Source organism: Vigna angularis, chromosome 7, assembly GCF_016808095.1.
Source record: "Vigna angularis cultivar LongXiaoDou No.4 chromosome 7, ASM1680809v1, whole genome shotgun sequence".
Taxonomy (NCBI): Eukaryota; Viridiplantae; Streptophyta; class Magnoliopsida; order Fabales; family Fabaceae; genus Vigna; species Vigna angularis.
In genome coordinates, this window is record NC_068976.1 from 21,353,686 (window position 1) to 21,496,957 (window position 143,272).

Sequence of the window (143,272 nt, forward strand, 5' to 3'; positions counted from 1 at the left end):
ATTGTACTTTGGAGTAATTGAAATAAAGTTTGATTGTTTATATGAGATATCAAATTAATTTAGTCTCTAACTATCAGTAATACCCTTTAAAATAGTAAGGTGTTACAACTACATCGCCAAATGCCTCAGCAAAGACAGAACCACCTCAACCATTCCCCTCGGCTTCCGACTTACCGGCGTCAAGGACTCCCTCTCCTCTTGGGAACCTTCCAGAACCTTCCTCCAGACTCTCTCCGCCGAGGGCGTCGCCCTGGTCCTCTGCAAATTCGTCTCCTCCTCCAACTCTGACGATTCTCGTTTCGACCCCGATTGCGACTTTGCGACAGATGTTTTCGACGTCGTCTTGGAGCGGTTGGTGGAGCTGAAGGCGTGGTTTGAGGTTCTGATTCTGTATCATTTCTGTTCTGGTGTTCTATTCTGGTGTATGAGAAGGAGAAGGGGAAAAACAATGAATGATTGAAGTGGGAATCGTAATCAGTTTTCCCACTGTGCCCTTTTCCTAAAGCTGATTTAACCTCATATTTTTTAGGACCATAATATTTTAACAACATTTTTTAACAATTTTTTTACAACGGATGATGTGTCACTATTTTATTAGTCAGCATATTTGAAACGGACCAATCACAAGTTACCACATAGGTTGTTGTTAAAAAGTTGTCAAAAAAGTTATTAAAGAAACATTTTCCTATTTTTAATACTAAACTCTTTTTTAATTCCACGTGTGATTAGTGAAAACAGTGCCCATGTAACGAAAAAATTAAACGATCGTTTGTCCAATTTGACGGGAGGCCTTTAATTGGTACAATTTTATAAAAATGAGGACTCAATTGAAAAGAAAAAAAAAAGGAGACTTAATTAAAATTGCAGATCAAAATAAGGACCTACATAACATTAAACCTAAAATAAATAAAAAAATCAAAAACACTCACCTACCTCTAATCCATCTTTCTTACTTATTCAATTTTTTCTCTCTCATCTCTATCCTCTCTCTCTTACCTACACAGTAACCTACACACTACAATTTGTTGCTCTTTGCTTTATTCATTTATTTGTTTGTCATTGTAATATAATTTTCTCAAACACAAACACAATTGAAATCATCATAGGGGTATAATTAATATATTAGATTATGTAATTAATATATTAGATGGTGGTAAAGTTAGGTATTGGTCATTGACAAAAGGTAAGCCTTCAGTTCTTTTTGTATATGAAAATTCTTACTCTCTGATTTTGCCCCAGAATATAACAAAAATAAATGATTCTGAATGGGAAAAACAGAGAAGCCTTGTACACAGTACCCTAGTGGGAAGGTAAAAAAAAGGATCAAAATTCACAAACAAGAACCAACACCAGTACAGTCCAAAGATTCCTGCCTTAAGTAAAATGTTGAAGAAAAAATTTCCAACTATTTTCGTAATATTCCATAAAAAAACATTAAATGGATAGTGTTTAAATATACCATTGTAAGCATAAAAATATACATTAAGTTCTTTCTTTACCTGGGAGAATTTTGTTTTTTACTACGCATCCTGTTAAGAGAATTAACTCTTTTTAGTAGTTGTGTTTTTCAACACAGTTTAAATCTAAAGCCTTTTTAAGAATTTGAAACGCAACTCAAGAAGAAATTACCATTACATAAAGTACATAAATACTTTAGACAACAAACAGAAAACTAGCAAACACTGCGAGAGAGAAACAAATAGATAAATAAGAAATGTAAATTAAGATTAGAATTAGTTAATTGTTTCTGATTTTTTATTTATTTTAAATTAAAAATAAAAATTATTAAAATATTCTTATATTTAAAACATGTCTTTTTTTATGAATTAAGATTTTTTTTTACATAAACTTGGTACACTTTACTAAAATGTCAAATAAAAAAAAGTTTATATAAATTTTAACAAACTATATATATATATATATATATATATATATATGGCTCATCATTCTCAAAAATTAAACACAATCATAATTGGATGGAAAGAAGTGAATAGAAGACAGCAACAATATATATATAAAGCATATTCATTATTCATTAATTTCAACATAAATATTTGTTGACAGAAGTTCAATAAACAATGTTATTCTGTTACAGAAATAGAAAATTCCCAGCATAATCCACAGCTTAATCAAGTCTGAAAAAAAGAAAAGAAAGGAAAAGCAAATGAGAGAAAGGTATTAATATGAATTGTATAAGTAAAAAAAGAAGTCTTACTTTTGGCAATCCAAGTCATCGGACATGAAATTATAGACATTGATTTTGCAATCTTTGCGAAGATTATTGGCTCTGTCTTTGTCTAGGTTAGGAACGTCAGAGCCTGATTCCTCTAGGCACTTACATGCATCAATTTTTTCTTCCTTTGTAGGTGTTGAAGATATTATTTGTTTCAACCCATCGCAGCAAGAAGTTGAAGGGGAATCGGTTTTCTTGGTTAGATAATCTAAGCATGGCTTCACTAAGGTTTTTTCCTCCTCACAGGTTAAGCCATCAGTTGTAAAGACTGACACAGCCAGGAAAATGAAAAATGATACAAATACAATCTTCATTTTGACACTAAGTGATTTAATCTTGTGTTTTGATTTTGGATGAATGGAATACTCAGGAAAATGTTATATTTATAGCCACATGATTAGTGCATTTGGAACTTTCATCACATGATCATTATTTATGACTATTAATCACTTTTTGTTTTTTTCCTTTTTCTTGAGTATGGTCCACAAAATAATTTAATGAATTATCAGTTACATTTTGTTCATCAAATTATTTTTAGGTTTTCTTGGAAGGTGGTTTAGATGCTCAAACAAAACAAGATAAAGTATGAATTATTATGTCTATCTCATTTTGCTTTCTTGATGTTAGAATTTGGGTTTTTTTTTTAAGTTTTTTAAATTGTCACATTTATTGTTAATAAATTTGCAAACGTTAAGATGAAATAAAGTGAAAATAATAACAAAGAAAAGAAATAATTTTTTTAGAAATGATTAAAAATACAAATATTAATTATTTGTTCATATAAATATTAAAAATTCTAACCAAGAATTTTCTAATTTTATCTTCTATGTAAGAGATGAGAAAAGCTAAGATATATAACATCAAAATAAAAATATGTTAAAACTAATTAATTTACAAAATGTAATAATTTAAGGTATATGATTTTATTATATTTATTATTTTATTTACTTTTAATTTTAATATAAAATATAAATATCAATAAAATATTACACTAATTATTTTATTTTTTATTTTTATTTTAATTATTTATTTTTGTAATAGAAAACGTATAATAATGAAACATGAAATTAAAATACTTTATTTTAATTATTATTTCAATATTTTTATTTTATTGCAATATAAAAGTATACTAATAAAATGTTAATAATATAACTATTTAAAATTTATATTGTAACCATAGGTATTAAAAAGTCACTATAGATTATAGCTTCTTGTACTCTATTAACATTTATGAGTATAATCGATTATAAAAGAAATACAATTGAATTACATATCTTTTTTCATTCTTACAACATTTCCATCATGAACTAATTCCATCACTTTTTTTTTTAAGAGATCTTGAATGAACCTTTGTCTGAAGGCGAATATGTCAATGACGAGTGAAAAAGATGAAAGAGAAAGGGTTGAGAGGAATAAGAGACGTGAGCAAGGGATTAGGAGTTTCTTTTTTTTAAAATGAAAATTATTAAAATACCCTTAACCTTAAAACTTATAATTCATTATATATGAAGGGATTTTATGCGGTACACATTGTTAAAATGTATCAACTGAAAAACAACAAAACAAACAAAACAGGTGTACGCATGTTAGCAAACCCCTTAAATTAAAATTTATAAATGTTCTTTTTTATAGTTTATATTAGTAACGATAGGTATTAAACAACCAAAATTGATTATAGATTTTTGTATAAATGATTAATTTACGCAATTGTAAAGAGAAATATACATGACTTATATATCTTTCTTCACAAATCTACTCAATATTGTGTGAAAAGAATTATTAATCTTAGTGTTGTCAAAATGGATTAGAATTTGGAGGTCAATCTGACTCGCCACAAGTTTGGGTTAGGTTGGGTTTAAAAAAAAGATGAAATTTTTTTATACGGGTTAATTTTCAATCTGGTTCAGTCAGGTTGAACTCGTAGTGAGGGATTCACCAACCCACCTAGTTTAATTTAATTATTTATTATTTTTGTGTTTTAATATTATTAGTTAACATCTTTTTTATTATACGAGAATAAAGAAAAAGATGTTTCAAGCAAAATATTATAAATTTATCCAAGACTCTAATATTATAAATGGATAAGTGACACAAAAATATTATAAACTTATTTATTTGCTTTCTGGGTTTGCTTTTGGATTATATTTGAGTTTTATGTTAATTTTTTATTTTGAATTGTTTTTAGAGTTTAACATCGTTTTAGAGTGAAATTATTTAAATTTAATAACAAAAGAATTATAATAAAAAACTTATTTAAATTTAATAACAAAAGAATTATAATAAAAAACTTGTAATTAAGTGAGATAATGAATCGATCCGTTTAACTCATCCACCCGTGATGGACCAGGTCAAGTTCGAATTTTTTTGGTTAACTATTAAATTAGTCGTTTAACAACACTAATTAATCTATATTGATCTCATCATCTAACATGTAACAAAGCCTAACTAATTTCATCTATAAAATGATAATTTATTTCTATTGGATTTATTTTGGATTAGAGTCAAGATTTTAAACATTAAACATAAATGGTTGATCATAATTAGATGGAAAGAAATTAAGAGAAGACACCAAGAATATATATAAAGCATATTCATTAATTATTAATTTCAACATAAATGTTTGTTGAGAGAAGTTCAACAAACAATGTTATTCTGTGTGACAGAAATAGAAAATTCCCAGCATAATGCACCGTTCCTAGCTTAATCAAGTCTGAAAAAAAAGAAAAGAAAGGAAATGTGAGGAAAGCAAATGAGTGAAAGCTAATAACATGAATTGTATACGTACAAAAGAATTCTTACATGATGCAATTCAAGTCATTGGACATGAGATTATGGAGCTTGATTTTGCAATCTTTGCAAAGACTATTGAGTCTGAGTTTGTCTAGGTTAGGAATACGATTGCCTGCTTCCCTTAGGCACGTACATGCAGCTTGTTTTTCTTCCTTTGTAGGTGATGAAGATATGATTTTTTTCATCCCATCGCAGCAAGAAGTTGAAGGGGCATCAGTTTTCTTTGTTAGATATTCTAAGCATGGCCTCGCTAAGGCTTTTTCCTGCTCACAGGTTATGCCCTTTGATGGCTTTGTGGCAGTAACTGTGAAGACTAACACAATTAACAGAGTGAAGAATGATACAAAGACAGTCTTCATTTTGACAGAGAGGTTTATCTAAGTGATTCAATCTTGTGCTTTGATTTTGGATGAATGGAACACTGAGGGAGATGTTCCTTTTATAGCCACATACATCAGGTTACCGTTATTTATGACTATTGATGACTTTTTGTTCTTTTCCTATTTCTTGGAGAATGGTCCGCAGAATAATATGATCAAGTATGAGTTACATTTTGTTCATCTTTTTTTATTTTTTTTTCTAACGGTTTTTTATATGTAATGTTCTTGTTGGGAATATTTAATGATTTTTTTTTTCGTTTTCTTTTTGCTTTCTTGACGTTAGAATTTGTTTTTCCTTAAAAGAAAATTAACTTCTCGCTTTTATAGTTAATAAATTATAAAAAGATATAAGATGAAGTAAAGTGAAAATATTAACAAAGAAAAAACATAAATTTCAAAAAATAATTAAAAATAAAAATATTAATTATTTGTTAATATAAATATTAATTTTTTTTACTAAGAGAGTTTTCTAATTTAATCTTCTATAAGAGATGAGAAAAATTAAAATAACGAGTGTTTAGCTTGTGTTTGGATTGTAGGATAAATTTAAGAGAGTGAAAACGATTGGATTTGAAGAAAAAAATATGATTATTTGGATTAAGGAAAAGATAAAAGAAATAAAAAGAAATTCTGAAAGTTTGTAAATGATTTTATTGACTTACATCATAATTTTTTTAATAAATAAAAAAGTTAATTTCAAAATGAAAAACTATTAAAAATAATTAATTTACAAAATATAATAATTTAAAGTATAGGATTTTATTATATTTATTATTTTATTGACTTTTAATTATAATATAAAATATAAATATCAATAAAATATTACATTAACTATTTTTTAATCAATATAACTATGGTACAAATATCTTTAATCAATATCTGTAATCGTTGTGTTATTAATTTTTTAACTGTTTTATTTGCGCAAATCATTGGCCCAATAACAATATCTTAGATGTTGACCTCGTTATGGCCCAACATCAACTGTAATGACCGCACGTTCTCAGTGGGAGGGGGGGCGGCAGTCATCATGCTTGGAAGCACCAGCCGCCCCAATATCAGAAGTGGGCTTCTATTTTATTTGCTAATGGGGAGCAGCACTCAGAGGTCCCTTTCCTTCATTCTGCACCGTCCAAGAGCAACAAGGGAGAAGGCATGGCTTTAAAAATACAGAGAGGAAGAAATGGAGTTTTGCTGCAAAAATCTGAAAGGTGAGGTTGAGAGCTCTGGAACTGGCAAGGAGACCTTGGTACTGCAAGTCTTGGGAGAGATAGATTCAAGATTCAAGGAAGTCTTCAAGAGGTAAGGGGAGCTAGATCCTTTTCTCTGGATTGTATGAACCATGTATGTGTGTATAGAAATCTATAATATAATGTCGTTGATGAATAAATTTCGTACTTAGAGTGACTTTGTTGTGTATGAATCCGTATGAGTGGTTGTAAAATTGTGTTGTTGAAGAAAATCTGGGAAGGAGGGGATGAAAAATGGAGTTTCTGCATTTTCTGGAAAACCTGGTGCGATTCTGCAGAATTCTGCAGAATTGCGCATACGTTCAAGTTTGGTCAAAATAGGACGTTCGTCCGCACAGTGCTCGATCAGTTAGTGGTCGGCCAAAATATCCTGAACGTTCGGTCTATCTCGAACGTTCGGTCATAGGAATTGGAAGTTTCAATTGAGCGTTCGGTCTTAGTGAAATTCTGATTGTGAGCGTTCGGCCCTAAGTAAGTATTCTTAGGTAATTTGTAGCGTTCGATCTTGAGCATCTTTTTCTCAGGCTTCAAATCTTAGCGTTCGTTCTTGAATTAGTAAAATATTAGACGTTCGTCAAAATATTATCCAGTGAATTAGAGATGTTAGGCGTTCGTTTCTGATTTGGACTCGTACCAATCTTGAGCGTTCAGTTTTTAGTTGGTAATCTCAACTAGTGATTCTAAGCATTTGGTCTTAAATTGATAGGCTTCAATCTTGGGGTTTCAGTCTTCGTGAAATAGTGATCGTAGGCGTTCGTCTTTCAATTGGTATTCTCAGACGGTGCTATTTGGCGTTCGGTCTTGATTCTGTACTAGAAAGTATAAGCGTTCGCTTTTAATGAGGTATTCTCAGATTTAGTGATTGTGAGTGTTCGATCTTGTTGAGGTTTGGTCTTTGAACGCTCGTCCAAACAGTGTCAAATTTGGCGTTCGGTAGTTAAGCGTTCTGCCTAAGAAATTGATCTTAGTGTTCGGCCAATAGCGTTTAATCCAGTGAGTGGTAATAGCGTTCGTCCGAATAGTGTTTAATCCAGTTGGCGTTTGGATTTAGCGTTCGGTAGAATAGGGTGTAATCCAGTAAGGTGTTCGGTTTTAGCGTTCGTCCAGCGTTCGGTGTTAGCGTTCGTCCAATATGGTGTTCGGGGAAATAGCGTTCGGCCTAAGTTCTCGGTCTCAGCGTTCGGCCTAATAGTGGGTTCGGTGAAATAGTGTTCGTTCAATACCATTTGGCGGATAACGTACGTCCAAATAGTATTCTGCAATTATGGGTTTTAAGTTCACTTCCTCTTGAATTGAATTATGTGCAAAATGTTTGGAAAATATATACTGTGTTGTGATTTATGTGAATATATGAGACATGTTGGATTTACGGTGATTATATGGGAATATCTGGTTATTCATGACTTGGGTAAAGTTTCAAAGTAAAAATATGATTCATGGACGTAATTCCATGATCCTCAAGGGGAGGATACATGGTGGTGGACGTAATTCCATGATCCTCAAGGAGAGGATACATGGTGGTGATTTGGGGTGTACAGAATGATTTCATGGTAGCTCAATCTTGGGGGTTTTCCTGACGCTCCAATGGCCTTTCACTCTCAATTAGAGAGGATTGATCCATGTGGTGAGGAGTAGCAGGAGGTCCTAGTCTTGGAGGCTTCCAGTATGCTCCAGGGCAGGGAACGGACTAACCTCGTGAGGGTGGTAGGGTGGAACCCATTGGCAATGGCTTTGCAAAGCAGTAGAGGCCACCACGAGTGCATAACCCGCCATAGCTCGGTAATCATTCTGGTCCGGACGAGTCGGTCTATAAAGCAACAAGTCGGGGTATAATGTAACAAGTCTTGTGATGTTAGTTTACCATGTTTAAGTGACTTCTGCATATCATGTTGGATTGTATAACATGCTTTTATATTTAGCTCACCCTTGCATTGTTTGTATTGCTTGTGTATATTTCTTTGGCGATGATCATCCACTTGGATGGGAGCAGATGGTGAGGAGGATACTTTGGGAGCAGCTCTTGATGAAGACGGCATTGTTGCAGCTCAGAATAACTAGTCTTATTTCGTGAATTCTTAATGTTTGGAAGAACTCATGTGTGGTTTAAGTTTTAAATTCTCTGTAATTCTCATGGAGAAATCCTAATACTCTTGTTTTCATTTCTGTACTATTCTAATGAATTAACTCTTGACTGCTTTCCTATATTATGTATGATGACGTCTTTATTATATATGCATGACGTATATAATTGGAATGTTACATCAACTACTTAAATGCTGACCAATATTAATGACTTAAGCATCAATTCAACATTTAATCTGTTTGACCGGATGAACCAACATTTAATCCACTTCACCTTTAACCCAAGGAGTAGACCGAACTATTATGATTGTTAATTCCTATTCTACATACGATACAAATATTAATGACTTCTTAGTTTTCTTCTTCATTGGAATGTGGTCCACATATATACGTTGCATTTAGTTTTCAGTGGTCTATGTATCATAACAGTTAAAAAAATAAAAAGTAGAATTGCTTATATTCAAGTTAAGTTTTGAACGTATTCTTATTTTTCAGGTATACTCATTTTTTATTATTAAAAATTGTTTGGATTGTATATCTACTAATTTATTTTTCTTGAGAAAAATAAATATTTTAAGTTTCATAAAATATAATTTTTATCGTGATTTGATATGATCTTTCATATTTTTGTATTTGTTTTGTATTTTTGCTTATTTTAATAATCTTTTATATAATAATAAATAATTAAAATTCTTAATAATCATAAGTTATTTTGAAGAGTTCATTTCAATAGTTTAATTTTGATTATTCTGTTTAAGCTTACGAATATCAAACATTTACATCATAATTAAATGTCAAGAGAGTCCACGAAGAAATGGATACCAACAACAGATTTATCTATTCAATAATCATTTACTTTCAATAAAAATTGAGAAAACAATCTTATTTGTTTTTTAACGAAAAGGAAGTTGAAAGCATAATCCAGCATTTTCAATGTCCCATTTCATCCTTTAAACTCTTGTTCAAAGAGAGATCCTGAAAAATAAAATGTGAACAAAAATAAAAGAATAATAAGAACTATGAGTATGTATAAATTAAGAAAAATAATATAAATAAAAAAGAAATCTTACTTGTTACAGTCGATGTCTTTGGTGAGGGGAAAACCGACATCAACCTTACATAGTTTAGGAAGTTGAATGGCTCTATCTTTCTCAAGTTTAGAAAATTGAGCGACAGCTGCCGTGAGACATAGACATGCCTCACGAAGTTCAGGTTTTGTAGGTGCTGAAGCTCTCACATTACTCACTGCATTACAACAAGAAGTTGAAGGGATATCTGCAATGCTGTTGAGAAAAGATAAGCATTGCAACAATGAAACTTTTGCTACCAAACAACTGAATCCATTCACTGGTTTCATGGCTGCAACTGTGAGAAGTAACAAAATTCCCAAACCAAAAACTGATGTTGACGCTCTCTTCATTTTCACTCTCTTTTTCTTTCACTCTTGTTTTTATTTCGATTTCGATTGATGCAACACTCTCCAATATCTTACATTTATATTGTTGTCACTTATGTTTACGTTAATGGCTTAATTAAACATATAAAGAAAAAATTAAATAAATTTATTACTTTCTAAAAAATTAATAAATGATTTTTTTAACATTGTTTTATGATATAAATGATTTCTTTTTTCGTTTTCTTTGAAGGTGATCTAGATGTTCAAACAAAACGCATTATGTTTCTATCTCTTTTTGCTTTCTTGACCTTAGAACTTGTGTTTTTTCTTAAAAAGAAATTTAACTTCTCACTTTTATAGTTAATAAATTAGTAAAAGATAAGATGAAGTAAAGTGAAAATATTATTATTTTATTGATTTTATTATCTTTATTATTTTGTTGACTTTTAATTATAATATACAATATAAATATCAATAAAATATTACATTAACTATTTTATTTTATTTTTCATTTTAATTATCAATTTCTGTAATAGAAAATAATGAAACATTAAATTAAAATACTTTATTTTAATTATTATTTCAATATTTTTATTTTATTACATTATACTAGTAAAATGATAATAATATAACTATTTTATTATATTATGTATGTTTATGATAATGTTGATAACATGGTAGAAAGTATGTATGGTAAATATTATGGAAGAATTTTTTAGGAAAAGTTTTTTGGTAATTCAAGTAGCTAGTGTATTATAGATATATAAATTTTATATTGAGAATTTCTATGACTCTAATAATCATCTAATCTCATGTAAAAGAAGGTGAACTATGTGGTAAGAAAAGTAGGACGTTAGTGTAGGAACTTACCTTGATAATGACTTGCAAAGTATTAAAACACACCACAAATGCATAACTTGTCAGAGTAAGATATCAATGCATGGTTGAGTCTAGTATGAGTAATTGTATGTTTTAGAATTGGTTGATATGAGTTATTACATGTATCAATACATGTATATTGTTTGATTGCTCATTTTGTACATTAGCTTATCATTTTCTCTGTTTTTATTATCTGTGTTCTTTTCTTGTTAGCAATAATCATCTTAATATAAACAAATGAAAATATTGTAGTTGATCTAATACAATGTGAGAGTTATTTAGCAACATAAATTAAAATAAAAATCCGAGTCGAATAATTTTTTTCTTTTAAAAAATGTACAGTTTCCATTTGTAGGTACATATATAACTTTCTATACTGAATCACACTGTGATATAATAGTTGTATAATTGTTTTCTTCTTCTTGATGATTATCATAGTTATAATATTTTATTTAATAGTTATACATATTATAAATATAATTTAAATATTTTTTAATTTAATAAAATAATATAAAAAAATAGGAGTAAAACCACACGCGTCCAAAACTAATTGTTATTAAAATTAATGATCTATTTTTAAATATTAATGACTTCTTAATTTTCTTCATTGGAGTGTGGTCCACATATATACGTTGCATTTAGTTTTCAGCTGTCTATGTATCATAACAGTTTAAAAAATAAAAAGTAGAATTGCATATATTCAAGTTAAGTTTAGAATGTATTCTTATTTTTCTACTATACTCATTTTTTATTGTTGAAATTTTATTGGATTGTATATCTACTAATAAATATTTTAAATTTCGTAAAATATATTTTTTTATCGTGATTTGATTTGATCTTTGTATTTTTGTTTATTTTAATAATTTTTTATATAATAATAAACAATTAAAATTTCAGAATGATCTTAGTTATTTTGAAGAGTTCATTTCAATAGTTTAATTTTGATTATTTTGTTTAAGTGGGTGAATCTCAAACATTGAAACCATACATCATAATTAAATGACGAGATTCTATGAAGAAAATGATACCAAGAACAAATATCTATTAAATAATTATTACTATCAATAAAAATGCATCTGTGGAACAAGTTGAGAAAACAATCTTTTTTTTTTCTTGACAAGGAAAGGAAGTTCCAAGCATAATCCAGCATTTTCAATGTCTCATTTCATCCTCAAAACTCTTGCTTAAAGAGAGATCCTGAAAAATAAAATGTGAACAAAAATAAAAGAATAATGAGACTATGATTGTATAAATTAAGATAAATTTAAATAAAAAAGAAATCTTACTTATTACAATCGATGTCTTTGGTAAGGGGAAAACCGACATTAACGTTACATAGTTTAGGAAGTTGAATGGCTCTATCTTTGTCAAGGTTCGAAAATTCACCGACGGCTGCCGTGAGACATAGACATGCCTCACGAAGTTCAGGTTTTGTAGGTGCTGAAGCTTTCACATTGCTCACTGCATTACAGCAAGCACTTGAAGGGCTATTTTGACTGCTGGTGAGAAAAGGTAAGCATGTCAACAATGAAAGTTTTGCCTCCACACAGCTGAATCCATTCACGGGCTTCATGGCTGCAATTGTGAGAAGTAACAAAACTCCCAAACCAAACACTCTCTTCATTTTCACACTCTTTTTCTTTCACTCTTGTTTTTATTTCAATTTCGATGGATACAAACCAAAATCTTACATATATACTGTTGCGACCTATGTTTACGTTAATGACCTAATTAAACATATAAAGAAAAAATTAAATAAATTTATTACTTTTTAAAAAATTAATTAAAAATAATACCAAGATCTCTTTAATTTAAGTGACTTTCGATTTTAAATTTATTGTTAGTATCTTAGCTCTTAACTCATAGGTTCAAGTACGTCCACTCCATAAACTTACAATTAATGGTAGAATGACACACATCACATTCATTTAGAACACATAAAAAAGGTAAAATGATCATAGAGTAAATTTTTGTAATTTTTCAAAAAAGAAGAAAGTAAAAAGTAAAAAAATAGTGTCAAATAAATGTAAAAAAATTATGTTATAGTATCATTTTTCTATACTTATTTTATATATATATATATATATATATATATATATATATATATATATATATATATTATCTAAGAGATATTATAAGATAACCCTTTTAATAAATGGTGGTTTCTTTAAAATAAAATTAAATAAAAATAATATATAAAGGCTAATTTTAGAAAAGTAAAATTTTATGCAACCCTTCTCCTAGATTAAATATATAAAGAAAAAAAATTAATAAATGATTTTTTTAACATTGTTTTATGATATAAATGATATTCTTAAAGAAAAATTAAATGTATAAAAAAACAAATTAATAAATTTATTACCTTTTAAACTTTTTAATTAAAAATAATATCAAGATATGTTATTTCCAAGATTTCAAACATTTTACAAAAATTCTTGAAATTATTTATGAAATTTTCTTGACAAAAATTTGTCCGTCAATAAATTAGCATTATCGATGGATTTTATCGATAGATTTTGAAATTTTTGTTATTGATAAATTTTACGGATGAAATCAATACCGACAAAAATGCATATTTCACTTATTGATGAAAAAATCTATCAGTAAAAATAGCGGAAATTTCTTGCTCATTTTTCACTTATTGACGGGTTTTTTGTCGGTAAAATCTATCACTAATGCATATTTTACTTACCATCAATGAAAATAGCAGGAACTTTTTCGCCCATTTTTCCTATCTATCTACGAGACAGTGTCGTTATGTATCTCTCTCTCGCATTTGTTTCTCATTTGCGCGAGGGAGCTTCTTCTTCTCCTACTTCTCCATCTTTCACTCAATCTTTTTCTTCTCTTCCACTCCATTGCAGCTACAAATCAAGACCACCTCCATCTCCGTTCAGGAAGGTCACTGCTTCGTTCAATCAGGTCGTTTCCATCTTGGTTTAGTCAGGCCGCCTCTATTCTTTGTCTTTCACGAAATGATGCAACCACGCATTGTCACCACCGCACACTACCACCACTTTCCATCACCTCACACTTTGCTCTAACTTCGGCCAACACCAAAGTTTATCACTACCTTTCATGTGTTCAATCTTCTACATTTGTATAAATAAAAAAAAAATAGAACGGAAGAATAAGGAGAGCGGAGGAAGAAGATGAACTAGATCGAAATATTTATCGACGATTTTTCTGTCAGTAATTAACAGATCGACATCATGTTAATATTTTTAAAGAAAATTAGTGTAAATATGTGAGTAATTTTTTATATTTTTTAGGATTAAAGACTTTTACTTATGCTGAATTTATGAGATTATTTATGTTTTAAAACATACTTGAAGAAGACTTTCAAAAGTTTTGGTTGAAAAGTAATTTTTTCTTGTGCTTAATCTTAGCCATTAAATATTTTAAGCTTAAAATATAATTTTTATCATGAATTTTGTATAATCTCTAACAATTTTGTATTTTTTTTTATTTTAATACATTTTTTTATAATGATAAATAATTAAAATTCATAATAATCTTAGGTTATTTTGAAGAGTTTATTTCAATAATTTAATTTTAATTATTTTGTTCAAGCTGGCGAATCTCATGAAACCATACATCATAATTAAATACCATACTCTGAAAAATGGATACCAACAATATATATAAATATGTCTCTTCAATAATCATTTAATTTCAACACAAATTCTTCTTCCACAAGAGTTCAGGAAAACAATCTTATTTTTTTCATGAAAGAGGAAAGGATGTTCCACATTTTCAATGTCCCATTTCATCCTCAAAACTCTAGCTCAAAGAGAGATCCTGAAAAAAAAATGTGAACAAAAATAAAAGAATAATGAGAACTATGAGTATGTATAAATTAAGAAAAACATAAATAAAAAAGAATTCTTACGTGTTACAGTCGATGTCTTTGGTGAGAGGAAAACCGACATCAACGTTACATAATTTAGGAAGTTGAATGGCTCTATCTTTGTCAAGATTAGGAAATTCACCGACGGCTGTCGTGAGACATTGACATGCCTCACGAAGTTCAGGTTTTGTAGGTGCTGAAGCTCTCACACTGCTCACTGCATTACAACAAGCACTTGAAGGGCTATCTTGACTGCTCGTCAGAAAAGGTAAGCATTGCAACAATGAAAGTTTTGCCTCCATACAGCTGAATCCATTCACTGGTTTCATGGCTGCAACTGTGAGGAGCAACAGAACTCCCAAACCAAAAACTGATGTTGACATTCTCTTCATTTTCACTCTGTTTTTCTTTTACTCTTGTTTTTCTATTTTGATGGATACAACACTCTCCAAAATATTACATTTATACTGCTGTGTGTGACCTAAGTTAATGACTTAATTAAACATATAAAGAAAATTTTAATAAATTATTACTTTTTAAAAAATTTAATTAAAAATAATACCAAGATCTCTTTAATCCGTGACTTATGATTTCAAATTTATTGTTAGTATCTTAACTCTTAACTCTTAACTCGTAGGTCCGGGTACATCTACTCCATAAACTTACTATATATTATCTGATATATTATAAGATAACCCTTTTAATAAATGATGGTTTCTTTAAAATAAAATTAGGATTTTTCAAATATTTTTTTTTTGAAATACAATTAAATAAAAAGAATATAAAAAAGGCTAGTTTTAGATAATTAAAATTTCATGGTACCCTTCTTCCAGAGTTGGATAGGAATCTTACATTAACTACTGGATTAAATATATAAAGAAAAAAATTAATAAATAATTTTATTATTATTTTTTTATGATATAAATGATTTTATTAAAGAAAAAATAAATATATAAAGAAAAAAATTAATAAATTTATTACTTTTTAAACTTTCTAACTAAAAATAATATCAAGATATATCTTATTTTCAAGTTTAAAAACTTATTATTAGTGTCTAAACTTATTATCTTAGTTATTATAAGACAATCTTTTTCATAAAAGATGGTTCCTTTAAAATAAAATAACGATTTTTCAAGTAAAATTAGACGAATTTCTAAGTAAAACTTATTTAAAATATAATTAAATAAAAACAACCTTACTATAATTAAAATATCAATAATTCTATTTATAATTAAAATTTATTAGAACCCTTCCTCCAAAATTAATTAATTAATTATATTTAAAGTTATCATTACATTCCTTAAATAATGCCATCTTACCTTATCATCTCTCTTTCTTTTTTTCTATTTTATCTTCATAAGATTCCTTAAAAACATACTTTTTTTATTATATATATCTCTTTCTTTTTTCTTTTTTTTCCTTTTCTTTTTTTCTATTTTATCTTCATAAGATTCCTTAAAAATATATTTTTTTTATTATATACATCAACAAATAAATAAACGATTGTTTTTATCGTCCTGCTAATAATTTTATCTATTAGATAAAGAAAATAACAAATGTTTTTCAAATTTCTAAAGGCATTGTTTTGCAAATAATAAATATTTATAACAGATTTTATCCAAGATATTTTTATCATCCCTAATTATTTAAGTTAACACAAATTCATTGTATATTACAAGCTCACGTTTCTTAACACAAGTAAGCAAATGAAGGAAAAACATATCATACATATAATAGGAAAAAAAATAAAGATTTAATTAAAAATATAAAATTTATGAATGCCTAATTAAAATGATAATAAAATTTTAATTAAAAATAGTAAAATTTATCATAAATTTAAAAATTATTTAAATTCATTTTTTAAGTCCGTAAAAATGGTTAAATATAAGTTATAAATTATAAGTATTTATTGTTCATATTACTCTTTTTGTTTCAAAGTCATTGAATTGAATTTATGGTTGTTTGGAGCATTTAATTTCTCATATTTATTGTGCGAAACTTTTGCATATGGTGTAATAAATTTTATTTTTACTTTTAAAATTACAAAAATAAATGTTTTTAATGTTCATAATTAATTATCATTAAAATGATTATAAATCTAAATATTTAATAAAATGAAGTTAAGTCTAAGTCAAACATTAAGTCTACATAATTCATATTGAATGTTAAGTTATTACATAGAGAGAGCTGTCAAAACGGGTAATCAATTCGATTCGGTCCCTCTTACCACGAGTTGGTCACTTAGTGAGCCAACCCAACTCGATTCACTTATTAGCGAGCTGAAAAAATTTGAACTCAGTCCGACCTGTTGAAGGGTTAAACGGGTTGACTGACTAGCTAATTTAATTATAAGCTTTTCTTCTAAATAAAAAATTACAATTTTTTCAATTCAAATTTAAATAAACGTCACACTAAAAATATGTTAAACTTCAAAAACAATTAAAAAAAAGTATCATACAATCCAAAAGTAATCCAAAAACATTGAGAAATTTTGTATCACTTGTCCATTTATAATATTAGAGTCTTGAATAGATAAATCTATAATATTTTTCTCTCTTGAAATATCTTTTTTATCACTATCTACAATATAATTAAAAAATACTAAGTAATAATATTGAAACACAAAAATAATAAATAATTAATTAAATTAGGTGGATTGGTGAGCCTACCCGGCTCACCACAGGTTCAATCCAGTGAACCGGGTTGAATACTAGTCTATATAAAAAAAATAATAATTTTTTCAAATGCAACCCAGCTCACTACATATTTGAATCGATTACAATCCATTTTCACAGCACTAATTTTGATTCATATTTTACATTAAAAAAAACCTTACTTATTTTTGAGTTTTACTTTTATTTGTGTAGGCGGTGTGTCGAGCTTACGAGTATGCATGAAAGGGTTCATGGGTGTAGGTGTTGGTGAATGGGTAGGTGGGGGTGGAGATAGGGATGGGGTGTAGGGTTTGTGTGTGCGCGCGTATACACACGTGTGTGATTGTTTATATGTATGAACGTGTGAAGTTTATGATTAATATTAATTATAACAAAATATTCTTCAAACACAAATATTTTTTATAAAACATTCTAAACTCTAAATAAAATATAATTATACAACTTATATATAAGTAGAGTCATTATGTCATGTGATGTAATTATTAATTGATCTTCACCTTACTACAATCATATCATACTTGTAAATGAATTTATATTCAATAAATTTAGAGTAAAATTGAAGTTTATTTTTTTCCAAATTTTGATTTATTTTGATTTTTAAATTTTAAAATGAATGAATATAATCCTTATAACCCAATTGCAGTAAGTTTTTTTATGTTTCAAGTAGTATTTTGATTTTACGTTAAATTATTTACATTGATACACTATAACTTAAATGTCAACCATTGAAATGCCGTTTAACAAAAAAACAAAATTGGCATAATTAGGTTAAGAGAAATATGTCTATTCATTTTAAAATTTTGAAGTCTGAAAATCAAAATTTCGGACAAATTATTATTTTTAGACCAAATTTAAATACTAAAAATATATTTAATCAATAAATTTATTTACATTTGATTTTCTTTGTTTCATGCTTAATTTTTCTTTATGTACATAAATAAATGAATTTATTAGTTAAACATAATTATTAAAATATTAGGAAATATAATTAAAGAAAACATTATTCATACAATTTTGATCCATATTCATATATTGAAAACTCTATTTTCATTAGTCATGCAATGTGATTCTTACTTGTCTTTTTTATTAAAGACAAGGTCTAATTCTCTGTATGCAAACACATTATCAAAAGTCATATTTTAGTAAAATCATCATTATTAACGTACATTTGATTTATTGTTTACTTTGAAAGTTTATCGATCACGATTTATTCTTAAAAGACACGTCAAAATATATACATTAAACAACATAAAAATAAAATTCCACTAAATTTAAGGTCTTTTTCTCCACATGCAAACACACTATTAAAAACCAGTTTTTAATAAAATCACCGTACATCCTAGATATACATGTTTAACACAAAAAATGCAAGAAAATAAAATTCTATTAAATTTAAGGTCCTATTCTCTATGTACAAAGGTATTATTCATTTTATAAATTTGTCCGTCGATTTTGTTCTCAATCTACAAACACTAAAAAGCCATTCTTTTAATAAAATCACCATACATATGATGTATACATGTTGAACAACACAAAATGCAAGAAAATCAAATTCCATCAAATTTAAGATTTTATTTCCTATATATAAAAGTATTATCCACTTTGAAAGTTTGTCTCTCACGATTTTGCTTTAAAAAACATCCAAGACAATGAAATGAAGTGAGAGTATTTAAACAACTTCAAGTCTCCACTTCTATATAATATGAAACTATATATTGAATGTGATAGCTAAAAAAACAATTAAACATACATATATTTTCAACCAACCAAGTAAGGTCAGATTGTGTTTGATTAAGATGACTTAGCAATGAATAATTAATTTAGTCACAACACCATATTTTTAACATTGACTCTTAGGAACTAAGATATAAATTAATCTCTATAATTACAAAAATTTAATTTTTATGTTGAATTTGATATGATCGGTCATATTTTGTATGCATTTTGTATTTTTGTTTATTTTAATAAATTTTTATATAATAATAAATAATTAAAATTCATAATAATCTTAAGTTATTTTGAAGAGTTCATTTCAATAGTTAATTTTGATTATTCTGTATAAGCTGGCGAATATCAAACATTTACATCATAATTAAATGCCAAGAGAATCTACGAAGAAATGGATACCAACAAATATATCTATTCAATAATCATTTACTTTCAACACAAATTCTTGTTCCACACAAGTTCAGCAAAACAATCTTATTTTTTTTTTCATGAAAAGGAATGGAAGTTCAAAGCATAATCCAGTATTTTCAATGTCCCATTTCATCCTCAAAACTCTTGCTTAAAGAGAGATCCTGAAAAAAAAAATGTGAACAAAAATAAAAGAATAATGAGAACTATGAGAATGTATAAATTAAGAAAAATATAAATAAAAAAGAAATCTTACGTGTTACAGTCGATGTCTTTGGTGAGAGGAAAACCGACATCAACGTTACATAGTTTAGGAAGTTGAACGGCTCTATCTTTGTCAAGATTAGGAAATTCACCGACGGCTGCCGTAAGACATTGACATGCCTCACGAAGTTCAGGTTTTGTAGGTGCTGAAGCTCTCACATTGCTCACTGCATTACAACAAGCACTTGAAGGGCTATCTTGACTGCTCGTCAGAAAAGGTAAGCATGCCAACAATGAAAGTTTTGCCTCCACACAGTTGAATCCATTCACTGGCTTCATGGCTGCAACTGTGAGAAGTAACAAAACTCCTAAACCAAAAACTGATGTTGACACTCTCTTCATTTTTACTTTCTTTTTCTTTCACTCTTGTTTTTATTTCGATTTTGATGGATACAACACTCTCCAAAATCTTACATTTATACTGTTGTGTGTGACCTATGTGAATAACTTAATTAAACACAAAAAGAAATAATTTAATAAATTTATTACTTTTTAAAAAATTTAATTAAAAATAATACCAAGATCTCTAATCTAAGTGACTTTTGATTTCAAATTTATTGTTAGTATCTTGGCTCTTAACTCATAGGTTCGGGTACATCCACTTCATAAACTTACTATATATATTATCTAAAGAGAAATTATAAGATAACCCTTTTAATAAATGATGATTTCTTTAAAATAAAATTGAGATTTTTCAACTAAAATTTATTTTAAATATAATTAAATAAAAAGAATATAAAAAAGCTAATTTTTTGAAATTATTTTCGAATAAAACTAAGGATGTGTTTTACAAAAGTGATGTGATATTATGAAATTATATGACAACCTTTTCTATATAAGATGGTTCCTTTAAATTAAAATTACGATAGCTAAAATTTAGATGTAACACACCAGCATTGTTTTAGATAATTAAAATTTCATACAACCCTTTCTTCCAAATTTAGATAAGAATCTTACATTAACGACTGGATTAAACATATAAAGTATAAAAAATTAATAAATAATTTTTTAACATTTTCTTATGAGATAAATCATATTCTCAAAGAAAAATTATATATATAAAGAAAAATTTAATAAATTTATTACTTTTTAAACTTTTTAATTAAAAATAATAACAATATTTCTTATTTTCAAGATTTCAAACTTATTATTAGTGTCTAAACTCTTAACTCGTAGTCCTGATACATCTACTTCATAACATATATATTATCTAAGAGTTATTTATAAGACAACCTTTTTCATAAATGATGGTTCCTTTAAAATTTAATAACGATTTTTCAAGTAAAATTAAAGAAATTTCCAATTAAATTTTATTTAAAATATAATTAAATAAAACGAATATAAAAAAGCTATTTTTTTAAAATTATTTATCAACAAACTAAGGATGTGTTTTTCGAAAATGATATGATATTATGGAATATGTCTTTAGAGATTCTTAAATGTTTCTTTATCTGAAATTTTGAAGTTTTTTATTTTATTTTATTGTTTAGTTTCTTTTTAAGAAACATAACTCTACCCTATGTATTATATGCGCTCGGTTTATGTAAATCGAAATATCATAATTAATCATTAAAATATAAAGAAGATTGATCATCACAATTAGATTCAAATAATTAACGGTTTAACTAGTTTGAACATGTATTTAAACATATATATAATTATGTTTATATATAATTAGATCGTAATTACGTTGATCCAATTATAAATACAGGTCGAAAATCTTATTATTAGAATTTTTACTATGTATTTATTATTATATTAATCACTTAATCGATAGAATTTAAACTGATTTTAATATCAAAACAGTTCTAACAAATACTATTAACGAGTTAGAGAACAATTTATCCTAACGAATAAAAGATAACATTGGAATAAGGATCAGGGAATTATTTTAAGTAAATACTCGATGCTACACTTGAAATAACAACTTTAAAAATAAAAATATTATTTAATATATTTGAACAATAAATTTATTATGAATAATAATTAAATATTAATTAAAAGATAAAAATTTTAACCTTCCCAAAGATATTTTTCACGAAGTTTACTTAATAGTTCCCACGTCAACGCGTGCTGAATCATGAACTACTATTTTTCAATGGAAAATGATACTTGAACAACTATTTTTTACAACATTTAGACACGCGCATACGTGTCTAAATTTGAGTGGTCCATTTTCATTTAATTTTTCCAACTGGACCACTCAAATTTAGACACGTATGCGCGTGTCTAAATGTTGTCAGAAATGGTTGTTCAAGTATCATTTTCCTTTTTCAATCAAGCTTATCATAATAACATGTGAATAGCATATTTAATTCACAAACTATTATTTGTGAGATGTGTATACCTTGTTTCGTGCCGGTAAAAATGCGACAAGACCACAAAACTTTGTTCTTTAAGAATAAGAACAAAAGTTGTTCATTAGCTGACTACCTTGCACATTAAACTAACTCGTTGTCATCAACTTTCATATCATCGTGGCTTGCAACTCTTTATCCATCACCAACATCATTCTGGTCAAGCTACACCCTACTTTGTATACAAAGTTATTACAAAAAAATACATTATCAATACTAATCTTTCTATTAGTATTTCTATAGAGTCACAACACATAACTCTAAATTTTAAATCCTAAACCCTAATGAATCTAGTCAGGATATCAAATTACTTTTCTCCCTTCATTGATTAGAACCACAACTCTAATGGAGAATCCTACAAGAAAAAAATCTCTTTGTAGTGGAAGCACACCCATAAACAGGAGTATAAATGAAAGTGCAACATAAATTTAACATAGTTTGACAACTGAAGGCCATCCACAAATATTCAACAAAATTATTACTATTTAACATACAATTTTTATGGCAAAAAAAGTGCAAACCATCATGCATTTTTATGGTGAAAACAGCAAACTTTCTAATTCAATTTTTACGGCAAATACTGTAAACCTTATGATACAATTTACCTAACAAAAAGTGCAAACATTCTCATATAATTTTTATGGACAAAATTGCTAACCATCTAATGACGCACAATTATTCAACTTTCTTATATACCCAAAAGATTTATTGAGATGTGGTGACAATTCTCAAATCAAACCGTTATTTTTATAGTATTTTTTCACTACTTCCTTCTTCACATTACTCATGTATGACTTTGATTAATTCTCACTTACTTAAAAAGTAACAAAATGGTGTGTTGTTTCTTAGATTTCAAGTAGACAAGATAATATCCAAGTGTAATAAATAGCCAATGATGGCCCATTAAGTAACAAGATAACTCGCCAAATTAAAGTCACAATAATGACGAAGAGAAAAATCATAAGTAGAACGGTGAAGTAAGAGCTTGAGATTACTCTTAATATATGACATTAGGGTGTTGCTCCCTCCACCTCCACAGCTTCTCCTTCCACCTCCACAATTATCTTTAATTCCAATTATATCCTTAAAGTTAAAATTTTTTACTTTTATTATTTTATTATTTTAATATTTTAATATTTAAATATAAACTAATATAAATATACATTATTAAAATACATTAAAAAGATATTCAAAAATAATAAATTAAAATATTAAAATATCTAATAAAATAATAACAGAAACATAAAATTAAAACAAAGCTTAAACGGATGACATCCTTCAACGGATGTCAACATCCGTTTAAGGCGAGACGGATGTCGACATCCGTTTTGCCTTAAACGGATGTTGACATCCGTTGAAGGATGTCATCCGTTTAGGCTTCGTTTTCATTTTACGTTTTAGGGTTAAAGGATTATTGGAAAGATTATTGGAAGGATTATTGGAAGGGTTTAGGGTTTAGAATTATTGGAAGGATTATGACTACGTACCTGGAGAGGAACCACGACAAGCACACTACACCACAAACGCACTGCACCACAAACGCGCTGCACCACGTACTGCACAGAAAACAAGAGAAAGATTGCTTAATAATTCTTTTCACGATCACTGAACTTTGCAAAAAAATATTTTACTCATACAAGGAACTACGTAGGTTATCAGTGAAATATGTTATAAACGAGTAAAATTAAAAAATAATAATTTTAAAAATAAAATTTTACTGAGGGACAAAATAGTAAAGGAGAGGTGGAGGGAGAAGACTGTGGTGGTGGAGGGAGCAACACCCATGACATTATAGGTAGAACTGTCAAAACGGTCATCCGGCCCGACCCGGTTTGGCCCACCACGGGTTGGTCACTTAGTGAACCAACCCAAACTCGGCTCATTTATTTGCAAGCCAAAAAAATTCGAATCCGGCCCGATCCACCACGGGTTGGTGGGTAAACGGATTGGCTCACTGGCTCACTTAATTACAATTTTTTTTAAATAAAAAAATTACAAACTTTCTATAATTCAAATCTAAACAAATTTCACTCCCAAATTTCACTCCCAACATGGGTGTTTAATTAATTTTGAAAATAAGAAACTTAAATAATTTTTTCAATCAAAAACAAAATAATAAATATTTTTTTATAAAAATAAAATAAAATTAGGTAGGTGGGTCGGACACCCGACCCACCACGGGTTCAACCCGCATGAGTCGGGTGTAAATAAGCCGGGTTGAAATCCGATCTGCATAAAAAAATACAATTTTTTTGGAGCCTAACCCAGCTCAAATCCATGGTGGGCCGGATTGACCCAAGGATTGTGACCCATTTTGACATCTATAATTATAAGAAACGTGGCATTAATACATTACACATTATTGTTTAATTTTCATAATTGAATTGTCACATAATAGGACAGTAGTGAGAATAACACCAATGTATTTTAACTTAGTGGTTCTCTTAGGCCTACCTCACATAACTCATAATTCACACAAATCAATAACAAACTGATCTGTATAGTTTGTATTGACTTAATATATGTATGAAATCAGTTTAATATATATGTAAATAGTCCAATTATTTTATATTATCACTTGATCTATCATTTAATCTTTGACGTTCATAAACCATAAAAACTAAAACTAAATGAAAAGTGTATGTGCATAGTTTATAAAGGAACCAAGACTAATGTACACTTCTTTACATATTAGACTGCAAATACTTACAAAATAAACTTTTAATTTAACATTTATCTCCTTACATTGTTAAAAAAAACTAACAAATAAGTAGTAATGTGTGAGTGATTACTTAATTATTTAATGTGTACAACTATTTAATTTAGTTACTAGTGAATAACTTAGTCGTTTGGGCGAAGTAGAACTCATTATACTGCAAAGTGTTATATAACTTGTCTAGTGAAACGGAGAAAGGTAAATTGCAAGGCTGACGATAGAATACTTGATTGACGACGATGTTGTCATTCTCTTTCTTCCAATTGTTGGAAGATACGGTTTCCAGTAAAATATTATTTGAAAAATTTTCAACCTCAATTTCACAAATCGAACAGCAACTCAACAAATCGTTCAATCAGAACCTATTAAAAGCATACATTATAAACTAAATATATTTTATAGGTAAAACGCACTTATAATCTTTTGGGTTGTGATTACGCTAATCTTAATTAAAAACTTGTTTCAAAACTTATAGATACAGAGATAAGGTAAAAAGTAGGTGATTGTATTTATTATGAAATTAAACTTTATGATAACTAATCGGTCGTATAACAAACTTGAACATCAGAATACCTTTAATAGGTGCCCATCCGCAGTTTGGAATTTGAACACTGAGAATAACTTTGTAACGGAGACTTTGACAGATACACACTCACAACTTGGAGTTTGAACAATGAGAACTGACAATAACATTGTAACGGAGACCTAAAACGACATTAAAAGATTGAGAGAAAAGTGTGAATAAATGTTTTCATGGTGATTCTCAACCCATACCTGAAACATAAATAAAAGAAACAAAAACAAATAATAATTCTAATAATATATATGATAAGTTTATTAAGTAGATGTATGGGAAGAGTGTATATACTAATAATAATAAGTTTGAAATCTTGAAAATAAGATATTTTGATATTGTTTTTAATTACAAAGTAATAAATTTATTAATTTGTTTCTTTATATATTTAATTTTTCTTTAAGGAAATCAATTATCTCATAGAAAAAATGTTAAAAACATCATTTATTAATTTTTTTTCTTTATATCATTAAATTAACGTAAGACTCTTATCTAATCTGAAAGAAGGGTTGTATGAAATTTTAATTATCTAAAATTAGCCTTTTTTTTTAATACTCTTTTTATTTAATTATATTTTAAATAAATTTTACTTGAAAAATCGTAATTTTATTTTAAAGAAACCATCATTTATTAAAGGGTTATCTTATAATATCTCTTATAAAATATATATATATATATATATATATATATATATATATATATTAAGTTTATAGAGTGGATGTACCCGAACCTGAGTTAAGAGCTAAGATACTAATAATAAATTAGAAATCGAAAGTCACTTAGATTAGAGAGATCTTGATATTATTTGTAATTAAATTTTCTAAAAAATAATAAATTTATTTAATTTTTTCTTTATATGTTTAATTAAGCCATTATGGTAAACGTATGTCACACACAGCAATATAAATGTAATATTTTGGAGAGTGTTGTATCCATCAAAATCGAAAAACAAGACTGAAACAGAAAGAGAGTGAAAATGAAGAGAGTGTCAACATCAGTTTTTGGTTTGGAAGTTCTGTTGCTCCTCACAGTTGCAGCCATGAAACCAGTGAATGGATTCAGCTGTATGGAGGCAAAACTTTCATTGTTGCAATGTTTACCTTTTCTGACGAGCAGTCAAGATAACCCTTCAAGTGTTTGTTGTAATGCAGTGAGCAATGTGAGAGCTTCAGCACCTACAAAACCTGAACTTCGTGAGGCATGTCAATGTCTCACGGCAGCTGTCGGTGAATTTCCTAATCTTGACAAAGATAGAGCCGTTCAACTTCCTAAACTATGTAACGTTGACGTCGGTTTTCCCCTCACCAAAGACATCGACTGTAACACGTAAAATTTCTTTTTTATTTATATTTTTCTTAATTTATACATACTCATAGTTCTTTTATTTTTGTTCACAATTTTTTTTTCAGGATCTCTCTTTGAGCTAGAGTTTTGAGGATGAAATGGGACATTGAAAATGTGGAATATGCTTGGAACATCCTTTCCTTTTTCCTTTCCTTTTTCATGAAAAAAAATAAGATCGTTTTCCTGAACTCTTGTGGAACAAGAATTTGTGTTGAAATTAAATGATTATTGAATCGATATATTTGTTGTTGGTATCATTATGTTCATAGAGTCTCCTCTTTCAATTATGACGGCTTAAACAAAATAATCAAAAACTATTGAAATGACCTCTTCAAAATAACTTAAGATCATTATGAATTTTAATTGTTGATCATTTTGTAAAAAATTATTAAAATAAAAAAAAATATTAAAGATGAGAGACTAACTTAAATTTACTTGTTATTAAAATATAATATATCAAGACTGGTTAAAATTTAGGCTTAATTGCTTAGTTTGTTCCCAGTTTGGTTGAAATGTGTTAAATTTGTCCCCTTTTTTAAAAAGGTTACTATTTCATTCATATGTGGTTTAAAAGTGTCAATTTTGTCCAAAGTTAGTAAAATTTGACTCAATCAAGTCCCTTCCGTCAAGTACACAGAGACGGCGTTAACCTTTTTTTTCTCTCTCTTATGTTTCTCTGAATACAGTAGTTTTTTGTCAGTACACCCTCTGATATTTTACGTGCATGGAGAGTTAAAGAGAGAAGGTTTAATCATTCAATTAGACAGAGAAGGTTTTTTTGGGTCAACATTTACAAAAATTGAAACAAAGTATTAATAAATAATAATATTTGATGTTTTGAAAGCTTTGTGTACGAAACTACTCAGATTATCTTTATTATATTATTAAAATGATTAAAAAATCATTTTTATTCATATTTTTCTAATAATTATTTAATAGATTAAATATATTTTTCTATTTTTAATTTTTTTTAAAAACTATATTTAATTTTTAAATCAAATTATATATTATTTGAACCTTATACTTTATTATAGGAATATGAAATACCTTGTCAATAGATAAATGTGACGTTTGTTTCGAAAAGATATTTTATATAATTTTTATAAAATACAAACGGGTAAAAAATAACATAATTTAACTAAGCTGGAAATTTACTTTTTAAAATAATTTGAGAATAAAAATTATATTAATTTTAATAAATATAATTTCTAAAAGCTTGTATTTACAAATTTTGAGGTTAAAAATAAATTTTTTATACAATTCTTTATAAGTTGCTTTTTAAATGGTTGTATTTAAAAAATTTGAGATTAAAAATAGCTTTCATGGACGGTATTTATTTACAATATCCAAAATATATTTTATAACCTATTTTACTTTATAATAAAATATAATTTGTTTACTAAAATTTTAACATAGAGGTTTAATTGTTTTCTTTGTCCCGGTTTAGGTGCAGCGTGTCAAGTTCGTCCTTCCTTTTAAAAAAGTTTCAGTTTCGTCCAAAAGTGGTTTAAAATTTCAATTTTGTCTTCAAACGTAGTAAAATTTGTCTCAATCAAGTCCGTCAAATATACAGAAACGACGTTAACTTTTTTTCTCTCTCTTCTGTTCATCTGTGCAACGTAGCAGTCTTTTATATGATGACATGAGGTTGATTGACAAATTATGTAAAAGACAAAACCTCACGTGTCTCTTTTAACAAGTAATTTATGCTTTTTCTTGTGAACAACATTATGGATTAGAATAAATACTCAGAAGTGAAAAGAAAAAGACAAAATTGTTAACCAAAATAGCAAAAAGTTTAAAATACAACAGATTTTTTATTTTATTTTTTTAATATTTGTGTATATCAACTAAAGGTCACCTCATGTATAATAGAATAAAAACACTATAATTTATTTTAAAAACAAAAATAAATAAATACATAACAATGACCACAAAAACCAAACCATTAGAAAAAGTTATACAATAAATTGAAAAAAAGTGCGTTGATTCATTCCCTCGTGATAACACAAACGAATTAATTTAAGTTACTGCGTTTTTTTGATTTATTCAAAAATCAACTGTGTTATATCTTTTTGTGTTAAACATCATTTAGATGAATAATCAATTTTTTTTATATTATTTAATATATTTTAATTTAAATATTAATCTAAAATATCATTAAAAAATATGTATTTATTATTTTTTAAGTTTAAAAACAAATTTTATCAAAATTTAATATATAAATAAATTTTAATTTCAAATCAAAATTTTAGAAAACAAAAACATATTTAACATATTTAATTTCAATTTCAAACAATCAATTTTTTATTAAGATTGTCTTTTAAAATGTCTAACTAATTAAATAAAGGTGGGGGATTCGTCTTTTAAAATGTCTAACTAATTAAATAAAGTAATAAAATATATATTTAATTAAATATGCTAACTTTAGACTTATAAAACATTATTAACAGTGAAGAAAATCTTTCAGTGGATTCACACGTGAGGTAGAACTTTTAAGAAAATCAAATTAAGCCAAAAAAAAAAAAGTCTTCAACCATTAATTTCAATTCTAATTGCATAAAATCTAACTTCACCAATTCATCGAAAATAATTTTGAAATACTGACCTTGATATAATTATAAAATAAATTGAATGGGTCGAATTCTCATATAATTGAATGATTATTATATATGTAGTAGTGACAAAACATATTATCCAATGATATTATAATATATTTCAAATTTATTGCTTATGATTGCGTGGCTGACGTTAACATACATGAATTTTAAAATATTGAAAAGTATACTGACAAAAAACTGTTGTATGCAGAGGAGAGCAAAGGAGAAAGAAAGAAAAAGTTAACGTTATTTCTGTGTATTTAACGGAAAGGATTTGATTAAGGCAAATTTTACTAACTTTGGACAAAATTGACACTTTTAAACCACATGTGAACGAAATAATAACTTTTTTAAAAGAGGGAACGGGTTTGACACACTTCAACCAAACTCGAGACAAATCAAACAATTAAGCCTAACATATATATTACTTTATGTTAAAATGTAAAAAAAAAGTAATTAAAATATTATTAAATTTTACTTTATTTTTTTTTATGACATATTTGTTATCAGATTTAATAATAAAGTATATAAAACTATAATTTATTAAAAAAATAATTATTAATATAATTGATTGTTGTACCAACCAAAGGATAAGTAATGTGAACATAATCCAAAGACAAAAGGACATTAATAGCACTGAGAAAGACAGACGCATTGCACATAGAAACAGAGGAAAGAGATAAAAGTTAATGCTCTTAACGCCGTTTCTGTGTACTTAATGGAAAGGACTTGATTGAGACAAATTTTACTAACTTTGGATAAAATTGACACTTTTAAACCACATGTAGACGAAATAGTAACTTTTTTAAAAGAGGAAACGAGTGTGACACACTTCAACCAAACTAAGGACAAATCAAGCAATTAAACCTAAAATTTATGAATTCTCAAACCTCCTTAAGAAAATATAGTTATATGCACCCAAACATAATGTAACAAGTAGTATAATCCCTTTATTGACCTCGAAATCCCTTTCTAGAAGTAATAATTTCATTTCCATACAACATTTCCCTTAATTTATCTCATATAAAACCAATCTTAATTTCAAACAAAAGCATTTCCAAACTATTCTATAAAATTATAAAACTTTTAGTGATAATTTCTTTATTCAAACCAATAACACAACCAAATATCAATATTTACAAATTCAATTCTCAAATCATCCTCAATTAACAATTTTCAAATCACTAATGCTTCAATCCATTCAATTTACTCATTCATATTGGAATACTATCAATCCCCTATCACAATATCTCAAATATACCGCATAACAATTTAACAACACATACAAACTATTTCGGATTTTAAAAATAAAACTATGTCTCCCCAAAACTTCTAAAATTATGTTCTTATACTCAAATTAATATTTTATATAATGTTTATATATATATATATATATATATATATATATATATATATAATAAATTCTTTCCTAATTTAAATATATATATATATATACACACGAAAAAATAAAGTAAAAGAAAACATTTTTTTATTCAGTAAACTTGAACATAAAAAAACAACTTCTTATAACTGGTAAACGTATGCTTAGAATTGGTCTAATCATAATTCAAATTAATTACTAAGTTCTTCTAACTTGTGAACATTAAAAAAAATCACTTCTTATAACTTGTAAACCTAATTACTAACTTATTTAAATTAATTAAATAATTAACTTATTACTGATTGGTCTTACACTTTATCATAATATCTTGATCGGTATACATCAACATAACATAATACTTTTTAAAAAGAAACTAAAGAATAAAATAAAACAACTTTAAAATTTCACCTAAACAAACATCACTGATGGAAGAACCTCTAAAGACATATTTCTTACAATATCATATCATTTTTTAAAAACTAGATCCTTACTTTGTTGATAAATAATTTCGAAAAGTTACCTCTTTTATATTTTTTTTATTTAATTATATTTTAAATAAAATACCTTTAAAAAATCGATATTTTATTTTAGAGAGCCATCCTTTATGAAAAAGGTTGTCTTATAACTTTTAAATAATATATATCGCAAGAAAAATTGATATTACCGATGGTTAAAAATTCGTTGGTAACATTGTTTTTAGTAAATTTTTATTAGCAAATATTTTTTGTTGGTAGTTCCGTTAATAATTATCAATAAAAAAATCTGTCGGTAAATATCTCGATCTAGTTCATCTTTTTTCTTTGTTCTCCTTCTTCTTTCGTTCTGTTTCTTCTTCTTTTTTTACAAATACAGAAGATTGAATACATTAAAGGTAATGATAAATATGGCGACAGTCTTGATTTGTAGTTACAATGGAATGGAACAGAAGAAAAATATGAAATGAAAGATGGAGAAGTAGGAGAAGAAAAGTTCCCTCACGAAATGAGGAAGAAATGTCACAGAGAGAGATACATAACGACATTGTCTTGCTTTTTTTATCGATGGTAAGTGAAATAAGCATTATCGATGAATTTTACAAACGAAATTTGTTTTCCATAAGTAAAAAGATATGCGGGAAATTGCCACTCTTTTTTACTTTTTCGTTTGTAAATGAAATCTATATTTTTATAGGTAACGATTCAATCTTTTAAATTTATCAATGACAAAAATTTTAAAATTCGTCGATAAAATTCGTCAATAATACCAATTTACAGACAGACATATTTTCGTCGATAAAATTTTATCGGTAATTTTAAGAATTTTTGTAATAAATTTGAAATCTTGAAAATAAGACTTCTTGATATTATTTTTAGTTCAAAAGTTTAAAAGGTAATAAATTTATTAATTTGATATTTTATACATTTAATTTTTCTTTAAGAAAATCATTTATATCATAAAATAATATTAAAGAAATCATCTATTAATTTTTTTTCTTTATATATTTTATCCCGTTATTACTGTAAATTGATATCTAAATCTGGGAGAAGGGTTACATGGAATTTTACTTATCTAAAATTAGCCTTTTATATTATTTTTATTTTATTTAATTTTAAACAAACCATCATTTATTAAAAGGGTTATCTAATATCTCTTAAGATAATATATTTTAACACATAATTTTTTTTTACATTCATTTTGACACAATCTTTTTTAATTTTTACTCTCTTTTTTTAAAAGCTACAAAATTATTTTTTTATGATCATTTTATCTTTATTAGACGTGTTAAATGAATGTAAATATGTGTCATCCTATCATTACTTGTGAGTTTATGGAGTGGATGTATCCGAACCTATGAGTTAAGAGTTAAGATACTAACAATAAATTTGAAATCGAAAGTCACTTAGATTAAAAAGAGCTTGGTATTATTTTTAATTAAATTTTTTAGAAATTAATGAATTTATTAAATTATTGCTTTATATGTTTAATTAAGTAATTAACGTAGGTCACACACAATAGTATAAATGTAAGATCTTGGAGAGTGTTGCATCAATCAAAATCGAAATAAAAGCTAAGAGTGAAAGAAAAAGAGAGTGAAAATGAAGCCAGTGAATGCTTTCAGTTGTGTGGAGGCAAAACTTTCATTGTTAGCATGCTTACCTTTTCTAACGAGCAGTCAAGATAGCCCTTCAAGTATTTGTTGTAATGCAGTGAGCAATGTGAGAGCTTCAGCACCTACAAAACCTGAATTCGTGAGGCATGTCTATGTCTCACGGCAGCCGTTGGTGAATTTCCTAACCTTGATAAAGATAGAGCCGTTCAACTTCCTAAACTATGTAACGTTGATGTCGGTTTTCCTCTCACCAAGGACATCGACTGTAACACGTAAGATTTCTTTTTTATTTATATTTTTCTTAATTTATACATACTCATAGTTCTCATTGTTCTTTTATTTTTGTTCACAATTTTTTTTCAGGATCTCTCTTTGAGCAAGAGTTTTGAGATGAAATGAAACATTGAAAATGCTGGATTATGCTTGTAACTTCCTTTCCTTTTCATGAAAAAAGAATAAGATTGTTTTCTCAAGTTGTTCCAGAGAGGCATTTTTGTTGAAAGTAATGAATATTTAATAGATATATCTGTTCTTGATATCATACTCTTCATAGAATTATCTCTTGTCATTTAATTATGATGTATGGTTTCAATGTTTGAGATTCACCTACTTAAACAAAACAATCAAAATTAAACTATTGAAATGAACTCTTCAAAATAACTAAGACCATTATGAATTTTAATTGTTTATTATTATATTAAAAATTATTAAAATAAACAAAAATACAAAAATATGACAGATGATATCAAATCACGATAAAAAAATATATTTATGAAACTTAAAATATTTATTTTTCTCAAGAAAAATAAATTAGTAGATATACAATCGAAACAATTTTCAACAATAAATTAGTAGATATACAATCGAAAAAATTATCCAACAAAGGATTTTTATCCTAATTTATATTGCTACATCACTCTCACTTTATATTGGATCAACTAAAATATTTTTATTTATCCATGCTATTAAGGTGATCATTATAAATAAGAAAAGAACACAAAAAATAGAAAAAAACAAAGAAAAGAATAAGTTAATGTGCAAAAAGAGGAATCATACAATAAATATACAAATATCAACATTTGTAATAAAGCATATTAATCAATCCTAAAACATACAATTATTCATACTAAACTCGACCATCAATATACATGTATTGATATAAGACTCTGTCAAGTTATGCACTTGTGGTTGACTCTAGTATTATATAGAATATTGTCATTAAATTTCACTGAACCCCATATAAAGTTAGTCTGTTAACATCTTTGGATAAGATAAAGTCCCTAAACAATAACTTTCTACTCCTCTCATCACATACCTCACCCTCTTTTATATTAGATTAAATGATTATTAGAACGACATAATAACTTTTAATATAAAATTCATATATCAATACATACATTACTTAAATTACATAAATCTTTTCCTAGAAATTTCTTGCATAATATTTAGCATACATATTTTCTACCACGATGTTATCAATCCACAATAAAACAATAATATTTTCACTTTACTTCATCTTATCTTTTAATAATTTATTAACTATAAAAGTGAGAAGTTAAAATTCTTTTAAGAAAAACACAAATTCTAACGTCAAGTGCAAAAAAGAGATAGAAACAGAATGCGTTTTGTTTGAACATCTAGACCACCTTCCAAGAAAACGAAAAAAAAATCATTAAATATTCGCAACAAGAACATTACATATAAAAAACCATTAGAAAATAAAAATTAAAAAAGATGAACAAAATGTAACTCATACTTCATCATATTATTCTGCGGACCATACTCCAAAAAAAAGGAAAAGAACAAAAAGTCATCAATAGTCATAAATAACGGTAACCTGATGTATGTGGCTATAAAAGCAACATCTCCCTGAGTGTTCCATTCATCGAAAATCAAAACACAAGATTGAATCACTTAGATATAAAGCTGTGTGTCAAAATGAAGACCGTCTTTGTATCATTCTTCACTCTGCTAATTGTGTTAGTCTTCACAGTTACTGGCACAAAGGCATCAAAAGGCTTAACCTGTGAGCAGGAGAAAACCTTAGTGAAGCCATGCTTAGAATATCTAACAAAGAAGACTGATGCCCCTTCAACTTCTTGCTGCGATGGGATGAAACAGATCATAATTTCATCACCTACAAAAGAAGAAAAACGTGCTGCATGTAAGTGCCTAAGGGAACAAGGCTCTCAGATTCCTAACCTAGACAAAGACAGAGCCAATAATCTTTGCAAAGAGTGCAAAATCATGTCCAATGACTTGGATTGCCAAAAGTAAGACTTCTTTTTTTACTTATACAATTCATATTAATACCTTTCTCTCATTTGCTTTTCCTTTCTTTTCTTTTTTTCAGACTTGATTAAGCTGTGGATTATGCTGGAAATTTTCTATTTCTGTAACAGAATAACATTGTTTCTTCAACTTCTGTCAACAAACATTTATGTTGAAATCAATGATTAATGAATATGCTTTATATATATATATTGTTCCTGTCTTCTATTCATTTCTTTCCATCTAATTATGATCAACTATTTGTGTTTAATGTTTGAGATTGATGAGCCTAATCCAAAATTAATCCAATGGAAATAACCTATCATTTATATATATATATATATATATATATATATATATATATATATATATATATATATATATATATATATATATATATATATATATATATTGTATAATAAAATAAATTTTAGAAGTATATGGTTCAAAATAGAGGATTAATAAAAAAACATATAATTCTATTAAGATTAATATAATGTAATCCTATAAAGATTAATAAAGAAGAGTTTAACGTCACTCCCACTTAAATTACTAATTGAAACTAAAAGTTATTAGTCAAATTTATCTTATTTTATGTTTTAAGTTATGATGACAAACATTTTAAAGGAAAGGTTTAATAGGTTCGGAGGTCCCTATATTTGCTGGTTTGTTTCAATTGGGTCCTCCAATTTTGAAAGTGATCAATTGAGTCCCTAATTTGGTCAATCTGATTCAATAATAGGATCGCCGTTAAATGGTGTTAACGATGTTAACTTTGTTATGAAGTGGCAAGCTGAGACATCCAGGTGGCATCCCTTTGAGCTGTATAGGTGGATTTATAACATTTTTATATTATTCACAAATAAAATAAAAGCTAAATGAATTTTCGTGGTTTAATTATAAATCATTAAACCAAACCAAAACAATGTTTCCTATTTTGGGGTCAGGTAGCTCGTGTCTTCAAAGTTGGGCAAATCTGCGAAATTGGGGAAATTAGAGAAATTAGGGCTCGTGGTTGTATTTGAAGGTAAAATCCCTAAATTACTGCTGTGTGATAGGAGGTCGAGCTTGTGGTTGTTGTTGTTCGAAGACAATGTCGAAGGAGCACTCTTGGTATTCATCGAGTTGCAGTGCCAGGCAGAAGGCAAATGGTACGCCTTCACCGATCTGCTACTGTGGTCAAAGTTGTGTGGTGAGAACTGCCAAAACTACGAAGAATCGGGGCAAGCAATTTTGTGGATGCTCCAAGTATAAGGTATTTTAGATTCAACTGAACCTAATTAAGTTCTGGTACTATTTGTGAGAAGAAGGTGGTACTCCCTAATTAAGTTGAATGTTGTCTTTACAGAGTAGTGGTGAAGAAAGTGGTTGCAACTTCTTCAAATGGTGCAATGATATTGGTGGTGACGAAAGGGGAAGCTTGTTCAACACTGAAGGAAAGAAAGAAACACTGGTGAAGAGTGAAGACATGGATAGTACTAGGAAAATGATACTGAATTTACAAAAATCAGTTTTCATTGTTCAAAAGTGGATGAAGGTGGTGATGTTGTTGGTGTCTGTTTTATGTGTAATACAGATAGTTTTAGTTTCAATGTTGATGAGGAAAGGATGATTTCTTGTAACTTTGTTGTAGGTTTGGTCTGTTGTAATGAAATTAATGAAATGGAAGAGTTGTTATAAATTCAGTCTATATACTGTGTACACAATTACTGCTAAATTATCTTTATAGAGTCCATATAATGCTGAATTATACAGTCCATATAAATTACTTTATAAATTACTGCTAAATTAGTGCTAAATTACTTTATAAATTATCTTTATACTGTGTACAAAATTACTACTAAATTACTGCTGAATGTATACAGTCCATATAATGCTAAATCATCTTTATAGAATAAGCAGTTTCAATTTATAGAATAAGCAGTTTCATTGTTATAATGCTAAATTACAACATTGTTATCCTGTTCAGACCACAGATAAATTGCTGAGATACTATTGGCTTCAGCTTCACATTTGATAACTTTGAGTTATGAGCTGCTGACATTTTAAATTACACTCACTGTGGACATCCAATTTTAAAAAAACTTCTTAAAGAAGTAATCACTGCAAACACACGAAGCTAAAGACAAAACTTCTTAAATAACAAAAGCTTACAGCAAACTGATATGAATTATTCCATAAAAGCAAAGATAACATTCCATAAAAGCAAAGTTGACATTACAGCAAATTGGTATTAATCAGAAAAGGTTCAACATCAGAATTTTTTACATCATTACAAGGTACCAAAAACGACTGCTGTAATTGTGCCAGTAAACATCAGAATTGGTTGTAGCTTGCTTGCTTAAGGCTGATTTGATGATGATATGTTTTCTTCATTTGTTGGGTTGCTTTGTTGTGTTTGGTCAGGGTTGACTTCAGCATCTTGGGTTGATTTCTGGCAAGAAGTTCTGTTGTGACCCAGCTCCTTACAAATGCCACATCTTTTATGTATACCACCCTTTCTCATTCTTGTTTCGTCCCTGACTAACTCCCATTCCTACAACCTTCTTTTCTTCTTGGGCCTCCCTGGCAATATTCTCTTTTTTGGAGGGAGCACATCATTATATGGGGTAATTTCCCACATATTCTGACCATTAATTGGATACACAATGGAAGAGTACATTTCTTCGTATGTTGACTTCCTAAAGCAAACAGGGATGAAGTCATCTGCATCTAAATTCAGAAACTTCATAACAGCCAACGCATGACAACATGGAATGCCCGAGATAGCCCATTTCCTGCATGTGCATTCAACTTTGTCTATATCAACTATAAACTTGTCGCCAACTTGGGACACATGACGAACTTCAAACAGCTGCAGTGCTGACCAGCTGAAAAAACACAATTATCCTCATTGCAATCAACATTGGCATCCTCACCACTGCCACTCCAACTACGAACATCAACATCATCTCTTTCAGACTCACCCACATCACATTCAACTTCAATTTCACCTCCTACAACATCATCTCTTTCACACTCACCCACATCACATTCAACTTCAATTTGAACTTCTACAACATCATCTCTTTCGGACTCACTGATAACGGTAAATTTTACCATTATCTTTGAACCAATTTTCGTACCAAATCTACCCTTTTGAAGCTTGAAACATGGTTAATCCTCTCTTTTTATCTAAGTTTGTGAATATGTCTAGCTTAAGCTTTATATTTAAGTTTTCATCATTAATTCCTCAAATTTGTAGGCAAATTGTGTGTATTGGAGAAGTACTTGGGAACCAAGGAAAAGATTCAAAAGCAGGAGACTAAAGAAGTAAAGAAGGCATAACGCGCCCGGGCGCGACAGAGGGGCGCCCAGGCGCGAGTTGACAACTGAGGACGCTCGTCCAGCACTTAGGACGCTCGTCCAGCACTGAGGACGCTCGTCCAGCACGAGAGGACGCTCGTCCAGACGCTCATCCAGACTCTCAGAGGACGCTCGCCCACACGCACAGAACGCTCGCCAGAATAAGTGGACGCTCGTCCAAGAGTGGACGGACGAGCGGACGCTCGTCCTGCAGACATACAAGAGGACGCTCGTCCCAGCTAGCAGAGAGGACGCTCGTCCTGTGGACATACAAGAGGACGCTCGTCCAGAGGGAGAAAAGAAGACGCTCGGCCAGCGAGTGGACGCTCGCCCAGGAGAAGTGAACGCTCGTCCCGAAGAGGACGCGCATGGGACGCTTCGTCCAAGTCCAGAGAGTTTCACGCCCGGGCGTGAGAATGGGGCGCCCGGGCGCGACTTTTCACAAGCATTGAATCAATTTCCAGAGAGTTTCACGCCCGGGCGCGAGAAATGTGGCGCCCGGGCGCGACCTTTCGTAGGATTTGAATCACTTTCCAGAGAGTTTCACGCCCGGGCGCGAGAAATGGGGCGCCCGAGCGCGACCTCTGCTGACCTGTAACCCTAGTTCTATTTAAAGCATTCTGAACCTGAAGTTGGGTATCTTCTTGGCGGCTGAAGCTTGGAACACCATTTTCGGACCTAAGGGAGCTGGTTTTGGGCAGTGGAAACTCTCCATCCTTCCTCCTTGGATCCCCATTCTTCCATTTTTCTCCATTGTAAGCTCAAGTTCTCCATGACTATGGAGAACTAATTTCCATTTGTTGGGGAATGATGTAGTTACGAAACTTTCATGTAAATGCACTTGAGTTTAATGAATTTAAGCTTCTTTCAATTGATTGTGAGTGTTTAATTTCCTTCTCTTAAAGCTTGTTGTGACTTGATCAACCATAACATGATTCTAAGATTTGCTTGATATTGGAAAGTATTGTGTGGATCTTGAACTGGAATTAACACCTAAGGGAGATTGTATCTAGGAATGGAGCTTGATGCTTTAGTTGTCTTAAACCTCTAATTGTAATGCAGATGAACTTTCTAGGTTACCAAGGAATTGGGACTGAAAGAAGTGAGTCTAGGCTTTTTCTACCAAGGAATTGGGTCTAAGTATAATAGGAAGGTTGACAAACGCAATTAATTGATGAAGTAGTGATGTGCATTTGCATGATAGCGTAGTAATTACAATCATTCTCCAACATCTCATCCATATTGTTTCATTATCCATTAACCATTTTCAATCTTTTAGCCTCTAAGACGTTCATTTTATCACATATATTTGAATTGGAATTTTATTACACTTGAATCATATCAAAATGATGTATTCTTAGTCTAAGTTAGTTAACTTTTTATACGGTTTTAAAGTATTACACGAGTCTCTTGGGAAACGATATCCGGTCTTACCGGTTTTATTACTTTGAACGATTTGGTACACTTGCCAAAGAGTTAACACTCACCCACATCACATTCAGCTTCAATTTCACCTTCTACAACATCATCTCTTTCGGACTCACCCACATCACATTCAGCTTCAATTTGACCTTCTACAACATCATCTCCCTCAGCTTTTTCTTCTGAAACAGGAACTTCACACTCACCATCACCTACCTCCTGACACTCATCATGAACTTGTTCACACTGACCATCATCACTATCATGCATCACAGGTTGAACTTCTTCTTCACCTATATTATGTGGAACATTTTCTAACAAGTGTACGATCTCAGGTTCACACACTGTGTGAACAACAAATAAATGAACTTCTCCATTTAGCCTAGCTAAGTTCATCATGTGCATGGCTCCTCTATCATCAGACAAAGCCTCTAACCTATCATCTAACACAGAAACCCCCCCCCTACACAATACCACAACTCCTTAAATCCATCATATCCAAGTCCTTTTACTACACTGACTATAATGAAGTAACTCCACACGTCTAGGTCAAAAGACAGAGTTGTACTTTCCCCCTCATACTTAAGTGGTCCATCGTTTATGAAGTGACCTCCATGGTGGAAAACAACTTCAAAATGATCCTCCATGTAATACACTATAACAGTATATATCCTATAAAATAATAAGACGACAACGACAACAAAAATTATATAAAATTAGAAGCAGGACAAGGAAACACAGGGACCAACTACAACATAACTTAAACAAAATAAAAAGCACAAGAAACAAACATGGGGGACCACATTGCAACACCAATATAAAGCAAAACAACAATTACGGTCTACTACGACACTTCAAACATGGGGGACCACTTTCAACATAAATAACACACTACCACACCACTTCGAACATGGGGGACCACGACTGACCATGCATCATTGTCAAAATTATACAAAGAAGTAAACTTTTACTAACCTGGACACGTGCTACACCTCCAACAACCTTTGTGAAACTCTTTCACGTGATTCACCGCCAAAAATTACATGCTTCTACTCAAAACCACCGATAGATCACTACAATTTTATACAACGGAAGCTTATGTCTAAGTAATTTCTCACGCAAAAAGCGATGCTCCCCAAATGCCAGCACAATGCCATTTCCAGCAACGAACCCTAACTTCGCAGATTTTCCCAATTTCTCAGTCAGAAGCTACCCCAAAATAGGAAACATTGCTTAATATGATTAATAATTTAATATGTTTAATAATTATATTTAACAATTATATTTTCATTTATTTAACACAGTTATGTTTAATAATCCATGAAGGATGTCACCTGGATGCCTCAGCTTACCACTTCATAACAAAGTTAACATCGTTAACACCATTTAAAGGCGATCCTATTATTGAATCAGATTGACCAAATTAGGGACTCAATGATCACTTTCAAAATTGGAGGACCCAATTAAAACAAACCCACAAATATAGAGACCTCCGAACCTATTAAACCTAAAGGTTATGTTTATATATATATATATATATATATATATATATATATATATTGAAATACTACTGAAGCATATGTAAGAAATACACAAAACATAGTTCTCTTATTTCTACTCTTATTTTAAAATATATTTTAAAACAATGAGACAAGTATTGCATGATTGACACCTTGTAATATATTAGTATTTAATATAATAAGGAAAAGGGGAAAAAATAATGTTCTAAGCATTGTTCTACACTTGTAGTAATGTTTTGATGTGTGATAAACGAATTAATATTTAAAAAGTAAAAAATAATAACAATAATTAAGCATGAATTATTGTAATTCCTTAACCACTTACTAATTTCTTTTGTTTGTTCCTTTTGTACTAAGTTTTCTATATGAAAATAGTAAAACATTTCGTGATCATATGCTAATTTATTTTTGTTTGTCTCTAGTATCAAGTATTCTAAAAAAAAGTAATAAACCTACTAATAATATTTTTATAAGATAGAATGGGAAGTTAAGAATGGAAATTAAAAACCAAAAGTTTTACAACTATATTTTCTTCTTATTCACGTGCCTACTCCATCCTATTCTTCCCTTCTTTTCACTTACAATAACTGTTCATGTCTATATATTTTTTGAAACTAATCCCACCACGGATACATTGGAAACCTTGACTTTGTTCACTTGAATGGATTTGGGGAAGAGTGATTGAGTGAATTTGAGAGAATTTGAAGATAAATTTTGTTGTGGTTTATTTGAGTGAATTTGGAGACAAGTGAGAGTTGATTTGGAAGTAAATGTTTTGAATCTGTCACATCAATCAAATCCTACACTAATTCTCACAAACGTTGCTTCCAAATTCATTCTCACTTACCTTCAAATTCACTCAAATAAACAACAACAAAAATTATCTTCAAATCCACTCAATCACTCTCCCCCAAATCCATTCAAGTGAACAAAGGGTTAAGGAGCCTTTTAGACAAAATGGTTTTTGAGTGTAGAGTCTCTATTTTAGGGAGCTCAATTTCATTAATTGAGAAAATTATGAACAAGTTGTTTTCAGGTAAAGAAAGTAAAGTTAGAAATTGTCTTATACATATGGTCTAATACGTATTTATGATATACTTTCATGTGTTTTCCCTTCATTAGTATGGTGTGAATTATCGTAGTTAAATCTGATTTTTGTTATATACTTTAAAATCTTATTTATTTATATTGCAAAAATTTTCATAGTCTAAAATTATGAATTATCTTGATAACAAAATGTGATAGCAAAATCCGTTTTGAGTAATCCTTGTGAGTCAATGAAAAGAGATCTTAAACATCATACTGTGTGTGATCTCGATAAAGTCCTATATCATTCATGTTAATTGTTGGATGGAGTTGAAACTTTTATACATAGTCCATAACACATGTTTCCTCAATATCACTATTGTGATTGATAATTAAAGGTCTTTTTTTAGAACAATAACTTTCGCAATTTTGAAAGAAATTTGAATGTTACTTTATTTATGTTTTTTTTTAATTTTCTTGATAAAATTTCATGTTCTACTTTGTTAATTATTGGATCGACTTGAAACTTTTACATAGTTTGTAACTCATATTTCTTCAAACCAATCGTTGGGATCTTTCATTAGAGGTCTGTGTTAGAGAAATATATTTCATAGTTTAAGGAAGTCAAATATCATATTGCTTTTTTTTCAAAGTTGTTTCTGAAAAACCTAGATTTTCATTTATTTAACCGTTAGATAAGACTGAAATTTTGAAAAAGATTCCATGAAACATGATTATGTATTTTGACTGTTGTGATTCATAATTAGAGGTTTGTAGTTAGAGAAATTATTTTTGCAATTTTTAGAGAAATCTATAAATCTAAATGTCACTTCGTTTATATTTGTTTTGTATTGTCTCGGTAAAACTCTGTTTTCTACTTTGTTAATTTTTGGATCAGATTGAAATTTTTAAACATAGTTTTTTACACATAGTTATTTACTTTAACCTTGGGATTGTAAGCTAGAGATCTTTGGTTGAAGATATTTGTTTCATAATCTTAAAAAAAGAAAATTGTCATTAAGTGATGAATTTTTGTTATAAGTATTGCGATAGAGTAAATTATGTGAATCTTTATGTGGTATTGTGAATTGTCCTAACTTATAGATGAGATTAATACTTTGATATGAAGTAATGATATGTAATGTATTGAGATGTGATTTGTGTGGAGGTTATCCTAGCTCGGCTAGTATTAGACACATATAAAGTATGATTTCTAATGATGAGAGCCAATGGAGGTTTTCATATCGCAAATATAGAAATTTATCATATCATGGTCTGGTTGTGATTGTGAGTTCTGATTCTCAAACTTATAACCGTAGCTCCGGAGAGGCACGAGAGAGACATGACATGTGTAGAGTCTCTGAATCACTTAATAGTCTTCTGAAAAGAAAAATATATGTCTATGTTATGAATGATTTATGAGTATTGAACCAAGAGGAGTGTATTATATAGATATTGTGATTGTCGTTGAATTGTTAATCTAAGACTGAATGATAACTTTTTTGTGAAGTAAAATTAATTGTTTTATATATTGTGTATGCTATAAAGATGGAATAATATGTTGAATAAATGCTTGAATATTTTATTGTTGAAATTATGTAGTATAAGTTTACTTTTACATTTTTGTGGATGTGATTTTTACCTGCAATAATCATAGTGAATAGAAAATTAAGTGGATTCCTATACAAAATCTTAAAGAGCAATAATGGGAGAGTGAAACTAATTTTTGTATCATTATAAATATATATTATATTGTAAAAATTAAAAATATACTTTTTATTGAGTCTTAGGACTAACTTGACTATATGAAGTTAGAGATTTAATATGAAAATTTTCATATGTAATATAAATAAAATACTTCGTGAGGCATGTCAATGTCTCACGGCAGCCGTCGGTGAATTTCCTAATCTTGACAAAGATAGAGCCGTTCAACTTCCTAAACTATGTAACGTTGATGTCGGTTTTCCCCTCACTAAAGACATCGACTGTAACAAGTAAGATTTCTTTTTTATTTATATTTTTCTTAATTTATACGTACTCACAGTTCTCATTATTCTTTTATTTTTGTTCACATATTTTTTTCAGGATCTCTCTTTGAGCAAGAGTTTTGAGGATGAAATGAGATATTAAAAATGTTGGATTATGCTTTGAACTTCCTTTCCTTTTCATGAAAAATAATAATAAAAAGATTGTTTTCTCAACTTGTGCCACACTGATTACTTAATAGATATATCTGCTATTGGTATCCATTTCTTCAGAGTCTCTTGACATTTAATTATGATGTAAATGTTTGGATACATATACAATTATAAATATATGCATCTATACAAATATTCCTACTCTAGAAGCTATGTTCCTACATGGAACCCTTAAATTATAAAATGATATAAATGATATGTTATATTAATTTTGATCCAAATTTAATACATCAGCAAAATATGATATTTTTATCCAAATCAATTTTCCAATTCAAGACACACACCAACTCATGCTTGAAATTCAATTTAGTCATTCATACTGGAATACTTTGTCTGAAATATATCGCACAACAACTTAACAACAAATACAAATTATTTAGGATTTTAAAAATAAAGCTACGTTTTCCATACAACTCTTACTATTGGTTTACCGTTAAGCATTAAAATCAGTAATTTTAAGTTTTCTCTTCTATTGGTTGAATATTAATTATATCTATAATGTTTTATTTAATAATTTTTAATTTAAAATAAAAAATCAAAAATTATTCAAATATTCTTAACTTTAAAACTTAAAATGCATAATATAATAATATTTTTGTCAACTAAGAAAGTGTACAAGCTTCGATTGTGTGTGATGATTTTATCTCCAAAAGTTGTTTAAGTTTTGAATATATGTACTTATCTTACTCTTCTTGTTTTTTAACATGTTTGAGAATTGCTTTTGTATGTATTATTACCTATTTGCCCTAAGAAAAATAGAGTTTTAATTAAAGTTTTCTTCCATACACATAATGTAAAAAAGCCTAATTGGTTTCATATAAAGAATGATATAGCTTGTTTCCATTGGATTTATTTTGGATTAGACTCATCAAAATCGAACATTAAACAAAAAAAATTCATCATAATTAGATGGAAAGAAATTATATAAAAAGTAATAATAATAAAAGGTAGGAAGAACATATATATATAAATCATATATATTAATGATGACTTCCAACATAAATGTTTGTTGACAGAAGTTGAAGAAACAATATTATTTTTTATAAAAGTAGGAAATTGGAACCATAATCCAGCCTTTCTAACACCGCATTTCCTGTTGAAGCCTTAAAGAATTCTGAAAGAAGAAAAGAAAGGAAAAGCAATGTGAAGAAAAGGAAAAAAAAAGTCTTACAAATTGCAATCAAAGTCGTTGGAGATGGGAATGAAGATTGAGTTTACAAGCTTTGGGGAGATTATTGATTCTGTCTTTATCTAAGTTAGGAATATGAGAAGCTGCTTCCTTAAGACAAGTACCTGCAGAAAGCATTTGTTCAGGTGTCAGTCATATTATCTGGTTCAATCCTTTGCAGCAAAGAGTAAAAAATGACACAAACACCGTCTTCTTCATTTTCACACTACTCTTCTTTTCTGTTTTGATTTTGGATGGATGAAACACTGAGGAGGAAGATGTTACTTTCCACATATATACTTCATTCTGAGCTTTCATCACCTCACCGTTATTTATCACTATTAATATTTTTTCTTATTTTTCTTTTTTCTATGAGTATGAATAATATGATCAAGTGTGAGTTACATTGTTATTTTTCTTTTTTATTATTTTGGTTTCAACCGTTTTAATATGTAATTATCTTATTACAAATATTTAATGTTTTCTTTATTTATTGGAAGGTGGTCCAAATGCTTCCACGTAAGAACATAAATACCAATGTATTTTATTTTAGTTATTCAACTTCTCACACTTATTGTTAATAAATTTGTAAACATTATATCTTAGTTTTCTTTTATGATTCTAAAACGGTTTGAAAATTTACCTGTTTTAACTACTTATTAATAGTTTGATAATATAGTAAATAATATATATATATATATTTTAAATTACATATCTTAAATTAATTGAGTTTCATTATTCTAAATGTACTATCAATTCTAAAATACAATTTTCTAAGTTCTTATATTCTTTCTAAGAACAAAATTTTTGACTTCAAAAATTATTTATAATTATCTAATATCTTCACAATTGGGAATTTGGTCATTTGAAAAAATTAGTATTCATTTTAACACTTGAACCATTCATTAAGCTAAGAATATAAATTTGATCATGTGAATAGCTTTCTAACTCCCTAATTCAAAACTTTGAAGTTCTTGTTTTCTAATATGGCGCTAAGCGGTTGATATGACATTGAGCACAAGTTTGACATTGAGGGTTAATAAATATTTCTGCTCCAGGCTTCTAAGCGCTACATTTGTAGGTAGACTAACCTTGTAAGTGGTACCATGTTAACTCCTTGTTTATGACTCTACAGAGTATAACTACCACTAAAAGTCCATGCCTACGTTGAAACTTTATGTTAAAAGCATATATCCAGATAATTAAGTTAGTGTCAAATATTGTATAAATATATATGTGGAGTGTTTGACATGTGTGATTGATAAACTTATATATGTTAGATTAAATCTTTTGATACCTTAGTTTATTACTTTTTTTGTCTTGTTTGTTTGTGTGGTTATTTTTTCTTTTGCAATGATCACTTTAATGGTGTAAGCAAAAAAAAATGTTTCTTTTAAGTGTCAGATGGTAATAGTGCAAAAACATAAAATAATATGCTTAGTTTTGTGTATATTAAATATTTTGGAAAATCTAGTATATGATCCTAGTAAATATATTTTGATGTTATAGTTATATTTAAATAATTGTAGTAATACCTTATATGTTTTCTTAAAATTGTTTTTTATATATTAGATGTGTGATAATTTTTATAATAACTTAATACTATTAAAATAGGATATTATAATTTTTTTTAATATGAAATATTTTACTCTCTTGCATATTACAAAAAGTAATATATATATATATATATAGAAATGATTATTTTTTATATATTGACGTTTATCATTGTAATTTTTTTTCCTACATATCGTCTTAAATAATTATTCTCTCTAAGGGTGATGATTTAGCAAAGTAAGGATCGAACGAAAATGAGAAAGAAAGCAAGATAATTCTGTTTTGTTTTATTAAAGATTGAAGAAAGAAAGAAAAGAAAAATAAAGAGAAAGAAAATGAAAATTTTGAATATTCGGATTAAAAGAAATAAAGTAAAAATTATGAGAAGTAATGGAAATTTGTTTTTGAATTATTTGATTAATGTAGTAAAGTAAGATTTCTTTTTATATCAATATTTTTTAAAAATTATTTTAATATAAAAAGTTTTAAAAATAATTTTATTTGATATTGATGATTTTATTTATTATTATTTCATATTAATTTTAATCTATTATTATAATAATATAAAAACGAAAAGAGAAGAAATAAAAAACATCCATAATCAATTATAAGTACTCCACAATTAATCATGTTTGTCTAAAATACGCAGGTTATTATCTGATTATTATATTTTTTTCGTTAACAGTAAAAAATATATATACAAGAATTATCATTTATTATTATATTAGCATAAACACAGGAGTTACACATTTTTTAAATATTTATAAATTATTTAAATTTTTAAAATAGTAATTAAAAGAATGGCAACTGCAATTATGGTAGTAAGGGTGATAAATGACTAATAATAATAATAATAAATGATAGTAGTTATTATGATAATATTGGTAGTAATAACAATAATGATAATTAATATGGGGATGATAATATAATAATCCTTGCTCTGACAGATATTATGCTTATAATGATGATAAAATATGAAGAGAATAGTAAAAATGATAAGGCAAGTTTTAATAATTAGAGTGCAGGAACCATAAAATGTCTATTGTATTGAAGATGATGCATATATATGTGTACATACAATTAATTTTGTCTCAAAAGTACCTAAGGATAAATTAACATAATTATAAACAACAATTAATATATGATTAATGATGTTATGAAATTATTGAATAGTCTAATTATGATTAGCTTTGTCTCTCTTTCCTTCATATGAAAAGCCAAACCAACCACAATTATACAAGAGCTTTCGAATATCATCGTTATTATTGGATAAAAGTTATAATCAGATTAAATAACAAAGAGAGTAAAAAAAAGACTTGTCATATAGTGTGTATATGTATATACATATATGTATGTAGATACATACATATATATATATATATATATATATATATATATATATATATATATATATATATATATATATATATATATATATATATATATATATATATATATATATATATATATATATATATATATATATATATATATATATAAGGAATCAGAAAAACTGGTACATTCAAAAGAACGAGGCTAAAAGAATGAAAACAAAAACTGAAGTAAAGCATCTAAACAAGAGAAAACCGAAATGAATTGCAAGAAAAAAAAATGCTTTGCCAGAAACAAGATCTACCAATTGCCTATATCAGAATCATACAGTACATACAATATCCATTTGAGGTAGCAATAATAAGTTAAAAATGGCTGCATCTAGCAATTAAGAATCCACAACATCCTATTCTACATCTAAACAAAATACACTGAACAATTACACAAAAACTGACAAAACTCAAAGCAAAACACTGGCATACACATTATGACTCCAATGACATCATAGAAACCGAGTCAGGTTCGTGACCATGAACTCTAAACCGATATATACATGTGTGTGAAGGGCTTCCATGGTTGGATGTAAAATCGAGCCTTACCGTGTCGATGAGACCAAAAGCACCTGAATTCAATACGTTGAATGTCTGAGCATTGCTCTTCTCAAGGTCATACGTAAATTCTGATAGAAGATACATCTTTTCAATGTCAAATGCAGAATCACCATTACCGCCCTGCAGCCAACCAGAGACCCTACAGTCTTTAGGGGCACTTGATCTGTCATATGCAACGCTCTGTTGGGCAGAAAAATTATCAGTACTAAAATTTAAAAGTATAAAAAAAATGGATTCAGTGTAGCAGTGGCATGAAGATAAAAGTATGTATGGATACAAGAACATCCATCATAAGCAAAATAACAAAGAACTCGGCAAGAAATGACTAGTTTAAATTAATATCATTCTCTTCGATGTACACAACAAAAGCAACCAAAGGGCCATTTACTTATTCTTTTATTTCTTGTTTTAACTTTTCTCAATCAATTTTCTGGTTTTTAATATTTGTACAGGAAACCTTGAAAACCATTTATTTGGTTTCTTTAAACAAATATTTAGAAACAGGAAATAAATTGAAAACAAAATGTCATTTATTAGTGACAAGTAAAAAGCGAAAACAGAAAATGAAAATAAGAAATAAAGTTACAAGTAAAACATCACTTAACTTTCTCAACTTTATTAGTGTTATTGTATTCACTTTTGGTCCTATCAATGCACTAAGAAATTACAAGGTATCTTATAATAGTCTAACAATCAATCTTAAAATACTAATTTCGGCCACAAAATCTATAGGAGATTGTTTGATCTGATGTAATCCTCTAGGAAAATGAATCAACTTCAGAAATTTCTTAGATATAGACAAGAAAAAGTACATTACATAAATGTAATATATACCCATGTAAAAAGACAATATACATGGTCATCTTTATAGTCTCATTAAACATATTCCGATTAGAAATTTATCCTCTTCATAGAGAGTAGCAAACTAAATACTAGCAGATAAGAAATTAGATGCAACAAACAAATATGCAGATTAGATGGAAAACGTGCAAAACTTGCAAGAAAAGCAGCCACAAAAAATGATAAAATACGCCATAATGTTATATTCATCCATGCCAAACAAAATGCAGATATACATACGATATGATACAGATAAACAGCCATCCTGGCATTTCTATGAATCAAATCACGGTATCTTTAACAATAATTCAATGAATTTCAGCCCAAATGATAGGTAAAACCCTGTCTAGCAACTTCTAGCAGAATAGATCATCAGATCAGAGACTCATTAAAAACTTAATTTGACATCCAACCGTAATTAATTAATTCACTAAGTAAAAGAACACAGCATCAACATTGGTATTATGGGTTTCAGCATTCAGGCCACTTCAAAGCATTTTTTTCTTCTACAGAGATAAATGTTCAAATGCAAAATGAGCTATCGAAATTCATCCGTAAGCATAGTTGATGAAATTAGTTCCAAATTATATTTTATTTCTAGTGTCCTATCAGTGTGAATAGTAGATGCAATGGACTGTAATCTCTTTTGTCCGTATCAAGAATGATCAAAAAATGCTCATTTAATAGACCAAATCAAAGAAACATTCAAAGGTAGCATATCATTTACAGTGAATGCCAGCAGCACAAAATAGGAGATATGAACCCTGTCGTTCAACGTGGCTTAATATCATTATCATAAAAAACAGTATCATTATCATAAAACATATGATAGTCCACCCCCGCCCCCAATGACATACACAATAAGCTTTATACTCTCTTGAATCAAAATGCCCCATTAATCGTTTCTCTTGTTTAATTCCAAAATATAGACTATAACTCCTAACAGCTAATAATCTCCCAAATCACATTTCATCGAGTTTAGCATCACTAGCATAAGTACAAAGAGAAACAAAAAACTGTATCTTTTACAAAAATGTCACCCAGAGGCGAAAACTTATCAATAAAATAGTTACATCCATGTAATGTATTAGGGGATAAATAAACTTAATGCATGGCACATCATCCAATTGCAAATTCATAAACTGAGTTTGCCACAAGCAGAAAGAAGGCCAAGTGCATAAACATGAGATATGCATAATATATTTGCAAACATAAATTTCGGTATCAAACATATCATCTATTCTAATATTTAAGTAAATTTAAGGAACAGTAAAAAAACACGTTATATACCATACTAACAGACTGACATGAACACAAAAATGTTTAGATTTAGAACGAAAATTCGTCACCTTTGCTACATGTTCCAAGGTGACAGCCTCGGGAATGATGGCAGTGCGAAGCCTAATCTGAACAAACCCTTTACTATCCTTCAAGGGGAAACACTGCCCTGGCTCGCCAAAGCTCGGTTTTAACATCCTCTCCGCACTTGGGTGGACACCATTTCTGACCAACTTTAACCAATTTCCCCTCCCCATATGATACACCTCCGAATGCTTCACCACCGCACCGCCGCTGGTGGCTAGAGCATAATCCACTCTCCCAAGCCCATCAGCAGCATGTTTCTCAATCTCCTTCTCAATCACTTCTCTTGCAAAATCTCTTATTTCATCCAAACCACCACCCTGGAACCCACCCCCCTTCACACTCCTCACTTCCTCAACAAATTTCTCAAACTCTTCCTTTGACAACCAATCCTCCCCTTTTAACTCACTCAAATACTTCTCCAATTCCTCACTCCTAGCCTCCAATTTCTTCAACCCACTTTGAAAAATCACCCCTTTCTCCTCAATTTTCTCATTCAATTCCTTTCTTAACCCTCTAACCTCATCTTCAATCTTCTTATCCACCACATCAACTTGCACCTGAATCATCTTAGCCGTCTTCTTCAACAGTCCCTCCACATCCGAAATCCTTCCCTCGAATTCCGACAACCCGGCGTACCCTCCAAAATCACCATCACCGGACTTCAACGCAAGCCGCCGGATCAACTGAACCAGCCCCGCAAGCACCACCAACAGCACTAAATTCTTCCCGAAAATGCTCACCACCGTCAGCCACCGCGGCTTCTCTGCCTTCACGGAAGACTTCCTCGCCCGCCGCTGTTGAAGCGATGCGGAGTTCCCACCTGACCCGGCGACCTTCTTCACCGGAGCCAAATCCCGAGGGATCCGGTCAAGAACCGCCTCGCCTCGAATGGAGTGGTGACTAAGGTCGCGGCCGGCGCCCGTGGCACCTTCGCCGGAAGTAGCGACTGCGGGGGAGGCGGCGACGTCGTTGGCGAGGAGCTCGATGTTGGTGGCAGTTTTCCTCTCGGCAGCGAGCACCGGCCTCCGACGCGCCCCCGGGTTCGCCGCGGTGATGGACACCGTGGAAGCCGACATCGGAACCTGTGATAGAAGTGCGAACAAGCGAAGCACCGAACCCACGACGCAGGGACAGAGCCACTGAACCCGGAAAGCAGTCGGTCCCAGACGCACTGCAGATTTGGGAAAACGCAGCGCCTGAGATCAAATCTCTTCACAGAAACAAACATCAAAGAGAGTAAAGTGAGAAATTAACGGGAAAGTGAAAAGAAAATTCCAAAAGCCAAAGAGGACAAAGGAAAAACCATTACCAATTGAAAGCTGCTGCGATTGACAGATGAAGATTCGAAGAGAGAAATTGGAAACAGAGGGCAAAGAAAGCTATTTTACACAGATGAAGATTTGAAAAGAAACGTTGGGGCAGCGAGCAAAACAAGAGAGAGGAGAGAAAATTTTGAAATTTTGAAAGAATGAGAAAGATTATGTGTGAAAAAATAGGCGAAATGGAATTTAGCCTGGTTCATTGAAAAAACCCAGACACTTAAATTCCGAGTTTAAACCAAAAACAAATGTAACACATTCAGTAATAATAAATGGGAGATTGTGGACTTTCCTTTCCAAATGATTTTTGTAATAATGATTGTGAATTCATGTATTTTTTGGCTTGAAATCAAACCAATGTATATTCAACTATGAGATGAGATAAGAAGAATATTATTTTTTTATTATCATAATGTAAATGGTGATTATTCAACATTGAAAAAGTGAGTAACATATTGTACATGCACTTACCTGATCATTCTCTCAAGGTGTATTGAAATAATTAGGATTTAAACCTGATAATCAATATTATTTCAATACTTAATTAAGTTTAAAGTATCTAATGAATTTAAATATTCTTAATTCAATTTTATGAACTCTGTAATTCGAAAAGTATTTCTGGATCTTGAAATAAGTTTCAGATTACATAATCCAGAAAATCTCCATTATTCCTAGTATGGCTTGACCTAGACAGTCATGATATTGGTGATACCGAATGATGCATCATTAATCATGTCACACATAAGATTATTAGCATGAATTATTTTATTATCTTCTTGCAGCATTACATGTGTTTCATTTGTCACATTTACTCCTCTTCACTCTTCGTATAAAAGCCACATTATATATATTTTTTAAAAAATTCATACACTGTTTCACAACACTACTATTCTTTCAATCTTCTTATATTTCTTACTAAATCATGAATTTAAGAATTTTTATTCTGCTATTTACACATCATCTCATGTAATTAAGTAGTAAAGCTAGAAGCATATCGCTCTATATGGTAAATCCTAATTTCATTGTAATTTGTATAGTTTCTTGTCAAATATTAAAATTCGTTTGGCTTATTTATCTATTACCTAATATATTTTAAGAAAATGAAATCTTTGATTTTTCTTTCATAATAATGTAACCTAATAACATCTTTATACGCCGATTTCACCTCGGTTATTTATTTAGATTTTGATTATAATAAATATAGTTTATTTGTGTTTTATAAAATATAATTTTTATTATTTATTTTTTTATTTTAATAAATTTTTAAATAATAACAAATGATAAATAAACTTTAAACTATTCGTATAACTATTATAATTCATATAAATAGGTAAACTTGGTTGATGAATTCATTGCAGGTAGTTTAATATTGATTATTTTGTTTGGGGAGATGAATATCTGACATTAAATATTTTAAGTTTCATAAAATATAATTTTTATGGTGAGTTTTGTATAGTCTCTCATAATTTATATTTTGTGTATTTTAATAAAATTTTATATAATAATAAACAATTGAAACCATCGTAATTAAATGCGAAGAGAGTCTACAAAGAAACGGATACCAACAACATATATATCTATTAAGTAATAATCATTTTCAAGAAAAATGCCTGTGTGTAACAAGTTGAGAAAACAATCTTATATTATTTTTATTTTTTTCATGAAAAGGAAAGGAAGTTGGAAGCATAATCCAGCATTTTCAGTGTCCCATTTCATCTTTAAACTCTTGCTCAAAGAGAGATCCTGAAAAAGAAATTGTGAACAAAAATAAGAGAATAATGAAAACTATGAGTATGTATAAATTAAGAAAAATTTAAATAAAAAAGAAATCTTACTTGTTACAGTCGATGTCTTTGGTGAGGGGAAAACCGACATCAACCTTACATAGTTTAGGAAGTTGAATGACTCTATCTTTGTTAAGCTTAGGAAATTGAGCGATGGTTGCCTTGAGACATTGACATGCCTCACGAAGTTCAGGTTTTGTAAGTGTTGAAGCTTTCACAGTGCTCACTGCATCACAGCAAGAAGTTGAAGGGATATCTTCAGTGTTGCCGAGAAAAGGTAAGCATTGCACCAATGAAACTTGTGTTATCAAACAGTTGAATCCATTCACTGGTTTCATGGCTGCAACTGTGAGAAGTAACAAAACTCCCAAACCAAAAACTGATGTTGATACTCTCTTCATTTTCACACTCTTTTTCTTTCACTCTTATTTTTATTTCGATTTCGATTTCGACTGATGCAACACTCTCCAATATCTTATATTTATATTGTTGTCATCTATGTTTACGTTAATGACTTAATTAAATATATAAAGAAAAAATTGAATAAATTTATTACTTTTTAAAAATTAATAAATGATTATTTTGACATTGTTTTATGATATAAATGATTTTCTTAAAAAAATTAAATGTATAAAGAAAAAGTTAATAAATTTATTACTTTTTAAACTTTTTAATTAAAAATAATATCAAGATATCTTATTTCAAGATTTCAAACTTATTTTAATATATAAGTTATTTATGGTTTCAAATTTATTATTAGTTATCTTTAAAAGTCATGATTACATCTCTTTCTTTTTATTGTTTAAAAGACGTGTTTGACCATTTATTAATATTTAATATATATATTTGCTAACTTATATAATATCTTAAAATATATCAAATTTAGTTGATAAAAAATTTTCTATTAAAAAAAATAGGTTTAATACGTTCGGAGATCCTTATAGTTGCGGGTTCATTTCAATTGGATCCTCCAATTTTGGAAGTGATTAATTGAGTCCCTTTCCGTTAAATGCAATAGACGGCGTTAACTTTTTAAACATGTGGTATGTTGAGGCATCCTTTTATTTGCAGGTGGCACAGTTTGAGCTGAATACTCCTATTTTGGGGTTAGATATTTTGTGTGTGCGAAATTGGGGAAAGTAAGGTTTGTGGGTGGGTTCGAGAGGATTTGTCCCTGTTTTCGTTTGCTATGTACCTTCTCCAGTATTTGTCCCTGTTTTCGTCTGCAAACTCCTCCGTTCCCAAATCAGAACCCTAAATTGACAGCATTCTCATATTTTCCAATGGGTTCGAGAGGAGCCACTGTGGTGCTATTGAGAGCAAACAAGATAAGAACGAAGCTTCAGTCTGTGCTGGAAGCCACCGTTTTAGAGGTGGACGACGTGTCGCACTAGCACGCGGGTCATGCTGCCGTGAGGGGAAGTTCCGACAAGGAGACCCACTTCAACGTGAAGATCGTTTCGTCCAAGTTCGAGGGTCAGATCCTCGTGAAACGACATCGTCTTGTCTATGACCTCCTCGCCGACGAGCTTCAGTACGGCCTGCACGCCCCCTCCATTGTCGCCAAGACGCCCAACGAAACAAGTTCGTCTAAATGACGCGTTGCGGAAGCTTGAAACTTTTCGGATGTGAGTTTGAAGCTTCTATCTTCCCATTGTTTTGGACTTGTTTGCCCAATCGGGTTTTTCCTGCTGGGTTTTGAATCCTACTAGAAAATTTAGTTGCAAACTGAGTATAGAACAAATCAAGGATTAGGTAGAACCTGTTAGGATTAATTTGTACATGACTGTATATATAAGAAGAAAATGTGAAGGAAAAACTAAAGTAGGAAAATTAATCTGTTTATAAATCCAACTTCTTACCAATGCTTTATAATCATATAAAATCCACGTATTCAACGTATTCAGCTCAAACTGTGCCACCTGCACATAAAAGGATGCCTTAGCATGCCACCTGTTTAAAAAGTTAACACCGTCCATTGCATTTAACGGAAAGGGACCCAATTGATCACTTCCAAAATTGGAGGACCCAATTGAAACGAACCCGCAAATATAGGGACCTCCGAACCTATTAAACCTAGTTTTTATTTGTAACATAAAACGTTTATTTCATATATATTGTCAACAAGGTATACCAGAAGAAATTAACTTTCAAATATCATGGTTTACTACATTATTGCCTTCTTTGTTTTAGCAAGAAATTGTAATGGAAGGCTATAAAAACCTCTAAATTCTACCCGTTGTTTTGGGGTATTTCAGAACTTGCAACAGGTTTATTTGGTGGATTTGAAGCTATAACAAACCTTGGAGAACCTGAAGTTGTAATAGGTGGATTTGGTGTATTTGAAGCTATAACAGGCCTTGGAGAACTTGAAGTTATAATAGGTGGATTTGAAGTTATAACAAACCTTGGAGAACCTAAAGTTGTAACAGGTAGATTTGGTGGATTTGAAGCTATAACAGACCTTGGAGAACTTGAAGTTGTAATAGGTGGATTTGGTGGATTTGAAACTATAACAGACCTTGGAGAACTTGAAGTTGTAACAGGTGGATTTGGTGGATTTGAAGCTATAATAAATCTTGGAGAACCTGAAGTTCTAATAGGTGGATTTGGTGGATTTGAAGCTATAACAGACCTTGGAGAACCTAAAGTTGTAACGGGTGGATTTGGTGGATTTGAAGCTATAATAAATCTTGGAGAACCTGAAATTGTAATAGGTGGATTTGGTGGATTTAAAGCTATAACAGACCTTGGAGAACCTGAAATTGTAACAGGTGGGTTAGGTGGATTTGAAACTGTCGCAACCGGAATCGCGACGGGACGACGATCCAATAAAAGAAGAGATATTGAAAAGAGATTTTGGAGTCGCCACCATAGTTTATTCTGGAAAACTACGGAAAAAAACCATAAAATGATAAGGCATGGTCAAATTGAACCAGATTCTTGGTTCGGGAGTCGGTTACGTGTAGGGAAGGTATTAGCACCCTACAACGCCTGCCCTAAGGCAGTACCTTTAACTAAATGCGTGAATGTGGATGTGGTTTTCAAAGTGTTTAACATTCCCTTGAAATAAAATTCTAAAGAAAATAAACAATATTTTTTAGCTTTTTGGGCCCGACAAGGATTGACCTTGCTCCTACGTATTCTCATGCAGAATGAGAAATCAGGGTTCCGTAGTTCATTTAGAAACTGTTTGAGAAACTTGTTTGGAAAATTGTTTGAGAAATTGTTTGGAAAATGATTTGGATTTTTGGGAAAGTGAACCTGACAAGGACTGGCCTTGCTCCTACGTATCTCCACTTTTGATGGAGAATTAAGGATCACGTAGTTCTGGCCAGGAATATTGTTTGTGGTTTGCAAATATGGATGTTTTTTAGTTTTTTTTGATGATTTTATGTTTTTTTGTATTTTTATGAATCAAACAGGAAAGGTTTTTATCACAAGGACGATGCGTGCGATCACACATGTGCTTAAACCTTTAAAACACATTTTTGTAATTTTGCTTAAGAAAGGAAAAAGGCTTTTAGCACAAGGACGATGCGTGCGATCACACATGTGCCTAAACCTTTAAAACGCATTTTTGTAATTTTTATTCAAGAAAAAGGAAAGGTTTTTAGCACAAGGACGATGCGAGCGATCACACGTGTGTTTAACATATTTTTGTAATTTTTATTTAAGAAAAAGGAAAGGTTTTTAGCACAAGGACGATGCAAGCGATCACACGTGTGCTTAACCTTTAAAACATATTTTTGTAATTTTTCGTGTTTAAAATGCAACAAAAAAAAATAAAAATAAAAATAAAAATAAAAATAAAAATAAAAATAAAAGACAAGATCTATGAAGTGGGGTTATTATACAAGGGGTTGCATATAGTAAAATCGAACGGTCAAACAAATGATAAAAGCGTAAAAATAAAATAAAATCAAAACGAATAATAAAAGCATAATAAAAAAAACATCTGAATAAGAAATAAGGGTGCAAAGATTAAAAAAAAAGTGTGGGGAAAGAATTAGACTCTTTTGTTTGAGTCCAAATGATGATATGGGTACAGTAGTGAAGTTTGGGGGTGTTAGAAATAAAATGGGCCCAATGCCCAAATCCCTTTGTTGTTAGCAGAAAACGGAGTGGGGTGTGAATGGGAAGTGGGGGATGCGCTTCGTATTGTCTGGTCTAGGCCCAGAGTTCCTTTACTCAGAAACTAGTTAGGGGTTCTTCTTCCCTCCTCTCATTTTATCACTTGCACCCAACATCCCAGATCTAAGTTTCTCCTTCACATACTCGCTCCAGCACTCAAGCACCCACTTCATCCCACAGCCTCGCCGGCGACACCGAACGCCACCTAATCCACCGCCGGCTGCGGCGCCACCACCTTCTCTCCCTCTCCTCCGTTCGAAAATGGCAACCCAAAGAGGGGTTTGCTTCCTCTACACGTGCGCCACCACCTCCGCCAAGACCGGCGGCCGCCAGTGCGCCGATGGCTGCCCTAGATCCTGCCAGTTGTCGCGCCGAGCCCTCGCTCCTCTACCTCCCTCCTTCTCTTCTACGCTACTGCCGCCACCACCTTAGCGGCACGCTCCACAGACTCAAACTCTTCCAAAAAAACTTTGCGCAGGAAATCTTGAGAGTTGGAGATGGGTTGAGAGTTGAAACGAATGGGTTTGGTGGATGACAGTGTTAGAGGTAAGAATGAAAATGGTTGGCTGGGTATGGGTGTTTGGTTGTGTTGTGGTTTCTGTGTGCAGGTTGAAGAAACGAATTCGAAGAAGAAAACGGGTGATGGTTGAAGATGTTGACCGTTTGGAGTTTAGGCCGTGAGTTGTTTCCTGGGGTTCCTTCGGTATTGACAGAGAATGGAGAGGGATGAGGATGGTAGGCGTTGGAGGTGAGGGGTAATGGGCGTGAGGTATAGGTTGAAGATAATGGTTGGGGAATGGTAGATTCCCGTGACATGCTTGATGGAGGAAATCGGTTTCTCTAGAGGTTTCTGTTTGATGAGTGTATGGCTGCCTTTCAGTTCACGCATGTTTCAACTATTATTACTTACACTTAGTGAATCTAGTGGATATTGAAATTACATATTGGTGTGTGTTCTTGATCAACACGTGAAGTCACAGGTGAAGCAAACTAGTACGTACTGATCAAACATCTTTCATACATACGACATCATCTATTCGTGCTCAACCTCATTCGTTCATATTTAAACAGAGGGCATGCGTTCACACAGAAAAAGCTGAGAGTTTAGATAAAGAACATACCCGCGCAGCTTTAAGACGTTTCTCCTCTTAGGTTCTCCTTCTCCTCTCTTCTCGGAGAGATGTCTCTTGTTCCCTTTTTTGATTAGATTGTTGGATCCTATTTCATGCAGGTTTGAGGGGATAAACAAAAACGCCTGTGAAGTGATGGTAGGGAGGTACGGGTATAACAGGCGTTGGCCGTGAGGTGTGGTTGATTGGTTACGGGCTGGGAGCTGGAATGAAGTTGGTCCCGAGGTGGTGTAAGGATGAAGATGTTGATGCGGAATGATGAGGGAAAGGACGATGGTGAGGGGTTCTATGGGATGGTTCTTTTAGGATCAGAGTGAGGTCGAACTGGAAGTTTGAGCTGGATTTTGATGAGTGAAAAGGAAGCACTGAAAAATAGAAGGATTCTCTGAATCTGTAGAGTGATCAAGAGCCAAAAAAAAAAGGATGTTTCCCCCCCCTTTTTCCCTCTGCTGCTTGCTTTCTTTTATAGCCAAATCTCAGAACCCGTGAGCCTCCCAATCTGTTCAGAATTCCTCCCGTGATCCTCTTTTCTTTGCATGCTGAGCTACAGTTTTTTTTGGCCGTGAGAAAATAGGGTGAGGGCCCCTCAATCTTGTCTTCTTCTTCATACTGTGGACACCCTGTGCGTGGGGTTGCTTCCTCTTCTGTGCATGCTGGATGGTGATGCTGGAGATGGGAACCCTTGGTGGAAAGCTTAGACCAATTTTAAAATGTAGCCACCAACTTTATGGATGCTCGGTCAATAACGCAAACAAACGACCGTTCACAAAATAAACGAGCGCTCACAGTCTGCGGACGAGCGGCAGAAGAGCAGGACGAGCGGTAGATGAGGTAGTGATCGTCACTGAGAATGGACGAACGGTTGCATGCAAGGTAGGAGACGAATGTCAGAGGACGAACGCTTGATCAAAGAGGACGAACGCTCGCAAGCTTGAATACTGGCCGAACGGTTAAGTTGAGGTCGAACGGTTGAAACTGAGGACGAACGGCAGAAGAGCAGGACGAACGCTTTAAGATTAGGACGAACGTTTCATAGTTGAAGAAACCGAACGGTCGGTCAGAGCAGAGGACGAACGGTTGCGCCATGCAGAGGACGGACGTCCTAAAGACTCATGTTTGAGGACGAACGGTCATAGCTGGAAAGCTGAACGATTGGAAACGAGCGATCGGTTTGAGCACAGCGGGCGAGCGTCATTTGAGACGCATCGTAGAGGACGATCGCAATCAGTGGAGGACGAACTCTTCAAAGCTGGAACGATCAGGACGAGCGTTTGGGACCGAGAAATGCCGAACGTCCGCCCTTCCTCTTTTTTTTATTTTTATTTTTATTATTATTATTTTGCTTTTTTTTTTTTGAAAGTAAATTTATTAATCAATCCGGACGAAATTGGGTATTGACAGAAACTATAGTAGAAATTGGAGAATCTGAAGGTTTATTTAGTGGATTTGAAGCTATAACAATTCTTGGAGAACCAAAAGTTATAATAGGTGGGTTTGGTGCATTTGAAGCTATACTTGATCATTTTGGTGGCTTTGGTCCTTTTGAAATTGTATCATCTGAGAGTAAATTTACTTCAAAAGTTGTAATCATAAGGACCATAAAAACTAGGAGAACTAGAAAAGTTAAAAACCCCTTCATTTTCTAAAACTAGTTTTTATCTCAAAAGGCTTTTTAGAATGGATGTATGTTTTGATATCAAATATAACATAGGTATGACCTATATATAGTGATAGCCGTAGACTAATTTCAACCTTTATGACATGAGTTGTTTTTATTTAAACTTGTCATTTTGTCTTATTTTTTTCAGAGTTTTTAGTTGTCATTATGGTGAGCAAAAATAATGAAGTGCACCGAACTATCATTTTAAGTGGGTAAAAATGATTAAATATAAGTTATAACGTATAAGTATTTATTGTTCATATTCATCTTTTGTTTCAAAGTCATTGAATAGTGATGACGCTAGAATTTATGGTTATTTGGAGCATTTAATTTTTCATGTTTATTGTGCACAACTTTTGCATGTGCATTTAATTTTTGTTTTTGCTGTTAAAATTAAAAGATAAATATTTTCAATGTTGACAGTGGATAATTTGAAATGGGTCATGGTTCCAAAAATGTGATAAAGCGAGATTAAATTTTATAGTTGTAAGTAAAAACTTAAGCGTTTGTTCGTTTGAAGATATTCTCCGTAGTAGAAGATTTAAGAGGATGGAAAGTGAAATTTTTTTTGTTCGTTTGAGATGAAATACGGATGGAAAGTGAAATTTTTTTTGTTCGTTTGAGATGAAATACGGATGATTGTGCAGATGAAATTGCGGGATGTAGTATTGATTCTCATCTCTCATAATAGAAGAGATTTGCAGGGAATTAATAACTTTTACAATATTATCTGTGTTATTGTTATAATAATAATAATAATTATTATTATTATAATAATATTTAGGGGTATTTTGGTAATCTTTAATTTTTATTAATTAAACAAATTTTTTAAATCTGTCACATCAATCAAATCTTACACTAATTCTTACAAATTTTACTTCCAAATTCACTCTCAATTACCCACAAATTCACTCAAAAAAATAACAAAAATATTACCCTCAAATTCATTCAATTATTCTTTCCTAAATCATCTCTCACAAATCACTTAAACCGAATACTTCCTAAGTTAGTATTATGTCTGTTTTCATGTGTGCACGTGTTATGTGTTATGTGTTATGTGGTGTGTGTGAGGTGTGTGTAGGGTATGTGTATGTGGAGAATGAGGTGAGGTGCATGTGTAAATGTGTAAATGTATGTATTTGTTTTTGTTTTTGTTGTGAAGTTTATGATTAATATTATTTATTAGTTGTTTATATATTCTAAGTAAAATATCAACTATTGAAATATGATTTAACATGAAAAAATTAACATAGATATATGTCTATTATTTTTAAAATTTAAGGTTTAAAACTCAAGATTTCGAATATGAACGAGTTATAATTTCTAGACCAAATTAACCACTAAAAATACATTTAATTCATAAATTTATTTACATTTGATTTTCTTTGTTTCATGTTTAGTGTAAATGAATGAATTTATTAGTTAAATATAATTATTAAAATATTAGGAAATATAATTAAAAAAATACATGACGTGTATGCATACAATTTTGATCCATATTCATATATTAAAATTTCTATTTTCATTCCTCATGCAATGTGATTCTTACTTCTTTTTTCCATTGAAGACGATATTTACCTATCTAGAAAGTTATTTTTCGCAATTTATTAATACATATAAATTATATTTATTCTCTTACATTTGACTAAATTTTGATATTATTTTGCATTAGTCTTCATAATATACACAATAAAATGATATGTTAGCTCCCAGCTAAAAATAGACATTTTAAAATCTTTTACCATCATATTGAATAGTCCATCTATCAAACAACACATAAAAAATAAATAAATTATAGATTGAATTAAATTTAGTAATATTAATTATAGAGGTAACTCATGCAATTCTAATAAAATTCATTTAACCCATAAATTATACAAACTAAATATAAAAGATTTACATTAAGATATTATCATAACATTTAAACTCACCCACCCACACAAATTGTGAGTTACACTCTTACTCCTCACAACAAATAAAAAGAATTAGTTGGAAACACTTATTTATGAGTTTATTTTCTAGTTCTTATTTTATTGGTGTCACTCAAGGTGATCATCTAACGTATGAGCTCTCAACCAATTTACAATAGTATTCTTATTCTTATTTTACTAGTGCAGTCATTTTCTATTATACAGTGTTTGCTGAACGAATGATTTTTTATAATTTTTCAAGTAATTGAGAGAAATAAAAATTCTTTAAAAAAAGAAAATCTATGAAGAAAGGAATTCAATTGTCGAGTCAGAAAACATATTATTTAAAAGATCTTAGGGCAACCTTTTTATAAATGATAATTCCTTTAAAATAAAAATATAACTTTTCAAGCAAAATTAAACAATTTTTTTAGTGAATTTAATTAAATAATTACTGAAAATAAAAAATATTAAAAGTATTTTTTCTGTTTTGAAATTATTTACCAACAAAATTGAGGATATATTTTTCAAAAACTATATGATATTTTGAAATTTATTAGATATGCCCTTACAATATATGTTAATTTATTGTTAATTTGATTTATGGTTTATATATCAATGCAATAACTCCTTCTTAGACATTTTTTTTTATTCACCATATAAGTAGATTGAAAAAGTCTCAATCTTTTTTAAAATTTTTACTTAAAAGTATTTTACTTAAAAATATATTACTATAAGGATTAAAGTAGATTTTGTAAGAGCCTGAAAAAGTTTAAGGCCATTGGGTCCTATGTGGGGCAGCCAGGCTCATCAGACTAAGGCCAACCTAACCTTAGGAAGGGCTCCTCAAAATTTTTCATTTTCTGAGCTCTTTTCTCTCTCTAAGACTCTTTGCCCTAAACTCTTCTCTGCCTTCTCTCTAAATTTCCAGCTCTCTGAACTGTTCAATCTTGGGTTGGAAGGTGCTCAAACGTTCACCACACCAAAGGCTTCCTTTTGAACCGATCGTATTTTCGTTTGGACCGGTAAGTCGTTTTTCCCTTCTCTTTCACTATCTTCGAACCTAGAGCATGCAACATTAGTGGTTGTATGTTACTAGGGGGTTTCGTTTTCCTATTTATGCCAAATCAAGCTCTAAGAGCTGTTGCTGTCACCACTTTGGTGGTTTGTAGGGTTTGGATTGAGTTCGCGTGTGTGAGATACCAAAAAGGGGCGTCCTTGTGAGCTTGGTAATACAACTCTGAGGTAAGGGGAGCTAGTTACATTTTAGATGTTGTATGATATGCCTGTTTGAATTATTTTGATTATTTTACTGTATGCTACTTTTGGTGATGAGCATGTTTAAATTGTGTTTGTTGAAAATGAGGAATTGGTGTGACCATGGTATGCTTATTTTCACTTGACTTAGATGATTTTGTTGGCTGTAATTGATTTTGTGGGAGAGGTGGGAGTAAGAATTATGTAATATTGGTCATATGGACAATAATTAGGTGCACAGGTACTGTTCTAGGTTACTGTGAAGGGAAGTGAGATAAGGAAATGGGGAAATCGGAGTCTAAAACACCATAGGACAGTTTGGATGACTTAGATAAATCAATTGTGACTTGTTGAGAGTACTGTGTTGGTAGGATAGAGGAATCTTAAAAACCTGAGTTGGCACATCCCTGATCATAGAGCAGCCCTGGTCTGATCCAGTGAGTTGTAACTAGTCATATGTGCTAGCATCGAAGGTGAGACTGATGCGTTCAGACATTTGATTCTTCTCCGATGACCAATTGGGTTAGTAAGGAGTGGTTGAGGTGGAAATCATGTGTTAGTCGCGTTAGAAGGGTAAATAGTTAAGGAAGTACTCTTTTGAGTCTTTTGAAAGGAACTGAGGTAGAGAATTTGAGCATAGGTAGTCCTGAGTGGAATTGGGCAGTTTGGCTAGCTGGGATGAGTCAATTACAACTGGTTAGGGTCATAAAATTGAGTAAAGTCATGTTCAACATGGTAGAATTGAAATTGGGTTCTTGGGTTAATATAATCGGAGTTTAAGTTAAAACTTGGGTACTGATCACTTTAAAATCATGTTAATAACGCTTGATAATCATCTAGACAAGTTTAATTAGGTACAAAATATGAATTAGAAGTCTTAAAAGTTGGAAGAAAGGCCTAGAAGTGGTAAGGAGTGGGTGAGTGGGTAATTCTGCAAAATTTGCGTTCTGCAGATTATGCAGACTCGCTAAGCGAATGTTTTCGCATAGCGAGTCCTCACAGAGAGGTGCTCTCTGTTTGAGCATTCGCACAGCGAGTTGGTGCGCTGTGTGAAAGACTAGAGAGGGTTGCTATCTGTTTGGTAAGTCGCGTAGCGAATGTAGTCGCTTTGCGACTGTTGCTAGCTTGGGAAATTAGTCAAATTAATTCGAATAGCGAATTTGGGGCGCTATGCGAATTTTAGTTGTCCCCCTGTCAGGAAAATTCGCTCAGCGCATCAAGGGTGGTACGCTATGCGAATTTTAGCTGAAAAACACTCCCCTCGTCAGGAAAATTCGCTCAGCGCACCAAGGGTGGTGCGCTGTGCGAATTTTTGCTGTCTTGCCATGCATCTTGGTGCGTTGTGAGACCTGGTTCAGTGAGTTTCATATTTTTCCACATCTGTTTGAGCTGTTTGATGTTGTTTGACTGCCAGGATGTATGTATGGTGTTGTTGAGTGGTTGTAAAGCATATGAATGTGAACTACAATGATGTAATTGAGTATGAAGTGGACATCTCAGGGTGAGATGATTGAAAGTGATGTGTGGGGTGTTGTTGTTGTTCTGTATAACTGTATGGAGCTTTGAACTGGTATATCTATCCCTACACTCAAAGCACTGTTCATGCTCAAATTGAGAAGAGCAATGTGAGTGGTGAGAGTAGAGGGAGGTCCTCGTCTATAGTCTTAGAGTTTAGACATAGACAGATGGGGGATTTACCTTGCATAGTGTTGGGGAGTGCCAGCTGAACTACGCAAGTGCAAAGATGACCAATAGTTCGACAGTTATACCAATCCGGATGAGTCGTGTGAGTGTTTGAGTCATGGTTTAAAGTGGTATGCCTTGATTGTTCTTTATATGTAGTTAAACACGATGATATTTATTGATTGAACTATATGATTACTGCTTGTTTATCTAGCTCACCCTTGCTTCTTTGTTATGTGCTGCTTGTGTATGTTTTCCTTTGCGATGATCATCCACTTGGATGGAAGCAGATGTTGTTGAGGAGGTTCCCTTGGAGCAAGAGTTGAAGGACACTGATGCTACAGTGCAGTCTACTTAGGAATTTCCTATTTGAACGCTTGAAGTGTTGAATACTCTAAACTGTTTAAGTTTAAAATTATGTCTTCATATTTGGATGACTGTAATCCCGTACTTAATTGCAAGTCATACTCCAACTATTCTCTTTATTTAGATGTTGACGCCTATATTATATGATTGTGGTTATTATATATTTGGGATGTCACATATTCGACCTAATATAAAATTTTAATTAATTTTTAAATATTTTTTATAATATCACATGTCTTTGAAATATTTTTTTATAATATCACATATTTTTAAAACATTTTAATGTGTAAGTTAATTTTTATTAGTTATAATCTAATTGAAAATTATAATTTAATATTCAACTTGTTTGACAGGTTAATCTAGATTTAGATTGCCACATTTTTTGGTGTGGGTCTCACATTTATGACAATTTTCTTAGTCTAAATTAATATGACATGATATAAAATTTAACTTGATCTTTTGTATATCTTAATTCGATTTTGTCAGATATGAATATGATCATGATAAACTTAGTACAATATATTTGAAATTTGAATATCTAAATTAGATATTTGTATACTTTAACCCATGTATAGATAACATTAATTAGTCACAAAGAAATAATTTAATATTATTAAGTTCAAAAAGATATTATTTTCTATAATTTAATATTTTTAATTTTATTTTTTACATTCTTGTATAATTTCAAATATATGTATAATGATCAATATGTAAATAATTTGTATTATTTCATATGTCTATATAATGACCAATACGTAAATAATAATATGCTTTCTTTTTCTCAAAATCAACTTTTTTTTTTAAATTGTACACAATTGTGTGGTATTAGCGTGGCAACAAAACTTTTTTAATTTATAATTTAGTTGCCAGTTATTACAAAAGTGAGATATATTTCATTTTGTAATGATTAATTGTTTGGTTTGACATATGACTGGTCAATCTCGCTACTAGCTCATTAAACAACTTAGGTAAAAGTTGATCGTTCAATCTAGCATATGATTCATCAGTTACTAGCTTGTTGAGCAGTTTATATTAAAAGTTGACTAATCCGTCACACATTACATATTTAAATAAGACTTTGGATTAAAAAAATAAATTAAAAATACATCTTTTATTTTAAATAATATTTCACAATAATAACTATTTAAGTTAAAATATAATTAAATTTTCATTGAAAAAGTAAATAGTAAAAAAGATGTGATGTAATAAAATCAACAGTAACTAAATTAAAATAATGTTATGTATTATAACTTTTACAATAAAAGTGCTTCTAACAGCAAGCTTCATTTGGCAACCTACTTAAAATTTACAAAGCTCATAAATAAAAAAGATACCGACATTTAAAAACTCTTTCCATCTAAACTTACATATGAATCAATCTGATTCTTATAGATCAAACGTACCAAAAAAATTATCTTTTCAGTTAACAGACATCTAATATTCATAAATATTTATATAAAACCAATATTTAAATCTTATAGATTAAATTAACTTGTACATAAATATTTTTCAAAAATAACCTCATAATTTTTCTAAATATCTTAATTTAACAAACTAATTTTAACTTAAAAACAAAACGCTCTAAGAAAAATAACATATGCATGTTTGAACTTCTCCTCAAAAGTTTTGGCAAAAATAAGAAGGGAAAGGTAAAGGGAAATGCAATAGGATTTTGAAGGATTCTGCATCCAATTTCAATCACCACACCCACACGCACATTTACACGAGAGTGAGAGTGCTAGTGATTCTCTGTGTGTGTGAGGACAACAGAACCAAACAATTACTTCCACTTTTAATGTTTTCACCAACCACCATACGTACGCACATAGCAGAACCCACTGCCCTTAACTTCAGACAGAGCCCTTTTAGTTTCACTGGTTCTTCGTTTCTCCGAATCTGATCCAGCAAAAATGCGCCTTCGCTTCTTCACGTTGCTGTGTTTGTGCTGTTGCTGGTTCGTCTCTAGCGAGGGCGAAACGGTGTCGTGTTCGAACATAGTGTCGTCGGGGTTCCGCAGCGACAACATTTCCATAACTGATTTCGGCGGCGTGGGTGATGGCCACACCCTCAACACCAAGGCCTTCAGGGAGGCCATATACAGGATTCAGCGCTTGACACGTGTAGGAGGCACGCTCCTCTATGTCCCTCCCGGAGTCTACTTAACGGAACCCTTCAACCTCACCAGCCACATGACGCTCTACCTCGCCGCCGGTGCCGTTATTATGGCCACGCAGGTGCACTACACTACACTACAAAATCAAACCATTTTTATTTGTTATTTTTGTGTATTAATTTTAATTATCGATTATTAATTTTCTTATTCACATTAAAATTACGATAACCATATTGTTCACTGTTTAACTTTTGTCAATTTGATCTACAGTTTACACGAATTATTTTTTTTTTTAATTTAGACATTTTAAATTTTGCATAAACATGACTGTGTATGCTGCGAAACAATGTCGGCTAGGTCAAGCGTCTAAGAGGAGAATGCCGAAAGAAAATATCAGAAGGGAACGTGAAATGGTAATACGATGTGACAATTTAAAAGCATTTCACGTGCATAAAGAAAAAAAGAAGCGTAAAATATGAAAAGGGCGTAGTTACGATGGATTCGTTGTTTATTCGTATGGTGGGTGGTATGGATCGTAATGGAAAGTAGGAAACATACGATCTCCATGATCATGGTGGGTCCCAGGTTGAGAGGATAGAAACTAGTGAGTGGTCTCGTCTTCATCAATGCATGCCACTATGTGCATCATCACATTGTAGCTTTAGCAGCTGGAATTTCTGACTATTACTGTGTCTTCTTTCCTAATGAATTGGTGGTGGGGTAGAGACTTGTTCTGCTGCTGCTGCCACATGCTAGTGTAATTTCTGTGTTTTAATTAAACATCAATATGAGATGGTGATTATTGTACATGTCTATGCTAATTTCATCTGTTTTGAATGCACCATGATCTAGCTAGATACAAAATTACAGTAAACAACTTTCATCATTTCTTCCTTTTCTTACAAATTGTATTATTTGAGAGAAACAAATGGATCAAAAGTTTCAGATGAGCTAGGACTCAATTTCTAATGACTAATGCCCTTCATTGCTTGATTCATTAGGATTCATCGAATTGGCCTTTGATTGCACCCTTGCCTTCTTATGGAAGAGGAAGGGAGCTGCCTGGTGGAAGGTATATGAGTTTTATGCATGGAGATGGAGTTCAGGATGTGGTAATCACTGGTGGGTATCTAACATGGATAATGATACTTTGACAACATTTTTTTGACAATATTTTAACATCATCTACGTGTCATTCTGTGATTGATCCAAAATTATTTCACAATCAATAATAATAATCATAAACACTAACATAGACCAATCACAGAATGACACGTAGATGATTTTAAAATGTTGTAAAAAAAATATTGTCAAAATATGATTATCCATCTAACATTAACTGTTTTTTAGGATACACTTCAAAATTAGTACTGAATCTGGTTTCATGGTGTGTACTAGACCACATAATATGTAAACTATGATCACACTATGATAACGCTTACAAAATATATATATTTTTTTGTTTATCTAAATTTTCTTACACCTTTTAAATTAATAAGAAATAGTAATTAATATAATTATAAAGTAATTATTATAAGAATTAAAAAATTTATGTTAAGGTTAAAAAAAAACTAACTATACTGCATACTAGAGTTTTGTATGAGAGCTTATAGAACACACTTGTATTACTTAATTAATACTCATCCATGGATACTAATGATCTGTGTAAATATTTAACTCATCCACTTAACCATTTTTGTTTTAAGTTACACTTCTTTGTATTCTTTGTAAATACATGTAAATGTACAATATCTTTGTAATATATTTCAATTAGAATTTTAAGAGTAATTTATTTTTGTAAAATATTTAAAATATTTTATAATAAAATATGTTGTTTGGTTAAATTCTGTTAAATATTAGAATTTTATAAAATTAATTTGATTATTTAAAATTATAGATTTCAAATTCTACCTAAAGTACGTATCTTCTTAAATTCATATATTTTTTCTTTATATTCTTTCCTCAACTTAATCATGGTAGGAACACTTTCACTAAGATTGTAATATTTAGGAGGATTATTTTAATTGATGTTGACTAACAATTTTTTCATCTTAATGATATGTTAGAACTTCTTTTAGACATTATTATCTCATTCAATATTAGACAGAGATTTATTATTATTATTAACCTTGGAGATTATTATTTTTATAGTTGCATATATTATTCTTTATAATAGTGATTGAAATTTAACTTTTTAACAAATACTAATTAAGATCTCTTTGTGAATACAGGAGAAGACATTTCTTTTTAGTAACATCAATCGAACAGTTTGAAAAAAAAAAACAAATAACAATGTTGTACAAAATAGTTTTTGTGAATGTCAATTTAAATAATTGTGATCAAATATCAACTTAAAATAATATTGAGTAATATCAATTTAAAATAATTGTGAATGTCAATATAAGTTGAATTTTTTTTATGCAATTTTCTAGAAAAATAACATCAATCAAAACCAACTAAATAGATAATCTACATTGACATTTTTTAATTATTAAATGTTATATTATTTTTACAAATTGAAATATTTTAGCCATATTAAAAATTAATGAACTTAAATTACTCAAATAAAATATTTAAAAGAAAATAAAAGAATTTAAAATTAGATGAATTGAAATTTATTGTATTTAAATATTTTAAAAATTATAGATTTTTTATACAAACTAGCTTACCTATAATTGAGTGCTGAAAATTTATTTTATTAAAACCAGTGGATGTCGTGTCCAAACTATATTTGTGTCTCTCACGCGGTCATTCATATTTTTCAAAGGTGAAAATGGAACAATTGATGGACAGGGCGATCTGTGGTGGAATAAGTGGAGGCAGAGATCTCTTCAGTTTACCAGACCAAACCTTGTTGAATTTGTAAATTCTAGAGACATTATTATTTCAAATGTAATCTTCAAGAATTCTCCTTTCTGGAACATACACCCGGTTTACAGCAGGTATAGGTCTTCGCTCTTTATAAGTTTTTGTTACTTTGTTTCTAGAAACTAAGTGGTTCTCATCCTTAGATCTCATTCCTAATTGTCTGACTTCTTTGCAGCAATATTGTTGTTCGATTTGTCACCATTTTGGCGCCACGTGACTCTCCAAATACTGATGGCATTGATCCAGGTAAGTAGTGGTTGGTTTCTAGACAGAAAAATATTCACAAAACATTTAAATATTCAAATTTTTGTATGTGTTACCTTTAAGTTTCGCATGTGAGTTTCTAGTTTTAATTAACAACAGAGATTAGGAGAGAATGAGTGCTACAGAGCACACCTTATGCAAATAGTGAAATTGATACAACAAATAGCTTGCACATACTGTGCTAGGTTACTAACTGGTCTTATTTTATTGTTTGTAATCAATATGCATTTTAGTTTTTGGAATTCTTTCCCTTCTAAACACATTTGTCTTGTTTGATACTGGTGACAAGATGCACTCAAATGTAGTCAGTGTGGCTTGAGATTTGACAACTATCATCTCAAGTTTTGTATTTCTGTTTGCTTCCATCCAAGTTAACAACACTACAATGCAGTAGCAAAAACCCACGGGTTATCTGGTGGTTGAAATATTATGGTACCATTTGGTTGGTTGGACAAGTAAAAAAAAAAACCATTTCATATCATTCATACAAGTATTTCATTGATGCAGATTCAAGTTCAAATGTGTGCATAGAGGATTCATACATATCTACTGGAGATGATCTTGTGGCTGTGAAGAGTGGATGGGATGAATACGGGATTGCTTATGGCCTTCCTAGCTCTAACATCACCATCAGGCGTGTAAGTGGATCATCTCCATTTGCTGGAATTGCTGTTGGCAGTGAAACCTCTGGTGGGGTGGAGAATGTACTTGCTGAGCACATCAACCTTTACAAAATGGGAATTGGTATCCACATTAAGACAAACAGTGGCAGGGGTGGATTCATAAAGAATATAACCGTGTCTCATGTGTATATAGAGGAGGCAAGGAAGGGAATAAGAATCTCAGGTGATGTTGGGGACCACCCAGATGACAAATTTGATCCCAATGCTCTCCCCCTTGTGAAGGGTGTCACAATTAAGAATGTTTGGGGTGTGAAGGTTTTGCAGGCTGGCTTGATACAAGGGGTGAAAAATTCACCTTTCACTGATATTTGCCTTTATGATATCAACCTTCGAGGAGTGACAGAACCTAGAACTCCTCCTTGGAAATGTTCTGATGTGTCTGGATTTGCTCATCAGGTTAGCCCTTGGCCATGTTCTGAGCTTAGCAGCAACCAGCAAGGATCATGTGCCAATTATTCCTGAGATTATAGGAATATTTTCACCTTTGTAGCATGAGAGCAGCAGCCATTGGCTTCTTTTGCTGATTTATCGCAATGAAAGGCATTGCAAAATGAAGACTTGTTTGTTTAAATTTTAGTAGAATTTATTTAGACTAATAATTTTAAATTGTTAAATGTAATTGAAATGTATGTCGAAGTTAATTTCAATAATAAAAATTATGTTTAAACATCTCCAATTAAATGATGTTTTTTTGGGGTTTAAACAAACATGCCCTAAATTTATTAACATATAATGAGTGTTATGTTAAGTAAAATTAAGGTATTATTTGATGCATTATAGGGAAAACACAAATAAATCTAAATAAAAATCATATTTGAAAATTATAAGGATTACTCTTTGAAATATATAGTTCATTTACGATAAAAGAATGACATTTCTCCTATTAGAAAATCATGGGAATTAATTTAAAAAATTATGCCTTCGTTATAAGCATTCCTGTGAAACTAATATGTTTATCTATTAACTATGATTATTTTTCTGTTTTTTAAAACAAGAGTTCATATTGGAAAAGTTAAAATAAAAGTATCATACTGGGACAACCAAACTCTATCTTCAATTTCTGTATCTAGCATTCATCCAAGAATAATTTTATAATCGAATATTCTTTGGAGATAAGAACTCAACCTACATCATACACAAATTTAGAAATAGGACAAATTTATGATTTTGGAGCCAAGCCCACTTTAAATTAACTCAACCCATACCTACCATTTAAATTAATTTGGTAATGCTAGTTTGCTAAGTATATCTATCAGGACCAAACATAAATTAATTGACAAAAAAACCAAAAAATATTATCAATAAATATTTATTATATCATTAATATTAAACTTATTTATTTCTAATATGTACAAAAATAACTGAAAATAAAATTGATAGTGATGAATTTATGTCAACAACGTTGATGAATGAAACAAAGAATTTAAGTTAACGTAGCTTACGTGGGAAGTGAGGGTAAAGTAGGCAAAGTAAATCCTCTGTAGCCAATATTATATGCCGCAAAAATTCAGTTGAATCACGACCGTTGATCATCCATCATACCGAATTTAAACAGCAGCGAGAAAATGACGAGCGCTCCAGATTTTTCTTCACGGAATATGAAGCTGGAGAGGCAGGAGAGGATCGAAGGAGTGGGAAGTGAGGTTATAGTGTTTACTCAGAAGCAGAAGTAGCACTGCAACAACACAAGCACATGCCATCGTCATGTCTGTGCTTGAGTCTTCGTTAGTTATTGCTTTCACTGTCACATAAAAGCAAGATACGCACACACCCGCCCTCTCTCCTCAAATCGTCGTTGTCTTCCATGGCTATTCGACCTCCTGCTTCTTCTTCACTTTCCTCACCTTCTGGTAAATTTTTCGAACTCTTATTTCTATGCTATTTAATTTCCGAATTACTATTACTCCGTCAAATAGACAATCCGTTAATTCATTTCACAATAAAACGATTGTTCCTAAGGAAATCCTCGTGCTCATGCATGCTTATTTAACTCTAGTCAGATGAAAATGTTATTAAGTTATTAGGCTCGATCGAGTTTTTAAGTAGGAGAATGCTTCATTTGCTAGAACTGTGGAGTTCGCCGGAGCAAAATAAATAACTTAAATGTTTTAACGGTTTTCAGATTGTGAAGAAGTCTATAAGTTTTAGGGCTAAATGCGGATTTTAGGAATTTGAGAAGGAGCGCAAAATTTCGATCAGAACTGTGTTTTTGTTATGGAGTGATAGAACTTATACGACTTTAGTTATTTCATACATTTTGAGATTTTCTTTTGTTTTACGTGATTTGAGTACTACTTACCTACACTACACATGCCAGGGATTTGATTTTGAGAGTGAGTGCAAATTTTTGACGGAGACGGGATTTTTGTTCTCAAGTGATAGAACATCTTAGATGATTTATAATTTTTTTACACATTTTTACATTTCCGCTTCTTCTATGTGTTTTGAGATATTTGCCTACAGTACACTCGTTATCGTCTTTTGACTTGAGGATTTATGTTATGTTCAAATGCTCTCTCTTCTGGATGGTGTTTTCATATTTGTTCAACACTGTGTGTCTTGTAGAAGGGATATGTTACTCTACGTCATATGGAATAACAAGCAATTCAATCAAACTTCCTATTGATGGCCGAAGATGGCATGACCTTGCCAGCACAAGGTGCTTATATATTACATAATTGATGATTATTTACCCTTATTCAGAAAATAGAGTGATCAGTTTGAAAGTCAATTCACCCTTCTCTTGCTTATAGAATTGAAATAGTACTACAGGTGGGATTATTCAATTTGTCTCTAATTAGAGACAAGGAAATGGGGGAAGATATTTTACATTTATTTGCATCCATATTCCATTCAGTATCTCAACAATTTTAGGGACTTCTTTTCTTTTCTTTCTTTCTTTTTTTTCCTTCCCTTTTTATTATTTATATAGGCTTTGATATCATTGTTAGGTTCTTTAAAGGGAGATACATTAAGAAGATACGGCACCAATGAGTCATAATCAAAACCGTACTCCAACCTACAACTTTAAGTCAATGAGTTTGTGGGTCTTCTTTGTTATATGTTGCTCAACTTTTTTATTTCTACTCAAAATATGATTCAAACTCACTTAGATTCCTAACATCTAAAACGCTGAAATCAGTAATGATATATTATAATGAGTTTAACTTTTATTTATGTCAAACCAATATTTTCATTAGCCTCTTCCTTCTATTGATTCTGCAATCAAATATTCCGTTTACTGTGTTAGTTGAAAATTCACTAAACCATGATTACCACAATTATTTATATAGGCTTGTTCTTGTCACTTGTGAAATCTTGTTTATGTTATTATTCTTCTTGAAATATCTTAAAATGCTTTGTTTCCTGAAATAGTTTTGGTTATCTTTAGGTACAAAAGTTCATGTTTTGGATTGCCACACCTCCTTTGGCCATCCACAGGGCATGATCAGTGCCTTTCGAAGGTTAATGTTGCTGCAGATTATTCAGATTCTATACCCGATTCTTCTGATCACATGGATGGACAAGGTTATCATCCTCTTGAAGAACTGAAAGGTTCTGAGGATGTAAAGCCAGCCAGACTCTCTCCTCCTGAAATGGCAAAAACAACTGTAGAGGTTTGTGCCTAAATGCATTTGTGCATGTAAAAGGAGTTAATTTGTAATATGTAGAGCTGCACATATTATGATTTTTCTATTTTGCTTAACGTATTCTGGTAGTATCCATATCCTTTTATCATCATGCCCTGTTTGTTGGCATTAGGCTAATAAAAACGCCTTGCTAGTATTTCCTGGAATGGTACACTGTGAACCACATGAGCAGATTTCATGGGCTGAGTTTCAATATCATATTGATGATTTTGGAGGTTTGTTTTCTTTTTGTTATGTATATATTTTGTTTATGAAGTGAGAATTATCAATTACCTTAATGAATTTATGATTTAGTATTTATACATTGAGAATTTTAACTTGTTGCTTTAATTTGTTTTTTGTTCTGTAGATATATATTTTGAAATCTTTGATGATGCAAACATTTTGGCAGATCGTGGAGCTAACAATCCTGTGGTAGGAATTTAGTAGCGGTTTACAAAGGGATTTCATTGTTAGTCATGCAAAGAGTTGACCAACTATGCTTAGCTGTTGAGATTTCTCTTTTTCTTCTCTTCTCTAAGGATTATTCCACATACTTTTTCTTTTACTTCTTTGTCTCCCACGTGATACAAATTATTATTATTATTATTATTATTATTTTATATATATATATATATATATATATATATATATATATATATATATATATATATATATATATATATATATTGTATGTATTTATGTATATATATTGTCTTTTTAAATTTGAAGTACATGAAAGCTGCATATATGTGTCAGGGAGCCGTGTGATACATTTGTGTAGTCTTTCTAGTTATAAGGTCCAGGCTTCTAATCTCTTCCACGTACTTCTCTCTTGTTTCTTTTCTTTTATTTAGTTCTTTTGACTGGTGTGTTTGGGACTCCTTGTTAGATTTCATGTTTTCACTCAAAATAAAAGGCCAATTTCATATATGGTATAATCATATGAAGTTATTAATTCAGATCATGAGATTATATAGTCATCTTAAAAGTATTATTTTTTTAAGTGATTCAACTTTGTTTTTATGCAACAGCTTGAAGAGCTATATTTGTTGTTTGGACGGTAAAGTGAAGTAGTTTTGGCATGGTCTTTTTGTTTCCCATCCTTATCTATAAGGTAGAAGTTGTGAAATTGATATTCAGGTTCTGTGTTTCTTCAGAATGTTTTCATTGGAATGGACATCCCAATATACGATAATAATAGAAGAACTGCTAATGAGTATGACATTTTCAATAATGGCAAGGATGATGAATTATTCACATTTGATAATGAAGATGATGTTGTTGAGGTTTGCATTTTCAGATGTTTAAATTATGGAAATTAGAAAGTTGTTTTAGTTACCAATCGTTTCTTTTTATGCATGTGAGTAATTTAAATCTGAAGTGTATTCTTCTGCAAACAGGTCTCAGAAATGGAGGAGTTTAACATTTCTGTGAATTGGGGACATCCTGATTCTACAAACTCTTTTCATCCAATTTATTTCTCGAAGTGTTTAACAAAGGTCCTCCATCCCCCCTAAAAAAGAACACAACAAGAACCGATAGATAGCTAATATCTCAAGTTTCAACATGAAAATGATTTAACAGATAGGTTCTGGAAGAAATAACATTGATCTTTATGATTTTTCTTCTAGGCTGTCAACAACTTGGAATATATTAAGAGAATGAACCATCCTACAAATGGTGTTTCCATTATAGGGTTCCTTAGACCCATTTATGATGAAGAAAGGTCTTATCTAAGATGGATGTATCACACTGAAGATGGTGCTGTATACATCTCCGGCTTGAGAGGTATCAGTTAACTACAAGATCGATATCTATGATCTACAGATTTCCTTTATACTCATTTAGTATAAGAACATCAAGTTTTTCTCCATATAAATTCCTAAACTTAAATTTTGTAGAGCATATATTTTCATGAAGGGGCACTTTTAACTTCTATGTCACTTCCATGTTTTTATTTATATGTAGACCAATTAGTTTATTAATTTGTTGGCTAACTTATGTGTATTTTATTTAATACTTTCTTGTTATGGCACATTTATGAAGAAGTGTGTTAAAGGACTCTGAACATCCTCACAATTCAGTATTGTAGAATGATCTTGTTTAGTTGACTAAAGTTGTGCTGCTTTTTTGAAAACTCAAACTTGGTGTTAGTTGTTTGGGTTCACTACTGTTGCTTGTTGTTTTTTGTGTAGTCAATCTAGTATTTCAATATAACAATCAAGCTTGAAGTTTGTCATTGCAGTTCTCTGAGCATTTTGCATTTATGCAACCTGCAGAGGCAAAGGCTCTTCTTTATCAGTGACATGAAATCTTAGTTTTGACAAAAAGACTGTACATTCATTGGTAAATTGTTTTTTAACTTTGTTCCTTTTCAATGATTGTATGGCGAAGATTCTTACTCAAATAGTATTGATGACCAAGGAAACGGTAATTCGACACTATACGGATTAGAGATCCTGAAAATCAAGCTCTACTCCATGTATGGAAATCAGGTACGTGTCACAAAACCGGTTCTTTTTTTCTTTATCTATCTATCTATCTATCTATATAACAACACCTTCTTTGTTATTAAGAGAGAGTGTGTTAATAATTTATGACTTCATTTTTGAAAAATACACCAAAGGTGTAGCCTGCTAAAATACCCCTAGAAAGCAAATGGGGGTACACTAGCAAATCGACAATATTTTTCTGTAATTTGAAGCATCATTAAGTTTGTTGAGATCTATATTCTAAATTTCAAATTATAAATGTTCTACATGTACACAATAATTGCAGTCTGAAATTAGTGTGCTAGAGTTTCAAGATGCTGAACCTGATATTCTTGCACACTCTTCTTCGGAAATTCTGGAACGGTTCAACAGATTCTGTGATGATGATCTTAAAGCACTTTGCAAGAAGAAAGGTCTTGATGCTGAGGTAATCCAATTTTTCCCCGCTTTATAAAATAATTCCACATTTATTTACATCTTCGTTCTTTTCGTTTATGACATCAAATAAATGAAGGAAAGCCTCCCTTGTTTTCCATTGGATATACCAAACGAGGAAATTGATGACTCTTTACTTCTTTTCCTTTGTATCTTACTTCCTCGCGTAGTAGGAAAAGACTATTATTTGCTTCATCATCTGTTTATTCTTTGATTTTTTGTCTACTGTTAGCAATTGGTTTAAGCTGATTGTTTATTTTACTGTTACTATTACTTGGCTTCCAGGGAGCTTACCTGGTTGGGGTTGACAGCCTTGGCATGGATGTTAGAGTTTTCTCAGGTGTAGAAGTAAAAACTCATCGCTTTCCATTCAAAATCCAGGTAAGGATTGTGGGTTTCAAAAGAATGTACATTATTCAAGATTGATCATGCACCCTCACCTGAACATCCTAGTCAGAACATGCGTATTAGTTATTAAAACAATCTAGTTGCTATCAACCTCTTACGGATAAGATAATTTGAGGGTTGACTGTGTAAGCTTATGATTCGTATGCTATCCAATGTTTGATGCTGGACATTTAAATGATCATGTTAAAATAAGTCCAGTGGAAAAAGGAAAACCATATATCATAACCCAAAAAATCTTGATGATTTTGTTTTTATAGTATTTTTTGGATTTCTGAGGCTCCTGAATTATCAGTAATATTTGAAGCAAACCTACAAGTCTGAGGTTCTAAGTGAACCAATGTGTCACGCACATATAACATGCTTGCCTAGCACATGGGAAGATTTGAACTGGATTCTCCAGAAATATATTTTTTGGTAGAATTTGGGAAGTGGGCTTCATAATTAACGGTTTAATATCAGTAGATTAAATACAGGAAGGTAAACAAACCTTTGTCTGGGGTAAGGTGATGAACATTTGTGATCAGAAGAGTAGGGAACACTGTTGTGTCTGTGATTGACCACGTGTTAAAGAAGCCTTTACGGTCCACTACCGTTCATTTAAGGCATTTTAATCTAATGGTTACCAAGAGCCTACAACACAGGCTACTCCATGGCCTTGACTTATATAAGCTTTTGTAAGTGATATAAATTTGCTAAAAGAAGAAACCTCCGGCCTGGCATGTTTTCTTATTGACTAATGGATTATTCTTCTTCAATTTGTAGGCTGCCACCATAAACGCAGCTGCAAAACAGATTTGGCAACTCTTGTTTCCTCGATCTCAACGCAAGAAGAATATGAAGAAGTGGCGGACCACCACCATGATTTGATAGGTGATTGGTCCTTATTTATTCACTTTGTCCTTCTCAAACTACCCGTACCTAGAGTCTGTTCTGAAGCAATTGATGTCTTTATGTATGAATAGTTCTATAATCTGTACATTTTTTCCTGGGTAAATCCTATACAGCATTTTTGGGTACATCTTCAATGGAGTATTAGTGGCAAGGTTGTGTCGCTCTTCAATGGAGTATTAGTGGCTGCAAATATTAAACCCAAGTTTACGTAGGTTGATCTTTACTATTTCACAAAATTGAGAATCAAGTACTTGGGTGTTTCTTTGCAGTTTGAAGCTTGTCAAATGGAGAGACACATTCCGATACATAAAACTGAGTAACGAGTATTTTATCTCATTGAGATAAACACGTGGTACGGTGGACGTAACTTTTATCTCGAGAATATCCATGTTGGCTCTATAATTTTATTTAGGTTGAAAAGGGCACTATTATCTTCTTTTTCCTCTTTTACTCCCATCTAAATTAGAAATTTTAAAATGTTTAGCTTTCTGTTTGATGCATAATAAGGATAGCATTTATTCATTGTTTGGTGAATAATAAGTGATGCTTAAGGACAGCGTTTATTAGTAAAACTGTTTCCTCAGGAGATCATATTTTTTTAAATTTGCAATTATTCTGTGATTAGTACATTGTATATATACTTTGAATTTCAGGATGATCTGTTGCATAGAACAGGTTTCCACACTTATTGTTTAACTTCTGTCCTTTTATAGCACGAGACGTATTATTTTGGCAACTACATAACCTGTATTCTTAGTAAATACTATTAAATATTCATTACACACTTTTGTGCGTTTGGCCTGTTTTTTTTGGGTGGTGGGGACTCGAAATCTATTTTTAAGATGAAGTGTTTTTCACATTTTCTTACCTTGGAAACCACTTTTAATCTAAATATTGCTTTGCATAAAAGGTCTTACGTTTTTAGAATTAACTGCAAACTTACATTTTAACAATATAATGTTTGAAACTTATACCATTTGAACTTATGTTTGAAGCTTTTTTTATAGATTCAAAGCACGTTTAAAAATGTGCTATTTCAATTGATGGGCATTGCCTAAAGAAGCTGCAACCATCAGGCTTCGAACATCTTTTATACATTATAATACCAACGAACCATTATTCAGTGATCATTTTAGCTCCAACTAAATAATATATCCTCATCTACTCTATGTTGGTGCTCCTCATAATGCTGAGGCCAATGAAAGGTTTGAACTTTTGCAAGGATATCATTTTCGACTTCTGCCAAATGGCAACTATCATGGGATGAAGACATCTTGCTCTTACGTCTTTATGACTACTATGTTGTTACGTCTATTCATTTATGGTTATTTATTGTAGTTGACTATCTTCTCTGGGCAATAAATTAATAAAAACTGTCCTGAGGGATAGTTTGAATTAAGTAAAAAAAATAGTATAAAGAGAAAGAAGAAAAATAGTGAAAAGATTGTAAGGGATTTATTTGATATGATATATTTTTGTTTTGTAAATTGATATATTTTTAAAAAACTAACTAAATGTTCCTGTGTTAAAAATAACATAATTAAATGGTAATAAGTGTTTAAATATTTACCGCCTAAGTCGAGTTAAATCACTTGTCTTGTTATTAATGGAGTATCCGTCTATAAAAATAACTGTCGATGGAAAGGAATAATTTAAAAAAAAAACACAAATTAAGAATTGAAATAAATTTCAAATTGAAATAAGTAAAAGTCATTATAGAATTTTAGTAAAAGAAAAGGGTATATTTCAAAATAACAAATTAAGATAAGCTACTCACCAAAATTCAAATTAGTTATTATTTATTATTCATTTTATAATTATATACAAAAGTAATATAAGAGTTATAAATATAACTAGGAAAACTAGAGTTTTTTTATTAAAAAAAGAAATTATACACAATAGGATTTATCCTAAACAATGCTTATGCATCTCTCTTATTGATAAACTGAAATATCTTTATTTATTCACACGATTAAGGTAACTATTACAAACAAGAAAGACAAATACACAAACAAACAGGTAATAAAGAGTAAGCTAATGTACTAAAAAGATAAATCATACAACATGTATACAAATATTAACACATAAACATTTATATCAGTAAATCCTAGTACATACAATCATTCATACTAGACTCGATCATCTTGATACATGTATTGACATCATACATTGGCGAGTTCGTTAACATATTTGGCCAAGGCAAAACTCTTAGACTAAGACCTTTTGCTCCGCTCACCACATACTCACATTTTCTACTTGAGATTGAATGGTTATTAGAGCGACATGATAACTCCCAATACAGAATCCATACATCAATACATACACTATTGAAATCATTACAAGAAACTTCTCCTTAAAATTCCTTCCATAACATTCATCATACATACAACCATGCTATCAATTCATAATACATATTAAACATACGTCATATCCATATTAATTCATTTCAAACAAATCAAAACATCACAAAATCCATAACATATACACTAATGCTCAAAAGTTGTGTTCAACGCTAGATCTTCCATAAAAGATGGTGCTTAGGGATAAAAGATGTGCTCAGTGACAGTCTTGACGCTTAGTGACAGTCATGGCGGTCAACGTCAAACCTTTGCAAAAAGGTGGCACTCAACAACAATCTTAGTGTTTAACATCATTCTTCTCGCAAAATGTTGTGTTCAACAACACCTTTCTACTGCTCAACGACTTGAGATTAAATTATTTCAGACCTACAGTGAAAAGTGGTGCTCAAAGCGTTCACATTTTTACGCGTTCAATGGTACAAGGTAAGTAGATTATTCATTAGTTCAAACATCAATATCAGTGAATAAACCAAATTCAGACAAACAAACATGCAAATTAACATTTTCAAAGCATTTGTAACTTTAAAACAAGGTAAGTAAAGATGACCAAAAAGCTCAACAACCCTCAAAAATCTTTTAGAGAAGAAAGTCCTATTTGTCTCTATGAACAACACAAACACAATCAGAATATACCATTAGAAATACTGATCAATAGAAACTCTTAAAGAAGACTCAAACACCACATGTAATCCTAAATGGTTTACATGCAATGGAAGACTCAACATACTAAAGAAAGAGGCAGAAAACCAACTTACTTTATTGAAAAAACTGATTGAATGGAAGTGGATAATTTGTGACATCCGGGCACTGACGAGGGCGGGGAGTGACGCCGGTGCAAGAGGCATGATGCAGGGGGCACAGACAAGGAGCGACTCCTGGCAGCTTCGAGTGGAAGGGGTACATGTACGAATCGAACATACACCAGAATGAGAGGGATCTAGAGACTATGTAGGTATGAGACTATACAGTTGAAGGATAGCTTAAAGGAATTGATTTGACTACTCATATCACCAAATGCATTTGCTTTTCGGTAGCCTGACTCATAAGAATTGATTTAACTACTTAATTCGCCTCAAAGATTATCTTAACTTTCTTTACTAAAAGTGAGAGAACTCTATAAGATAGGAGTTTAGAAAAATTATATGATTTAAGATAATAAAATTTATTTATAAAATTTGTATTTATACTTTAAATTTTTAATATTAAAATAATTGAATTTTATTATTACTTGGAGTAGAAGATATGTTTTTGAGGAAAATGTTACCTTATACTATTTTCAATATTAAAGAAACAGTGTAATGGAATACGATAAAATGTTCCCACTCGTGTTTTGAGATAAATGTAATTTTTAGTCAGTAATCTTTAAATTTGATTAGAAGTTTTCCTTAACATGAACTAATATTTTACTCCCTTGATTTTTTCTACCTATAAAAAATATTATGTTTTTCCCTTAATTAATAGCTATAGATGATCCTGTTAAAAAGTAAGCAAACACTTATATTGAAAAGGAAAAATAACTGTAAGAGTTTTTCACAAGGCTTGTAACCTCCTCGTGATTATTATTAAATAAAAGTTAAGTAGATTAAACAATTATTGGATAACTAAGAAAACGCAAGCGTGGCTAGTATTTATTAAAAATTAATTATGCTAACATTTATTTTTATGAAAATTGTAATAAATTATGAGAGTTTATTAGCATTGAATATTAAAAAAATTAATCACTCATCATAATTTTATCTTATTATACACATGATTTAAATTATTTGGTATAAACTTAAAGTATAATTTATATAAATAAAACATTCCTTTGTTTTTAAACTTTAATATTGTAATATTTATAAATTAAAAAACCTATTAATTATGATTATATAAATGAATTTTGTTTTTATTGTCTTTTAAGCAATTATTACATTTATTATATTTTAATTATTATATTTATCATTACGTTTTAAACAAAATTTTATATCAGAATTTGCTGGAAAACTGGAAAATAACACGGCCAAAATTTGTCTGCTTGTGTAGTTTTTTTTCCCTAAAGTGTGCTATTTGGAAAAGATAAACGGAAGGAGTAATGTTAAACGTGTGAAAAATTCAAATAAAGTTTCTCTCTACGTTTTTTTTTTATTCTACTTTGTTTTCAAGAAATAAATTCAGGTTTGTTTCTTCAGAAAAAAAAAAAAGAAAAAAAGAGAAGAAAAGAAGATATCATATCTCTGTCTTCTTTTTCTTCTTGACTTGTTTTGCAGAAGAAGAAGATCTCAAATTCTGAGAAACGACAAGGTGTGAGAAAGTAGTTGTTGCAGTGGCCGTCCAAGGTTGAGTCTTTGGCATATTTAAATGCGACCCCATCATTAAAAATTCAGTCTTTGATAGTCTTCTTCTCCTTGTTCTCATTCTCCCATCTTTGTCTGTTCTCTTCCGTCAACGTTGCTTTCTCTCTCCTCCAGTTTTCAAATATTGAATGATGACGCCGGAGAAGGAGAAGGAGAAGGAGAAGGAACAGGATCAGGTGGTGGTTGATGCAGGGATGAAGAGGTACAGAAATGGAGAAATCTGGGAGTTTGAGGATGACTTGGGTGTCTCAGACGGTGACAATGGTGTCTTGTTGGGTTTGGACGGTGGAACTACCTCCACTGTCTGCATTTGTATGCCAATGATTCCCTTCTCTCACTCTCAGCTCCATTCTCTTCCCACCCTTGCAAGGGCCGTTGCTGGATGCTCCAATCACAATAGTGTTGGAGGTAATTCATAATCCCCTCACTTGTGCACTTGGTGTGTTTGATTTTTTTGTTGGCAGCCACTTGGTGTGTTTGATGATTTCCCTTTGGGGGTTTGTTTCAAAATTTGATTTTTTTTTTTATGGGTTTGTTGGAATATTTGCTGTGCTTGGACATTTTTGATTGATTTAGTTGTCTACATTAATACACTGTTCGGTTTAGTGTGTGTTGTGTTTCAATGCCCTTATTGGGTTGGGAACTATTGGGAGGATAAGAGAGACCTATTAGGTTGGATATACATTTTGTTTTTGCATACCACAGTAGGATGCTGGTTAAATGGTTATGGCTTAGGCAATTTGGTTAAGTGGCTGTTCGGTTATGAAGCTAAATAGTGTGTTGATCTAAGGTAGTCACAAGCAACTATGGCCTGTAACTAAACTGTTGGAGGTTGATCATTTAGGAAAAGCTGCAATCTTATGCTACATTCCTTGGTTTGAGTTGTTAAAGTCTTTTTAAAGATTACATTCTTGTTATCGGGTTTTCTATCTGGCATTCTAAAGAAGCTTTGGCTACAGTGTTTTTGTGTTTAGATATGCCTATTTTTAATCTTTACTTTGTGCTCTCTCCCTTATTTTACAGTAATGAAGTTCTTATTTTAACCATCCTGCTCTGCTCCCAAAAAAAATGGTGATAACTTATGGTTGCTGGCCAAGTACTCTTGTAGCATCTCAATTAGCTCTCTTTTTTTGTGTTAACTTTGTGCATAAACAACAGACAAAGTTTCATGTATTCAACAGTCTTAAAGAACTATACCTGTCATAATAAAACGAAGATCGAATTCCAGGGGAAATCTTTTATTAGCTTTTTTCTTTAATCACTTCTTCTGCAGAGATTGCTGCAAGGGAAACAATAGAGCAGGTTATGGCAGATGCTCTTTCAAAGTGTGGTTCAAAACGATCTTCAGTCCGAGCTGTTTGTTTGGCTGTATCTGGTGTTAACCATCCAACAGATCAACAAAGAATTCTCAATTGGCTTAGGTTGCTAAGCTTTATTTAAGTGTATCTTCATTTTTTTTTTGTTGATAAGAAGGCATATTAATCTATTTTACTCTTGCTATTGGAAGAAACTAACAAAGTTACGTATTTTATTGATCTCTTAGCTTTTATAAGTAATGAATATACTGTGTTTTTATATCTAATGGCATATATGATCTGTATGTTAGTTTTTGTTATATATTTAATTGTGGAAGAATGCAACTGTGTTTTAAGTTGTTTATCATAATATTATGGAAGAGAATTGTCTTCCTAAATAAAAAATAGAGACCATAAATAAAATTAGTTAATCCTATCATGAATAAAAATGTTACTACTGAACTCAACCTTTATAAAGGAAAGTGAGGACATAACATCTGCTATATTAGTTTACCTATATAACAAGTCAACTCCATTATACCGGTTTTATATAAGATTGAGAGAAACTGACTTTCTTCATTGTTTTTAATTTGCCAAAGCAGTATGCGTAAAATAACTAAAGCCAGGACCACAATGCTAGTGGAGGGACTTATCTGTAAAGAATTGAAACTTATTTAAACTGTATCTTATTTGTACATTCTGCTGGTTCAGTTCTTTGAATATGATGTGTCATTTAATATCCATTATAGTTTATCTGTTATTCTAAAGACTGAACCATACTGTGGCCTTATGTAAACAGGGATATATTCCCAAGCCATGTGAGGTTACATGTTCTGAATGATGCTGTGGCTGCTCTGTCAAGTGGAACAATGGGTAAACTTCATGGATGTGTACTAATTTCTGGCACAGGGAGCATTGCATATGGATTTACTGAAGATGGAAAAGAAGCAAGAGCAGCAGGTGCCGGACCTGTCCTAGGTGACTGGGGCAGGTAACACACACCTTGAAAATTAGCTTTTAGTAAAAAGTGTAATATGGAGACTAATAATTTCATTAGCCGGAAAATGTGTTAACTTTGTAAATTGATCCAACCTTAATCTTCTTAAAAGCTCTTTCTGCATCATATATATTGGCATCTCCCATATATGAGTACAAAAGATATAAAAAGAGCCATGAGGAACGTCTTTCTCTTGATGTCCAACTTGATTCCATCTATTGCTTGGTTGAAAGTTTGCTTTATTATTTGCAGTGCGTATGGAATAGCTGCAAAGGCGCTAACTGCAGTAGTAAGAGCTTATGATGGTCGTGGTCCAAGTACAATGCTTGCAAGTAGTATTTTGCAAAAACTTGGTCTTTCTTCTGCAGAAGAAATAATTGGGTATATATTATAGTTGTATAATTGTTCATTTATTGTGAAGTAAATAGCTAGTATTTGAAAATCTTACTGTTAGAAATGCAACAAGAGAACCATCCATGTGTCTTTATCTAAGAGCTAAAGCTTACTACCTAGTCAATCCACGCAGCAAATGCAAACTAAGTTGACTTATATTTCAAAGATGAGAAATTTTAAGTTGGAAGTTATTTTGTGAATGTAATGCAATTTAATGTCATCATGTTATGCTCAGATGGACATATGCAGATCCCTCCTGGGCCCGCATTGCAGCCCTCGTTCCAGTTGTAGTGATCTGTGCAGAGGCCGGGGATGAGGTTGCAAATAATATCTTACTAGAATCTGTCCAAGAGCTAGTTTCAAGTGTCAAAGCTGTTGTAAACAGACTTGGATTGTCTGGTCAAGGTTAGGGTATTTATATTATTGTCATTTTTAGTGCATAACATTTATAGTCAGTTTGGATGAGCTTCTCCATAAGCTCCTTTTAGGGGAAAAAGATGAGATTAGCTTCTCCATAGGCTAAACTTGTAAAAATCCTCTCATAGTTTCTCTATATTTTTGTGTTTAACTTGTGCATAAGCTAATTTTAACTTTTAGAGAAATTAAATTCATTTTTTCCTTGTTTTATCTCCTATAAGAGTTTATGGAGAAGTTCATCCAAACAAACATCTAATGCTATCTTGTATTGACAATTGATTAAAATTTGTACTAATTGAGTTGGCCTCCAAAACATTCTTGTAAAATATAGAAGTGTTCTTTGGCATGAATGTTTGGATCATTTACATGGATTATTGATATTTTCTCCTTCTGTAATGAAAATTGTGCAATGAATTGTAGTCTGTAATTTTGGCAGATGGAAAGAGTGGCTTTCCCCTGGTGATGGTTGGTGGTGTTCTGACAGCACATAGGGGGAGCTGGGATATAGGAAAAGAAGTAATTAACTGTATTACCAAACAGTTTCCTGGGGTAATTCCCATTAGACCTAAGGTCAGCATATTTATCATTTTATTTTGGAGATAATCTTTTATCTTTTTTAAAACAATTGCATATAAGATAAAATCCCTTTTTGTAAATTGTTTCAAAGATAGTATTTTTGACATTTTGAAACTAGAAGATATACTATTTGGAATATAACAACACTTTCTGTAGAACATCCATTAAATAACTTGAAGAATCGATGTTCAAATGTTCTTTAAATATCCATATTCAATGTCTTTGAGATGTTTGTTTTATTGCACAACAGGTGGAGCCTGCTGTTGGTGCGGCATGGTTAGCATGGAATTTTTTCATGAAAGAATGTTATCACAAGGCTGAGAATTGATGTAAAGCAAGAAAATATAATTCTTGATGATTAAAAGTGTATATTAGACAAGGACGAAAGTGTGGATACCTATGTGATGCCATGTAGTTTATGTATGATCCAATATCTGCTGTTATTGTTGTTTTGGTTCATGGCACATGGTAGGCTTAGTTCTTTGAGTCATGATTACCTTAGCTAAGGTGGTAACTGTGCTTGTGTATATAATTTTTAGTGCCATAAACATGATAGAGAAGTGTCTTCGTTGTCTTGTAGCTGCTGATACTTTTTTCATCATGAATTGTTTAGAGAATGAAGATGAGCATTTTGGAACAGCCAATCGTGATGGTTTAACAATTTAAAAGTTTGTTAAACTATGTAAAATAGATCAAAATTACAGAAGATTGTTAATCAACAAGTTTAATTAAAATTTAGTTTAGTTAAATATTTTTGGAACTGATTTCTATCTTATTTGTATGCATTACTTAATTTTTTAAAGTTTAATATCACTTTTAATATTTATATTTGGAATACAGCATTTAGCCATTCCAACAAATATTAGGACAAAAAGTAATATTAAACATTTTTTAAAAATACTTGTCCTTAACTTGCTATTAAATATGGTTCTCGCAATTATTGTCTTAATGACCTCAATTTCTGTTGAGGAATCGGAGGGTATATAATACAGTGGAGTATAAAAATAAGATATTGTATTTAAATAGCAAACTTACAAAAAGCTGCTGTTTTATGCCGTATATATTTTTTTAAAATAAAAAGTAGCTTGCTTCAGAAATTTCTTAAATGGTATTAAATATATTAAACAGCTTTAAAAGTTTTAAATACATGGTCTGTGTCTCCTGACTTATATTTTTTCGGTATACGTATTAAAGATTTAACATTATGATTAAAAAATTCAGTTATGATTTTAGATCAAATAGGGAAATATTTAATTAATAGAGTTAATCAGGTTAAAGTATTCTTTTCACCAAACAAAAACTTCTGAATTTTCACAATTCACTGTCCTCTCCACGCGTAAAATTTGGTATAATTCTCCTTCCGAATTTTCAGAAAACAAATTTCTGTCACTGTTGTGTTTATTTTTATAAACATTACTTTCTAGACCCCTTGGATTAATGGAGCTTGCATCTGTTTTAGGCCGAAAATAAAAACCAGGAAAGACAGGATCTAATACACATGATTCTCAGACTATTTATGAACCCCCAGATGTAACCCAGGGTGAAGGGGCGAAAATTAAATTGCTTTTAGGTCAAATTACATATTAGATGAGAAATTTCTTGCATAATAATTTCAGTATAAAATAGAACAGCATATGTCCCCATGATTATCCAAAGCACTTTACCTCCCATTAACTACTTTAAGCAACATAAATACACTAAATAAATTGAATCACCACTTCATACAGCTCCCTCTTCAAAACTTTTCATGCACGCATGTACGTGTGTACACATTTTCAGGATCATTGTGAGATTCAATGTCCATGGATGGAGGTGGAACCCTCAGAATACAGCCTTCCTTTCTCCTTTTTATAGATGTTTTCAAAAAATAACAGACCTAAGACTGAGCCAAAAGTCCCAGAAAAGAAATATCCTATGCTCGTAGAACTTCTGATTGTATGACCTTCCCAAATTCTTACTGATTAGTAATACAAGGACTAGCCAAGAAGCCGCCTTTAAGTTTCAGAGAAAGTGACAGATGCAAACTCTACAAGAACTAAACCACCAAGAAATAAGGGTAGCGCAATTTTTTTTATATTGTGATGTTAAAAAGGTCTTCTATTGTTCTGATTACTACCACGAGAATCACCAAAGCCACTAGATTGACCCGAGCCAAGTTCTCCAAAACCTCCCGAACGATCTGAACCACCAAATCCCCCAAAATCATCTGGACGACTAAACCTAGACCCACCGGATGATCGACCAGATCTGCTTCCTGATTGACCTGAGCCAAAGCCACCAGATGAGCCAAACCTACCAGAGCTTGGTCCACCATATCTACTCATTTCACCAGAAAAACCCCCTCCTGATTGACTGGAACCAGAGCCACCAAAACGATTATAATTCTGTCCACCAAACCTTTCACCAGAATCTCCAAAGCTGGGGCGGCCAAATCCACTGTTATTGTAGCCACCAGAACGGCCAGACCCAGGACCACGGCCAAAACCTGTGTCACCATAACGACGATCCCTAGTTCCTCCGAAAGATCCAAACCGCCCACCACCCATGCCAACTGTGTCCATGGATGCACTATCAACAGCTATCCTTGGTAGCTGAAAAATATGAATACCGGAACAGAAAACAACCAATAAATAATTATATAAATAAAAAATACCAAACTTTAAAATTAGCATATTAGCGAGAACACTGGAAAACGGTAATAATAACTATGGGATAGTAGGTCCCTGGCTATTTAGATATATTGAATAGAGAAAATTTCAGATTGGGTTTATCAATTTCCAGGGCAATCTGACTCGCAAACTAATCATAAACAAGTCCAGATCAAATTGTGCATAGGAAGGATGGGATTTTAGGCAGCAGGAATATATGCTTCCTTAATAGTGTAGCCTCAATCTTTATGACCACAAAATTAGTAATTAACAAGGTAAAACTTCCAAAGATAGACAAAATTCAATAAGATGCCAGGAAAAGATATCACCTCTGTAAATCTACTTCCCACATCACGCTCAATAAGCCTCACAGCCCTTGATTGATCTTCTGTATACACAAGAATAGCAGTTCCTTTCTTACCAGCACGACCTGTCCGTCCAGATCTATGAACAAATATTTCTGAAGAATTGGGAAGATCATAATGTATTACCTATAGCAGGAAAGCAAGTCAAAATTTCGTATCTATAAATTGCATGAAACGATAACAATATTCTCCATAATATATCACAGTATTTACATATGCACATGACATTAAACATAAAGAATGGCACATTGAGAAAGACTACAAACACGGAACAATAAGAAATCAAACAGAGAAATACAATCTAAGCGACATCCAAAATTTACAGAACCATGAACAGTACAGACCGATGACAGAATAAACCAAGAGTGTTGCATGATTATCAAATATATCAAATACATTGACAAGAAAAATCAATAACTAATAGTCAAGGACATATCATCAAGAAAATGATACCTTGTCTTCAAATTCAATCAAGCATACGATAATTTGCAATAGAAATAAAAAAACAGTAAAACAGAACTCACAAGATCAACATTGGGTATATCAAGCCCACGTGAGGCAACATCAGTTGCCACCAAAACATTAAAATGGCCATTTCTGAAGCCAGCAAGAGTTTTTTCCCTCTGAGCTTGTGATATGTCTCCGTGCAAAGCCTCACATTGAACACTTTTTGCCATGGTATATGATAATCGGTCTGCATCACGTTTTGTTTGAGTGAAAACAATACACTTTCCTCCTTTTGCATGTTCCTAACAAAGGATATATATTTAGGAAACGGAGAGAGAAAGAAATCCAGCAAGTTTCCTCAAGTAGTTTTTTCTAATTAAAATACATAAAAGGGCAATCTAATGCCGAAGGCTACCACCTAGTGGGGTCTAAGGACAGTGGGTGTACACAGATTTACCACCACAAGCAAGCGGCTGTGTCCAGGATTTGCACCTATGACCTCTGGGTCACAGGGAACCAACCTTACCCTTGCACCAAGGCTCACCCTCTAATTACACACACATATATATTCTAGTAAAAGCTTAAGGGAAAAACGTAATAAAACTCCAGAAACCTATTTGCAATACAGTAATTTTAGTCTAGGAATTTAGCTCTGAAACCTAACTGAACTCTACAAAACTTACTTATAAAGTAAGGACTCGTCAACCTTTACAAGCTCTATTTAATTTTATATCATATCTCTAGCTGAGGAGGGACTAAGCACCACCATTGAGGTTTCCGTTGAGGCAGCCACCTCCTAACACAATGCAACTAAGGCAGGCAATGATTGACCACTAGTAAGGTGGTTTTCAAACACATTAACAATCACTAATCAGAACTACCAATCAAGTCAGTAAACGATGGTTTCAGAAGGCATACTGTTATTAGCTGCGCAAGAATTCCCGCTTTAACATATAAGTCAGATGCAATGGAATACAGTGAAATTCCATCTGCTAACTTCTGATCAGAATCTCCAACCTACAGCACCAATAAATTTACAGTTAAAAAATAACTCTCGTGCACTCCCACACATGCCCACAATGTAGAGACGTTAAAACATGATAAACTAATTACTCAAAGAAGTTCATGCGCCCCACAACATAATCTACTGTGTTTATTTTGTACATTATATTCAAGTCAAACTAAATGATATCTCAGAATTGCACAGGTTACAGGCATTGTCCTAGTGCCTAGAATGGAGTTTCAAGCTTACTAGATCAATGGTCAGGGGATCATTCAGGTAATTGCGTGAAATCTGCTTTATCCAAGATGGCATTGTTGCAGAGAACATAAGAGTCTGACGTTTGGCGGGCAACCTTTCCAAGATCCTCTCCACTTCCTCCTGGAAGCCGACTTGAAGCATCTGATCAGCTTCATCAAGAACAACAAATTGAACTTCCTTCAGATTTAGAGCACCTCTGTTGAGAAGGTCAATAATCCGACCAGGTGTTCCCACAGCAATATCAACCCCATAATCGAGCTGCCTCATCTGCTTAGAGATTGGCGTACCCCCATAAACACAAATTGTATCCAAGTTAGGTGCCGACTCATAGAATTCCTTCTCAACCTGCTTAGCAAGCTCCCTAGTTGGAGCAAGAACTAAAGCCAAAGGATCCCTGCCCCGCCTGCAACATCAATCACACAAAAAAAAAATGTATAGTTAAAGACACAAATAACATTTCCATGATTCTATCCACACCATCATGAATTACCAAGTCCACATTCAACTCTAACAGAGAAACAAGTGCAAAATTTGGGTAATAAGGAAGCATAAGTATCACGATAACATAAAAACATAGAACCAACCCATGCTTCGCATTAAACTGAATGATCTTATCCATGATGGGTATCCCAAATGCAAGAGTCTTCCCAGTTCCAGTCCTAGCTCGACCAATCATATCACGACCTTGCATGGCAGGTTCCAGCACGGCCCTCTGCAATACAACAACCCAATTAACTAAAAAAACCGTTAGCATAACTCAAAGCTACTAAACTACACGTCTTTAATCCTTATAAACCGCATATCATGCTATGCATCATCGCATAAACCCTTAGAAGCAAAGCAAACCTGAATGGGGAAGAGCTTGGTGATGCCTTTCTTGGCCAAAGCTGAGACAATATCCTGAGAGATTCCGAGCTTCGCGATCTCGAGTCCTTCCTCGGCGTTCCCTTTAGACCCTTCTTCGTAAGGGAAATCGTCTACAGCATATTCCGCGCGGTGATATACAGAAGAACGGAAATTCAACGGACCCGATTTGGAATGGAAATTTCTTGGAATGAAGGCCGGGGAGAGTGGCCGGAAGTCGTTGCTGGCGGAGATTACGACGGCCAGGAAAGCGCGCCTTGAGAGGTTGGAAGAAGTTCTTCTAAGGATTGCGGTTAACATGTTGTAGTGTTGTGGTAAGAAAATGGAAAATGGAAAATGGAAACCCTAACAGACTGCAATTCAGGGTTTAGGGTTTTATGACAATAAAAAATTGGAAATGAAGAAGATATTTCAGTTCAGTTCACTACAGGGCGTCACGATCTTCTGTGTGCTACTCTTCTTAATGCTCCCTATGACTTCTTTTTTTTTTTAGTGCAGCCCTGAAAGCTTTGTCAGAATTGGGCAAAACAAAATTCCCATGGGACTTTATGATTTTCTTTTCTAGAAGGGTAGGAAAGTTTTGAAAAAATATATAAAATAAAAACATTAAAATTGTAACAATCCTACTTTCTTAATCATTCTCCTACTAATTATAATTAAGATTATAATTCAATAATAGCATCAATAATTATAATTAAACTTGGTCACAATTTAGTTCTTAATAGTAATTCTTAACTCATCTTCGGCATATACAAAATATACTATTGCAAGACTAAGAAATAAAAGATACATATAACGACGAACTAATTATCACAAAAATAATTTTTAATTGAAAGATATCCTAATATTCACCAAAATCTTAAATTAAATTTAATTAACTAAAGTTCAAGCATTAAATTATAAAAAAAATTGTAAACTTTGAAAGATTAATATATTGAATGTTTTCATTGAACTCTGCATGTTATACTCTTCTCTTCTTTTTTATATATAATAATAACTCAATTGAAATATCATATATCTCTGCTAATAGAATTAATTTGGTGAGCTTATTATCTCTTTCATATCATATTTTAATATTTTAGACAAAGAGTGTTAATATCTTATGTGATTAAATTTATATTTTATTTGTGTTTTATATTTTAACAAATCTCTAATTTAATAAACTTAATAAAAAGCATGTTTCTGAATAATTAAGTTTAGTGTTAATTGTTTATGTGTTTTTATGAATTTTTATATTTTATAGATGTTTTGCTTAAATATTATATAATTTAATTATTTTATAAAACTTTTTTGCATGTTAGTTTACGTTATCATTTTCTTTTGATGTTTTTTTATGTTTGTATATTTTATTTTTTGCGATAATCAACTTATTATCGGTGAATAGAAGTAAGTGTTTAACAAATTTTTTCTTGTGATTGTCTAATAACTTTTCATATTAATTTTAAATATATTTTATTATAGTTATTTATAGTTTATATTTATTTGTTTAAGCAATTTGTTTTGTTTTATCAACATCTTATTTTATTTGTTGTAAGTTGATAAAATTAAAATGTTACAATTATAAAATTTATTTTCAACTATATTTAATTCTGTTGATCCATTATTAATATCAAAATTTATTTTAAAAAGTAATAACGTACTTGAATATTTCTCATTAAAAATATTTATATAATTATATTTTTTTTCCAATAATATTAATCATTTATCAATCCAAACAAAGATAAATTATTCACTGCATATCGCTGTGAAAGTTAGAACAAGTATCATAAAATTCAAAATTTAATCTACAAATATATTAGTATAAGGCATTGTTTTAAATTATTATTTAGCAATATAATATTTAAATAAGTATCTTAATTATATTGACTTGTTTAGTTTTCAATGATCATAGTTTTGTGTTGACTTTCAAAAAATATGTAATACTTTTCTTAATCAATAATTTATATACCATCCAAACATAATATATATATATATATATATATATATATATATATATATAATATAGAATATATAAATAACCATCTTTTATCCAAATTTATTAAATTAAATAATATTTACTTTGACTTTATTTTTATATGTATATTTTAATATTATAAAAATTAAATTTTAAAACAATACATAAATAAAATAAGAACTTTAATTAAATAACTAAATATAAGTAGTAATATAACAGACAAATAAACAAGAAAAAGATAAATTAATTACATAGACTTAGTGTTGGATATAAATTAAATAAAATAATCACAATTTAATGAAAAGGAGGTGGCATGACTGCAAATAAATTAAATATCATAATTATAAATAGATAAACAGTGAAGAAAAATTAAATGACAAAAGAAGATGTGCATAAATAAATTAAATATCATAATTATAAATAGATAAACAATGAAGAAAAACCAAATGATGTAAATAAAATGGATCAATTACTAATTAGAGATAAATTATATGACATATATAAATAAACAAATATATGAGTGCAAAAAAATTAAAGATAAAACAAATAATATACATATGAATAAATAAGATCAATATACAATTAGAAAAAAATTAAACGACATAAATATAAAAAAAATAGACTCTTAGGATAAATTAAACGATAAAAGTATAATAAAAAGTAAAACAATATATACTTCAAAATAAATATTAAAAAAAACATATATAACTTTATTAAAATTAATATAAAAAAAAGTTTAATCTCACTTTGCCTCATGTTGTTTGAAGTAATGCATATTTTTAGATGATTAAATTTTCTTATAACTCATTCCTTTTTTTTTCTCTATTTCTCCTCTCTTGATCACTTAATTTACATTTTCTTCATATTCTTTTCCACCTCATCAATTTATAACCAAAATTTATTTTATTACTTTCATTTAAAAAGGAAATAATCATGAGCTCTTATTTGTATTTATTTCTTCTTTTATAACTCTTTCAAATATTATTTTTTAATATATATATATATATATATAATAATAATTAATATACTTTTTAATTAATTAATATTTTCTCATTTATTTTTTCTTTTACTTATTTTTTATTATTATTTTGTCACAATAATTTATAAAAACTACTTGATTGTTTTTTAAGTATTCTGACTTTTTCTAGATATAACGCAAAGCAATTTAATAAATATATGAATCACAACTTCTTTTACACTTTTAAAACAATATAATTATTTAATAGTAAGAATGTTACATTATACGAGTCTCACCTTTCTTAAATAAATATTAATCTTAACTTTGTAATTTTTCTCCTATGTATTCTTTTACCATTGCACTATTCATGGTATTAAGTACCTTCTATCTCAAATACTTTACTTTTCTTGCGTAAGTTAGTGCATGCAAAGTTAACATTTCTCAATGTATTACAAAGTGTGATGTGAATCTTTGTATACACATGGTATAAATAACAACAATAAAATCTTATTTTTGACATCTTATTAGAATATAAGATAAATCAAAGTAACAATTCTATTTATGATCATTTAACAATGCTACAAAATGTTTTTATCTTGTTTCTCTTGTTAAAAAGTAAAAGAAAATTATAAATAAATTTATTGAAATTTTAAGTATGCCATAAAAACATTATATTTTAGTGTATTACCCATTTATAATAAAATAGAAAAATAATAGTGTTTTTATGGAACTGGTTAAGTCTCACAAACACTCCAAAAAATATTTTAACGATTAAGTCAATAATAATCCAATTCAAAAGATATTAAATGTTACAATAATATAACCTAATTAGCGTACTAACATTTTATTTATAATTTTTGTCATAAACTTTTACTTACCACATTAACTTAATCATAATTCAATCATGTTTTAATATGATTAATTAATTAATATATGTTAATACAATTTTTAAGATTAGAGACTGACTTGTACTGTTTAATCAATTATGAAAATAAAATTGATTAATTTAATATTATATGCCAGTTCGCTCTAAATATCGCATTAAAATAAGAATACAGATTTTAGGCTAAAACAAAATTTATTCATTCCCATAAATGAAAAAGGTTGCACTAAATCAGTGAGAAAATTGATGTAGCAAAGAATAATAATAAAAAAAAAACTATTAAAGTGTAATGGGAGGAGGGACACACACCAGAATTTATGCGAAGAAGTGTGGTGAAGGGATAGACATCACTTCCATTAATCAAAAACCTATCATCTCTTATTTTACGATTTAATTATTACTTTTTTAATTTTATTATTCCACGTAATTTACTCACAACTTTTTAACTTTTCAATATTTTATCACCCAATTTTTTCCTCCACACTTTTTTTTTACCATTATAATTTATATTTTTTTTATACATTTAAAAGTCATGATGGAAACTAACCACGTTATTGAAAAAAAGTACAAAAAAATAACATCACTCTATAGCATTTTGTTATATATTTAATAAATGAGCACAATAGGTGAAATTGAAAAATATATAAAAAAAAGATTAAATGATAAAATTGCCAAGATAAAAATAATCGAATAGTAAAATGTACGACGATTTTACTTTTTAAAATATAGACAAAAATTGCTGATAAAATATTTTAAAAATAATTTATTCATACTGGTTTTTATACAATAAAAAATAATAGTAATGATGGTGATATATAATAAAAATATCTATATTGAATACATAGTTTTTAAAATCATCCTTGAGTATAATATTATTTTTATTATTATTATTATTATTATTATTATTATTATTATATAAAGGATAACAAGTAATTTACATACTATCATTTCTTTCAATTTCTTTTCAATAATTTTTACATCAATAAGAAAATGACAATATTTTTATAACTTTTTATTAAAATATTTAATAATTATTTAGAAAGAAAATATAAACAAACATCTATATTATATAAAGACTTATAGAATAGTATTTTAAAAGAAATAATAGTTTAAAAATAATGAAATTGGATTGTTTTAATAGAATTTTTTTTTATAAATGACTTTCATTATTTTTAAAACATATTATCTTTCTAAATAATACTTTTTTAGATTTCTCTGATTTCTTTATGGAAGTTCTTTTTATGTATTTATCTGTTTGAATATTAAAGACCGTCCGAGTGATTATAGGAGCGAGATTTTAAAGTCTAACCGATTGGTTTATTTAATAGAGTATGTTGGTTTTCTATTCCTTTCTTTGTCAATTTCATTTTTTCTTGCATGGCGACCTTCTTTGTTTTACATGTTAAGTTTTAATTTTCTATAAGACTCTCTAATGATCAATTGTCCTAACGACATACCTTTATCAGTGGTCCTAACGACATAGCTTAATTTAAAGTTAGGGTTGTGGGTAGGTTTTGTTGTATCAGATATGCGATGATTGGGATTACCTTAGAAGTTTCGAATTTGAGTATGATGTTCAATTATGAGGAGTTGGCATGGGAATGAGACGTTTGGAATCCTAAGTTGTTGAATTGTTACCTATTTATGTTGAAGAAAAAATGGATTACGATAAAATCATAAAATATTACTTTCAAAATATTTGCGGATTGAAAATGGGTATTTGTGTAAGAACCTAAAAATAAATTATAAGTTAATGGGGAATTAATTTAAATGAAACCAGAACCCTCTCAATTAAAAGCACATTTCAGACACATTCTGGTTCATTAACCCAACCTCATTCTCTCTCTAAGAAAAACTTAGTTCTTCCTTTTTCCTCTGCCTTCTCTCTACCATTCCTCCACATTCAGCCATTGCATGTTGGTTTAGGTGGTGCTCAAGTGACCGCGGCGCAGAGAGCTTCGCAACCATCCTATTAGATTCTCATTCTTCAGCGGGTAAGTCGTTTCCTTTTCTCCTCTGTGATTTTGGAACCTATGGCATGCATCTCTACTGGTTGCATGTAGCTAGAAACATTCCTTTCCATTTTCTCTGTTCATTCTAGCTCTAAGAGTTGTTTTCTACCATCAATGTGGTGGTTTGTAGGGTTTGGTCGGGTCCTTGCTGTGTGAGCCACTATTAGGACATTCTAGTGAGCTGTATTGTTCAACTCCAAGGTAAGGGGAGCTAGGTTTTCTTAAAGTTTATCATTATGAAATGTGCAAATGTGTTGATCTCTGTGTTACTATGTTGTTTGGGTTGAAATTGTGTTTTTGAGATTTGTTGTATGAACTGTATGCTGGAAATTTGTGACTGTGGATTTGGTTGGGCTGAGGTGATATTTGAGATTGATATGTTTGATGTATGTATTTTGTTGGAGGGTGATCAAGTGGAAGGTAAGGAAAGTATGCACTATTTTGAGTAAACTGGTAGTGTTTTTGGGTCACTTGAGAGGAAGTGAGGTAGTGATTTTCAGAAGTATGGATTATGGGCACATTTGGGCTGTTGGGACATCTTAGGCAAATCATTTGTGACTTGTTAGGATCATAAAACTGGCCTAAAACCTGTTAGAAAGGGGAAAATTGAAATTGGGTCTTTAAGTTGTAGGAATTGATGTTTTAAAAGATAAAACTTGATCTTAATCACTTTAGATTAGTAATGGGGAGGGTTAGGATCATCTAGGCAAGTTTAATTGAGCTTAATACACGAATTGTGGGTCGTAGAAGTTGGCCAAGAGGCCTAGAAATAGTAAGGGCTGGTGTGAGTGTGTGATTCTGTAGAATTTGCGTTTTGAAGATGATGCAGAGTCGCTATGCGAGCTGTCTTGCATAGCGAGACCCTGTAGAGAGTGCTCACTGTCTGGGTAATTCGCTGTGTGAGCTGGTGCGCAATGCGAATAACTAGAGGGTGTTGCTCTCTATTTGTGGATTCGCCTGGCAAATTCTGTCGCTATGCGACTGGTGGTGGTCTGGAACCACTGCCCTTTTAATTCGAAAGGCGAGTGGGGCGCATAACGAGAGCTTTAAGGGGCTTGGTCTCTGTCTAGGCTTTCGCATAGCGACCTGGGTGCGCTATGCGAGAGGTTTGAAGTCTGATGCATGCTGCGCGTTAATTCGCTATGCGAATTAAGGGGTGCGCTGTGCGAGATCCTCTTGCATCGCCTTGTGAATATGGTGCGCTGTGCGAACCTTTGAGTCCAGTCTTCTCTTTTGCTCTTGCTTTAGGTGAACCAAGTGTGTAGAATGATTAAAATGCATATTATGATGGTAGTAATGTTATTGAACTGATAGTATTTGATGGTATGAAACATGTTTGGTGGTTGAGTGTAACAAGTATGATTGATAGATGTAATTCCATGGATCTCTAAGGAGGTTACATGGTGGTGCCCTATAGTATTGGACGTAATTCCATGATCTTCAAGGAGAAGATTCATGGTGGTGCCCTTAGTGTTTAGAATGATTTGCATGGCAACTCAGTCTTGGGGGTTATCCTAGAACTACAGTGGTCGATCATTCTCAAGTAGAGAGGATTGAACCATGTCGTGATTAGTAGCAGGAGGTTTTAATCTTGGGTGCTTCCAGTATGGCCAAGGTGAGTGATAACGGATTAACCTCGTGAGTGTGGTAGGGTGAAACGCATTGGCAATGGCTTTGCAAAGCAGTAGAGGCCACCACGAGTGCACGACCCGTCATAGCTCGACAATCATTCTAAGTCCGGACGAGTCAAGTTTAAGTGCAACAAGTCATGTGGGTGTAGTGTATTGTATCTGTCTTTGCTTGCATATTGCTTGTGACTGCTATAACATGATTTTTATATCTAGCTCACCCTTGCTTGTGTGTTTGTGTTTGCTTGGGTATGCTTTTCTTTTGCAATGATCATCCACTTGGATGTGAGCAGAGGCGGATGAGGTGCCTTTGGAGCAGGCTTTGGAGGAAGACGATGTTGCTGCTTAGTCTTCTTAAGATTCTCTTAATATTTCTTGTATTTTGAATTACTGTTTAGTTGTTGAGGATTCCCTGTGATTCTTATCCGTTTGAAATACTCTATTTGCATTTTAAGTTCTAAATTATGTCTCATTTTGGGATGACTGTAAGCTTAACTACCTTATTTACAGTCTCCTCTAACTGTCCTCTTTTACATAAATGTGGACTCACTATATATTATATGCTTCTATATAATCTGGGATGTTACAATTTGCAATTTGATAAAAATTTGCGATTTTTTTTATGCGAGTAGTACGACAGGTAACAGATAGGTCTTTTAGATGCGAGTTGGATTACGAATAAACACTATCATGTCCGACCTGACTTGTTATCATCCCTAGTGAACAAGTGTTAGAAAGAAGTAGAGTTAAGACATAAAGTTAAATGTTTGGTTTCAGATTTCATTTGTTAATATAAATACCCTATTACATTTTTTGTTTAATGTAACATCTTATAATAGTCTAGATTTTAATATATATTTACTATTATAAATTATTTTAAAATTATTTGTAGTAACATCTTATATACTTTATTTGAGTTAACTAAATATAACTAATTAATTCTATGGTAGTTGAATCTGTTAAAAATTGAAATGTTACATATTCGCTAATACTATTAATATAATTTTCTTACAAACATAACTTATAAATATTTTAAGGCTGCATCTCTAATTGATTTAATTGGGTTATAATATAAACAAGTGAAAGATTCTTTTCACCCAAAATGGAAATTGAAGCCTACAATTGAATTTTCGATTTGACATGTGGAATTTATTGATTAGAATAATGTGATTGTGAATTTTAGAGAAGAGCACTTTGGAATTTATTATGCAGAAATAATAAGAGAAAACAAGGTTACCCAGTTAGATGAAGACATGCATGGATCTTCCAAAATCTCCAAGTGAAGCACAACGTGTAGCTAAAGCACTTCAGTTTTAGTGGCTTAATGCCTTCAACGGGTCCTAATTCCACTACCCTTAACACGACAAAACAAACAATTCTCACAAATGGGTCCATCATCTTTTCCAATCACTCTATCATGCCTCTAATATTTTGTTTTCACCATTTTCAATTTCTCATTAAAAAACAATAAAAATGTTTAGAAGTCTAATTGAATCAAACCTCGTTAAAAAACAAAATAAAATTAATATAATTCACACATGAAAATGAAAACACCTTGCACTAAAAATCTTTAAGACCATGAATTTTTAAATATCCAAATTGGTATAATTTTAGACTTAGACTCAACGGAGAGGCATTAAAAGATCAGCATGATGGATCCAACACTGTCTCAAAAGAAGAATCGATGGCTTTGCCTTTTCTTTTTCACGTTACGGTGTAAAGCGAAAGGGTTAAAAACAACCACTGACCCTCCTTGTACAACACTGTTCCTTTTCGATTTTTAGTTTCATGTCTGTAATACAATTCTCTTTTTATGTATCATGATTATATTGAAACAATAGTGTATATAAAATATCACTTTCGAAATATTTTCCATGAAGAAACAGTATTTTTGTTATACTCCTATGTATGTGACAAAGGTAAATACAAAGAAATGGAGGGGACCAATGGTTGGAGTTTATGAGCTGACCAAGGTTACTTTCTTGCATCCTCATATCCTCATTATTCAGTCATCAACATTGTCTCATGTATACTATGAGTTGGCTACCACTCACTTCATATACAAAAAAAAACCATTTTTTATCTTCCAAGTTTCATTTTTTGGGGGAGGAGCTGACAGGGATTGGGAAGTGGAAACTAAGATTCACTTTCTCAAAACCCCAGAAAAAGAAATTCAACATAAGTTTCTAAGATTTGCTTTCTCAATTCAGCAATTGGGTCTCTCATACCATGATGTATTGATTGGTAAATTGATCAACCCCATCACACGCTTTAATTTTCATTCCCTTTTCCTTTTTTTATCTGTCTTTTTTTAGATCACTCGTGACGTAATTTCTGCAGAAGAACCTCCCTCCATCTGTTTAAAGATGATTCCAAACTTCATCTTCTGATTGAGCATAACAGTACTGAAAATAGCTTTTTTTCCTTTCTTTGCTTGATTTAAATGAATGATGCCCTAAATACACAAACTTTTGGACATGCAAAGTGAACACGTGCTGCTACAATGTGTTGTTCTGATTGCTAACATCAATCGAACTGTGTTATCAGATGGATCGAATTGCCTAAAAATAGGTTGCTCAGAAATTTCTTTCTCCATTTGTGAAACAAGTTAGTCACATCTAGTGCTATATTCATACATGCCATGTTATTTTTTCATCTTTTTCATCTTTTTCATCACATCAGTTAATTAATCTCACCATGGACACAAAGAAGTTACATGAAGTACAATTCCTGTGAGTCTCTAAGAGACGTGCCTTTTTTCTGCAAAATCATTCAGGTGTCCTTATTCAATAATTTAGCCCTATGAAATAGATTATTTATGACACAGTACAGTGGCTTCTATGGCTATATAGATATAGATATATAGAGAGAGAGAGCTCTTAATCGTGGTTATTTGTCTCTCTTTTTTAAAATAGAGATTAAGTTCCATTCATGACACCCCACCACATTCTCTTTCTCAAAATCCAGAAAATAATAAAAAAATGAAGGTACACTCAGCATGCACATTGTATCAATTTATTCTTGCCCATGATTGGTATCTATAATTTGGTCTAAGATTACATCCTATCATCCAAATCTGATTCATCAGCAGCTCTGGTGGACTTGGTTTATGAATAAACAAAACAACAAAGAAAAAGGTAAAGGCAATGGAGCTACTAGGCTCAAAAACCGACAGAACACAAACAAAAGGGGAAAAAAAAATAACTGGGTTGTGAAACGGTCCATGGTTAAGCATTTTCTATCCAAACACTGCTTTTACTTTTGCTTTTTAAAAGCTAAAGATGACACCAAAGTAGTGTGTATGTATGTATATTTGTGTGGGAGAAAATAAGAGAGGGGAAAGAGAAGACGACATAGGATGCTGCTACACTGTTACCTCTGAGCTCTTAACATTACAACACATAACACTTCTCACACGCACTCTTTCTCTTTCTCTTTCTCTCTCACCATCTGCTACTTCATATTCAGCACAACTCTATGATATTGCTATTATTCCAACTGCACTTCCTTAACTTGTAAGCCAGTTATCCCAAAAATGGGAACTTCAACTCTTGGCCTTGTACTTGTACCACTTCTTTTGTGCTTTGCTTCTGTTTCCTCTCTTCCCATGTCTCTGAGAAGGCAAGCCTCTATCTTGGTTTCCCTCAAACAAGATTTTGAGGCTAACACTGATTCTCTCGGAAGCTGGGACATGACTAATAGTGTGTCCCTTTGCACTTGGGAGGGTATTGAGTGTGACCAAAAGAATAGGTCAGTGGTGTCATTGGACATAACCAACCTCAACCTTTCTGGCACACTTTCACCTTCCATCACAGCACTCAGGAGCCTTGAGAGTGTATCACTTGCTGGGAATGGCTTCTCAGGAGGGTTCCCTAGTGATATTCACAAGCTGGCAGGGCTGAGATTCCTCAACATATCCGCCAACAAGTTCAGTGGAGACATGAATTGGGAGTTCTCTATGTTGAAAGAGCTTGAGGGGCTGGATGCTTATGACAACGAGTTCAACTGCTCCCTCCCTCTTGGTGTCACTCAGCTCCCCAAGCTCAATACCTTGAATTTTGGCGGGAATTTTTTCTATGGTGAGATCCCTCCAAGCTATGGAGACATGGTTCAGCTCAACTTTCTGTCTCTTGCCGGAAATGATTTGAGGGGTGTCATACCATCTGAGCTTGGGAATCTCACTGACCTGACACAGCTTTTCTTGGGATACTACAATCAGTTTGATGGTGGAATCCCTCCTCAGTTTGGTAAGTTGGTTAATTTGACTCATCTTGACCTTGCAAGCTGTGGTTTGACAGGTCCAATTCCGGCTGAGTTGGGAAATCTCAACAAATTAGACACTCTCTTTTTGCAAACTAACCAGCTCAGTGGCTCAATCCCTCCCCAACTAGGCAACATGAGTGGCATGAAGTGTCTTGATCTGTCAAACAATGAGCTAACAGGAGACATCCCCAATGAGTTTTCAGGCCTTCACCAACTCACCCTCTTGAACTTGTTCATCAACAGGTTGCATGGTGAAATTCCACCTTTCATTGCGGAGCTGCCTAACTTGGAAGTGCTGAAACTTTGGCAGAACAACTTCACAGGGGCAATTCCCCCAAGACTTGGCCAAAATGGTAAAATGGTTGAGCTTGACCTGTCAACAAACAAGCTCACTGGATTGGTGCCTAAATCTCTTTGCCTTGGGAGGAGGCTGAGGATTTTGATTCTTCTCAATAATTTTCTCTTTGGATCTTTGCCGGCTGATATTGGCCAATGCTACACACTACAGAGAGTTCGTTTGGGACAGAACTATTTGACAGGGTCAATACCAAATGGTTTTCTGCACTTGCCTGAGTTAGATCTTTTAGAATTGCAGAACAATTACCTCAGTGGTTGGCTTCCACAAGAGACAAACACTGCACCCTCTAAACTTGGACAGTTGAATCTATCAAACAATCGCCTAACCGGGTCTCTACCAAGCTCTATTGGAAACTTTCCCAACTTGCAAATTCTGCTGCTTCACGGAAATAGACTCTCAGGAGAAATTCCTCCAGATATAGGGAGGTTAAAAAATATCCTCAAGTTGGATTTAAGTGTCAACAACTTCTCAGGCACCATCCCTCCAGAGATAGGTAACTGTTTGTTGCTCACCTATTTAGATTTGAGCCAAAACCAACTGTCAGGTCCTATCCCAGTTCAGCTTTCTCAAATTCACATAATGAACTATCTCAATGTCTCATGGAACCACCTAAACCAAAATCTTCCCAAGGAACTTGGGGCCATGAAGGGCTTGACTTCAGCAGATTTTTCTCACAATGACTTCTCTGGTTCAATACCTGAGGAGGGGCAGTTTTCAGTGTTTAACTCTACATCCTTTATTGGGAATCCTCGACTCTGTGGATATGAAATGAATCCATGTAAACATTCTTCAAATTCTGTATTGGAGTCCCAAGACAGTAGCAGCACAAAGCCTGGTGTTCCTGGGAAGTATAAGCTTCTTTTTGCAGTGGCACTGTTGGCTTGTTCGTTAGCATTTGCAACCTTGGCCTTTATCAAGAGCAGGAAGCAAAGAAGGCACTCCAATTCATGGAAGCTCACAACATTTCAGAAACTGGAATATGGAAGTGAAGACATCATAGGGTGCATAAAGGAAAGCAATGTCATAGGAAGAGGAGGAGCTGGGGTTGTGTACCATGGAACCATGCCAAATGGAGAGCAAGTAGCTGTGAAGAAGCTGTTAGGAATCAACAAAGGATGTTCTCATGATAATGGTCTCTCTGCAGAAATAAGGACACTAGGCAGAATCAGGCACAGGTACATTGTGAGGTTGCTGGCATTTTGCTCAAATAGAGAGACCAATTTGCTTGTTTATGAGTACATGCCAAATGGAAGCTTGGGAGAGGTTTTGCATGGGAAAAGGGGAGAGTTTCTCAAGTGGGATACCAGGCTGAAAATAGCAACAGAAGCTGCAAAAGGACTTTGCTATTTACACCATGATTGTTCCCCTCTGATAATCCACAGAGATGTGAAGTCAAACAACATACTATTGAACTCTGAATTTGAGGCTCATGTTGCTGATTTTGGACTTGCCAAGTTCTTGCAAGATACTGGGACATCAGAGTGCATGTCATCCATTGCTGGTTCTTACGGTTACATAGCTCCAGGTACTTAATATTAACATTTAACCATATTAATCATTTAGTCTACAAAATCATACCTAAAACATGTATTTTTACATTGGCGACTCATACTACACAGTAAATTCAAGTTTATGAGACACAATTGCTCATAATCTCCCCAGAAAAGGTCTAGGGACAGAGGATATCATTGTTTAGATCATTGATTTGACCAAGTGGAATGATTAAGATCAAGATATTCTTTTTATATACAACATCATAGGATAACTAAATTTGAACTTAGAAATGCGTGTGAATTATTAAAACTTCTTAATGCTAGGAAGACCGTTAATGAGGTGAATGGACATCAACATACATGATTATATAACAATCAAATAAATATTCATAGGAAAAGAAGTCAATGAAAATGGAATTACAATAATTTTCTGTTTGTTTTTTTAAGCACAAAAAATCTTTTATCTCTTTTACTGTTTTATGACTTTAGCATTTACTTGCTACTTTCTGGGACCACCATGTCCCACATGTACGTGAATTTCTAGATTGGCCGAAGGCTCCACTAATACAAAGGGAGATTCTTTCAATCTTTAATCTTTTGCTTTATTCTCACCTTAACTGGGTTTGTGCTTTTGCATGCATTGAAACCATAAACCAGGATTCAAACCAAAGCAAATCACAACCATTCTTTTTTTATTAACACCCTTTTATCATATCTATAACAGCCACCAAATGCACATTAACCAAAAGCATATGTCTCGTTCATCAAGGCTCTAGATTGAGATCAAAGATTTACTTTCTCAAGACCCCAGGAAAAGAAATTTGAACAATTTACAGTAACAAGGCACCACTACCTTGTCTTGTTACAAATTTAATTTGTTAACTTGAAATTGAAAGTATGTATTTTTTCCATAGTTTGACTCTAAAACTGTTAATGAGCCTTCTTTTTAATCATCATCATAACCATCATCATTACCCTCATCATTAGCATCATTATGGCCATTACATACTGCTACACCTTTTCCCCAGTCTGACATTTATTGTACTGTCATACATAGGCATGGCCACTTTAACTTTTGAGCTAAAAATGTGAAAGGCGACTATTGTGGTGTACTGATTTTGATTTACATCACAGAATATGCATACACGTTGAAAGTTGATGAGAAAAGTGATGTCTACAGCTTTGGAGTGGTGTTGCTAGAACTACTAACTGGTAGAAAGCCAGTGGGGAATTTTGGGGAAGAAGGAGTAGACATTGTTCAGTGGACCAAGTTGCAAACAAATTGGAGCAAAGAGAAAGTGGTGAAGATTCTTGATGAAAGGCTATGTCACATTCCCTTAGATGAAGCAAAGCAGGTATACTTTGTGGCCATGTTATGTGTTCAGGAACAAAGCGTGGAGAGACCAACCATGAGGGAAGTGGTTGAAATGCTTGCACAAGCAAAGCAACCAAACACATTCCAAAAGCAGTGATCTACTACTACCAAAGAAGCAAAAGAAAAGTTAAAGAACAAATAAAGAAAAAGCTGAGTCTATGCATGTGTCTTACATGTGTTAATGCTGTCGGTTGGTGGTGATGTCAATTTTCCTAACTAGTTTGTCATTTGAGTTTTAAAGGATTAACACTTAGCTGTGGGAACATGGGACTTGCAAATGTTGTAGGAATACTGCAGAATTTACTATAGTTGGAGAATGATGCTAAAGGGGAAAGAGAACCAATGTTGATAATGTCACAGGAGTATGTACAATACGTGGGGATTGGAGTTAGGGTACTGGCATCTCTTTTTCTACTTACTTCCTTATAATAAGCCTCAAAATTACAATTTCCTTACCATATTTAGGCTTTTAAAAAAATTACTAAATTAGATTAAATATGTTTTAGTTTCTAAATTTGAATTGAAAATTGAAATTTATTCGTATTTAATATTTTGTTATATTTTATTCCATCAATTGTAAAATTTAACCAATATAATTTTCTTAACTTAAATATGTTAATTTTCTTTACGTGAGACTAACATTTAAGTTAAAATATATCAAACGCTATAAATAACTCATAAAAATCCAAAACGTCACTCCACACGTTAAAAAAATTTAACGCAATTGGAATAGAAAAACTATATTCGTTTTTAAACTTTGAGAATCAAATTCGATCAAAAGTTTCGAACCACTACCTTTTATATCGTTAGTTGAGATAAAAAAAAACCTTAAAATTATGATCTTAGACTACGTTTTAAAACCTTAAATCATATTACACGTTTAATTAAGAAATTTCTTTGAGACTTGTCTGATTTTAATTGATAATATTATTGTAAAGTCATTATAGGAATAAAAAATGTTTTATACGTGATGATTAAGAGCATACATAATCACTTTTAGTGACTAGTTAAAATTAATTTTTCTAATTGTTTTGGGTGTATGGTACGAAATCTTCGCTTCAACGGATGATCTTCAATGGATCGCTTCAAATCCAAGTCTTCTTTGTCAATTTCAGTCAATGTATCTATTAATGGTTTTTCGATATTAAAGTCAGTTCGATTTAAATTGTAAGGACAATAATTGCATAACTTATGATGAACTTTTGATTATGATCGACCTAATTCCAATCCAATCATGACTAATGGTGATTAAGCCTTTAAGTACGATGATTTTTCTATTAATAATAAAACAATATCATATTAGTTTTATAATTAATACTTTTGATAACTAAATGACTTTTCATTGGTTAAGCCTTCCATTGGGGATGACCTATCATTCCCCCCAGTCCCACGTTGGGTGTCGATATCATCATTGCAGGTTTCCCGAGATATTGTATGTCTTGGAATTTAGAGTTTTGTTACGGTTTTATCCTTAAAAAGCGTCTTGAAGCGTAAAGAGAGGAGGAAAGAATATTTAAATTGTCTTAAACTTTAACGATCTAGGAGTATTTGATAAAGTAGAAACATAAATTTTCATATGAAAATATAAAAAGAATGAACATTCATCTCTAATAAAAAGAGTTTAAGGAATTTATGATTTATTTTATAATCTTGTTATTTCTTAATTACTTTGTAAAATAAATAAAATATGGAAAAAGAAAAGTTAGGAAAATAAAAAATAAAGGAGATATGAGAGGGAGAAGAGAAAAGAAAAAAAAAACATTGACAGCAGAGCAAAATTACAATTTTTTTAATAGGTATTTAATTGAAAACATTAAAAAAAAAACAGTATGTAAAAACACAAGTGTTAAAAGAAAAATACATGTGTGGTGATAAAAAAAACGATGTTTGGTTCTTTTTAAAAGCTGTTACGTCTTTTGTTAAAATTAAAAAATAGAAAAAGAAACCATGACATATCTTTTGATAACTTTTTATTATTGATATTTTAGAAAGAATTAAATAAAATTATTGTAAATATATAGAATTAGTTTTTACTGTAAAAGCTAGTATTTTAACCTGCACGATATATACCAGTAAATGTTTATTTTTAGAATTAAATGCTATAATAAATAATCTTGAATGTGTAAGTTATATTATAACTAAATTTTTAAAAACATAAATTATACTTAATATTTATAATAAAGGTTAAATATGTTTTTCGTCCCTGAAGTATAACTGATTTTTGGTTTTAGTCCCTACTCAAAACTTTGATGGCATTTAGTCCTTATTGTATTGAAACATGTAATATTAGTCCTTAAAAATGGACGGCGTCAAGTTTGAGTTGATCTGGAAAACGGCGAGGTCAGGTCCTCTGCCAGCTTCTGTCTTAAGTATCTGCCACGTTGCATTTTTAATTAATGGAATGAGATTAAGTGATTGACACATGTGTGGGTGATTGACACGTGTGTGGGTGATTGAAATCAGATTACGAATTATAGCTCTTCTTCGTCATCTCACTTGGGGGCAAAGTTCAAAGCTTCTTCATCATCTCAGTTGGGGCAAAGCTGGGTTCTTCTTCGTAATCTCAGTTGAAGGTTGGAGTTTGTCTTGTTGAGGAGGTAAGATGATACGTATTGTTTTGGTGTTCTGCGTGTGAATATAAGTATTGGGGATTTAGGGTTTGGGTGTTCTGATGAAGGGAAAACCCCTATTCCAGCGCAACCCTTTTTGTTAACAGCGCCAGATCTAGCTTGCAAACCGGGTCGTGACCCTGATCCGAAATGCGAAACCTGCTGATTCTGGGGCTTCGCTTGAAGAGGACGGCGCCATACAAAATGAGTTAAGGCACATATGCAGTTCATGGCTTCATAGTCATACCCAATATCACGCAAATCACGTACTTTGTTCTGAACTTGTGGTTGTTGCTGCTGGGTCACCCAAGCAACCTTCTCTTGCCTTCCCCAAACCGAAAAGCAGCGTAAGTTTACCCGAAAAGAAAAAACAACCAAACAAAACAAAAGGATCCATCACGGTGATGCAAACAACACCTCTTCTCCAAACAAAACAAAAGGACCGCCATGGTTCACGAAAAACGCTCTAATTCGTAATCTGATTTCAATCATCCACACACGTGCCAATTACTTAATCTCATTCCATTAATTAAAAATGCAACGTGGCAGATAGTTAAGACAGAAGCTAGCAGAGGACCTGACCTCGCTGTTTGCCAGATCAACAAAAACTTGACACCGTCCATTTTTAAGGACTAATATTACATGTTTCAATACAATAAGGATTAAATGCCATCAAAGTTTTAAGTAGGGACTAAAATCAAAATTCAGTTATACTTCAGGGACGAAAAACATATTTAACCCTTATAATAATAATATATTTTTCATGTATACATATTGTAAGAACCTGGAAATTTATTTGAAAATTTAATGGAGTATTAAATTAATGAAGCCAAGAATTGTTCCTTTAAAAGCCATTTTCAGACCCATTCTGGTTCATTAACCCAACTTCATTCTCTCTCTAAAAACTCAGAACTCAGTCTTCTTCTCTCTGCCTTCTCTCTACCATTCCCTCACCTTCAGCCATTGCATGTTTGATTAGGTGGTGCTCAAGTGATCACGGCGCAGAGAGCTTTGCAATCATCTGATTAGATTCTCGTTCTTCAGCGGGTAAGTCGTTTCCCCTTTCTCCTCCGTGATTTTGGAACCTAGGGCATGCAACTCTGCTGGTTGCATGTAGCTAGTAATATTCCTTTCCATTTTCTCTGTTCATTCTAGCTCTAAGAGTTGTTTCCTATCACCAATTTGGTGAATGTAGGGTGTTGTGCGTTTTGCTGTGAGAGGTTCTGTGGAGTCGTTGTTGTGAGCTGTACTGTGAGAACCCTAGGTAAGGGGAGCTAGAATACTTCTTATTAATTAGTTGCATGTATGTGTATATACTGAGTTATGTATTAATTCTGCTGTTTGGGTTGTATGTTAAGTTCTGAGTAAATGAGATGATATGTATTGGTATGTTCATCTGTGAATCTGTGAACTGTTGCCTATGATTTGATTCAAACGTGTTGTGTAACTGCAATTGAGGATGTGAGATGGGTATATTCCAAGATAGTAGTTGTTATGTTGAAAGTAAAGAGGATTGGTAGTGTTTTAGGTTATTATAGAGGAAGTGAGGTAGTGATTTTGAGAGTTAGAGGTCAGGGACTATTGTGGTTTGTTGGGGCAATCTTAACAAGTGTATTGTGACTTGTTTGAGTCACCAAAGTGGTACAAATAAGTGTAAAGTGTTAGAATTGGGTTTGGAGTCCTCAAGTGGTGATAATTGATGTTGAGGAGTAAAAGTTGAGTTGTAATTACCTTAAAATTATATTGGAAGGGTTTAGGAACATCTAGACAAGTTTAATTACGTGTAAAACATGAATTAAGGGTGTTAGAAATTGGAGAAATGGCCTAGAAATGGTAAGGGCTGGTGTGAGTGCATGATTCTGCAGAATTTGCGTTTTGCAGATGATGTAGAGTCGCTATGCGAGCTGTCTCGCATAGCGAGTCCCTGCAGAGGGTGTTCTCTGTTTGAGTCATTCGTTGTGCGAGCTGGAGCGCTATGCGAATGACTGGAGGGTGCTGCTCTCTGTCTGGCGATTCGCATAGCGAATCTGGTCGCTATGCGACTAGAGGTGACTTGGAGCCACTGCTAGTTTAATTCGAAAGGCAAATTGGGCGCAAAGCGAGAGTTTTAGGGGGTTGGTCCCTGTCTAGGCTCTCGCATAGCAACCTGGGTGCGCTATGCGAGAGGTTGAAAGTCTGATGCACGCTGTGAGTTAATTCGCATGGCAAATTAGGGGGTGCGTTGTGCGAGACCATCCTGTCTCGCCTTGCGAATAGTGTGCGCTGTGCGAGACCATCATGTCTCGCCTTGCGAATAGTGTGCGCTGTGCGAAACGTTCAGGGTTTTATTCTCTATCTTCTCTTTTATATTGTTTCACATAGAGTTGAATGTTGTATGGTTTGTGAAGTATGCGTTGGAGCATATTATTTTGTATGATGGGATTCAAACATGTTGTATACTGTTAAAATGAAAGTGTGTGTGATTCAAAGGTATGATTGGTGATTCAAAGTATGTGGTTTTAAAAGTATGGTTGATGGACGTAATTCCATGATCTTCAAGGAGAAGATCCATGGTGGTGCCCTTAGTTGTTTAGAATGAAAGTAGGAGCTCAGTCTTGGGGGTCATCCTGAAACTCCAATGGTCTTTCTTCTCACGTTGAAAGGATTGGACCATGTGGTGAGGAGTGGCAGGAGATCTTAGTCTTGGGGGCTTCCAGTACGCCTCAAGGCCCGGAACAGGCTAACCTCGTGAGTGTGGTAGGGTGGGAAACTCAAGTATCATAAGCCACCATGAGTGCAAGACCCACCATAGCTCGACTATCATTCTAAGTCCGGACGAGTCAAGTTTAAAGTGTAACAAGTTGTGTTAAGTGATCCAGTATATATGAATTAAACTTGCATGTTGTGTGAGATTGTTATAACATGATTTTTTATATCTAGCTCACCCTTCTGCTTGTGTTTGTCTTTTGTTTGTGTGTGTTTTCTGTTGCAATGATAATCCATTTAGATGTGAGCAGATGTAGATGAGGTGCTCTAGAGCAGGCCTTGGAGGGAGATGACACCGCTGCTTAGCCTAGTTAAGATCCATAGGCTTCTGCTTATTTTGAAATACTTTATCATGTTAAAATTTTAAATTTAAAACCATTTTGAGATGACTGTAACCTTAAGACTTTATCCACAAGTCTTCTTCTAATTGTTCTATTATATTAAAATGTGGATTGCTAGATTATATAGTTATATATAATTTGGGACGTTACACGTATTTGCTTTTAAATAGTATTGCAAATATTAGAGAATAAATACGAAGAATAAATACGAAGAATAAATAAATAAAATGATTTTTTTGTTGTTGCATGATGTAAAATAAATATATAAAAAAATCCCACAACCTTTCTTTCTCACTTTACTAAGTCACTTGTAACTCATTATTTTTATTTCATTTATTTTTCAGCAACATATTTTACCATGTCGCAACCGGAATCGCGACGGGACGACAATCCAAAAAAAGAAACGGGTTTGAAAAGAGATTTTGGAGTCGCCACCATAGTTTATTCTGGAAAACTACGGAAAAACCATAAAATAATAAGACACGATCCACGAAAACCATATTCTGGGTTCGGGAGTCGGTTACGCGTAGGGAAGGTGTTAGCACCCGACAACGCCTGCCCTAAGGCAGTACCTTTAACTAAATGCACGAATATGATGTGGTTTTCAAAATGTTTAACTAGTCCCTAAAATAAAATTCTAAATAAACAAAATATATTTTTTTAGTTTTTTGGGCCCGACAAGGATTGACCTTGCTCCTACGTATTCTCATTCAAAATGAGAAATCAGGGTTACGTAGTTCTTTCTGAGAGATTACTTGTAGTTGGGAATATTTTAGTACTTTTAATAAAGAAGGAAAAGGTTTTCTAGCACAAGGCCTACGCGAGCGGTCGCACGTGTGCTTAAAACCTTTTCAAATATTTTTGTTTGATTTTTAACTTTTGTAAAAGAAAAGGAAAAGGTTTTTTAGCACAAGGCCTACGCGAGCGGTCGCACGTGTGCTTAAACCTTTTCAAAATATTTTCATTTGATTTTTAATTTTTATAAAAGAAAAGGAAAAGATTTTCAGCACAAGGCCTACGCGAGCGGTCGCACGTGTGCTTAAACCTTTTCAAAATATTTTTATTTGATTTTTAATTTTTATAAAAGAAAAGGAAAAGATTTTCAGCATAAGGCCTACGCGAGCGGTCGCACGTGTGCTTAAACCTTTTCAAAATATTTTTATTTGATTTTTAATTTTTATAAAATAAAAGGAAAAGATTTTCAGCACAAGGCCTACGCGAGCGGTCGCACGTGTGCTTAAACCTTTTCAAAATATTTTTATTTGATTTTTAACTTTTGTAAAAGAAAGGGAAAAGATTTTCAGCACAAGGCCTACGCGAGCGGTCGCACGTGTGCTTAAACCTTTTCAAAATATTTTTATTTGATTTTTAACTTTTGTAAAAGAAAGGGAAAAGATTTTCAGCACAAGGCCTACGCGAGCGGTCGCACGTGTGCTTAAACCTTTTCAAAATATTTTTATTTGATTTTTAACTTTTGTAAAAGAAAGGGAAAAGATTTTCAGCACAAGGCCTACGCGAGCGGTCGCACGTGTGCTTAAACCTTTTCAAAATATTTTTTGTAATTTATATGGAGAATAAAACAAACAAGTCTAACCGATATAAATAAAAACAAAAGCGCGTGGACTATCATAAAGGGGTTACATGCAATAAAAAACTAACTAATAAAAAGAAAACAAAAGCATAAAAATAAAGCAAGAGAAAAGCCCAACATGAATAGGGGTACAGAAATAAAAACCAGAGGTGTGGAGTGAAATTGAGGCTCCTTTGGTTTGGGTCAAAGTTCTTTTTCTCCAACTTTGAATCTGCCAAGGTGTAAAGATGAAAATGGTGGTGCATCCCGAAATAGTGTGCACAGGCCCAATTCTTCTTTTATTTTTGTTTGCAGAAACAGAATGGGTTTCAGCCCAAATGGAAGGGGGTGTGAATAGAATTGTGCATGTGGTAGGAGGAAAAGGGAAGCAAACCACACCAGGCCCAAGGCCTCTTGACCTCAATCAGAAACCCATTAGGGGTTCCCCAACTTCATCTCATTTTTCATTCAGAGACCTTGCACACTTAGGGCTTTCCTCTTCCGCATAGGACCAAAGAGGCTCACGGGCGTCACCTCCGCAAGCACACTGCGGCCTCCACCAGACCGGCCGTCGCCAGCCGCAAACCGGGGCGCCACCTGTGCGCTGATCGCCGCCACAGACCCACTGGTTGTCGCGCCAAGCTTCTCCGAACCAGCCACCGCGCCACCTCTTGACTCCTCTCCCGGCCCAGAAATCCGATGAAGGGGCGTCTTCCCTGCGTGCCGCCAAACCGGCCCCCACGCCACCTTCCACCAGTCTTATTCTCGCACGGCCCAGATTCGCTACCGGTGCACGCGACCCACACCGGCAACCGCCTCAGCTCCACCACCAAACAACCTAGGATGCCACCACTGCCAGCGCCGATGCTCCCTTCCGGAGGGATTGCTAGCCGCCGTATTGGGTCTTCCTCCCTGCTTCTCCCCTTTACGCGCGAGGAGATGATTATCTTCTTCCCTTCCACTGAAATCAAACACTGCAAGTTGTAGCCCAAGGTGTTGCGAGCGCAGCCGTCCACCGCCGAGACCATCACTAGCCCAGCTGCCCACCGTCAAGACCATCATCGGCCGTCACTGGAGCTCTTTCCCTCTTCATCATCTTTTTTCGTTTGATATTTTGTCTACTGGGAAACAGTAAGCCCGTGGTGTGCGCATATGAGTGTGGGGAGGCTGGATTTGTTATGTGTATTGACTGAATGCTTGGATTGATTCTCTTTTCTTTGCAGGAAAAAGGTATTTGGGGGATTTTGGTATTAGAAGTCAGGATTGATGATGATAATGGGATTGGAGGTGATAAGGGGTTCTTTCGGTGTCGACAGAGTATGGAGAAGGGTAGAGAGAGATTTGAAATTAGGCCATGGTTGAGGAATTTCTTGTAGCCGTGAGTGATGAAAAATGAAGATGGATATGGGCTGTGAGCGTGAGTATGGAGGATGGGTGTTTGGCCGTGGAAGTGTTGATGATGTTGGAGATGGTGTTTTAGATGAAAATGAAGAGGAAATGGATAAAAATCGGTAGATTCTGATCCCCGGTGTCCCTATGGCTATGGTAATAGGTGTATATGAGTTGCCATCATTTACAAAGAATGGAGGAGGATTGAGTGTTGTGTGATGCAGAGAGCCCTCCCTGGAGTGAATGGCCTCCCCCTTGGAGGTAATGGAGTTGGGAGTCAAAAAGGAAAAGTTGTTGGGGTGGTTACGGGTGTCTGTGGAGCAGAGGGGTGGTGGAGAGCCAAAAGGGCAATGCATGTGTCCGTGTGCGTGAGGGAGTAACCGTTTTTTCCTTTTCTCTTCTTTTTTTTTCTTTTTGCTTTCTCTTTAAAATACTTATATGAAAAATCAAATGAAATAAAAAAACAAAATAAAATAATAAAATTCATAAAAAACATAAAATAAAATAAGATGCAATAAAAAAAAGAAAGACCTATATTATTTAGTCATCCGGACGAAATTGGGTGTTGACAGTTGCCCCTCTTTACTTAGATTTTACTAGATAATATGAAAATTTGATATTTTCGTATTATCTGAGTAAAGGCTAAGTAAAGAAAGAAACACTAATTTCGTCTGGATTTCAAAAGAGAGAGGAAAAATAAAAACTAATTCAAATATATATGATAACCAAGTTCATGAAAAAGATGAGATTGCAACAAAAGAAATCGACCATTGCGTAGCAGAGGGCCAACAACACGAAACGAACCTGGATTCGACCATTGCCATGCGGAGGGCCGATAACAGAAAACTAAAACCTGGATTTGACCATTGCCTCGCAGAGGGCCAAACTCACAGAACAGAAATTTAAATCCGACCATTGCCATGCAGAGGGTCGATAACAAAAAAACTAAAACTTGGATTTGACCATTGCCTCGCAGAGGGCCAAACTCACAGAACAGATATTTAAATCCGACCATTGCCATGCAGAGGGTCGATAACAGAAAATTAAAACCTGGATTTGACCATTGCCTCGCAGAGGGCCAAACTCACAGAACAGAAATTTAAATCCGACCATTGCCATGCAGAGGGTCGATAACAGAAAATTAAAACCTGGATTTGACCATTGCCTCGCAGAGGGCCAAACTCACAGAACAGAAATTTAAAACCGACCATTGCCAAGCAGAGGGCCGTTACAAAAAACTAAAATCTGGATTTGACCATTGCCTCGCAGAGGGCCAAACTCACAGAACAGAAATTTAAATCCGACCATTGCCAAGCAGAGGACCGTTACAAAAAACTAAAACCTGGATTTGACCATTGCCTCGCAGAGGGCCAAACTCACAGAACAGAAATTTAAATCCGACCATTGCCATGCAGAGGGCCGATAACAGAAAACTAAAACCTGGATTTGACCATTGCCTCGCAGAGGGCCAAACTCACAGAACAGAAATTTAAATCCGACCATTGCCATGCAGAGGGCCGTTACAAAAAGAAAAACTTGAGTTTAGGGTGCCAGGCGAAACTGGGCTTATGGGGACCAGTGTGAAAACTGGACTTTGGGGCCTGTGTGGAAACTGGGCTTTTGGGGGCCAGTGTAGAAACTGGGCTTGGGGGGGCCAGCGTGAAAACTGGGCTTTGAGGGCCAGTGTGAAAACTGGGCTTTGGGGCCAGTGTGGAAACTGGGCTTTTGGGGCCAGTGTGGAAACTGGGCTTTGGGGGTCAGTGTGAAAACTGGGCTTTGAAATTTTGGAATTCTTGAAATTTGTAATTTTGTGAAATGTTTTTTTTTTTTTTTTTTTTTGACAAAATTTTGATTTTTGAAAAGGTATCAGTGAACATTTCCAAAGAGAAGGTCATAATACGAGGATAGGAGAAATAAGGTGTAAAGACCATGGTAGAATGTTGAAACCCTAACTTACAAGCGGTGAACAGGGTATAAGGATGTGAATGTCAAAACCCCAAAACGAGAAAAAAAACATGATCACCATGAAACAACATGACTTGAAAGAGAAAACCATAATGTTATTCTTTTGGTATTTTTGAAGAAGGATTCGACAACCATTCATATCAATGAAGAGGGTTTCGATCCAAAAGATTTTCTTTTGATGAATGAATGCACACATATGGAAAACATTTACTTTGTTTTGTGTTTCGCTCTTTTTTCCTTCTTTTTTTTTTTTTTTTTTTTTGAGTCATTCATCTTACTTGCAATCATCATCAAACTGATCTTTATTTTCAATGTTTTGTGAAATTGAGGAATGTCATACATTCGAGGTCTAATGTTTGATATGATTACATTTTGACTTTTTCTTTTGTGACATCAATGCATGCATGCTCGAATTTACTGGTAAGTGAGAAAAATGATAGATGTTTAGGATGGTTTAAAGAAGACTAGGACAACCACGTGGGCACATCACTCCTCATACACTCCTTGCCGAAGATGTGGTATGTGAATGTCAAAGTGAAACGGGATATCCCGAAAGTTGCCCCAGCATAGGGTATGGATCTTTGAAAATTCGGATGAAAAGTTCAAGTGAGATTCGCAAAGCTGCCCCAGGTTTTTTCTTTATTTATTGTGGTATGGGTTGATGAAAAACTCGTATGAGACTCACAAAGTTGCCCCAGTTTTTGGCATGGGGTTATATTTGGAAGAGGTAGTGGGCATGAAAAGGATCGGTTAAAAGGATGACCCCAATTGGTCTGATTTTCTTTTACATGCTTTTGCCTCGTTGGCAAAGAGATCCCCTCTTCTTGAGACATTACTTTTTTTTTTCTTTTTTTTCATTCATTTTCAAATTTTTTGTTCTTTTTGTTTTATTTTATTTTTTGGACACATTGCAAGTCATTTCGTCTTATCGCAAAATTAAGCTTTATGAAAATTTGAGCAAACATTATTTAATCTGTGTGGACTTTGTTAGGCTTGTAATGTGGCTAGGGCTAGAAGGTATTGAAAGAAAGGGTTAAAGGCCCAAATGAATGCTTATCAGATACATTTTTTGAAACAAGGGTTGTCATCTATCATTGTATCAACTATTTGACCTTTTGAGCACTTTGTTTTTTTTTTTTTTTTTGAACTCCATTTTTTCATTTTTTTCATCATCACTTTGTGATTTTTTGTTCTTTTTTGTTTTTTCTTTGTTCACTCTTCTTGATGAAATTTCTTCGTTTGATCATTGAGTGCTCTTCATTTGCATCATGAGTTGACTCCTACCTGATGACAACCCTTGCTTGGGGATAATTTTGAAAAAGAGTTTATTTTTGGCTCAAACAGGGTGGCAATGGATATATATTTTTTTGCTTTTTGGATAAAGAAAAGATGGCCACACATCATTTCAAATTCTGATTGCTTTATTTTCAAATTCGGAAAAAGTCACGCCTGGGCGCCCGGGCGTGAGAAATGGGGCGCCCAGGCGTGACTTTTTCCGAGAGGCTCGCGCCCGGGCGCGACTTTTGCTGATGTGTCAGATCCAGCTTATTTAACCCAGAAACGCAAAGGGGTTTTGGTCTTTGGTTCTTTGGAGGTGCGATTTCACGGCTGGAGCTCATGGAGGGCGTGAGGAGCTTGTGGGAACATCTCCTCCTCTTCCTTTGGGTCTCCTTCTTCTTCCATCTTCCATGTTTGTAAGCTTAGGGTTCTCCATGGAAATGGAGAACCAAACCCATCTTGTTGGGATTAGTTGTAGCCTTTGAATTCTTGTGTAATTGTTGAATGATTTGATTATATATATGCCTTTTCTATCAATTGCTAGTATTCTTGTTTCCAATCTTAAAGCTTGCATGTAATGGGAACGTTCATGGCTTGATTTTGGGGTTTTATGGATTATGGGAACGTAAGATGAAATCTTGAACTGAAATAAGAGTCCTTGTGGGTCATTGATTCTAGGAATGGAAGATGATTCACATGTTGTCTTAGATCCCAGCTCTTTAATGCGGGCTTTGCTTGTTAGATTGCCAAGGAATTGGGGTTTGATAGGAAAAACCTAGGCTCTTTCACCTAAGGAATTAGGGTTAGAGTGTTTTAGTGGATTGACTTTAGTAAATTGATAGAGAGGAGACAAAATTGGTTTTACACAAAAGTGCTTTGGTGAAAACTAACCTTAACAATGTCATTTCATACCATTTCTAGTCTTTTCCATTTCCAAGTGCCTTCAATACCAAAGTCCAACCTTGTAATTATGTATGAATTTACATTCCTGCACTTGTTTGTAAATTGATGTTATGTTATTGAGTCTATATGAGTTGTTAATCGCACAATTCTCTAGTATTACGAGTCTCTTGGGAAAACGATACCCGGTCTTACCGGTTTATTACTTGAACGATTCGGTGCACTTGCCGAAATCGAGCCCAACAAGTATTTTTTGAGTCATCAAGTTTTTGGTGCCGTTGCCAAGGATTTGGGGATTGAACCCGAGTCCTAGCAACGGCAAACAAGTTAAATTGGGCCTCATCAAGTTTTTGGCGCCGTTGCCGGGGATTCGTGTCAATACTAGACTTTTGTGAGGTTTCTAACTTATGTAGACTTGATTTTGTATATAGAACTAACTCTTGTGTTGTAAATAGATTTTCAGTTTTGTTTGGGCTAATTTGTGGCTTTAGCCTAGTTGTGTCTAAGTGTATATGCAGGGAGATGTTCATACATGGAGGACTGCAGCCTCAAAAGCATCATGAAGACCCTGAGATTGAAGGAAATTATAGGACACAAGGAGACAACTATGTTGAGCATCACAAGCTGCCCCAACTTCTTCTTCCTTTGAAGATGCTCCAAGTGCTAAGTGAAAGATGAAGAAAGGGAGAAGGAAAAGAGAAAGACTAGTCACCACCACCCTTTGATGAGAGACAAGGAACTCAAGCCTAGCAAGCCAAAGTTGATCAAGAGGATTGAGTGTTTGAAGATGACAAGGTAGTGGAAGGGCTAAAAAGAAGAATTGAAGCTTTGAGAGTTGATTTGGTGGCTAGAAAGTGATTCAAGAAGAGTTGGTGGAAGGAGCACACCAACATCAAAATCTGCACTTCATTGAGTAATCCGTCAAGCTAATGACGTTAAACAAGCGCTTTTGGGAGGCAACCCAATTTTCTTACCCTTTTTACTTGTGTTTGTGTGATTTTTGTGTTATTTGCATTTTTGGCTTATGTTTTGACTATGTGACTTGTTGCATTTTAGTTGATTTTTGAGTTGTAATGTTGTTTTTGTGTTTTGTATAAGTGTATTAGGTTAGTTTTAGCTTGTTTGGTGTGTGAGTGCATTGAATGAAGGTTTAGAACCAAAAATCACATGGTGAGTGGCCAATTTCGCAGAAATCTGCATTATGCAGAAAATTGATATGGCGCCCAAGCCCCCCCTGCTGAGGGGCGCCCGGGCGCGAGCTGCACAAGGGCCTCTGCACCCAACTGACTGAGTGGCGCCCAAGCCCCCCTGCACCAGGGGCGCCCGGGCGCGAGCTGCACCAGGGGCGCCCAGCACCAAAAATTTTGGTTCTGTACTTTTGTTTTTCTTGATTTATGATGAGTTTCCCATTCTTTTGCACTCTTTAACACACTCCTTTTGATGTGTTTTTATACCTTTTTGTGTTGTGGTACCTTTGGGAAGCTTAATTCTAAGACTTCCCTCTTTGTTCTTGTACTTTTGTCTTTGTTTGTTTTGGATTTCTTTGTCTTGTTTCTTTGCTTTCTTGTGCATCTTTCTTTTAGTTTGTTTTATGGATTCTTCTCTTCAGTTGTTGACTATGGGATACTAATTTTGCTTTGAGCTTTCTTGTTACAGGATAAGATCTTCCTTAGGAATTAAAGAGTTTAAAACCACCAGTGGCCAACCTTTGAGGCATGCGTGAGTTGAGCAACCTATGACTTGAAAATTTTGCTGCTCGTGTAGCATGGCCTGGGGGCCAGGCCCCTACTGATGGGGGAGGTGGAGCAGTTGCGGAGTATAAGCTACTGTGGGAGGAAGATGTTTCAGATGGAAGTGAAGCTAGTGTCTTACACTGCTGGAGCTGCAAAGAGTCCATTTTAAATCGGTTTTTCTGTTTTAATTTTTTGTTTTATCTGCTTTCAGTATTTGTGATTTGGATTTCTTTTTGACTTGCCTTGTGGATAGTTCTTGTGCAATTGGTCTGGTGATTTGAGTGAATCATTTTCTATGCTTGAATTGAATACAAATTTGTTGTGCTTGCTCTTTATCCATGAGAATTGTTTTGAAAATCTAATTGGGATTATGTGGTTGAGCCTGTTGAACAGAGATTGTGGTTGCTTGTATATGTTTAGATAGATGCTTGGTTTTAATTGTGATCAATATTCTTGGCATGATGTTTATCAAATTTTGGAACCTTGAGTGAACCTGTGAGATGTTGTGCCTCAGAGTTTATTGCTGAATGTTATTACTTTGGAATCACAGTTGATTTTGCCTAAGTTTCTCTATTTGAACTGTTACTTGCATGTTACAAATGATCAAGGCCATCTTGTTCTTCCACCTCTTCTACATTTTGAGCCTAAAAGCCAATGTATAACCTTTGAACCTTAAAGAAAACTTTCTCATTCCCGAAACCTTAAGCTTATTGAAAAATCCTTAACCTCCTTACCTTGAGTTGAGATGATCATATATATTAGAGTGAGGAGAATGGTCTAAGTTTGGGGGAGTTCTTCTTGTCAAAAGGGGAGCATTGAGAAAAATAATAAGTTGAGTTAAAAAGAAAGAAAAAGAAGAAAGAAGAAGAAGAAAAACAAAAACATGAATTCAATGAAAAAGAGTTGGGAAATAAGTTGAGAGTGGTTTATTCAATTTTGGAGAAAAAGAGATACTATGTTATATCATGAATTAAATTGTTTGGTCTCTTATCTCAAGGTGCTTTGTTGTCCAGAAAAACCAAATTTTCTTCTTAGCCCAACCACAATACAAGCTTCAAAAAGTCCTTGTGATGTTACTTGCTTGTTAATGTGTTTGAAATTGTTGAAACAAAAGGCAAAGTTGATTTGTGTAACATTGTGATAGTTGAGAGTTAGACACACATCCTTATACACCATTGTGCTTGAGTGAAACACTTTCCTTGGTGAGAATTGGTTCCATGCCCTCATTGAAAACAACTTGCCATGTTTGTTGATCTATCATTTGCATCTATCTTGTGATTTTTAATTTGTGAGCACCATGATTGAAGTTTAGCTTGCTAAGACTATATTGTCTCTTGAATGTGATTTATAAGTTGAGCAAGCACGATTGATTTTGTTTATTTGATTGAAACTATGCTTGAGTTGCTAGACCATTGTGATTGAATTGTTTGCTAGGAGAAGTACTTTTGCTTGAGGACAAGCAAAGTTGTAAGTTTGGGGGTATTTTGATAATGCTAAATTATACCATATTTTAAGCATCATTTTAGTGGCAAAATCAACTCCTTTCTTACTTATAACTTGCTTAATCCTCTTGTTTTGCCTTGTTTTCTAAATAATTGTGTTTTTGGCTACTTTGATGTACTTTCATCAATAATCCCTTATTTTGTAGCTAAAAATGAGCTAGGAAGACTCTCCAACAATGTCTAAGGCTGAACCAACCACTAGAAGCGAGCAGATCTGCAGAAAAAGTGAAAATGATGCAGTGCTGAAAAGTCAGGCCCAAGCCCCCCCTGGCTGAGGGGCGCCCAAGCGCGACTGCACCAGGGCCAGTTTCTGCACAGAAAAGTGACCAGGTGCCAGTTTTGTGTGCTGGTCAGGCCCAAGCCCCCCCTAGCTGAGGGGCGCCCAAGCGCGACTGCACCAGGGCCAGTTTCTGCACAGAAAAGTGACCAGGTGCCAGTTTTGTGTGCTGGTCGCGCCCGGGCGTGAAAAAGGGGCGCCCGGGCGCGACTTTTTGCGAGAAGCTTGCGCCCGGGCGTGAGAAATGGGGCGCCCAGGCGTGACTTTTTCCGAGAGGCTCGCGCCCGGGCGCGACTTTTGCTGATGTGTCAGATCCAGCTTATTTAACCCAGAAACGCAAAGGGGTTTTGGTCTTTGGTTCTTTGGAGGTGCGATTTCACGGCTGGAGCTCATGGAGGGCGTGAGGAGCTTGTGGGAACATCTCCTCCTCTTCCTTTGGGTCTCCTTCTTCTTCCATCTTCCATGTTTGTAAGCTTAGGGTTCTCCATGGAAATGGAGAACCAAACCCATCTTGTTGGGATTAGTTGTAGCCTTTGAATTCTTGTGTAATTGTTGAATGATTTGATTATATATATGCCTTTTCTATCAATTGCTAGTATTCTTGTTTCCAATCTTAAAGCTTGCATGTAATGGGAACGTTCATGGCTTGATTTTGGGGTTTTATGGATTATGGGAACGTAAGATGAAATCTTGAACTGAAATAAGAGTCCTTGTGGGTCATTGATTCTAGGAATGGAAGATGATTCACATGTTGTCTTAGATCCCAGCTCTTTAATGCGGGCTTTGCTTGTTAGATTGCCAAGGAATTGGGGTTTGATAGGAAAAACCTAGGCTCTTTCACCTAAGGAATTAGGGTTAGAGTGTTTTAGTGGATTGACTTTAGTAAATTGATAGAGAGGAGACAAAATTGGTTTTACACAAGAGTGCTTTGGTGAAAACTAACCTTAACAATGTCATTTCATACCATTTCTAGTCTTTTCCATTTCCAAGTGCCTTCAATACCAAAGTCCAACCTTGTAATTATGTATGAATTTACATTCCTGCACTTGTTTGTAAATTGATGTTATGTTATTGAGTCTATATGAGTTGTTAATCGCACAATTCTCTAGTATTACGAGTCTCTTGGGAAAACGATACCCGGTCTTACCGGTTTATTACTTGAACGATTCGGAGCACTCACCTCCCGGTCGTTCGACCTCAACTCCCGGCCATCAGCCTCAAGTACTCAACCATCCGGCCTCAAACCCTCGGCCGTTCGGCCTCAACAAGCTCTCGACCATTTGGCCTCAACTGTCGGCTATCAAGCCTCAAGTCTCGGCCGTCCGGCCTCAACCTTAGCCAGATTTGGCATTCAACTCTCAGTCGTCCGACATCAACCGTCCGGCCATTCGGCCTCCAAGGTACGTGTTCGACCTCTACCGTTCGGTCGTTCGGCCTTAGGTACTTCGCCAAATTTGGCATCCAGCATCTGGCCGTCCGGCTCAACTCTCGGTCGTTCGGTCTCAACGGGCTCTCGGCCATTCACCTCAACAGTCGGATATCAAGCTCCAACTCTCAGTCGTCCGGCTTCACCTCAACCAAATTTGGATTCAGTCGTCCCAGCCGATCGGATTCAACCAATCGACCATACCTTGGTCTTAGGTAATTCCATAATCTGGCCCTACAGGCACTTAGCCAATTTTGGCATCAAATTTTCAGGCTTCGCAGATAGTCAGCCAATAATTCGGCCTCCAAAGGCTAAAACTTGTCAGCCAATTCTAGCCTCCAGAGGCATCTGCCGTTCGGCCATATTAATCAGATGTTTGGTCGTTCGGCCTCACGGGTTCAACCGTTCGATCTCCCGGGCCCCGCATACGTTCGTCCATTTGGCCTCCCATTAATTTGGCCGCTTGATGCATTCATTTCAGACATTCGGCCTCACATGCATCCGGCAATTCGGCCCCTCACGTATTCGTTTCGGTCGGTCGTCCTTACAGGTGTCCGGTCGCTCGACCTCCACTATTTGGCCTTCTGTGGCCTCAACATTCAGGTATTCGGCCGCTCGGCCTCACAAGAACTCGACTGTTCGGCCACAAAGGAACTTGGCCATCAGGCCTCTATCATCCGCCCTTCATGGCGTCAAGTGTTCGGGCATTCAACAATTCGGCCGAACAGATTTCGTCTACTAGGATGTTGTTCAAGAACTCCTGGGCCACGCACGGTCATTAAGGTCTCCTTGGCCACGAACGGTTATTCTGGGAAGTGCTCTCTAGGAACAATCCTTCTCACCCGAGCATCTTCAATTGACCGGTCTACCTTACAGGGTATAATCATCTACTTCCTTTAAACTTCAAATTCGATTACGTTTTATTCCTAATACAGGTAACCCGGAATGATTGCACGACTGCATAAAGCAAAAACGAGCTCTCCTCCATCATCCGACGTCAAACATAGACCAAGTCCAAGCTGATGAACGGAGAGTTCTTTCCGAAGAACCACTGTCAGCTTGGCCCGGGCGGCGAATGGGGAGTTCTTTCCGAAGAACCACTGCCATCTGGCGTGACCACAAGTCCAAGCTGATGAACGGAGAGTTCTTTCCGGAGAACCACTGTTAGCTTGGCCCGGGCGGTGAACGAGGATTTCTTTCCGAAGAACCACTGCCGTCTGGCGTGACCACAAGTCCAAGCTGATGAACGGAGAGTTCTTTCCGAAGAACCACTGTCAGCTTGGCCTAGGCGGTGAACGGGGAGTTCTTTCCGAAGAACCACTGTCGTCCGGCGTGACCACAAGTCCAAGCTGATGAACGGAGAGTTCTTTCCGAAGAACCACTGTCAACTTGGCCCGGACGGTGAACGGGGAGTTCTTTCCGAAGAACCACTGTCGTCCGGCGTGACCACAAGCCCAAGTATGTGCGCGGAACACTATGCCGTCCGGCATGACCACAAGCTCCGAAGGCCCATAACCGATCGACCTCCTGGACTCAATCTCTTGGCCTCCGCGGCCTGTACTGCCCGGCCTCCCGGGGCCCCAACCGTTCGGTCCCAACATGGCCTACTAAGGCCTTAGTTGTTCAGTATCAAGAAAGCCTCTGCAGGCCTCAACCGTTCGTTATCCAAGGGACTAAACCGCCCAACCTCGAACGGTCCTACAGAGGCTCCTAACAGAGACGACTTAGAAGCGGTGTCCAACCAGAGAACCCGTGTTTCCAGGAAGGCCATGGAGAAAACCCCTTCGCATAATAAAATTATGCTCGGGCTTCGGGGGCTTATGTACCGACTGGTCCTCCTGACACATAGACCGAACGTCCATCCAGGTCGGCCATCAGACCGAGCGTCCAAATTAACGTTGTCCGACTATACAGGGACCAAGCGATCCTCCAAGGTCGACCATTCATAAATCGAACGTCCACCAGATCGGCCACGTCCAAGGGCCTCAACCTCTCAGTCTAAATTCTCAGCCTCGAATAGCCTCAACAAAGCATGACTGTTTGTCTTCCGTCCACTCACCAACGAGCAGAAAGGACTTAGAGAAGAAAGCAAACCAGGGATCTCGCTCCTTGTCATGAAAGCCATCTACAAAAACCCCTTCGCATAATAAAATTATGCTCGGGCTTCGGGGGCTTTTGTACCGACCGGTCCTCCTGACACATAGACCGAGCGAGCGGTTAAACCAATGCCGCCCACCCAGGTCACAATCATGACCGAGCATCCAAGGTCGTCCATCCAGGTCGACCATCAAGAACGAGCGGCCCGCCAAGGTCGTCCATCCAAGCCGACCGACCGAGTATCCATCGTGACCGGTACCCTGCTAGGCGGCCGCCACAAGCGTCCCTCCCAGGTTGACATTCCTGGGCCGGTTATCCTGCTGGGCGGCCGCCACAACCGTCCCTCCCAGGTTCACATCAGTTGGCCGGTCATCCTGCTGGCCGGCCGTTTCGACCGTCCCTCCCAGGATTGACATCCTCGGCCGGTCACCCCGCTGACCGGCCGTCACGACCGTCATTCACTATGTCGACTACGCGATTAAACACTAATGACTCATTAAAGCCCTTAATGAAGATTAAGGTATGATTGGGCCTTTTTCAGGCCCACGAAAGGTAAAAGCCCATTACAATCAGTATAAATAAAGGTCCCAGGTATGATTTCTGGAACGAATTCCTTACGATGCAATACATACATGCATCACAGACAGCTATGTCATATTACTGACTTGAGCGTCGGAGCGCCTTTGACAGGTACCCGACCGCCCGGCTTGGAGTAGGAGGACGACCACCGGGAGTGCATAGGGAGAAACCTGCCCGGCCTCCAACCTAGAGCGTGGAGCAGCGTCAACCCGTCACTGTACCGTCTGCCACACGCATGGCCCGGCCTTCTTCAGTTCGTGGGATTCAGCAACGACCGTCCGGTTTTCGTCAGCTACTAGTGCCCCAGGCGCCAGAGCCGCTCGATCTGCTTCAGCTGGTGAGAAAGCGTCCGCCCGATCCATAGCAGCTTCATCGTTCGTCCGCCCGTCTTTACCGTTCGTGATCATTCGCCCGGTCTTCGACAAACTTGTGTGTTTTAACAGAGTCCGCCCCGATCCGGTCGAAACACTTTCATTTTATAAAAATTATCATCTCTACAAAAACTTTTTTCTAAAGTTTTTTTTTTGTTTTATATTTCCTCTAACCCTTTCTTGTGTGTTTGACATAAAAAAAACCACTAATAAATTCACAACAAAGTGATCTATAGATTGAGTATTTATGCTTATAATATTTAATGTTTTTACAAATAAAAGTAAAAGGGAATAATTATGAAAGTCTCTTTATTAATTTTAAATAATTAGTGTATGCTGATTTACCTTCTACTCAATCAATACTCAATGTCATCGTTAACACACGAAATCATGTGATTGGTTGAGTGCCATGAAACCAAATTAAAAATTAAAAAAGTAATAATAAAACGTTTTACAAATTCTCCCCTCACATTATTATTAATAAAGGCTGACAAAAAGATTCTCTCTTTCATCTGGTCGTTTAAACCCAATAGCTTTGTCTTTTACTCGAAGTCGGAAGTTACCACCCACGTCGCCCCCGGCGAAGAAGCTCTCCGCATGGATTTGCTCATTGTATAGTGATTGGGTTTCGGAATAAGGATCGGGGAGTGAAAACTCGCATGATCGTGCGAGTTTACGATCTCACTCGCGAGTTTAACAACATTGCAAGCGGCACCAAAAGGTTTTTTTATTGCCCACATACAGTTGTTGCTGCTGATTTTGGATGGTGTATTTGATATCTGGAACAATGCTTGTGATTTTAGATTCTGTTTATATTTTTTGGGTTTGTATAAGCAACCGCATTGGAGTTGTTCTAAAAAGGATTCTTATTTTGGGTGCTTTCACACGATAACTTTTGTTTTTTTCTTGGCTTTCTTATTGCCAATAGTTGCTAATTGGTGTGAGTTTCTTTGTGATGCATTGGAAGTTTAGACATGGTTCTTGATACATAGCGCTGTCGTGAAGATTGTAATTGTGTTGTTTCATTCGTCCCCTTCAATCAGCTTTACCTATTCCTTACCTCAACTTTTCAACTTCGCCAACAGCATCAATAGACTTCTGTTTATATGAATTTTTCCATGGAAGCTCAACAGATTATTTCCATATTTTGCCCAAAATCATCACTAGCTCCATCAATTCCAATGGTGAAGCAACCGTTCTCTTTAAATTTCGCTCCTCTAGACTCTTTATCGTCATACCCTTTTCTCCAGTCTCAGAATCTTGGCTTCCCTACTGGAGCTTTACATGCTGTCAGCTTTGTGCACAAAGAAATTTGTTCTAATTCTTGGAGAATACGGGGTAGCAAGAGTAGTAGTACTGCAGAACTAGAGGAGGACCATGAGGTGAGGGCTCAGGTCATAGTGAGAAGGAAAAAGCTAGCCGTTTTCGTGTCTGGCGGAGGATCAAACTTCAGATCAATTCACGAGGCTTCTAAAAGGGGATCTCTTCATGGAGATGTTACTGTATTGGTCACAAATAAAAGTGGTAATTATCTATATTAATATCATTTTACTTTCATTTTTTCCCCTTGTGTCATCATTTAGCTTACCTAAATTCCTGCTTTTCCTAGAAGCGTATCTATCTCCTTCAATCTTAGCTTATAGTAATCACTGGATAATTGGATTGGGGTTGCATGCTTGCTAAACTTCCTTGTGTTGTATGAGCCTTGGTCTACTAAACTTTGTTTCTTGTTTCATATTTTACAGAGTGTGGAGGTGCAGAGTATGCAAAAAATAATGGTATAGCAATTATATTGTTCCCTAAAGCAAAGGATGAACCAAAAGGGTTATCTCCCAGTGACCTTGTTGATACACTAAGGTTTGGTGCTTCTTTAATTGGTTTCCTGTAATTGTATTTAACTTTAGACTTCAGGGTTCAGGGTCTTTATTTTTTTTTACTGAACCTGATGTGTGGATTCTTTGCAAAGCTGAAACACAAATAAAGAAATCAGTGTGACTCAAATATGGCAAAATCTGTGAAAGGAGACAAAGGATCACTTTCAATCTGCTTCATGAAGAGGTTAGATTATTAACATATAATACATTTTTAATCAGGAACTTCGAGGTAGATTTTGTTCTTTTAGCCGGATACCTCAAACTGATACCAGTGGAATTGATCCGAGCTTATGAAAGATCTATATTCAACATTCATCCATCACTTCTTCCAGCTTTTGGCGGCAAGGGCTATTATGGCATTAAGGTTCATAAAGCAGTCATTGCTTCTGGAGCAAGGTATGCATCTCACGAAATATCTCAAGCATTTCAGTGAAACATTATTGTATTTGGTTCTTGATACCATTTCTGTGCTTCATTTTTCTGTGGTGGTCAGGTTTTCAGGTCCTACCATTCATTTTGTTGACGAACACTATGACACAGGGCGTATCCTTGCACAGCGTGTGGTCCCTGTGCTTGCTAATGATACTGCAGAAGAGTTGGCTGCAAGGGTTCTCAACGAGGTAATGGCAGACTATATCATGTTAGAAATAATATTCATGATATTTAGTTTATATTTTAATTTCCTAAAATGAGATGATGCACTTGTAGGGTCATCATTTAGTTGTTAGTGTCCCTTTGGTTGTAAAAGTGTCTTCCTCTCACCTATCAAAGGAATGATAAATATCAATGTTTAGGTTTATCTTTTTTTTAGCTTTCATTTCTAAATTTTAGAGTAGTTTAGTTATTTGCTTCCTATCAATCAAAGTGGACTCAGTTGATTACTGTTACTTATTTATTTTTTAAACTTAGGAGCATCAATTATATGTTGATGTGGTGGAGGCTTTATGTGAAGATCGTGTCATTTGGAGGGAAGATGGTGTTCCTCTCATCCAAAGCAGAGAAAACCCCAATGAGTTTCACTGATTATCATTGATATGGTATGATACTCTTTTACATTTCTTTGAGGGCTGTAAAAGGTTTTTGTATACTAAATCTTTTTACTATGATGAAGTTTTGCATCTGATGGGACTTTTATTTCTGTTATAGGGAATTTTGGTTGTGAAAACTTCACATTTACCCCAAAGCTGTTGTAGTTAATGTTGTAACTATTAGGTAGGTAATTTTCGGTGCACTCATGTCACATCTCTAAGGAGACATATAATAAGCAAGAAGTGACAAAACTTATCTCCTGATCTGATCTGCATAAACTGTTATATGCTCTCGGTCACAGAGCATATTTTTGGAGTCTTTCATTCCTTGCACAGGTTTCCATTAACATATCATGATTTTTCTCCTTAATAAAGAAATTATCTACTATACTATTTGGATAAGAAATTTGATGTGCCATAAGATATTTTTTTAATTTCTAAATATTTAGTCTGTGATTGAAATGTTTCTGAATGCCAAAGCTTTTACTGCTATGCATCAGTTCTTTGCTACCCATTTATTCACAAGTATTCTCCTGCTATACTTGATTTAAAGACTGTTAAAGGTAACCCAAATTAAACTTTGAATAATATTACTGTGGAAGGTTGTCATGTAATGTTATTTTTGCATTTTAAAAAAAAAGTGCTAAATATAAGTGACACTGTTAAAACGAGATCACAATAGCCAAGATAAACGTTAACCAATAAAAATTGTAAGTGAGCACAGGAAGGAAGTTAGGAAATGTTAGAAGAATACATGTAGAAGCTTTGCAACTTAGAATAGTTGGTTTGCCATAGGGGATTTAAATTCAAACAATTATTTTCCCCTTCTGTAGGAGGATGTTGAATATGCGTATTGGCAAACAAAGCATTTATATAATTGATTGTAGGAAAATCACATTTCTGAATCGTAGAGTCCGGATTCATAATGTGTAATCTAAAAGATATTTTACAATGCTTCCATAATCCCCACCACATAATTTCCATTCAGCAAGCCTGTGTTATGTGTTGGGAATTCAAGTGTGAGTCTAAGTCCCACATTGGAGAGAAATGAGAAAGTAGAGTGGTTTATAAGTGGAAAGACCCATTAACTCATTGCCTTAAGGTTTTGGGTGAAGAGTGGTGTCAACTACTTATAAGGTTGGACTCACATCTCATTGCTCATTGACTTCCCGGTCTAAAACCTCCCCCTTGATACTCGAAATCTAAAGGTAATATAATATGAACATTGTGTGAAGTAACTTTGACATCCTATAATAAGGAGGGTACGTAAGAAAGACAGACGATGGACCTATGGACCTGGCTTGGCATTGTTCCAAAAGGTCGGGTTTAAGGTAATGCAACTGTCTGTTTATGTTTTTAAGCTTTAAATAATGAATTTTGTACAGTTCTTCATAGATTAATACATGCAACTGTCTGTTAACTTTTGTACAGCTACTTGAAGACCTCAGCCAAGAGAGCATGTATCATCACTTTTCCTTAGATATGTAAAGGACCAAAGATATTTTGTTTTGCTACGATTGGATATTGTACGGTTTTATATTTTCTTAAACACTTGCATGTATTGATTACAGTTTCAACAAATAGCAACTTTCACTAATTCTGTTTTTCCTCACCTAGACAAACTGGGTTGAAGTTTTCTTCTTTTCTGGAAAAAAATATTATTACCTGTCTCAGTCAAATTTACATATCCACTTTACATAATGAATATGAATTGTCTGTATGTTTTTGGGATTGAATCCTTGCAACAACAATGGCATCAGTAAAACTAGAAGTAATCGGGCAACACTGTCTTCTTGCATAGTAATATTCCAAGAGTCAGAAATATAATATGCCCGATCATTTCACGGCAAGAAACTTTTATATTTTGTTAATGGTTTATCATATGAGTATTACTTATTTAGTTATAAAATTCAATTTTGAAGAAAATAAATTGAAGTATACATTACATGTTGAAGTGTCTGCTTGAGTAAAACTATGGCCAGCATAGAATAGATTGCACTCTGAACACATAATTGCCTAATTGTTTTAGGCTATACTGATAAAAAAATTGTGTTTTAAGCGTGTAAGATATGAGTAAATCTAGGGAAAGTCAACAAGTAAATATACCAATGCACCTTCTTAATATTATTAAGTGAAAGTTCTGTCAACAAGAATTTATGAGATCTCTTGATCACCATCCCAGTACACACCAATTTTATCATGCATAAATGGTGATATTAACATATGCATAGAAGAATTTTCTCAAATCTCTTATCACAAGGAACGTCTCATTCAGACCCATGAAAGAAAATGCTCCTCATATTCCAAATACTACAATCCACTACCAATCCATGTGATCAAAATGCTTAAATTAAACGCTTTTGAAATCAACCGTTTGAAATCTAACTCAGGTCTCGAAAATCATTAGAGCAATATCCAAAAGAAATTGAAAATTATAGTTATTAAAACTCACAAATTTTAGTCGATGAGTTTTGATTTTGCTTAGTGAGGGTCCTCTACTTTGGTTTATGTGCTAAGGATTGTTCAAACATATGGCTATAAATAAATAGACGAAATTTCACTAAAGAAAATCCAGATAGTGATGTAGATTTTTAGGAATAAGGATATCTACAAACGTAACATCTTTAATTACGAAGTTTTCCTCTCCCTGTTCGGATTTTGCTCTGCTAAGTAAAAGTTTGGCTCCGTACGTCCATAATGTTCGAGAGTAATTAATTATTTAATTGTGTAGAAATACAAAAGACAAAAAAATATATATAAAATCCTAAAAGATCAGTATACCATGAATCAACCATAAACTCTCTTAAATCATCATGGTTACCGAAAAACATCATAAATGACGAATATTATTAATGAATAAAGGAATATTATTAATGAATAAAGAAAGAAGGACGATGTTATAAATCAATGTTTTTTTTCTTTCTTATTGGAATTCAAAATGAACAAACGGAGCATAAAAAATCATTCACTCAAAGCATGATAGACACAATTCATGTAATGGTTCTTAAGATTCATGAAAGCCGATACACAAACTAACATGTAAGATTATCATATTAACATTATTCAATTTTACAATGGAAAAATAGAAAAATAACATTAATTTTTTTTAGGATAAATAAATCACGTTAAATATGTTTATTATAGATTTTTTTTTTTCGAACCATAAACCAATAAAAACTGTTAGAAGTCCAACGTCGATTAGAGATAAGATCAATTTATAATATATAAATGAGATGCAAACCTTACCTTACAAGCCGATTTTGTGAGGTTGAGTTAGGCTTAAACTCACTTTTTAATTAAAAACTCTTTAGAGGCGAGTTTATAAATATAAATATAGATAAAAATAATAAATAGTAATTTATTGTGAATCATTGGTAAATTTAATTATTAGATATAATTTTATCTACAAATTTGATAAAATATAAAAATATAGACATTAATGTGATAACAACATTGATGGACGTTGGATGTTGCACCCAAACGGATCTCTCATCCCATTTCAGTTTCACTTTCCCTACACCCCCAATTTCTCTGAAAATCGGCAAGCGGAAAGCGTCTCTCGACGAACTGCATCAGTTACACAGCTATAGACATCGATTCAAATATAACCGAGGCATATAACTGCTCAATATTTACCGAAATGCCACCGCACTTTTATACGCTTCGGTTTCGGTAGAACCGAGGCATATATAGCGCGTTAAAAAAACATTTTTTTACTAGTGAGGGCACGGCCTAAAACGTAGGCCAAAAACAGTCAAAAACGCCGCCCAAGAACACGCAAGAAATTGCACCAAAACGCACTGAAAACGATTTTTAATCAGTTCAAATCAAAGATATTTCATCACAGAGTAATTTAATCGGATTAAAAGTAAATTTAAACGGTTCAAAAGAGAGAAAACGCACATGTAATTGCAATGCCACAGAGAGAATTTGCGGGGAAGACGATAAACAGTGAACGTAACTGCTCGTGGGTTCGCGTTTTAGTATAAATATCATTAGACGTCTAGTACTTGGGGGCCCCGACATTTATAATACTATAGATGTCGGGGTGATCACTATAGACCAAATCACCTTATTACGGGACATTTACTTTTCAAATTGGGGAGGAGAAAAATATATATAATAAGAAAGCTAGGTATGAAATTAATTTACAGAATATTTACAATTACTACATTGTCACTAAAATATATATAATAAGAAAGCTAGGTATGAAATTAATTTACAATTTCTATAATGTTTACAATTTCTACATTGTCACTAAAATAGTCATAGTATTAAAGTTCTTGTATATATATAATTGTGCATTCTGTGAAAGAAAAGAATTTTAAAAGAAATGACAGAGACTATTCTTAATTGACAAATTCTATGAATTAATTATTTTACAAGGTAGTAACGAAATGAGAGATGTTGAATTTGTTAGATATGTTCCATAAAAGAGTGTGATGAGATGAGTTGTAAGAAGATTCATACGATGATGTTTGAAGTATGATTGTGATGGTGTTGTAAGAGTAAAGCTGCACAGAGTGGGCATGGTGGATCACGTAGATCATCAAATCTTGTTCTTTGCTCCAAACAATTTGCATGGTAAACATGACCACATACTAAAACTGCCACAACCGAAAGCTCACCGGAAGAGATTGAATTCCCCAAAAAGTTTATTTTTTGACTCAGAAGTTTCTCACATATCCCACAAACCATCTCTGCTTTATTATTTGATGACATTTCATCCATCCCTAAGGAGCTTGAAGGAATTCTCTCTGGCCTTGAAAACACTTTCTCTCTATATTCTGAACAAAAGAAAAAGTATTAAAAAGTAATTTGCACGGTGTTTAGATTGTGAAGAAATACCCTTGGCACGTGAAGACGAAGCATTAGCATGATTGGTAGAGTTACGTCGAAAATATTGGTGACCATAATAATGTCGTGTTTGTTTCAAAAATATAGAACGACCAAGACCATGATGATGATTTGTCATAGTTGGATGAGTATTTCACAGATCTATCTGCTATATCCAATGCAGGTGCCAAATGGAGTAAGCCATGATCATCTGAATGTGAAAGCTTTTCAAAAAACACAAATAAGATCAATGCCATACTTTTCCTCAAACACTTTCTCTACCAATAATCATTCAATTCTATTCAAATTACAATATCATAAACCAAACTTATACAATAAAACGTAAAACCCACAAAAATATTTGATTTTTAAAGAAATTGAACCAAACAATTATTTCAAAAATGTGCTGGAGAAATATATATTATCGATTATGCAAAATGAGATAAAAAAAAGTTACGGTTTTCAAGCATAAATAAAAGGAAAATATTTTGTGTCTATTCATGTATTATCAACCATTAGTGTAAGGGAGATGAATTAGATTGATGAAAGCAAATTGGTAATTACATTGAAGATAACTTTATTTTTTTTAATTTATAATTAAAGTTATGAGAAAAACAAATTACCTCATTTGATAATAGCTCCATGTTGGAAAATGCATCAAACTATTTTTATAATATGGCTTAAAAAAAGCGACAACAACAATCGTTAGTACTATTACATGATCATTACAAACTAACATACACAAATTCATGAAGGAAAAACAAATATAAAGGAGTCGTTTCCTTATTTCTTATATATTCCCAATACAATCAACAGTTCTTTATCATGTTTAAAAACTTTTTTACTTTTTAAGTCAAGAACAATTACCGAATAACGTCCTTTAAATTAGATGCATCAAAAGCAAAACGAGAAATTTAAAATAGCTAAACAATTGTTAAACATATTGCCCTCTAAAATCCCTTTGAATTGAGGTGAAAAGATTATGCAAGTTAATTAGTTTTCCTTAATTGTTTTATTGTTCAAAGACATCAAATAATAAAAATGGAAGTTCCATGAATAAGTTTGACAGATGTCTCACGTTTTCTTAGGTGTTCATCAATGGAACCTTTTCAACTTAAAAAACAAAACAAAGAAAACAAAAGAATTTTGACTTGTCCACTTCGTTTTCACAATACATCACGTTACAATATAAGATAAGATATTGTTTATAAAATTTTATGTAATACACTATTATTATAAATCATAAACAACATTCAAACACACAATATAAGATAAGATATTCTTTATAAAATTTCGTTTATATATATATATATATATATTACACATTTTATTCACATCTTATCCATATACTTCAATGAATATAAGTTCAGCTTATTCATTTAATCAACATTAAAATCAAATGTATGGTGAAATTAGCCCAATGAGTACATGTTAATATCAATTTTTATATTTGAGTTTATTTTCGAAAGACGCATGTATTTAACTATACTCAAACATTTATACTAATTACACTACATTCATTAAACTGTCATCACAACAAAATGAATGGATGTTTTTCTACCCATATTACACGATAAATTTCATTGACTTACCAAACACATTTATTTTTCACACAAAAAATTAGATTATATAAACTTATTCAACTCTCATCCCACGATATTTTTATTTATGTGTTTTTAATTTTAAAGAGTTGTGATATATCCTTCGCGAGTTCCAAATTTAACGAACAATCTAAATATTTTATCATAATATTTTCTCATTGGAATTGACTATGTTTAATATTTCACATGTTATATTTAAAACATAACATCATACACTTTCATTCTTGCAAATACAAAAACTCAATTTAAAAATTAATAAATTATAATCAATTATCGATTAAACTATAATAATTTTCAAATACAATATATTAACTACACATAAAAATACAATGTAGATATAATAACAATATTACAATGAAAGATAAACAATTTTCATCATTTAAAAATATTTGAAAACTTATTTTTTAAATTTTATAAAATACTTTCTCCCTTAATGATATGTCGATTAAACATCTTAAATTTTCAATTTAATAAATTTCATTTAATGAGAACTTGCTCACCCAATAACTTTACATAATTCATAAATTTTGCAAGAGATAACAAAAAAATCTAATTATTTTAAACTAAAATTTTCTTCATTTCTTTTACTTAACATAAGCTATTTTGTTATAAAACAATACCGACTTAAACTAATATAACTTGAAATATTTTATTTTTTCTCTACTAAAATGTATAACATATCGATTTCATTATTCAAACAAAACAATTTTCATATGTTCAAATAAAACATAATTATTGAATAAAATCAAACGTTACGAGTACATCATCTTCACATCTAAACCATCTATACTGCGTTACTGTCATAACTTAACTAGTTACTTATATAAAATGTTGTAATGAATGATTTCAACGTACCTTATTATTATAAACAAAGCTTTATCTTTGTCATAGAAGGATTACGTGCAAACTTCCAACCTCTATGAAAAACTTTCCAAAATCAACTATAAAAAATTAACAATTTTTTTAATCAACTAAACTTACTTTATTTTTTTATCAAGATTTCTAAGGAAGACTATGATGTACAAATAACATAAAGACAAAATATTTTTGGACATTCTTGTGAAATAAAAATCTAAGAGTTCTTTTTTTTTTTCTTCTATTTATACATTTTGTATACTTCATTCAATTTATCACTTATACTCTCAAACAACTTAAAATGTAGTTACAATTTTATCTTTCTAATGTATCACTACAAATATTTAAAAACTACTTTCAATTTTGTTTTCGATATTGAAAAAATTAATTAACATCATAGATAATTAACAAAATGATCAAATTAATAATAATTTATTTTATATTAATTTACGCAATATAAAATAATATTTATTTTTCTTTAAACCATTATATTTATGTTATTCTTTTAAAATCGAAAATTAAAATTATATTTTTCTCAGAATTTTCTTAAATTCCTTTCTTTTTAAAAAAAAAACAATTACAAATAAGTCGGCATTCAGAAAATTGAGTCCAACCTGTTTTATAGTGGCAGTAAGCATTGTGCATATTTTAAAATTCGGTCCCTAATAAATAAGTCCAAAGGAAAATAAATAAAGTGTGAAGGTCTATGCAGGAATTTTTTTATTTAAATTGGTTTTATTTTTCAAAAAGATAAATCTATATAAATTGAGCACAGGCATCCCTCTGGTCCATTTTTGTTCCTATTAAATATTTAATTAAACTTTTATTTTTCTGGAAGCAATTATGGTCTTGTAACTCTTGGCAATTCTCGTCCACATCTCCATCAATTTCTTCATTTACAAGAAAACACGTGCAACTTTTGCATTCAACATTTTGAGGTAAGAATTTAAATAAAAAAGATTATTTTTAAAAATATTGAATATAGTAAAAAATTATATGAGATTAATCTTTCTTTATGTTAAATCTATACATAGTACTCTGTTTATAATAAAAAAATATAGATTAAATTTAAAATACAAATAAAAAAATGATAATAAATTAACTAAAAATAAAAAATAAAAAATAAAATAATATTTTCAATATTCACTTTTAAAGTTTTAAATTTAAATTTACTGATTTTGGAAAAATTAAAGTTGCACGCTGAGGACACACCACACCCACGAGTAAGTCGGAAAGAACCAAATTTCCAATTTCCTTAATTATCTGTGTCAAACCTGTTGATACGTAAAGATGAAAATGCAGAATGTGATATGTCTATATTAAAAATGAATTAAACTTGACTTTATAGCCACCGAAAACTGATTACAGTTACGCATAAGGCGCATGACTCTTATACTTAAATTTGATTTATTTAAAAGTAACTGAACTTTTACAACAGTAACTTTTAAAACCCTAAACACTAACAACACCAAACCTCATCATGCCGTCTCTTCTCCGCTGCAACGGCCTCTCCATCTCCCCCTTACCTCCGCAACCCACGCGCCACCTCAAATTTATTGTCCCTCCAACCCTAAACATCAAACCCTCAAAACCTTCGCGCCACGTTACGGTGCGCGCCGAGGTGAAGGAGACCGCCGCAACCGCCTCTTCCTCCGACGAGAAGATCCGTGAAATCCTCCGCAACCGCGACTATGTTAAGAAGTTCGGATTCCGCAGAGACATCGATTCCGAGTCGATCCCTAAAGGCCTCTCCAAAGAAACTATTCGTCTGATCTCGTCCCTGAAAGAGGAACCTCAATGGATGCTGGAATTCCGCTTGAAGGCATTTGAGAAATTCCTGTCCATGAAAGTCCCTACCTGGTCCGACAACAGCTACCCTCCTATCGATTTCCAGGATATCTGCTACTACTCGGCTCCCAAGAAGAAACCCTCTCTGGAATCCCTCGAAGACGCCGATTCCGAACTCCTCCTCTACTTCAAGGATCTTGGCGTTCCTCTCGACGAGCAGAAGCGTCTCGCAAACGTCGCCGTCGACGCCGTCTTCGACAGCGTCTCCATCGGCACCACCCACCGCAAAACCCTGGAGAAGGCCGGGGTCATATTCTGCTCCATCTCCGACGCTATTAAGGAGTACCCCGAGTTAGTCCGCAAGTACTTAGGGAGGGTCGTGCCCTCCGATGACAACTACTACGCCGCGTTGAACTCCGCCGTCTTCAGCGACGGTTCGTTCTGCTACATTCCCAAAGACACCAAGTGCCCGATGCAGATCTCCACCTACTTCAGAATCAACGCGCTGGAAACGGGGCAGTTTGAGCGGACTTTGATCGTTGCCGACGACAGGAGCTTTGTAGAGTATTTGGAAGGGTGCACTGCGCCGTCCTATGGTCGGAACCAGCTCCACGCGGCGGTGGTGGAGTTGCACTGTGGGGAAGGGGCGGAGATAAAGTACTCCACGGTGCAGAATTGGTACGCTGGGGGTGAGAATGGGAAAGGTGGGATTTACAATTTCGTGACGAAGAGAGGAGTGTGTGAGGGATCGCGGTCGAAGATATCGTGGACGCAGGTGGAGACGGGTTCTGCGATCACGTGGAAGTATCCGAGTGTTGTGTTGGAGGGAGATGATAGTGTTGGGGAGTTCTGTTCTGTTGCTTTGACGAATAACTATCAGCAGGCTGATACGGGGACCAAGATGATACACAAAGGGAAGAACACAAGGAGTAGGATTATCTCTAAGGGTATATC

At 32.8% G+C, this 143,272-nt stretch overlaps 16 protein-coding genes, 1 long non-coding RNA gene and 1 pseudogene across 26 annotated transcripts in view; 10 read left to right on the top strand and 8 right to left on the bottom strand.

Moving 5' to 3' along the window:
• LOC108336523 (inositol polyphosphate multikinase beta-like) overlaps positions 1-456 on the top strand; it is a 3,294-nt pseudogene extending 2,838 nt beyond the window's left edge.
• A 4,354-nt stretch (positions 457-4,810) lies between these two features.
• On the bottom strand, positions 4,811-5,445 carry LOC108337796 (non-specific lipid-transfer protein A). Its single transcript, XM_017574392.2, has 2 exons — positions 5,033-5,445; positions 4,811-4,943 (listed from the first exon to the last, which is right to left on the bottom strand). The coding sequence occupies exons 1-2, from the start codon at positions 5,380-5,382 to the stop codon at positions 4,934-4,936; spliced, it is 360 nt and encodes a 119-aa protein (XP_017429881.1). The 5' UTR covers positions 5,383-5,445; the 3' UTR covers positions 4,811-4,933.
• Positions 5,446-9,651: 4,206 nt separating this feature from the next.
• On the bottom strand, positions 9,652-10,179 carry LOC108337893 (non-specific lipid-transfer protein A). The gene is made up of 2 exons (XM_017574489.1): positions 9,803-10,179; positions 9,652-9,707 (listed from the first exon to the last, which is right to left on the bottom strand). The coding sequence occupies exons 1-2, from the start codon at positions 10,150-10,152 to the stop codon at positions 9,695-9,697; spliced, it is 363 nt and encodes a 120-aa protein (XP_017429978.1). The 5' UTR covers positions 10,153-10,179; the 3' UTR covers positions 9,652-9,694.
• Positions 10,180-12,089: 1,910 nt separating this feature from the next.
• LOC108337913 (non-specific lipid-transfer protein A) lies at positions 12,090-12,657 on the bottom strand. Its single transcript, XM_017574501.1, has 2 exons — positions 12,294-12,657; positions 12,090-12,204 (listed from the first exon to the last, which is right to left on the bottom strand). The coding sequence occupies exons 1-2, from the start codon at positions 12,629-12,631 to the stop codon at positions 12,192-12,194; spliced, it is 351 nt and encodes a 116-aa protein (XP_017429990.1). The 5' UTR covers positions 12,632-12,657; the 3' UTR covers positions 12,090-12,191.
• A 1,978-nt stretch (positions 12,658-14,635) lies between these two features.
• LOC108337871 (non-specific lipid-transfer protein A) lies at positions 14,636-15,277 on the bottom strand. The gene is made up of 2 exons (XM_017574471.2): positions 14,900-15,277; positions 14,636-14,808 (listed from the first exon to the last, which is right to left on the bottom strand). The coding sequence occupies exons 1-2, from the start codon at positions 15,247-15,249 to the stop codon at positions 14,796-14,798; spliced, it is 363 nt and encodes a 120-aa protein (XP_017429960.2). The 5' UTR covers positions 15,250-15,277; the 3' UTR covers positions 14,636-14,795.
• Positions 15,278-19,819: 4,542 nt separating this feature from the next.
• On the bottom strand, positions 19,820-20,274 carry LOC128197855 (non-specific lipid-transfer protein A-like). Its single transcript, XM_052880686.1, has 2 exons — positions 19,925-20,274; positions 19,820-19,832 (listed from the first exon to the last, which is right to left on the bottom strand). Exons 1-2 carry the CDS (start codon positions 20,272-20,274, stop codon positions 19,820-19,822), a joined length of 363 nt encoding a protein of 120 aa, XP_052736646.1.
• A 6,281-nt stretch (positions 20,275-26,555) lies between these two features.
• Positions 26,556-26,909, top strand: LOC128197856 (non-specific lipid-transfer protein A-like). The gene has a single exon (XM_052880687.1). The coding sequence runs from the start codon at positions 26,556-26,558 to the stop codon at positions 26,907-26,909; it is 354 nt and encodes a 117-aa protein (XP_052736647.1).
• A 7,974-nt stretch (positions 26,910-34,883) lies between these two features.
• Positions 34,884-35,472, top strand: LOC128197945 (non-specific lipid-transfer protein A-like). The gene is made up of 2 exons (XM_052880874.1): positions 34,884-35,266; positions 35,347-35,472. Exons 1-2 carry the CDS (start codon positions 34,932-34,934, stop codon positions 35,354-35,356), a joined length of 345 nt encoding a protein of 114 aa, XP_052736834.1. The 5' UTR covers positions 34,884-34,931; the 3' UTR covers positions 35,357-35,472.
• Positions 35,473-49,114: 13,642 nt separating this feature from the next.
• On the bottom strand, positions 49,115-53,295 carry LOC108338724 (SUN domain-containing protein 1). Its single transcript, XM_017575780.2, has 3 exons — positions 52,955-53,295; positions 51,630-52,855; positions 49,115-49,620 (listed from the first exon to the last, which is right to left on the bottom strand). The coding sequence occupies exons 2-3, from the start codon at positions 52,719-52,721 to the stop codon at positions 49,315-49,317; spliced, it is 1,398 nt and encodes a 465-aa protein (XP_017431269.1). The 5' UTR covers positions 52,722-52,855; positions 52,955-53,295; the 3' UTR covers positions 49,115-49,314.
• Positions 53,296-54,579: 1,284 nt separating this feature from the next.
• LOC108337900 (non-specific lipid-transfer protein A-like) lies at positions 54,580-55,177 on the bottom strand. Its single transcript, XM_017574492.2, has 2 exons — positions 54,800-55,177; positions 54,580-54,707 (listed from the first exon to the last, which is right to left on the bottom strand). Exons 1-2 carry the CDS (start codon positions 55,147-55,149, stop codon positions 54,695-54,697), a joined length of 363 nt encoding a protein of 120 aa, XP_017429981.1. The 5' UTR covers positions 55,150-55,177; the 3' UTR covers positions 54,580-54,694.
• Positions 55,178-64,471: 9,294 nt separating this feature from the next.
• LOC128197936 (uncharacterized) lies at positions 64,472-66,977 on the top strand. Its single transcript, XR_008250680.1, has 3 exons — positions 64,472-64,607; positions 64,755-64,827; positions 66,813-66,977. It is a non-coding gene; the product is annotated as an uncharacterized LOC128197936 (long non-coding RNA).
• A 1,508-nt stretch (positions 66,978-68,485) lies between these two features.
• Positions 68,486-73,485, top strand: LOC108336229 (probable polygalacturonase). Its single transcript, XM_017572591.2, has 5 exons — positions 68,486-69,122; positions 70,003-70,123; positions 71,769-71,943; positions 72,045-72,115; positions 72,641-73,485. The coding sequence occupies exons 1-5, from the start codon at positions 68,799-68,801 to the stop codon at positions 73,276-73,278; spliced, it is 1,329 nt and encodes a 442-aa protein (XP_017428080.1). The 5' UTR covers positions 68,486-68,798; the 3' UTR covers positions 73,279-73,485.
• Positions 73,486-74,420: 935 nt separating this feature from the next.
• On the top strand, positions 74,421-81,358 carry LOC108338534 (uncharacterized protein At3g49140). 6 transcript variants are annotated; one of them, XM_017575461.2, is made up of 13 exons: positions 74,421-74,666; positions 75,382-75,475; positions 76,208-76,433; positions 76,579-76,681; positions 76,816-76,880; positions 77,606-77,734; positions 77,849-77,947; positions 78,080-78,236; positions 78,843-78,943; positions 79,227-79,367; positions 79,661-79,756; positions 80,546-80,653; positions 80,788-81,358. In XM_017575461.2, exons 1-12 carry the CDS (start codon positions 74,621-74,623, stop codon positions 80,648-80,650), a joined length of 1,362 nt encoding a protein of 453 aa, XP_017430950.1. In that variant the 5' UTR covers positions 74,421-74,620; the 3' UTR covers positions 80,651-80,653; positions 80,788-81,358. The 6 variants fall into 6 exon arrangements, with proteins under 6 accessions (XP_017430950.1, XP_017430951.1, XP_017430949.1 ...); XM_017575462.2 differs by having other exon boundaries at positions 74,422-74,666; positions 80,944-81,358; XM_017575460.2 differs by having other exon boundaries at positions 74,423-74,666; positions 80,546-81,358.
• A 3,804-nt stretch (positions 81,359-85,162) lies between these two features.
• LOC108336216 (uncharacterized) lies at positions 85,163-89,686 on the top strand. Of its 2 annotated transcripts, XM_052880854.1 has the most exons (8): positions 85,163-85,349; positions 85,482-85,775; positions 86,641-86,788; positions 87,462-87,653; positions 87,912-88,040; positions 88,288-88,457; positions 88,906-89,039; positions 89,296-89,686. In XM_052880854.1, the coding sequence occupies exons 2-8, from the start codon at positions 85,496-85,498 to the stop codon at positions 89,371-89,373; spliced, it is 1,131 nt and encodes a 376-aa protein (XP_052736814.1). In that variant the 5' UTR covers positions 85,163-85,349; positions 85,482-85,495; the 3' UTR covers positions 89,374-89,686. The 2 variants fall into 2 exon arrangements, with proteins under 2 accessions (XP_052736814.1, XP_052736815.1); XM_052880855.1 differs by having other exon boundaries at positions 85,163-85,775.
• Positions 89,687-90,628: 942 nt separating this feature from the next.
• On the bottom strand, positions 90,629-95,143 carry LOC108338450 (DEAD-box ATP-dependent RNA helicase 53, mitochondrial). The gene is made up of 7 exons (XM_017575343.2): positions 94,613-95,143; positions 94,351-94,478; positions 93,758-94,169; positions 93,424-93,522; positions 92,583-92,807; positions 92,023-92,184; positions 90,629-91,636 (listed from the first exon to the last, which is right to left on the bottom strand). The coding sequence occupies exons 1-7, from the start codon at positions 94,928-94,930 to the stop codon at positions 91,130-91,132; spliced, it is 1,851 nt and encodes a 616-aa protein (XP_017430832.1). The 5' UTR covers positions 94,931-95,143; the 3' UTR covers positions 90,629-91,129.
• Positions 95,144-104,173: 9,030 nt separating this feature from the next.
• LOC108338139 (leucine-rich repeat receptor-like serine/threonine-protein kinase BAM3) lies at positions 104,174-110,012 on the top strand. Of its 3 annotated transcripts, none has more exons than XM_052880091.1 (3): positions 104,174-104,309; positions 104,406-108,211; positions 109,237-109,374. In XM_052880091.1, the coding sequence occupies exons 2-3, from the start codon at positions 105,601-105,603 to the stop codon at positions 109,269-109,271; spliced, it is 2,646 nt and encodes an 881-aa protein (XP_052736051.1). In that variant the 5' UTR covers positions 104,174-104,309; positions 104,406-105,600; the 3' UTR covers positions 109,272-109,374. The 3 variants fall into 3 exon arrangements, with proteins under 3 accessions (XP_052736051.1, XP_052736050.1, XP_052736049.1); XM_052880090.1 differs by having other exon boundaries at positions 104,178-104,309; positions 104,613-108,211; positions 109,314-110,012; XM_052880089.1 differs by having other exon boundaries at positions 104,182-104,309; positions 109,314-110,012.
• Positions 110,013-130,821: 20,809 nt separating this feature from the next.
• On the top strand, positions 130,822-134,835 carry LOC108336327 (phosphoribosylglycinamide formyltransferase, chloroplastic). 2 transcript variants are annotated; one of them, XM_052880920.1, is made up of 7 exons: positions 130,822-131,860; positions 132,082-132,193; positions 132,430-132,606; positions 132,704-132,830; positions 133,120-133,247; positions 133,357-134,569; positions 134,670-134,835. In XM_052880920.1, the coding sequence occupies exons 1-5, from the start codon at positions 131,443-131,445 to the stop codon at positions 133,231-133,233; spliced, it is 948 nt and encodes a 315-aa protein (XP_052736880.1). In that variant the 5' UTR covers positions 130,822-131,442; the 3' UTR covers positions 133,234-133,247; positions 133,357-134,569; positions 134,670-134,835. The 2 variants fall into 2 exon arrangements, with proteins under 2 accessions (XP_052736880.1, XP_052736879.1); XM_052880919.1 differs by having other exon boundaries at positions 130,822-131,057; positions 131,309-131,860; positions 133,120-134,569.
• A 7,070-nt stretch (positions 134,836-141,905) lies between these two features.
• The window catches only part of LOC108338695 (UPF0051 protein ABCI8, chloroplastic), a 2,498-nt gene continuing 1,131 nt past the window's right edge, over positions 141,906-143,272 (top strand). The window contains exon 1 of the mRNA XM_017575739.2: positions 141,906-143,272. This exon is cut by the window's right edge and continues 136 nt beyond it. Within this exon, the coding sequence (XP_017431228.1) occupies positions 142,011-143,272 (1,262 nt within the window). The 5' untranslated portion in view covers positions 141,906-142,010.

What these genes read in the sequence shown, in the direction of transcription:
- LOC108336327 (XM_052880920.1), top strand. Translation starts at nt 131,443, where the DNA reads ATGAATTTTTCCATGGAAGCTCAACAGATTATTTCCATATTTTGCCCA. An exon ending in GTCATTGCTTCTGGAGCAAG is followed by an intron (nt 132,607 to 132,703) that starts GTATGCATCTCA and finishes TGTGGTGGTCAG; the next exon opens with GTTTTCAGGTCCTACCATTC. An exon ending in CTGCAAGGGTTCTCAACGAG is followed by an intron (nt 132,831 to 133,119) that starts GTAATGGCAGAC and finishes TTTTAAACTTAG; the next exon opens with GAGCATCAATTATATGTTGA.
- LOC108336229 (XM_017572591.2), top strand. Translation starts at nt 68,799, where the DNA reads ATGCGCCTTCGCTTCTTCACGTTGCTGTGTTTGTGCTGTTGCTGGTTC. An exon ending in TCAGGATGTGGTAATCACTG is followed by an intron (nt 70,124 to 71,768) that starts GTGGGTATCTAA and finishes TATTTTTCAAAG; the next exon opens with GTGAAAATGGAACAATTGAT. An exon ending in ATACACCCGGTTTACAGCAG is followed by an intron (nt 71,944 to 72,044) that starts GTATAGGTCTTC and finishes ACTTCTTTGCAG; the next exon opens with CAATATTGTTGTTCGATTTG.
- LOC108338724 (XM_017575780.2), bottom strand. Translation starts at nt 52,721, where the DNA reads ATGTCGGCTTCCACGGTGTCCATCACCGCGGCGAACCCGGGGGCGCGT. An exon ending in CCTTGGAACATGTAGCAAAG is followed by an intron (nt 49,621 to 51,629) that starts GTGACGAATTTT and finishes TCTGCCCAACAG; the next exon opens with AGCGTTGCATATGACAGATC.
- LOC108337796 (XM_017574392.2), bottom strand. Translation starts at nt 5,382, where the DNA reads ATGAAGACTGTCTTTGTATCATTCTTCACTCTGTTAATTGTGTTAGTC.
- LOC128197945 (XM_052880874.1), top strand. Translation starts at nt 34,932, where the DNA reads ATGAAGACCGTCTTTGTATCATTCTTCACTCTGCTAATTGTGTTAGTC.
- LOC108337893 (XM_017574489.1), bottom strand. Translation starts at nt 10,152, where the DNA reads ATGAAGAGAGCGTCAACATCAGTTTTTGGTTTGGGAATTTTGTTACTT.
- LOC108336216 (XM_052880855.1), top strand. Translation starts at nt 85,496, where the DNA reads ATGATGACGCCGGAGAAGGAGAAGGAGAAGGAGAAGGAACAGGATCAG. An exon ending in GTCCTAGGTGACTGGGGCAG is followed by an intron (nt 87,654 to 87,911) that starts GTAACACACACC and finishes TATTATTTGCAG; the next exon opens with TGCGTATGGAATAGCTGCAA. An exon ending in ACTTGGATTGTCTGGTCAAG is followed by an intron (nt 88,458 to 88,905) that starts GTTAGGGTATTT and finishes TAATTTTGGCAG; the next exon opens with ATGGAAAGAGTGGCTTTCCC.
- LOC108337871 (XM_017574471.2), bottom strand. Translation starts at nt 15,249, where the DNA reads ATGAAGAGAATGTCAACATCAGTTTTTGGTTTGGGAGTTCTGTTGCTC.
- LOC108337913 (XM_017574501.1), bottom strand. Translation starts at nt 12,631, where the DNA reads ATGAAGAGAGTGTTTGGTTTGGGAGTTTTGTTACTTCTCACAATTGCA.
- LOC108338139 (XM_052880090.1), top strand. Translation starts at nt 105,601, where the DNA reads ATGGGAACTTCAACTCTTGGCCTTGTACTTGTACCACTTCTTTTGTGC. An exon ending in TTACGGTTACATAGCTCCAG is followed by an intron (nt 108,212 to 109,313) that starts GTACTTAATATT and finishes TTTACATCACAG; the next exon opens with AATATGCATACACGTTGAAA.
- LOC128197856 (XM_052880687.1), top strand. Translation starts at nt 26,556, where the DNA reads ATGAAGAGAGTGTCAACATCAGTTTTTGGTTTGGAAGTTCTGTTGCTC.
- LOC108337900 (XM_017574492.2), bottom strand. Translation starts at nt 55,149, where the DNA reads ATGAAGAGAGTATCAACATCAGTTTTTGGTTTGGGAGTTTTGTTACTT.
- LOC108338534 (XM_017575461.2), top strand. Translation starts at nt 74,621, where the DNA reads ATGGCTATTCGACCTCCTGCTTCTTCTTCACTTTCCTCACCTTCTG. An exon ending in CATGACCTTGCCAGCACAAG is followed by an intron (nt 75,476 to 76,207) that starts GTGCTTATATAT and finishes GGTTATCTTTAG; the next exon opens with GTACAAAAGTTCATGTTTTG. An exon ending in TGGCAAAAACAACTGTAGAG is followed by an intron (nt 76,434 to 76,578) that starts GTTTGTGCCTAA and finishes TGTTGGCATTAG; the next exon opens with GCTAATAAAAACGCCTTGCT.
- LOC108338450 (XM_017575343.2), bottom strand. Translation starts at nt 94,930, where the DNA reads ATGTTAACCGCAATCCTTAGAAGAACTTCTTCCAACCTCTCAAGGCGC. An exon ending in CAGTTTAATGCGAAGCATGG is followed by an intron (nt 94,170 to 94,350) that starts GTTGGTTCTATG and finishes TTGATGTTGCAG; the next exon opens with GCGGGGCAGGGATCCTTTGG. An exon ending in TTCTTGCGCAGCTAATAACA is followed by an intron (nt 92,808 to 93,423) that starts GTATGCCTTCTG and finishes ATCCTTTGTTAG; the next exon opens with GAACATGCAAAAGGAGGAAA.
- LOC128197855 (XM_052880686.1), bottom strand. Translation starts at nt 20,274, where the DNA reads ATGAAGAGAGTGTCAACATCAGTTTTTGGTTTAGGAGTTTTGTTACTT.